At 44.9% G+C, this 120,928-nt stretch overlaps 3 protein-coding genes across 3 annotated transcripts; 2 read left to right on the forward strand and 1 right to left on the reverse strand.

The window, feature by feature from the left end:
- Window positions 1-28,870: 28,870 nt before the first annotated feature.
- Window positions 28,871-32,684, reverse strand: Serp1 (stress associated endoplasmic reticulum protein 1). Its single transcript, XM_020156334.2, has 3 exons — window positions 32,308-32,684; window positions 32,145-32,220; window positions 28,871-30,886 (listed from the first exon to the last, which is right to left on the reverse strand). The coding sequence occupies exons 1-3, from the start codon at window positions 32,389-32,391 to the stop codon at window positions 30,846-30,848; spliced, it is 201 nt and encodes a 66-aa protein (XP_020011923.1). The 5' UTR covers window positions 32,392-32,684; the 3' UTR covers window positions 28,871-30,845.
- A 172-nt stretch (window positions 32,685-32,856) lies between these two features.
- On the forward strand, window positions 32,857-60,688 carry Eif2a (eukaryotic translation initiation factor 2A). The gene is made up of 14 exons (XM_020156333.2): window positions 32,857-33,001; window positions 41,495-41,564; window positions 45,937-46,011; window positions 48,760-48,878; window positions 50,455-50,554; window positions 50,892-50,974; window positions 52,701-52,774; window positions 52,899-53,043; window positions 53,165-53,281; window positions 55,406-55,977; window positions 57,409-57,522; window positions 58,959-59,087; window positions 59,537-59,602; window positions 60,339-60,688. The coding sequence occupies exons 1-14, from the start codon at window positions 32,974-32,976 to the stop codon at window positions 60,402-60,404; spliced, it is 1,758 nt and encodes a 585-aa protein (XP_020011922.1). The 5' UTR covers window positions 32,857-32,973; the 3' UTR covers window positions 60,405-60,688.
- A 16,003-nt stretch (window positions 60,689-76,691) lies between these two features.
- Window positions 76,692-94,602, forward strand: Selenot (selenoprotein T). Its single transcript, XM_020156332.2, has 6 exons — window positions 76,692-76,927; window positions 88,821-88,931; window positions 89,666-89,792; window positions 91,832-91,919; window positions 93,284-93,436; window positions 93,903-94,602. The coding sequence occupies exons 1-5, from the start codon at window positions 76,791-76,793 to the stop codon at window positions 93,406-93,408; spliced, it is 588 nt and encodes a 195-aa protein (XP_020011921.1). The 5' UTR covers window positions 76,692-76,790; the 3' UTR covers window positions 93,409-93,436; window positions 93,903-94,602.
- Window positions 94,603-120,928: the final 26,326 nt, after the last annotated feature.

Consider the following 120,928-nt stretch of genomic DNA (forward strand, 5'->3'; position numbering starts at 1 on the left):
GAAACATGACATAAAAAGGTAAAACCTTTCTATAAGTACCAAGTCTGTTCGAGAAGCTAGGTTCACTACTGTACACAAAAGGCGGGGGCCGCCATAGCACGCAGAAACGCTTTGGTGACCTTCATAGAAGGATCTGGAGCCTTGCTAACCCTCCACATTCCACGAGGTCAACCACCCCAACCGTGCCAGCCCACCCAGCAGCCCCCCCACACCCTCCCGTCCATTACTCTGTACTTTTCCTGGATTTCTGGCCGCTGTCACCTGCGAAGGCCACAGGGCTATCTGGGACTTCATCCTGTGCTGCCAGAGGTGGGCCTAGAGGATGGTCACCTCCTGGTCTCCTCCCCAGCTCAGGCTGCACCTGCCATGGGCTCCCTTGGCCTTGAACCCTTCCTTCCTCGGCAGGCAGCCCTGTTCGACTTTTCAGCCCGGGCTTCTGTGGCCTGTTTTGGGTTCGTCCACTTCCCAGCAGCAGCTGGACCCCTGTGACCAACCAGCCATGACTGTACTAATTTCTTAGCAGTTTTGTGTGTGATGGGGAGAAAGGTGTCCCTTAGGGTTGTCTAGTCAGGATGACCAAAGCTATGTCACCTGTGAGTCACAGTTTTACTTCCTCCTTTCTTACCTAGCTGCATTTAACTGATTCACCTCACTGACCAGAACTACAGGACAGTGTTGAGTAAAAGGAGCAGGAACGTCTTGCCTTGGTTCTGATCTTAAAGGGGAAGCATTCAGTTTTTCCTCGTTACGAATATTGTTAGCTAGGGCTTCTGATAACATACCCTTCCGCAGGATGAGGTGTGGGACCATTTTTATGTGTCAGTGGATTCATTTTGTCAATATTTTGCTGTAGTTCTGTGCCTTCCATCTATGTTCATGACAGATATGGGTCTGAAGTTGTTGTTGTGTTTGTTTGTTTTTGTTTGTTGAATGTCTTTGGCTTTTGTATCAGGATGACATAGGGAAGTTTCTTACCTGGGCTCTTCCTAAGAGAGTTTCTGCAGATTGATCTTATTTCTTCTTTAAATGTCGATAGAGTTCACCAGGGAAGCCGTGATAGCAAAATTCTAAGACTGTGAATGAGATGGGTTTTCTCCTAGGATTATGTCATACGCAAATTGACCGCAAGAAAAAGAAATCCTTTGAAACCATTGCTTTCTCTGGCTCAGGGCAGAAGAGGAAGCCAGACATTCCAGAAATTTAAAGCTTCAATAGAAGCATTTGACAAGCTGGCTTGAAGATGGAGTGGCACAGGGCAAGGAATCAGGCAGCCTGTAGGAGCTGAAGGAGCCCAAGTGACAGCCAGCAAGGAAGCGGGGATCTCGGTCTTACAAGTTCAAGGGAGTGAATTATGCCCACAACCTACACGAAATCTCCCCCGAGCCTCTGGCTAACAGCCCAGCGCAGCAGACACCTGGTTTCCAGCCCTGGCACCTTGACCAGGGTTGCCAGCCTCACCTCGCCACACTTCTGAGCCACAAAGCTGCTGCTTGGCCGGGCGCCAGTGGCTCATGCCTGTCATCCTAGCTAATTGGGAGGCCACAGGTTCAAAGCCAGCCACGGAAAATAGTACGTAAGACCCCCCCCCATCTCCAAAATAACCAGAGCAAAATGGACTGGAGGTGTGGCACAAGAGGTAGAGCGCCTGCTTTGCAAGTGCAAAGCCCTGAGTTCAAACCCCAGTCCCACCACACACACACACACAAAATCTGGGTGGTAAATAGGCAGCCTCGAGTTTTCTGGCCATTTTTATACAACAACAGGAAACTAACACAGAGCTGAGTGTCCACCCTTTTCTCTGAGGAAGCGTTTTAATTACTAAGTCTTCTGTGTGCACTGTAGTTCGATTCCGGCTTTCCAGATCCTCTTGAGTTGGTTTTGGTAATTTGTATCTTCCTCGGAATTTTTCCTTATTGAATTTGTGCAGTTTGTTAGCACAAGTCCGTACACATGTTCTGCTTTTGATTTCACTGGGGTCGGTGGTGAGGGACTTCTTGACTCTTCCATTCTTCGTTTTAGAATTATGCTGATTCACCCTTTGATTTTTCAAAAAACCAATTTATGATTTGGCTGTTTTTCTCTACGACTTCTTTTTCCGATTTCATTAATTAATGGTCTTTAGAATGTCCGTCCTTCTGTTCGTTTTGGGACTGTTTTTCTTCTTTTTCTAGATTCTTGAGTTTGGAGCTTAGATTATTGACTTAAGAATTTACTTTTTCAAAATGCATGTGCACTGTGCAGTGCTTCAGCTGTATCCCATGATCTCTCTCTCTCTCTCTCTCTCTCTGTGTATGTGTGTGTGTTTTAATTCAGTCCCAAACACTCACAGTCTCTCTTTTGACCCAGGAGTTGTTTGAAAGTCTGCTCATTAATTTCCAAATGCCTGAAGATTTGCAAACTTTTTCCTGTTGGATTTCTAACTTAACACTGCTTACTCAGAGGACATGCTCTGAGTAATTTCAGTCTTCTTCAGACTCTTTTCATAGCCTCGCACCGTGATGCCCTGGACACTGTTCCATGCACTCTTATGAGGAAGGGGTTCTGCTGGTATTGGGTTAAGGCCCCACAGTCATGGGCCACAGCAGGCGGGTGGTGGTGCTCAGGTCTCAGACCCTCGTTGGTTTTCTACCAGATGAAGTGCTGATGTCTCCCGTTACTATTATTGGATAGTATATTCTTAATTCTATCAAGTCTTGTGCATGTAATCTGGGTTCTATGGTTAGACATGGATGCATCGATAATTGCTATGGTTGTGTACATTGTAAAGGGCCTCCCTCTTCACCTCTAAGACTAGTAGCTACTCCATCTCTCTATGGTCACTATTTTTATGTTGTGTCTTTTCTCTCCTCTTCCTTTCAACCTATCTATGTCCTTGAATCTAGTGTGTCCCCTGTAAGTGGTATACAGTGAGATCTTGCTTTTATTAGTCAGCCTGACAGCCTCTGCATTTTGATTAGTGTTTAGACCACTTATGTTTAATGTAGTTATTGATATGGCTGAATTCATGCCTTCCAATTTGCTATTTTCTCCATGTCTAGTGTCTTTCTCATTCCTTTGTTCCTCCTTTACTGTCTTTTATGCCAAGTAGATTTTTATTTATTTTATTATTTTTTTGTGACACTGGAGTTTGAACTCAGTGTCTTGAGCTTGCAAAACAAGCACTCTACTGCTTGAGCCACACCTGCAGAATGGATTTTTTTTTTATTGTGCCATTTGTATTCCTTAGTTTATTATCATTCTGAGATTTTTCTTAGTGTTTTCTCTAAGGATTACAATATGCATTTTAATTTAACAAAATCTACTTCAAATTAATACTGACTCAATTCCAGAAAAATTGTCAAAAATTTTCTCCAGTATAGCTGAATTTCCCCTTTGGTTATTGTCAATAATATATAAATGTCAATATATCCACAAACTCAGCAATGCAAGGTAATAACCATTATTTAATGCAATCTTACATCTTATTAAAAAGAAAAAAAAAGCTATAAGATAAACTGGGCACCAGTGGCTCACACCTGTAATCCCAGCTACTCTGGAGGCAGAGATCAGGAGGATCGAGGTTCAAAGCCAGCCCTGGGCAAAGAGTTCATGGGATGGTGGTGTAGCTCAAGGTGTAGACCTTGAGTTCAAGCCCCAGTACCACCAAAACAAAAAAAGCTAAAAGAGAAACACTTGAATGTTTGTGTGCACGTGCTTCTTTTGTGTTTACCTCCCCTTACCTGTGACTTTTGTTTTGTGTATGATTCTGCGTTACTGCGCGGTATCATTTCTGTTCATCCTGAGGCACTTTCTTTATCACTGAAGACAGGGTCTGCTGGCACTGGATTCTCTGAAATAGTTGTTTCCCTGATACTTTCTTTATTTCCTCTTTATTTTTTGAAGAATAGTTTTGTTGAATATGGATTTCTTGGGTAACAGCTTAGCTGGAGATTGTCACGTTAAGCAAAGTAGGCCAGACTTAGAAAGACAAAAGTCACCGGCTTTTCTCTCCCATGTGGAATCCAGATCTAAGACAAACAGACATGAATGTAAAAGGGAGTGTTTGGGAGGAGAGCCAGCAGGAAGGTGGGCGGTGGTGGTGTGAATATGACAAAGTTTTTTACAGGCACGTGTGAAACCAGAGCCATGAATCCCACTAAAACTAAAGAACTGGGGAGGAAAGGGGAGGCAAGACAGAGTAAGGGGTAAATTAGATCAGAGTACACAATATCACAACGAAACCCCTTTGTACAGTTAACGCGTGCTAATAAAAATAGGTTATTTCTGAAATTTAAAGGTGGGTGGCCATGTTCAAGGTGCACTGTGCCCGTGAATGGAATTTCTCCGTGAAACCACCTCACATCAGCAATGTATTTTAACCCAAAAAAAATAACAGTAATTAAAAAATATGTCATTTTTGTTGTAGCAATAGCCACGAACTCAAGCAGAACTGCTTTTGTTTGCTTGCTTGTTTTTGAGACAGGGCCTCACTGTGCAGCCCAGGCTGGCCTTGAACTCGAGGTCTTCCTGCCTCGGCCTCCCCTGCGGTGCTGGGATCACGGGTGGACACCATGGCACTGATGCTTGTGTCATCCCATCCCAGACATAATAGGTCCTTTGTTTCCTTGCAGTAATCTTATCTGTGTTAAAATGTTCTCTTGAGCTGGGCATGGTGGCCCTGTCTCAAAAGAATAAAAACTCTTTATCACTTTTTTTTTTTTTTTTTGCAATGTAATTGTGGCATGTCTTGGTTTGTTGGTTTGTCTATCCTGCTTGACATACAGTGAATTTGGGGGAGAGCTGTATGTTTGTAATTTTGTCAAATTGGGAATATTTCAGCTGTCATTTCTTGAAATACCTTTTTCAGCCTCCCCCCACCCCTTTCTGGGACTCCTGTGTACTTGGCTGTTTTGTGTCGTTTCACAGGTCACAAGTCACGTGCTCACTGCTGCAACATTTTTCTCTTGGTGACTCACTGCAGTCTTTCCTCTGTGTTGATTTGTCGGCTGCTAAGCCTCGCCACAAGAATTTCCATTTCAGATTTTGTTTGTTTTTTTTTTTTTTTAACATCTTTTATATTTCCCATTTTTCGCCTCATTATATTAGTGCTGTCTTTCAAACCCTCAAACGTGATAGCTATTTTCCCTACTAATTTTGTTGTCTATCATTTTAGGGTATGTTTCTATTAACTTAGCTTCTGATTAAAGGTTACACTGTCTGGGTTTTTCACAATGTTTGATGCTAGAGTATCAAAATTTTTACTTTCCCGGGTATAAAAAACTTGGCTCGTTAAAAGCATCAGAGTTCTCCTGGCAGCTCATTAAGTAAATTGATGACAAGTTTGATCTCTGAGGCTCGTTTTGAGCTTTGAAATGGTAGCGTCTGGAGCTTCTGGAGCCCCACTTCTAGGTGACCTCTGTGCCTCTGCAGAGGTCCACGGCCTCAGCAAGGGTTTCTCTGGCTGATTGGAATTCACAGTGACTTCCAGTTCTCTGGGGTTTCATCTTGCAGCTCCTGGAGGGTGTTTGCATAGCCTCAGACAGTTCCACCCTCCTCAGGGCCAAGTCCAGAGCGACTCACTGGCAGGGAACTTCTGGAGCCGTGTCTCCATCCTGCCCCTTCCTCCCAGCATCTGCCTCCACACACCAGCCACCCGCTCCCCCAGCTCCAGCGAGGCCCGAGACTCACCTCCCTGTGCAGAGTCTGGAAATGAATTCCCGGAAGCGGGCTGGGGGGCTCAGGTGACCCCAGGACTCCTCTCATTCATTTTGCGCTGCCGACAAATCACAGCTCTCCATTGTCTTTTGCCCAGCGTTTGGAAACCATTGTTCTGACAGTTCTGTCTGGCTTTCTGCTTACCTTATGGCACACGGAAAACCAACTCTGGTGTCAGTTAACCCACCATTGCCAGGAGCAGAAACCACACTCTTTATTTCAGAAATTTAGATTTTTCCAAAAGTAAAAGTTATATAAGCCCAATAATCATATTTATCAGTTATCAAGATTTTGCCTGAGTAACGTGAATTATGACCAAAGAATTTACATCAGCCCAACACTCAGGAAGTGTGTTAGTGATACTAAGAGGAGCGGTGCAGCTCGCATTACCCTCTGAACCCTAAATGCCATCCCACACATTCTTATGAGGAGCAGGAGAAGGAGCTGGGACGTAAAGGACCACAGGGAGTGACACGGCCACAAGTCACGGATCACCTGCAGTTAACAGAAGCTGGAAGAAGAGAAATGAATTTTCCCCAACACCCTGGCTCTACAGACACCTCCAGAACAGCGAGAGGAAATTTCTGTCACTTTAAGTCATCAGGTTCGTGGGTAATCCTAATAGCAGCCAGGGGAAAATGAGACTTACTTCTTTTGCTTTTTTTTTTTCCATTTGCTGAAGTATTTAAATCAAACTCCAGCTCAAAAGCCACCCTTGGCTCCCCTCATTGCCAGTGCAAGTGACTTCCCTCCAGAGGCTTCAGCCGGACTCCGCGTTTGCACCCAGAAGCCTGTGTCCCAGCCACTGGCTCAGTGCCTCCCAGGGCACGTGACGTCCAACTGTCCCCTCAGCTCGGATAGTGAGGCCTGGGTTTCAAAGAAATTTCACAGTCCCTGCTCAACGGCAGTTTCTAAGCCTAGTGTGTAACTTCACCAGGAGTAATAATTGCACTTCAAGTAATATTTGCTCTAAGTGTTAGACGTTCCTGTTCACACTCCCAGAGCCATCCCACCCGTTCTTGCTTCAGATCCCAGACGGACATCTCGAAGAGTCTGTCCGTGCTTAGACTCCCCAGGTTCCAGGCCCCAGAATTGTCAAACAAAACAGGAATAAAACAGACAACTGTCAAATAACTTCAGTTTCCCAAGACACCACATCTAAATGTCCCCGTTTATAAATCCTACTGGATTAGAACCCAACCTACTGTCCCATCTTAACTAAATCACCCCTTTAGAAATCCCATGGCCAAATAAGGTTACGTTTTGGGGTCATGGGAGTTCCAGCTTCAGTGTCTTTTGGAGGAGGACGCAACTCAACTCATAGCAACAAGAAGAACTGGTTTTACAAAGCAGTGCTCTTTAACACTCCTAAAAGAATTTTGAATAACTACGCACCCCGTTACACATTTTTAGGCTGACAAAGAATTCATATTAATGCTAATAGATACTGACAATAAAATAGTTAAGCTAATATGAAAATTGCTACCTTTAAACAGAAACGTTACATTGGCTCTGTACTGTGCATGTCACAAACCTCAATTAAAAAGAGAAAAAGGGAGAAAAAACAAAGCCGAGGTTAAGAAGCCTGAAGCTCGCGGTCTCCGGGGAGATCGGGAGGCTCTGCAGTTGAGGACAGCCCAGCAAAAAGCTCAGGAGACCGTCTCAGCCAGTTAGCCAGGCAGGCAGTGTGAACAGCAGCCCAGGCCAGCACCGGCAGAAACACGAGCTCCTGTTTGGGAAACAACAAAAGGGCGGCGCAGTGGCTCAGGTGGTCGCTCACTCCCAAGTAGCTGGGATTACAGGCGTGAGCCACTGAGCCTGGCCTTCTACTTATTTTTTTAACCACAATAGGACTGGCATTTAACCTTGGAGCCCGGTGCTCACACATACCTACATCTATAAATATGTACTTAATTCTTAATTCTTACTATGAGTGAGTGATACAGGCTGCTATTTTTTATTTGGTAAAAATCCACTAAACTGATTTTGTACAAGTGTGTTGTGGCCAGCATTTTGAAAAAACATGGACGGTAGCGTAATCTTTGAAGGGTGTAGACAAGCAGTCTCCATTTTTGATCCTGTGCTAGGGGAGTGTGCAACCGCAAAATCTGTACATATGCAAATTATAACTTGAGCTCTGTGGATCCATGCGTCAAACTCTGTGACTCTGCTTTCCCTGGCATCGTGGATGGAAAGCGAAGTTTCTAACATTTCCTCTGGCTCCCCAGGGGTCACCTAGCAGCACCCCAGAGGTGTGAGGCTCAGTCTCACAGGGAGTGACTGAGGCTTGAATAAGGGGCTGAAGGTCACATAGCTGGCTTCCAGGAGGATAATTTTATTTTTGTTTTCGTGCTCTTAAAAAGTAAAATAAGTGCTTAGCTCCCTTCCCCCTTTTGTTGGTTTATATAGAAAAAAAAATTCGGTGTTAAGGAAAGAAATGTGAATACAATCAAATTTTTGTCAAAAAAGCTGCCAAATTTCCCCAGGAGGCAGAGATCAGGAGGATTGTGGTTTGAGACCAGACAGGAAAAAAGCTTGCAAGACCCCATCTCAACCAACAGCCGAGCGCCATGGTGAGAGCTGTCATCTCAGCTGCCTGTGTTAATAAGAGGATCACTGTCCAAGCTGGCCTGGGCAAAAAGCAAGACCCTGTCTCAAAGATAACCAAAAGCAAAGAGGGCTGGCAAAAAAAAAAAAAAAGCAAAGAGGCCTGAGCTCTCGACCTCATCACCAAAACAAAGGCCGTCGAGCTGCACGTGGTGTAACTGGTGTAATGTCACAGAGGTCTCCCTCTGTGGACGGCCGGGGTCAGGGTGCAGAGCGGGGTTTTCCAGTCCCCCACCACCTCCTAATCTCATGGTGTCCACTTCTGGTAAAAAGAAAAACAGCAGACGAGAGCCTCAGACAAGGGCTGCCCCTCCTCAGCTGCAGGTCCCTGGAGAGGCAGAAGGCAGGGCCTGTGTGATCCAGGCATCCCTGGGAAGATCTGTCCTACCCAGGCTTCTGTGTGACACCTTCACCAGGCTGAGCCTGGCTCACAGGCCCCAGACCCCACACCCATGTCACACAGACCAAGTGCGAGTGACAATCACAACTTCCAAGTATGGTGGAATAAGAAAGCCCTCTCCTGGCACCTGCACACCCATGTTTATTGCGGCACTATTCACAATAGCCAAGTTCCAGAAACAACCAAGATGCCCCACTACTGACGGATGGATTAAGAAAATGTGGTATCTATACACAATGGAATTTTATGCAGCCATGAAGAAGAACGAAATGTTATCATTCGCTGGTAAATGGATGGAATTGGAGAACATCATTCTGAGTGAGGTTAGCCTGGCCCAAAAGACCAAAAATCGTATGTTCTCCCCTCATATGTGGACATTAGATCAAGGGCAAACACAACAAGGGGATTGGACTATGAGCACATGATAAAAGCGAGAGCACACAAGGGAGGGGTGAGGATAGGTAAGACACCTAAAAAACTAGCTAGCATTTGTTGCCCTTAATGCAGAGAAACTAAAGCAGATACCTTAAAGCAACTGAGGCCAATAGGAAAAGGGGACCAGGAACTAGAGAAAAGGTTAGATCAAAAAGAATTAACCTAGAAGGTAACACACACGCACAGGAAATCAATGTGAGTCAATGCCCTGTATAGCTATCCTTATCTCAACCAGCAAAAACCCTTGTTCCTTCCTATTATTGCTTATACTCTCTCTTCAACAAAATTAGAAATAAGGGCAAAATAGTTTCTGCTGGGTATTGAGGGGGTGGGGGGGAGAGGGAGGGGGCGGAGTGGGTGGTAAGGGAGGGGGTGGGGGCAGGGGGGAGAAATGAACCAAGCCTTGTATGCACATATGAATAATAAAACAATAAAAATTAAAAAAAAAAAAGAAAGAAGGCCCTCTCCTAAAAAGGTTGAGAATAATCCCAGCTGCCACCTTGTGAGTGTCACATGTCACCAAAGACGGCTCCGCTGGACTCCGGGATTCCTTCACAGCAGATGGAGCACCCTTCGGTTTGTGGGAGAGAAATCTTCATTTTAACATTAAACTCTGAAGTCTGCAAATAAAAGCGAACCCAAGGTCCTGTGGACGAAGCCTCGGGGTGGCTCTAGAGGTGGAGCGGGCGAGACCCTGACTTCAGCCCCAGGACCACCAAAAAAGAGAAGCAAATCAAAGCTGCAAAAGAGCGAGCGGGCTTCTCTCTCTGCGTCTCCCAGGCTCCCTCTGTGTCCGTGTGCATGTCTGTCTGTCTTTCCTTTCTTCTTTCTCCTCCTTTCTCTCCTCCTTCCTCTTTCTCCTCCTCCTTTTTCTCTGTGTTGCTGTTTCTCAGCTGACACAGCTCAGTGGCCAGAATGCAACACGAAACTCTTTATTTTTTTTTACTTATTTAGATTGTGTTTCACGATTTCAGTTTTTTTTAAAAGACATTGATTTGAACACTTGATGGCTCTCTTCAATAAAAAAAAATTGTGTTTAGAATCTGCAGGCGGCCTTCGATCTGCAGGGGCTCGGCCTGTGAGGTCAGTGGCACACTGAGAAGGAAAAACGCTCCCAGCCCCGCTTCCCTCAGGAGCGGTTCAAGTTCAGCCTGGGCACAAAGCACCAGAGAGCGCAGTGGTCTTTGCTCGCCGCCTGGTGGTTGGAAACACAGCTCTTATGAACTTAGAAGTGTTTCAAACTGGAAAAATGTGTGTTGTTTTTTTATTTTATTTTTATTTTACTTTATTTTTTTATTTTAATTTTTTTAAATTAAGACTAGCCTATTGCTTCTTTTGCTTCTGTTTTATGTTTCAATTGTTTCTTTTTATTGTTGTATTATTGTTATGCGGGGGTATTTCTTTTCCTTCTTTTTTCTTTTCCTTCCTTATGGGAAGTCTTCTTAATTTTCACATTTAACTTCTTTTTTTTTTGCAGTACTGGGGATTGAACTCGGGACCTGCTGTACTCCTCCAGACACACCCCCAGCCCTTTTGCTTTTTTTTTTTTCTTTCAGATAAGGACTTGCACTTTTGCCCCACCAGCCTCAGACCCCCATCCTCCTGGCTCTGCCTCCAGAGGGGCTGTGATTACAGGCATGCACCACCACGCCTGGCCGATCTTCACATTTCATTCTGAGATTCCTCTCCACCGGGTGAGACTCTCCAAGCCGTCATCCACCACATCAAGATGCCTTTCAGAAGCATTCCTAGTTTTTAATGTAGATTCAGAATTTGGAGCTGAACAGTACAGCATTGGAAGTCCTGTTACACAAAATGAACAAATAAATAGTAACCTGCAGGTCCACGGAAGACCACTGTGCCTTCAACCCAGTAAGCTTGAGTCTGTAATCAGAATCCAGTGCTGTCTCTCCTCTCGTTTCCTTATTCATTTTTTTTTTATCAGATACAGAATTTCTAACTCTATGGATAGCTGACTGACTGAACCTTAAACTCTGAGCCTTACGGTGCTCCCCCAGAACTTCCCCTAGAACCGTCTGACGTTCCTTCACAGCACAATTTGGATAATGAGCTGCACAGTCACAGGCAGCTCTTGTCACTCTTGGTGGTGGGGTGCTAGAGGCTGCCATGAGCCCTGAATTAGCAAATATTGAACCACCGCGTCCCAGGGAAACACAGGGTCAGGCCCTGTGAGTTTCCTGTCATGTTTCTGTCTGCTGATGTACATTTAGCCTTGTTTTTGTGTGCTTCCTTATTTAAGGTGTGTGTGGATTCATGCACTGACCTCATGGCCACCTCATGGGTGAGCAGAGCTTATCCAGCTCGCATTTTCTCCAAAAGGTACAACTCAGCCAGGCACGGTGGCTCATGCCTGTAATCCCAGCTACTCAGGGGGCAGAGATCAGAATTGCAGTCTCAGGCCAGCCCTGGCAAATAGTTCACAAGACCCTGTCTCAAAAATACCCAACGAAAAGGGCTGGTGGAGTGACTCAAGTGGTAGAGCGCCTGCCTAGTCAGCATGAGGTCCTGAGTTCAAACCCCAGTACCACCAAAAAAAAAAAAAAAGCACAACGAACTCAGCTCTGGTGCACCTAGGCACCTCCTGTGGGCCATTCTAAGTAGAAAGATACTAAACAAAAGCACAGAAATAAGGAAAGTGTGACACAAGAGCATCGCTGAAATGGGACAGCAGGCCCGAGCTTTTCTTTTCTTTTTTTTTTGCCCCTCAGCTGGGAAGGAGCGCGACAGCCAGCCTGAGTTTTCTGGCTCTGCACACAACAGTCAGTGACTGCAGAAGTGCTGCCTGGGTGCTTAGGCTGCAAATAACTTCTATCAGTTAGGCTGTTATGGATGGAATTTTTTCCCACAACTCCTACATTGAAGTCATAACCCCAAAGTGACAGGGCCTTTAAGGGTTACCAGGGGTAAATGAGGTCAATAGAACTGGTAACCTCCTGTGAAGAAAAAGGCCAGGTGTGGTTGGGCACACCTGTAATTCCAGCACCCGGGGGGCCGAGGCAGGAGGATCAGAGTTTTATGCCAGTCTGGACTACATAGCAAGACGCTAGCTCAAAAAACACAACAACAAAAAGGAGGCAGAGGACAAGGGGGGAGGAGAAGCAGCAGGAGAGGAGGGTGCGGAGGGGCAGTGGGAGGAGACGCAGAGAGCCCTCCTCGCCTCCTCCTTCTCCCGCACCCCACCCCGCACAACATGACCATGAGTGAGGATGCAGACATTTGCGAGCCAGAAACCAAATTTCCTAGCCGGGTTCAGGTGGCTCACGCCTGTAATCCTAGTTTCTCAGGAGGATTGTGGTTCAAGGCCAGCCCGGGCAAAAATAGTTCAAGAGATGCTATCCTGAAAAAAAAGAAAACCCATCAGAACAAAGGGCTCAAGGTGTGGGCTTTAAGTTCAAGCCCCAGTACTGCCAGAAAACCCCGAATTTCCTGGGACCTCTCCGTGAATGCATTTCTATATTCAAGCCACCCGGTCTGGCACAGTCTTATAAATTCCTCCAGACTGATTGGTACCTGGCAAATCCACAAGTTCGGAACCCACACACAGGCGGGGCTGCACCATAGCTGTGTGAGGGCGGCCGGGCACTCGTGCCCTGACCCGCTGCTTCACCCGTCATCAATGCTCCAAGCCCGTCGTCCTCACCCTTTCGCGTATGAACTCTTTGCTCCAGGCTGGCCTTCAACTGCGAGCCTCTGGATCTTAGCTTCCCAGGTCACTAGGATTACAGACGTGAGCCACCAGTGCCTGACAAAACGATGTACTGGGATTTGAACTCAGGGCTTCACGCTTGCCACTTGAGCCACTCCGCCAGCCCAGCTGTGGCCTTGTAAAGGAACGAGCAAATGCTGTTGAGACCCAGGAAGGAAGATGCCCAGAAGCAGATGCAAAGAAGTTGCATGGTCCACTGGTCCATCTAAGACGGTCTGTCACCTTGCTACTCACCCACAGTGTCACCGTCGCAGGAAGCCTCCTGCACAGGCAGACCTCCAAGCCCACGCGGACCTGCTGGATCAGAACCGGCATTTGCAACAAGCCTCCCAGGGGATTCGTGGGCCCTGCAAAGTCTGAGCAACACTGGCGAATCAAGTGCCAAGAAATGCACCGGAATGAATTTCGAGACCTTATCAAACCCTCCAAACATGGAAGAACTGTCAGGGCAAGGGCAGGTTAGCACAAGGGCTGCGGCTGAGGCAGACGCTGACGTCTTTTCGTTCTTGGTGGTGCACAGAACCACGGGCCTGACCACAGCTGGTGACATCTTCGTGAAGACAGTGGAACCCCGCAAACTCTTCGCTCAGCAGTGGCAGGTTTAGCTCTTGGAAAAACCTAGATTAAAACCCAGTGGAGCTGTTGTAAGGTAAAACAAGGCACGACCACTCAAGAAAGACTTTAAGGGAGGGTCTTTATTAGCCAGCTGGTGACAGCTCTGACCAACCGGTCATCGGGACTCAGAGCGGCCCCGTTCCAACTTTAGCAGGGTTTACAAAGGCAAAACTGACATCCTGCCTGGCGATCTTTGCGAAGCAAGCGAGCCCAGGTACGGAAGCGGGGCGATGGCTGCCGTCTGTGAGCATGAACGGACACAGTCAACACAATCCACACAACCATTGACTGCATCCTACTCTGGATCCCTCTGTTCTTTTAATTTTGTGGGAACCAGACCTCTCCCGAACCCCCTTCAGCTTGAAAGCTAAAAGGGCACCTGATCAATGGCTCCCCTCTGGCTAAGCTGTTAACCTTTTCAGAGCTGAGATGGAGAGAGAAAGAAGGGGCTCTTCTTCCAGCAGAAGCAAAGCCATCAGTGATGTCACTGAGGGGACCGGAGTGCGGGTGAAGGAAATGTCACTGAGGCTGGAGACTGGGGAGGAGGCGAGGGAATTGCGTGCAGGCATACGCTCCATCTTTAGCGCTAAGCCTCTTCACATTTGCAATTAAAAACCCCATAACCCTCGTCCTTCTCGTCCTGGTTCCCACGTGAAATCCCCGCAGGAGCGCGAGGCAGTGAAATGAAGCGACTGCCGCGACGGTGACAAGACTGGTTCCCTGTGCGATGTGACAGGTTCACACTAAGCAAATGCAAAGTGTCTGCGAGCGAGCTCGTTTCCGCCTGGGACACCCCACCTCGTGCCATGTCCCTTCAGCTCCAAAGACGACCACGGCACTTCCTGGTCCTGCGTGATGCTCGGTGGCTGTGCCCGGCGAGGAAGCTGTGAAACACAAAAGTGAGGACGGCTCTTACAAACAGGGCTTTGCTGTGTCCCCTGATGACCAGTGACCGTCCGATGGGGCTCTGTCTGGGGGAGCCAGGCCATCAGGTGACTCTGAGGCAGGCTCGAGTTGCAGAGCATCTGCCACAGGAGGGAGGATGTGACCCTAAAGCTTCTAGCTCTTCACCTTCTTCGTCGTCAGCATGAGGGCACAAAGTCAACCTACAACCACAGGCAGGCCAACTCTCTAGGCTTGGTAAGCTGCTTGTGTCGGAAAGGTCAAGAGATTGGGGCAGGATGAGGTGGAGGTCGGGCTACGTGAAGAGGGGGCCACAGGGACAAGAAACCAAAGCCCCCCGGGTGCTGAGGGCACAGGGTGATTGATGACAAGCGGAGGAGAAGGCCGGACGTGGGGTTATGATAGCCACATGTGCACCTGCTGCGGTGAATAGTCGGTTAAGAACGAGGGGACAAATGCACCTGAGAGAGCAGGACATGTCGGAGATGTCACAGCAGCTGGGTTGTGAGACTCGGGGTCAAATTCCCTGCTGGAAATTTGAGCGGCTCTTCTTGGTTGTCTGGCCAGGGCAGTGAAGACACGGCCACCATTGTTTTCACCTGTCTGACTTCTATTTGTCCCCTTTGGTGATGGTGACAGACACTCATTAGAGGCACCTTGATGCTGGCAGTACATTTTCCGAGCCTGAGGAGCTGCTGAGAGGTTGGGAACGCCACACCTCATATCCAAACGCTGCCTTTTCATTTTCATAGTCTTGGAGAAAATTGTGCTTTTAGCATGTCCATCTCACCAGAGGGACTTAAGATGCCATCCCCACCCCTTCTTCTTCTTCCACCGCCCCGGTCAGGACTCACCCTGCCGCCTTATCTACTGTGGGGTCTGGAGCTGTCGTTGTCCCATGCAGGGCCTCGAACCAAGTGGGATCTGTGTCCCCAGGGACTTTTGTGATATTTGCTTGATTGAATTGTCACACCGTACTTCTACACACACTGCAGTGTCCCACGACGTCCCAACCAGAGAGACACAGTGGCCCTGATAAACTGCTGTATTTGACACTGAAACGTCTTTCTTCCCAGCCGGATTGCCCCAAAGCCGTTAGCTGGACGGTAAACACAGAACGGGGGAGGACACAGGAGGGCAGTGGGACATCAGAGGTCACAGCGTCCGTCATGATGTACCGGGACACACTTCCTTCTCTGCCTTTGGCTTAGAGTGACGATCGAGCACCACGGGGTGGGAATCCCACGGGGAGCCACACGATCCCTTTCCTATTTGCCTTTCCTTCAAATCAATGCTGCCTTTAGTCACAGCAGCATTCCCAGCCAAAAATTACCCAAAGCCCCCAAAGTGGAAGCAACCCCAGTGTCCACGTGTGGAAGAATGGGCAGAGAGAGGGAGATTCTGACGCGACATGGGTGACCCTGCAGACACGGTATCTAAGTGAAATAAGCGAGTCACAACAAAGACCAGTGCATGTCACTCACATGTACAATCACTTCGAATGAATTTTAGAGGTATCCAAAATCTCCGCCACTCGAGAGGCAGAGATCAGGAGGATGGCTGCTCGAAGCCAGCCTGGGCAAATGGTTCTTGAGATCCTATCTTGAAAAACCCATTATAAAATGGGGCTGGAGGTGTGGCTCAAGTGGTAGGGCACCTGCCTAGCAAGCATCAGGTCCTGAGTTCAAACCCCAGTACTGCCAAAAAAAAAAAAAAGAAAGAAAAGAAAAATAAACAAAAAGTGATGCATCTAAAGTCGTCAAAATCATAAAAATGGGAAGTACAATAGGGTTACCAGGAGCTGGGGAGGGAGAAGGGAAAGGGGAGGTGTTTACTGGCACAGAGTCTCACTTTTACAAGATTTAAAAGTTTTGGGGGACCCAACCTGCAAAACGCAACTGAGCTGTGCACATAAAGTATAAAGAACGGCAAATCAAGGTACAAATACAACCATGGTAAACTTCATGTTACGTGTATCTTACCTGAATTTAATAAAAAATAAATGTAAACACTGCAAGTGCCCCAGAAGGGTCCTACACTTTTCTTTCCTTATATTTTGTCCAAAAACAGTTGGACAAGGGCTACTGATGAAGTGATAATGTTTTTATTTTTCTTGAGGAAAAAACTGAAGCCTATAAACAATCGTGGATTTACCTGAGGTCACTGAAGAGTAAAGCTTAAGAGGCTGCCTCAGTTTCTGTCTCAGTAAATGTTGGAGTGAAGACACTTTCAACAGAAGAGGAGCGATGAGCTCAGTGAGAACAGAGCTCGGGTCCCCCTGCTGTCCGGCAGGCAGGAGGGTCATCCCTGACCCCCAGCGGGTCACATGAAGGCAAGCCCGTCCCGTGGGAGATGACTGACCCCTGAGAGTGGGGCGCTGAGTGTGCACTCCGTCTCAGAGTTGGGGTGGTGGGTGCGAGGATTCTGGGAGGAGGCAGGGGGCCTTGGATTTTTCTGGAACGATACCGTGTGAGGTCAAAGGAAGAAAAAATCACTGAGATCCCTTTTCACTTCGTGATTCTTTGGTTAACTCGGGTGGTGTGCACTGTCAGGAATGTAAGATGAGGCCAGCAGGTGCTCCTGAGGTCACTGGCTCTCCCCATAACAGGGAGGACAGGTGGCATCGGTCATGGGAAGCTGCCCACGAGCAGAGCTGTGATCCGGCCCAGAGCTCCATCCCATGTTGGTTTTAGGGTGTAGATATTTTCCCGGTTGTTAAGTTTCCTACAGTGAACGAGTGTTAGCGCTTTAACCAGAAAAGAAATACAACCTGTCCTGAATCCAAGCGAGGCTCTCAACAGGCAGTAAGAGTACAGACACTAAAACGTCACTGTTGACAGTCACACACCACTGTATATTCTCCCCAAATTGAAGGGAAACAAAACTAAAATAAACCAGATATATTAACGAGTAACTGTTTAAAAATGCACCTAGAAGAATGTCAGGAAGAAGATAACACATTTTATACCAGGTGTAAAGGGCTTTCTTAACACGCACCAATGTCAAAACCATAAGGAACTGGTAATCTACACCAAGACAGGCAAGGACCCCGAAAAGCTATTAATAAAGTATGTAAATGTCATAGGTATAATGGGACAATGACTTGATTGGCAAAGAGAGCTTCAAATCAACTTAAAAAGTCAAGTATTTTGGACTGCAGGTGTGACTCAAGCAGTAGGGCACCTGCTTTGCAAGTGAGAAACCCAGAGTTCAAACCCCAGTCCCACAAAAAATAAATATTTTTTAAAGACAAAGGTTATAGGTGGCCAATCACACCTGTGATCCTAGCTCCTCGGCAGGCTGGGTTGGGGGGATCGTGGCTGAAAAGTTCGTATTTCATTCTCTTCCCTAACTACTGAAGCGTCTCTGTCTTGTTCCCGATCACAGGAAACCTGCATTCTGTCTTCATGGTTAAGAAGACTCGCTGTGGGGTGCAGGCACCCCTCTCTCTGATCTCTGGCCACCATGAGGTAGGAAGCCTCCTCTGCCACAGACTCCCGTCATGATGTTCTGTCATCTCAGAGGCCAGGAGATGTGGACCGAGGTCTGTGACACCGCCTCGGAGGAAGCCACCGTGCGTTGAAGAGGTGCAGAAGGAACTTGGGTGACTAGACCGACCGTGGTGGGTTTGGGGAGCTGGGACTTACAGAGCAAGAGCCAGAGTCATGTCGGGCTGTCTTTGGTCCCTTTTGATAGCCATTTGCACCATCAATGAGCTGACATCCTCGTGACTACGAGACACAGCCCTTGGAGTGCGTGCCAAGCTCAACAGACCTCTGACCTCCACCAACCCAAAATCCAGGACCACTGTAATGTCTGAAACCCAGCCTGCTCTCACAGCCTACCTGATGATCCCAACGTGTGATCGGTCAGTCAGTCAGTGCACTGAGTGTTCTGTGCCTGTAAAGTCCACGTAAGCCCTCCACCATGGATCTGTGTTCCCCGGCCCTCGCCACTCAAGGGGCTGGGAATGAATTCTTCCTATTTTCAGCTGTGCGTGGCCAGGCAGAGGACGGGTCCTTCCTTCCTGGCACGCTGTTTCCATCACGAAGCATGGCTGGAGTTATGCTCACTTTCGAGCCACACCTTGGCGGACCTTGGGTACACCACACGCGCTCATTTTCGTCCCGAGGAGACGAGACGGTGAGTTATTGGGTGTGCACAGGGTTACTTTGGAAGACGACAAGGGCTTGTCCTGCCCTGTGCTCCCAACCTCACCTGGGGACAGCTGAGCCACGGGGGGAGGGAGCTGCCTCCTGGTCCCTGGATGCCCACACGGTGGCAGGGGATCTCACGCTTTGACAAATGGCGGAGTGACCACGCCCACGGTCACCTTTGTGAGACAGAAAGAATGGAGAGTTTCAATCTTTGGCAGCAGGGTTTTGAGAGAGAACCGCTCACTTTTATTTCTCATTTCTTTTACTACTAAGGATACTGAAATTTTTTCATAGACTTAGTGGTCACTTGGGTTCTGTGCTTTTCCTGTTCATGTTCTTTGTCTCTGTTTTATTTTTCGTGGGACATAACTTGCTAGACAGGTGCTCTGCCATGTGAGCCATGGATCATCCAGTCCCTTTTACTCTCTTTTTTTTCTTTTTTTTTTTTTTTTTTTTTGGTGAGACTAGGTTTGAACTCAGGGCTTCACGCTTGCAAAGCAGGCACTCTACCACTTGAGACACACCTCCAGTCCATTTTGTTCTGGCTGTTTTGGAGACGGGGTCTCTGGAACTATTTGTACCAGTTGGCCCTTGAACCAGAACTGCTATCCTCCCAATCTCTCCCAAGTAGCTAGGATTATAGGTGTGAGTCACTGGTGTCTACTCTGGTTGTTTTGGAGATAGGGTCTCAAGTTTTGCTCAGGCCAGCCTGGATCATGGTTTTAAGCTTTCCCTATCACTGACCAAAATATAAGGAATTTTTTAAAAGCATACACACATCTCTGTCACAATAGAAAAGCCACCAGTTGCCATTTCCTGTGCTTCTTCCCATTTCAGGATGGCTGTATCAGTGCACATGTGTTTTATAGCCTGCTCTTTTTATTGTTAACAATTCCTGGGTTCCCAGACAAACTTGTAGAACTGATTTACAGGGTCTGCACAAAACTGATCAAAATATGCATAAATCTCCCAACCTACAAATTCCTCTCCTCAAAATTCTACCTGTGCACATATTCACAACAAATTTGCCAGTCTTTTCTCCCTTGTAAATTTTATGCCCTTTTCCACATTGGGAGAATTCTGATTTTTACCCCCACCCCTGACTCTATTCTGACTGAGACAGCACCTGCCCCTTTGCCGGACACGGTGGCCCTACAGTCCTGAAAAGTAGAGCCAGCCGCTGCCCACAGCCGCACGAAGAGGCTGGGCCTCCTTTTCTCTTGTCCCGCCAGGCGCCATGCTATCTCTCTAACTCCTTCAGAGCTCCCTGGGCTGCGTTGCAGGGCTCTCAACGCTTTGTAATATATGAGCAAAGTCTGCTAATCTCCTTCTAGAAACAAAAAGGATAAGGCCCAACCCTGAAATCCAAAGAAAATCCCGAAACCAATTTCAGTTTTAAAACTCCTGTACCAAGTGTACTTCACTCACTGTCTTCCCCAGAACCTGTGCAAATTCTACCAAAGATGGGCTACCTACCGGTCATCGTCCAACAATAAACAGCCTGAGAGATCAAGGTCCCAATGGTGACAAGGATCAAATATTCATTTAACGGTCCCTTGTATTTTTTCTCAGAAATTTGGGGGGAAATGTTAAAGTGCAGTCTGCCCTGGGTCCATGGGTTCTGCCCCTGTGGGTCCAGTCAACTGCAGATGAAAAATAGAAAGCAATGGTGTCTGCACCCACACTCACGGGCTTTTTCTTGTCATTGCTCTCTAAACACAGAATAACAGCTATGCACGTAGCTGTCACCTTATATTAGGTATTTAAGTAACCTAGACATGTGCCAGCCCACGTCTGTGAACCCAGCACGCGGGAGGCTGAGGCAGGAGGACTGTGAGTTCAAGGCCAGCCTGGGCTACAGCGAGGCCTCGTCTCAGAAGAGAACGGGAAGTCAAATGATTGTCCTGCTGTCAGGAAAGCTACTCGAATAAAAGGCCACAGCACCTGCTTCGTGCGGCTAGCTCCCTTCCGGGACTTCACCCGCGGGAAGTGAATGCTTGGAACAAGTCCACGGGTGTGTACAAACCCCCGTGGAGTTTTGACCATCTGGGCACCGGCTTTACTTATGCTCTACTGACCTAATGTCCTCTCGAGATTTTGGTAGAATTTAAGGAATTCAGAAATGCATTTAATCTTATGACAGACTGGGATGTTTTCATATTTTTGGGGTGTGTGGCCACTTTTAAGTGATATTTATATCACACACATTCTTTTTGTAGTCTTATGTTATCACCATGAAGAAATCAGCAAAAAGAAATTTCCAGATTACAGAGTTTTTGAAAGAGGGAATTTGTAAGATTAGTAGTTGCAGGAATTGACCACTAGGTGGCACCCGCTCGTCATCACAAACATGACTGTGGTCAATTTTATTTTTAACTTAAAGTGAATGGAAAATTACACAAAGAAAAGAGATTACCTTCTTAATCCTTTCACACATCTGGAGTGTTACAAATTTTTATTTGAAAACAATCCTTAGGATATAAAATGTTGCAAAAATAAAAATACTATCAAAAAGAGTCATAAGCCCTTTATCCAGATTTATCTGATTTACAGCATTAGTTTTCTGTTTTTCTCTCCCTCCCTCTCTCCTTCTCTCTCTCTCTCTCTCTCATTATATCATTATTTTCCTTAACAATATGCAGATAAATTACATATATCATGGGTTTTTTTCCCATAACTGAGATTCGAACTCAGGGCCTCTCGCTTGCTAGACAGGTGCTCGACCACTCGATTCACTCCACCAGCCCCATGATTTCCGGCTGCTAAACTGGAAGAGCCACAGGTAAAAACAATGATGAAGAAAAGGTCATCTTCCCGAGAAGCACTGTTGCTGTTGAAAACCCCCAGGAGGTGGGGAGCTCGTGGGTAGGGTGCTCGCCAAGCGCATGCTTCCCTACTATACCCTGGGTTCAATCCCAGCTTTGGGGACATAAAGCCACAGATCCTGAATTCCAATCAAGCTGGTAGGAAGAAGTTAAAAATAAGCAAAATGACAGTAGCAAAATGTAACACATTCAGATAATAAATAAGATTGTGGAAACAAACACAGCAACATTTCTAATTAAATTCAGTATTGGGGGGTCAGTACTGGGGATTTGAACTCAGGGCCTCTACTTGAGCCACACCCCAAGTCCTTCTCTCTTTAGTTTGTTTCTCAGATAGGCTCTCACACTTTTTCTTGGGCCAGCCTTGGACCACGATCCTCCTGCCTCTGCCTCCCGTGCAGCTGGGATTAGATGAATGTGCCACCATAGCCATCCCTCTGTCTATCTCTTCATGGGAGGGTAAAGCAAAGACCTTTGTTAAAAACCTGCCAGGCGTGGTGGCACACACCTGTAACCCCAGCTGTGTGAGGGACAGAAGTAGAAAGACTGAAATCCAAGACTACAGGCAAAAGCGTGACACCATATCTGAAAAACACATTAAGAGCAAAAGGAAGGGGGCGGAGAGGGGAGGCCACCCAGATAATGTGTACACGTGTAAATAAATGTGGAAATGATAAAACAAAACTCAAAAAGAAAGAAAGAAAAGAAAAAGGACTGGAGGCATGACTCGAGTCCGACCTCAACTGGTAGCACAGCTGCCTAACAAGATCCTGAGTTCAAACCCCAGCACTGAAAAAGCACTGAAAAGCTATGCAGCCGCGAGAAAAGAAACACCACACAGAAACTTGCACCTGGGTTTCACCAAAGCAGTATTTGTAACCACCGAATGGAAACCACCCAAATGTCCGCCTGATGCATGAGAGGACAAAAGAAGTGGAGGGAAGATTGTGCTGCAAAGTAAACGAACTTTGAAAACACCACGCCGAGTACAGGAAGTCAGTCACAAGAGGCTTACTGTGCTGCTCCGTTTTGTGAACAGTCCGCACAGGCAAAGCCAGAGAGAGGAGGCCGGGGAGGAGGAACCGGATGGTGGTCGGGTGGACAGGGAGCCAGTGTGGGATGGACACGGAGGCTCCCTCGGCCGGAGCGATGGTGGTGGTACAGCGTTGTAAATCTACCAAACCCACTGAAAGGGTGAATCTGGGGCTGGCAGGGTGGCTCAAGTGGTAGAGCAGCCGCCCAGCACACGTGAGGTCCTGAGTTCCACACAGCCCAGCGTAGCACCACCAAAAAGAAGAAAAAGTTGACAAGCAACCCCTGAAGTTCGATCCCTGGCATGGCCGTGTAGACCTGCATCGCGGGGAAATTGGTGAAAAGCATTTTTTTAATCATTTAAATTCACTGAAAACTGTCTTAAGGCCTACATAGGATGAAGAGACGTTTTCTCAAGAAAAGCTACGAAAAGTAGGTAGGACCAGCCAGGGTGTGTGGCGTTGGACCACGACCCTCTTCTTTCTCCTGCTCAGAGGGATGGAAACGCTGGTCCAGATGAAAGCAGCCAGGCGCACAGGGCCCCCTCTGCAGAGCTGCCACCCCTCCAAGATGGGCAGGACCCTGCGTTTCCCATCCTGCCTGCAGCGACCTGTCCCAAAGACTAAAACCGGGGCAGTGTGGCCGAGAGGAGGTGGTGGAGGCTCTTCCCCCAGTACAACCCAATTCCCTGCCACCGTTCCTTCAAAAAGCGAAGGTTCTTTACCAGGTGATGCAAACCACAAATCGCAGCAGCTGTGGAAACGAAAGAGACCAAGAAATAGAAAAACAGCCGGCGGAGGGCTCAAGTGGTACAGGCACCGTCTTGCAAGCAGGAGGCCCCAAGTTCAAACCCAGTGCCTCAAAAAAGAAAAAAAAATGGAAAATGAGTAAACAGAAAAGTAAGTTATTTGAAAAGAATGAAGTGGGTAAATCTTGAGCTGGCTTGACCGAGAATAAAAGAGAGAAAAAACTCAGAGGGGAAGTCACTTCTGCCATTATAGAAATACAAAGGTTTGTGAAGGAACGCTATGAATCTTTGTATACCACTGAGTCAAAAAGAAAAAGGAAATCTGAATGTTTGGTGAGTTCTACCAAACATTGAAAGATTTAATGACAACTCTTCCCAAACTCTTCCAGGAAATAAAAGAAGGAACAACCCCCAAATCAGTCCAAGACCCTGGTGTTCCCCTGTACGAAAACCTTTCCACTGAGAAAAAAAAAAGTACATCAAGCAGAGATCCTCAACAAGATCAATGCAAACCAAAATTGCTTTCCTAAAACAGGCACCTACAAAAACCCTACAGCTGGCACCATACCTGATGGTGGAAGATCAGGAGCCAAAGACAGCCAGTGTCACCACTGTCAACATTGCACTGCAGGCTCTAGTGAGGCACTCATACAAGAAAATGAAAGAATGGCTATTCCAACTGGAAAGACGCAAAGTAAAACTGTCTATTTGCAGCTAAAATAATCTGATATGTGGAAATCCTAAAGAATTCACTAAAAAACCCATAAAACTAATAAATATGGGCTGGGGATATACTCCAGTGGTAGAGCACTTGCCTAGCATGCACAAAGCACTGGGTTCCATTCCCCAGTACTGAAAAAAAAAAAAAACCTCATAATAAATAAATCAAAATTAAGGGCACAGATGTAACGATCTGAATACAAAAGCAAATTGTATTTCTATCCAGTAGCAGTGAGCAAACAGAAACTATGATGAAAACATTCCATTCACAATGGAATCAGAGAATAAAGTGCTTACGAATGAACCTGACAAACTCTGAAAACTACAAAGCACTGTTTAAAGAAATGAAACGTCAAGCTCACAGACAGGAAAGCGCTCATTAAAATGCAGCATTCCCCAAACCAGGTAACACAACCCCTCAGAACACTCGTTGGCTTCTTTGCAGAAGTTAACAAGCTGATCTGAAAAGTCATACGGAACCTCAAACAATCCCAGAACACCTAAAACATTCTCGAAAAAGAACCAAGTTGGATGATTTCTACTTCCTGATTTCAAAACTCACCACAAGACAAAGTGACCAGGGCATGGCAGGCGCACTAGCCCCGCAGATCAATGGCTTAGAAGCGAGTTCAGCCAGGGGCGGAAGGAAAGGGCCTTCCATTTCTGCTCTGGTGTAAGTGGACAGCCACACAGGAAGGATGAACATGGACCCTCACTTCACACAATGTACAAATAACTCAGAGGTGCTGAAAAGTAAACGAGGCCACCCAAACTACGAAACTCACAGAAGGAAACACTGGGGTCAATCCCAAGACCTAGAACTTTGCCATGGGTTGTTAGACACCAAACCACAAATAAGCAAGGCTCTTCTGACGGTGCCCGCGTGGGTGGCACGACCCCTTCCCACCCCACCCCCAGGGGCAGTGGTGGTATTTGGTAAGGGCGGGGGCCGCTCGAGGCCTCTGAGTAGGATTAACTGTGTGGTGGGGGACCCTATCTAAAGGCAGCAGATCCTTGTTGGGGACCTGGGACGTGCAAAGCATTTCATGGTGGGGGCCAAGTAGCAGAACAGGAGTCACAATCCCACACATTTCCAGCAGTTCTCCAGAAGGCAAAGCTTTGGAGATGTGAAAGTAGAATTTGAGATCTATAAATAGCAAGCGATCCTGAGAGGACGGGTGCCTTCCTGCCAAGTCAAATAGGACAGCTCTGGCCCCTTTGTTTTCCATGAGGAGGGCCCTGGTTTTGCCCTTCACAAAGCCGGTGGCCTCTTATTGCTGTAGGACAGTGACTTGAGACAGGACAGCTTCCTTCTCAGTCAGGCGAAGGAAATGAGTCCTGACTTAAAGCCACGGAGCCAGGGGGTCGGCAGCCGGGCTGGATGGAGAAGGAAGCCCTTTTCAACACTTCTCAACGCCAGCTTGCAGACAGATCCTGGGGGGGAGTCCTGTGGAAACCGGGGTTCAGATTCGGTGGGTCTTGATGGGGCAGGAGACACTGCACTTGCAACAGGCCTCGGATTTCAAGGACAACAGTCCGGTAGATTAGGCTGGCTGGCCCTCCCTGTGTGCTTTGGCAATGCAGAGAGATTTTCACGGCATATTGAGCAAAAGAAATGGTTCTTACCTCCAAAAAAAAAAAAAAAATCTTAAAACTGCTCTCAAGCAAGAACAAAAAGCTAAGATTTCAGGACGGGTGTCGTCCTCTCCAGTTTTTCTTCTCCACAGTCCCCCGTAGGTGACAGGTGGGGTGTGTGCTGGCCACTAGGGTTGGAGCTTATTTGCCTCTGTGACTTGGCTTTTCTCAGAAGCTATCACCTGTCTTGACCCCAGGAACATTTATACTCTCTGATATCTTAAACATCAGACCAAAAACCAACTCCCAGCACCTTTCTGGTTCACTCCGGTCTCGGGGTTCTGGGAGTCGGTGCTCTGGGCAGCTCCATGGATGGTGTTTTCCCAAAAGGGTGCAGGGCGTCCCTTTAGCGCAGTGTGTGAGATGTTTGCTAACCACACACGTCCTAGTGCTGTCAGTGTGCTGTGCTCTTGCTGTGAGAATTCCTTTGGGAACAGAAGCTTTATCTTCCCGGGGCCTAGATTTGCTTCGGGGTACGTCCACCAGCTTTGCATGGGTCTGGCATGGAGAAGGGGCCCCTGTGTGGCATCCTTGCCCCTTCCTCTACCCTAGGATGGAAGTGGGCAGAGGGCAACCAACAGCCCGCTGGCACCTGCTCCAAATGTGTTTCCTTATAACCGGAATGACTTGTGTGGCAAGGTGCAGCTTCCTCTGGTGAAGTGTTGCTTGGTTTTCTCAATGACACTTACTAGGACAGCTCCAGATGTGACAAAAGGGCAATTATCACACCAGGCATGATTTTCCAAATATCAAGCCTAGCCTGGGTAAATTCCTTTCAAAAGTAGGCAAACTGAAATTTGGTTCTGAGCCCAGCCCTTAACAAGAGGTGACCAGGTTGGAAGTGGTGGGGTGACTACAACATGAGGATTTTACAAGAAATGTTTTCCTTCCTTAATTTTTAAAATTTTTTTGAGATAGGGTCTTGCTATGTAGCCCAGATTGGACTCTAACCCTTGATCCTCCTGCCACAGCCTCCTGAGTGCTGGGATTACAGGTGTGTACCACCACACTTGGCAGGAAGACACACTTCTTCCTCTAAAGCCTCTGATCTCATAAGGCACCCAACTGACAGGCTGTTTCCACTGTGTGCACAGTTGCGTAACTAGCCTTAGGGTTGTGAGAGTAGAGCAGGTAAAATAGAAAAAGAGAGCCCTTATCCTTCCGGTTCCCATACTTGAAGCCAAGGAACAAAATTAATAAACATGGCAACACAGTAAGTTCCAACTGGTCCGTCAGCGATCCAAGGCTTTTGACGCCCATGGTGAGAGAAAATGTCATAGAGGAGGGAGGTGAAAACTGAACCTGACAAGATGGACAGGCCGTGTGCAATGCACAGACATGGGTGAAAACATGGGCTTCACGGACCTACGGACAGACGGTGGGGACAGGCTGAGCGGGCCAGGTGAGCATGCATGAGACTCAGCTCACCCAATGGCAGTGGGAAGCCAGAGGAGCTTGGTGATCTTCCGATCTTACCTGGAAAACTCAGGGGGCTTCAGGGATTAGTACCCAATTTTTAAGATAAAAGGAGACACTCCTGAAGAAGCAAGACCCGTTGGCACTCAGCATACTAAGGAGCCAATCTGGTTATCGCAAATCGGTTCTCTGGTCTTTGCTCTGCTACTGCCTCATTGGTATTGAGAGAAACCTCGCCATGATTTCCCCATGTGGTAAGGGAGACAGTCGAGATTATTTCTAAAGCTCTGAATAAATGACTCCAGGTCTATATGCACTGTCCTCATCCTCCTTGAATTTCTCTGCAACAGTGAGAAAAAGAGAAACCTGTTACTAGTCCACAGTGATACTGGAATGAGTTTTATTTACATTTATAGATTTGCTCTCAGTCTGTGTGCATCCCAAAGTGGTAATTTGCATGCTGGGCATCACATGACTTATTCACTGAACCTCTGTTTTAAAAAAGTACATATAACTGAATTTCTTGGACTACCCAAATAATTTTGTAATTCTTTTTCAACATCACAGATGAAAAATTTAAAAGAAGATATAATAAAACCGTAGTAAAATATCTAGAAACACACTCTTGAATGTCACAGTGGTAACATCACTGATTTGACCTTTGCTTTTTTCTAAGGAAATTCAATGCTGTCACTGAAATCCTTTTAAAAGAAACTGCATCCATAAAAAGAAAAATTTATTGTTTTCTTTCTTCTTTGAATGGGTAACTTGAAGAGATTACTTTTCTAAAAGCAGAAGAAAATGCTCATAAAAACAGAAGTACTTGGTAAGTTTTGCAACCAATCCTATGGTTCTGATGGAGTACAGTGAGTAGAAAACCTCAGTTCTTGTTTTTGCTCCCCAAAAACTGTGACAGCAAAGATTACTTATCTGATCTGACTTTTCCTTTGAAATACTTATCTCCACTATGATCGTGCTTAGGTTATTTCCTGCCAGGCACCTGAGGGTGGGGCTGTCTTCACAGCCGCAAGACACAGCTCTGCAGTCCCTGAAGGAGCGCAACCATCTGTAAATCCCCCGTGTCCTTCCCATCTTAATGAATTTAGTTTGGATTCTCAAAGATCCACTGTTCCCCTTCAGTTTAATTTCTAGCCTTCTACTGCTCATTAGTATTCTAAATGAGAACAGGTCTCAACCCAGCTAGAACAGAAACAGTGTAGTCATCCAGAGCTGGAGAGGTGTAGACACAAAGCGCTCTCAGGTAGCGTTTGCTGTTGTGGCCAAGTCCTGCTTCTTGAAGTGATGGCTGGCATGGGATGGGGGACAACTAGTTAAAACCCTAGGTAAAGGCAAATCAAATGGAAAAGTGATTTCTAAACGGAGTTTCATTATGAGCTGTTTTACAGAGGAGAAAGACAATGAAGTTTTGCTGGGGACCTGCTACAGAGCCCACGACACACCATGGCTGTGCATGTCAGTCTCACCAAGACAACTTCAGCAACCTGGGAGATGAACACACAGGTAGCTCCTGCGATCGAAGTCACAGCTCACCATAGTGCATCCTGTTACAATGAACATCTTAGCTTACTTTGGAAAACCATTTAATTTATTTTGAGCAACATCATATACAACCCAACAGACACAATGAGCTAATTGGCAACTCCTTGAAGTGTTAGGGAATTTTTATATTGTGCTCGGCATTAGATGGTAACCTCAAGAGGGAGGTTATCAAGAACTGTGCTCTTCTGGCACCAGTCGTGGGAAGCACTGAATTCATTCCACTTCATATGTTTATTGTTCACCATCCATTTCCACTTACAATCTTTACATCTGAGCCTCTGGGCACTATTTCTGTTAAGTAAGATAGGAGGCATTGTTTAAAATAATTTTCTATTAACTATAAAAGTACACTCAGATAAAAACTCTGTAAAAGCATTTTCTTTTACAAGAAAGGCATCAAATAATCAGGGAACTTTATTTTTAAACCATAAATCAAACAGACACAGCATTCATTTACCCAAACATGCACAGTCCACCCTGAATATAAAATGCACTCAATTGGTAAAATACACATGAAATACAAAGGGAATGCAGTTTTACATGTGAAACGATTGCCAGCTACAGCAATTTAACAGTCGAATTAATTCAGACATTGTACATTTAAAAAACAAAACCAAAAAACACCTTTAAGCCAATTATCTACAGAAAACCAAGGGAAATTCTGACATGGAATGATCTGATCAAAAGCAAAGAATAAGGCACCTGCTATAAATTTAGAGCAATAACTTTCATTTTTAAAGTTACAATAAAGTAGAATTCATTAGCCAAGATGTTTCAAAGAGGGAAACAAGTCCAGGGGCCGACTGACTGTGTGAAAGGGGCAGGTCACGATTCTGTAAAAACCTGCTGGCCGGAGGCAATGGACGTCTTCCTGTTACAGCAGTTCAGTTCCTCTCTGTCCTAGCCTGCTGCTCTCCTCAGTAGCTGAGGGGGTAGCACATCCCGTGAGGGTCGCACCCTGTATAGACGGCGTAGATTCCCTTCTGCTCCTCTTAAAACAGCTTATTTCTAAAGACAGATCCTGAGGCAGTTAAAGCAAACAGAGCAGTCTTTCCGTCATCCATTAATACAGACACTGTTCAGGCTTTTTGCACCAAGTTATGACTGTGTATACAAATACCTGCAGTTTTCAACAGCACTGCAAAACCCAAAACCTGCCTTACCACTCTCACCCTTACTATTAAAGAAAATGTGATCAATCATAATCATTATGTTCATTTATATTGAACATAAATGGGATCAAATGTAATCATAAAATCATACAAAGGAAGACTAAAGACTGATTCCTATCAATAAATCCACTTAATTCCAGAAACCACGTTAACCTGATGAATCTAGAACCCTCAGGGCATTTCGGTCATAAATCTAGAAGCACACTGACAAACTAAGTGTAACTTTCAGTTGCTGTGCCTTTTTTTGGTATTGAAAGTGCTATCAAGATGCTGAGATATCTTACGGCACACGGGACAAGAGTCCTGATGAGGTGTCCGTTTCTGGTAAGATTTTCCCCTAGAATTTTGTCTAGCCCAGCAACCCCTTTGATGTATTAAACTAATTCTGATTAAATCAATGTGACATAAACAAACCCTCCTTTCCTGACTTCACTCCACCATGGTAGCTCTTGGTGAAACCGCAGTGACGGATTAAGTTACCAAATGCTCAACCAAGTTTTTTTGCTTGGTTTTTTGCAAATGGGATTTAGGTTACTATACTTACTCATGCGAAATCCAAGGTAGTGTAATAAAAACAATATTGTTAAAACAGATGTGGCTATAAGCATCTCTGCTTATATTATGATTTAGAAGCTTTTAAAAACTTCTAGGTGATAATGGTTGTGGTAAAACTAGGCCAACTGTGCAGCTGCTCCATTGGTAAGCACCTTATTAAGGACGTTACTTGACCCTATAATGGAGTGTGCTTTCAATTCAAAAGAGTAACAGAGTGCCTAGCTATATAAAAACCTTAAGATTCCAAATTTTAAATTAAGCTAATTGCATTTACACATTAGAGTTAACAAAATCTAGACCCTGACTGCACAGACTTAATTATCCATACTGCATATGGTTTTAACAACCACATGAAGAACTTGCTCTTGACTGACTGAATAAGCAGGGTCCACTACTGACTGGAGCTTAGCATCAGACTTTATTGCTTTATTCCTGTGGCGCTTTTGCAAGGCACTGTGGTACGGAGTAGAAAAACCTGGAATGACTTGTGAAGAAACCTTGGAATGACACATGAAGGGTGACATGAAAGTCATTCTGAGGCAGGATGCTTTACTGAATTTTGAACCAGGGTATCAAACATCAGGAATGAGTTCAAGTTAAAATTCACAGGAGAATGGAAGCATCTTAAGGCCAGTCACGTCACTTCACATGCCCATCCTGATACTCTGAATAATCTGGAAAATTGCTGTAAAGAGAAAAAACAGACATTAGAAAAAGCTTTGAACAGAACAGGCCTGGGGACTGAAAACATCTATGGAAGCAGTTGAAGAACCCAAGGTTTCTTGCGATCATCTGCAAATGCTAATCTAACGCAACTGTAGTAAACATTCATTATTCGTAAGTGCCTCTAAGTTACTATTTTGTGGTGCTGTGGAGGGCTCCGAGGCAAGCGCTCTACCACTGAGCGACATTCCCAGCACAGCTTCCTTTAACTTCCATGTGTGAGTCCAAGCAGGAGAGCTTCCAGATAGGGAATGACTTTAGAAAGGACTTAAAGCACCAAAGCAAACAGGTTTTTCTACCACAGGATTATTTTGGTTTATCCCTAAATAATTACGCATCCTTCTAAAGCCTGCCGTCTAGTATGTGCATGGCTCCTGATTCCCACAAAGCTGAAATTCAATCATCTTTGGGTTACATAAACTAATTGGTTCATGGCCAATTTGTCAGGAATGCTTCCAATTGGTAGCTCAGAAAGGTAAAAAGCGGAATGCTACAGAAATCCCTAACTTTAGTCACTTGTTTAGGAAAGATACTCCCAAACAAGGTCCTCAGCACTAACAGCTTGGTTATTGGAAAGGCCCTGTGTTAGGACGTTTGCAGAAGCAAGGGTCTAGCTCTAACAGCAGGCTGCCTCCAGCAGTTTTCTTGCCGTATGTCAAATATTTCTCTTCCATACCTAAGAACATTTGTCCCACACATTAAATTGCCTATCAGGTACATTCCCCGTACTGATTATAAATTCTTTGGACTAGCCTTATTTTATAAAATACACCCAATTTTTGACATAAAGACACAGTTACACGGGGCTCTAACAACCCCCATGCACTGAGGGCCCGAGTTTCCCTGCAAAGGCACTAATAATGGGGACGCAAAACACTGGGAACTCTCATTTCTGTTCGATCCTCAATTTCCTCAAGTGGATCACAAGCAGGATTCTGACCTCTTTTCTGATCCCCTGTGGGCACAAATCAAGGGGAGGGGAACGGTGGTTCTGGGGCTCCACCCTCTGCGCCTGTGTGGGACAAGTCCGTGGGTGGAGGGGAAGGGGTCACCCCGAGGCTGGCCCCGCACCCCCCTCCCCGCCCAGTGCTGGACAGGTCACTGGGTTGGGATGAGTCTCAGCAGGTGGACTAGGGACCACGCGGGCGGGGGTCAGCATGGACCCCAAGCCCTGACCCCGCACCCCCCCCACCACCTCCCCTCCCCCCCCCAGCACTCACCCGAGCCGCAGACGACAAAAATGAAGAGCGCCAGCAGCCAGGGTCCCACGGACGCCTTCTCCTCGGGGGCGTTTCTCTGCAAACGGGAGGAGCCGGGGTTCAGATGCACGGGGACCCCGTGCCCCCGCCCGGCCCGCACCCCGGGCCCCGCCGCCCCCCTTACCGAGGTCTTGGCGACGTTGCCGCGCTGCGTGATGTTCTTGCTGTGCTTCTCGTTGGCCATCCGGATCCGCTGCTTGGCGACCATGTTCGCGGCGCCACCGCCCGCCGGGCGCCCTCGGCCCCGCTCGCTCTCTCGCTCGCTCGCTCGCTCGCTCTCTCTCACTTCGCTCGCTCGCTCGCCTCCCCCACCCCGGGGCCGCCCGAGCAAGGAGGCTGTCGCCGAGCCAGGTGGGGGCCGCGGCCGCGCGGCTGAGCGTTCCGAGTGACCGTGTGAGCGAGGCGCGTAGAGACCAGGCCTGCGGGCCACGCTCGCGCCGGGAGCGTGGAGCGAAAGAGGAAGGAGACGCAACAACTGGACAGTGCGGGCCGCAGCCTCGAACTACTTAGGGCTCGGTTGCCAACGTCAGCACTGGGAGGGCTCCGCCCCGCGGAAGTGCGGACCCCGCCCGCGGGAGGTCGGGAGCTGCCGCCTGCGCGCCCGCTCTGTCCAGCGCAGCCTCGGAACTGCGCGTGCGCGCCGCGCGACCGGAAGTGAGTCGGCCCCGAGGCCCGTGACCCCCGGAAGCAGTTCCTCGCGGTCTCCACGCCTGAGGAGACGTGTAGGGGCCGGGTTCGGCTCTCGTTGAACTCTCACCCGGAGCGCAGGGGTTTCTTCTTCCGGGACAAGATGGCGCCGTCCACGCCGCTGTTGACAGGTGAGTCCCGAACGAGCGAGTGACTCTTCGGAGTACTTTGTTCTTGCGTCTTTGTCCGTGAGAGCCACAGACCAGCCTGGGAGTCTGACCCTCCCTTCCTTGTGACTTGCGGAGGGGCCAGGTCTCCTTTTGGTTTTCTCGAGTCTGGTGTGGCGATCGGAAGCAAGGCCTCGGACTCTGGGACCCCCACCTCCCGTTCCGCCATCCGTCATTCCTCCCTGCTGTCTCTTCTCCCGCGGGAATGGGAGCGGGGGCGGGAACGGGTTGGGTTTGTGAGCCCCGGTCTGCCATGCCACACTGCAGCGGCGTGGGCCCTTACGTCACTGGCACCGGGTCACGTGGGAAGGTGACCACGCGGTGGCCCACACTGAGGGCAGCTGGGCTCGGTCGCAGCCCTGCTCCGGTGCGGCCCGGGGCCCAGTGGGGACGGGAAGCTGCGGGTGGCCCGCGGTTTGCGGTGGACGCAGAGACACAGTGTAGCCGCGCTGCGAGCGAAACGGTCGCAGCGATTTAGAAGCCGAACAGCAGAAGGCTGCAGAGGCCGAGGCAGTTTGCCGCGCTGCGGATGGCGGCCCTGGCCGTGGACAGTGCCCGGAGCACGCGGGGCCAGGGCGAGGCTGCGAACCCTGAGGGCTGAGAGGGGACGACGTCTCTCATCCGCCCATGGCTCTGCTGCAGGACATTCCCGCCACGTCGCGAGAGGAACTTCACGAAGCTTTTGCGCTTCCCGTCCATTCTTCAACCTAAGATCCGTGCCCACTCCTCTTCAGTCAGACTCCACGAGTCATTCACCAAACATGTGATCAGTTGCTGACTGTAGTCTCAGCTAGGTCACATGCCAAGCTGAGGCTTTATTTTTCCGATGGGACTGGGATTTGAACTCAGGGCTTCACTCTTGCCAAGCGGGTGTTCTACCGTGTGAGCCACACCTCCAGTCCATTTTGCTCTGGTTATTTTGGGGAGGGGATCTCACCAACTATTTGTCTGTCTGGTCTCGAAACACGATCCTCCTAATCTCAGCCTCAAAAATAGTTGGGATTATAGGTGTAAGCCACTAGCACTCTCTTGAGGCTATTTAAATGGCACAATTATGTAATTAAATGAATTTTTGCCCTACCTTGAAAAAGTTAAGGACGTTTTTACAATTTTTCAATACTAAATGACTTTCTGAACTCTAAATAAAAATTAACACATTTAAGTCTGAAAAGATTCCCCTCTTTTGAGGCAGTGTAAATCCCACACTGTGCTAAATAGCACAGCATGTGGACACCTTTAACTCTTGGATTAGCTCTTGACACCATTTCCTTACATCTTACCTTATTTTGTGTTCCTTCAATACTGAGTTGCTTATTAGATCTCTTTAAACAGTAATCTTCACTTTAGGATTAGCCTATTTCTTCTGTGAGTTTGGCAATCTTTTCATGTCTTCAAATGAATTTCAGACATCATTGCTCTGTGAGGCCTTTCCTCACACTTCCCAAGTAGTCACTCCCTGGTCTATTTTGTTTGTCAGATACACTTAATTCCCTCCCTCCACTCCCTCCCACCCCCTGCTAGACTGAGATTCTTGATGTCAGGGACAGGCTCTTAGGCGTCCCTGCCTTCTCAGTACCCAGTCCAGAACCTAGTAAACAGTAGGCATGCTGAATGTTTAGTGGAAGAATAAATTAATGAAGGATCACTCCTTCATTTGTAGCCAAATGAATGAAGAATGACAGTTTTCTAAAAGTGCTTAAAATCAAGGTCTTCGTAGGAGTTTAAAGGTTATCTGTTCATTCTTCCCCTCATAGTCACATATTCTTAGAGGCCCAGAGGGTTTCTTCATGAGATTCAGACTGCACTACAAACCACAGGTCAGGATTTTACTCATCCTTCCTTCCACTCTCTAGAGCAGTAGCTCAAGTGGTGGAGCACCTGCCTAGCAAGCATGTGGCCCTGAGTTCAAATCCCTACCACCAAAAAAAACCTTTCACACACTCTTAGTTTAAGTGTTTCATTTAATAATGGATTTCTCTTTTACTTCTGAAATCTTTTGCTAAACTTACACTCGTGGGATTTTAGATCTGTGAAAAATTTGGAGATTGTCCAGTAAATTTTATTAGTCACAACTCTAACAGAAAGCCAGACCAGGTGTAAAAAGAGGATTAAAAAAAAAAACTTCACGTAACCTAAAAGATGTAGTTAGATTTGGTCCACATGTGACTCAGATAATCTGTTTTTCTTCATCACCTGGAGCTCATTCCCTTTCATTCAGTTCTCTCTCGAGAAGCTGACATTCAGCCAACTTGGCAGCTCCAAAGAAACAGCATGTTTTTACCAGTGATCCCGGTAAAAGTCCTGGGCAGACTGACCTTGGCTTGGCTTGGCTCTTCCTCATCTTTGCATCAGTCAACTTTTCATCAGGTTAAGACCAAATTATATTCTCACCCCTGATAGTTCTTAAAGGAAATGAGTGCCTCCTTAAGGAAAGGACTTGATGTTAGGTGTATGAAACCCATATTGTCTAATCTTCCTAATTGAAGTCACTGAATAACTTATTCAAAATTGAGTCATTTCTTTGAATCCATAGGTAGTTCAGCAGATGTAAGGGTGGAAAGAGGTTTGCTTTTGTCTTTGCATAACTAAGGTTTGAACTCAGGGCCTCACACTTGCTAGGCAGGCACTCTAGCAGTTGAGCCACTCTGCCAGCCCCCAGCACACTGTCTTGACTTCACACTCTATTCACTTTCCCATTCAGACACTTCTAATTAAGATGGGTCCCTTATTAGAAAATTATTTATAGAAAATTGTTGCATTAAAATGAAAAGCTTGCTTTGAGCCCATATTTTTGCTTATACTTACTTATAAAACAGTTTGTATTCTGTTATGAACTCCAGTTTGTGTTTTTCCTATTAAACTTTGTATCTCCATTTGTTCAAATTTGTATGAACAAGTTGCATAAACTGATTATTTAATGTAGTAAAGTGTCTTAGAGATCCAAAATGTCTTGGGACCTTTCTCTTAGTTAGACTTCGATAAAGGAACACAGGAAATAAAGTAGCTGTTTTACATAGTGGTTTATCTATTTGAGCAAAACTCATGACCCAATATGATTATTGTAATCGTATTTTTTGTAAGCATCATGAACAAAGAACATTGTCTTAATGTAATGGGGTAATGAGGATTCAATGGTGTCGTTAGAGCTGGGTGCCAGTGGCTCACACCTACAATCCTAGCTACTTAGGAGGCAGAGATCAGGAGGATCGAGATTCAAAGTCAGCCTGGACAAATAGTCCAAGAGACCCTATCTCAAAAATACCCTTCAAACCCGTGGAGTGGCTTAAAGTGTAGGCCCCAAGTTCAAACCCCAGTACTGCAAAAAAAAAAAAAAAAACCTACAGTATCATTAGCTTGTACTTTTATCTCAGAATATGTTTTTTGTTTTTTTAACATTTGATAACTATACACCATTCTGGGGAAAACTTAATCTTGTCAACAAAACATTACCAAAAAATGATGTGTTTTGTTTTTTGGTTTTTGGGTTTTTTTTTAAAGAAAAGCACTTGAGGGCTGGTAGAATGGCTCAAGCAGTAGTGCCCCTGCCTAGCAAGTGTGAGGCCCAGTACCACCTAAAAATAAAGCACTTCATTTTGATATCATTAAAGGCTCACAGAAGTTGCAAAAACAGGGAAGACAGTCCTTCTCCCTAGCTTTCCCCAGTGATAACAGTTTATATAACCATAATAACAAAACCAGGACATTGACCCTGGTGCAATATGTTTACTAAGCTACAATCTATATTTAGATGGGGGGGGTATGTGTAGTACTGAGAAATTTTGTCACGTATATAAATTTATATAACTGCCACTCCACCATCAGAATATACATCTGCTCTGTCACCTCCAAAGAGCCCTTGTGCTACCCTTTCACAGTAAAATCCTCTTCCAGTTCTAACCCTTGACAATCACTGATCTGTCCTATATCACAACAAATTTGTCATTTCAAGCTGGGCACCAGTGTCTCACATCTGTAATCCCAGTTACTTGGGAGGCTGAGGTCAGGAGAATTGCAGTTCCAGGCCAGCTGGGGTGAATAGTTTATGAGACCCTATCTCCAAAATAACCAGAGCAATATTCGTGTAAACTTTTAAAAGAGATGAGTGATAAAGCTAACCCTTATCTGTAAGTTTTTAATTTGTATTTTTACATCCCATGTACAAAACCATTTTTTCCCAACAGTGTCGGGGTTTTTTGAGGGGTTTTTTTTTTTTTGGTTTTCTGTTTTGCATTTGGGGTTGTAAAAGAAAGAACACTATCTTTTTTTTTTTTTTTTCACTTCAGTGACTTTAAGACAAATTAGTCCTAAACTCTGATGCAAAAAAAAAACCAAAAAATAATAATAACCAAACCAAAATGGACCGGAGGTATGGCTCAAGCAATAGAGCACCTGCTTTGCAAGTCGGAAGCCCTGAGTTCAAACCCCAATCCCACCAAAAAAAAAAAAAAAAAAATTGTCATTTCAAGAGTGTGGAATAGCTGGGTGCCAGTGGTTCACACCTGTAATCTAGCTCACTCTGGAGGCAAGGATCAGGAAGATTGCAGATCGAAGCCAGTCCTGGGCAAACTGTTCTTGAGACCCTATTTCAAAAACAACCATCACAAAAAAAGGCTGGTGGAGTGACTTAAGTGGTAAGAGCACCAAGAGCACCTGCCTAGCAAGAGCACCAAGAGCACCTGCCTAGCAAGCATGAGGTAAAAAGAGTGTTATGTAGCTGAATTATAGAAAACACAGCCTTCAGGGGTTTGTGTTCAAAGTTTTCTTTATTTTGAATAAGAGCATGTGCCTGTTGAAAGGCAGTTGACTAATTTGACTCAAGATTTTGCTTTTCCCAAAACCAGGAATTGGAGACCACATGAGACTTTGAATACTACTTGATTAGAAAGACATGGCATTTTTCACACTGGCTTTTAAAATGTCAAGTGTTGCCTTCTACCATTTTGGGTTAATAGTCTACGTGATGAAGTGTCTTTATTTTCTTGCTACCCTCCTTTGGGGTTCTCACCTATCTTTAGTTTGGGATATAGGTCTGAAATACGAATTTTAGAAAAGGAGAACATTCTACTGGCCTAGAATAACCTGGGAGTGTCTACTGCTGTCGCCAGAAATGCTGCTTTATGAGTTCTGGGGTGTACCTACCCCATTAGTAATGGACAAAACTGCAGAATTTCCCAGGAGACATTGTGGTTGATGATAACAGGAAAAATCAGATGGGGAGGACCACGGCTGCCCTAGAACACTGGGAAGCTTTCTTCTTTCTCCTCTTGCTAGTCAGTGCTGGCGTGTGCTGTGGGGCCAAGCTGTGAGGGTAATGGAACACAGTTGGATTGCAGTAGCATTCTCCTTTTTTATCGGAGGGTGGGGAGGAACAGTATGGTAGGTGGGTATGTTATCACTTTGTGTGTGTCGTACTGGTCAGGGCCACACCTTGAGCCACTCCACCAGCCCTTTTTTGTGATGGGTTTTTTCAAGTTTATTCAAGCTCTTGAGAGCTACTTGCCTAGGGATGACTTCGAAGTGCGATCCTCCTGATCTCTGCCTCCTGAGTAGCTAGGAGTATAGATGTGAGTCACCAGTGCTGGCCTCTACTACTTCTTTATTAATTATCCCCCCTTTTTGTGGTGGTGCTGGGGTTTGAACTCAAAGCCTCACACTTCCTAAGCAGGTACTCTTACCACTTGAGCCACTCTGCCAGCCCTGTTATCCCTTTTGTGTTATTTTTCAAATAGTTTTTGCCTGGACGTGCCTGGACTATGATCCTCCTACGTACATGTCCCATGTAGCAAGGATAACATGTGTGCCACCACGCACAACTTTATTGGTTGAGGTAGGGTCTCCCTAACTTTTGCCAGAACTGGCCTCAAACCATGATCTTCCCTGTCTCGGCCTCCCAACCATCTAGGATTACAGGTGTGAGCCTCCATACCTGGCTGCGTTTACACTTTTTAACAATACTTCAGCTTTTTTTTTTTTTTTATTGACTGTGTCTTTATGCTGTCCTAGACCTGTTTATGACTTCTGAAAGCTCTTAAGTGTTTTAGATCCACAGCAGCTTTGTGAAAGGGACCTCATACTGGCAAAATGTTGATGTAATGTAGGTATAAGTATCATCTTAATATTTGGTCCCTAATTTTAAAGTTTCATTTTCTATTAATCCCCTAAATGTTTATTAAAACGTTAATTATTAAGAAATAATGGCCATCCTCTTCTAAGTCCCAGCACATCCCATGCAGCATTGCAGCAATGCTGCACTGTTTTGCCTGTGTGCTGAGAGAATTTCAGTACGTTAAGGACTTGAACTCAGGCCTGGGGATGGAGCCAATGATAGAGGTCATGCTTAGCTTATGCAAGACCCTGGGTTAATCCCCAGTGTCCCTCCACCCACCCACATACATACACACAAGCCACTACATAGTTTTTAAATCTAGGGCAACGTTTTCCTGACACAAGACATTTTATAAATGTCACTAGAGATTTTTAGAATGGATAACTTCCATGTTTAATTCAAGTTGTAACAATAAACCTGGGTTTTTTGAAATCACTCTTTTTTGAGACAAGGTCTTTCTGTGTAGCACAAGGCTGGCCTTAAGCTCTCAGTCCTCCTGCCTCAGCCTCTCCAGTGCTGGAATTATAGGCATAGTGGGCAGTTCTGCCAAGCCTAGACTGAAATCACTTTCTTGAGTGCAGTGATGGATTCATTAAAAAAAAAAAAAAATCCCAAATGCTTAGGCCATACAAGAGCTGCATAGGAGTCAGCCCATACAGTCTTTAAGTGGCTGTGTAAGGGGTTTGGATTTTGAAATATACAGGGTACTTTGTTAGGCTCCATCTAATCTAGGGAACCCAAAAGGGCAGTCGTGTTCCCAGAATAGCTGAGTCTAGTGTCCTGCTGAGAAAACATGGTATCCAGTTCTGTGCTTGTGGATGCCTAGCAAAAAGCCCATGGTGCAGTTGTTTGTTCATGCATTTACTTCTGACTCTACCCAACTGGCAGCTCCACGTAGACGCAAACACCGTCCTGTTCATTGGTGGTGGGTCTTTAACTTGTATTTAACTGTAAATTGTTTGCTTTGTGACTACTGGATACCTGAAATTGGAGCTACTTAATTCTTGGGTAGAATACCAGTGTTTTCTGATAGCTGACTCTTGACAGACTGTGAGAAGGGGAAGGAAATAGGTGCCAGAATTGGAGCTAGGGTCTACCGGGAAAGTTTGCTGCTTTCCCGGTAATGAAGAGAAGGGTGGAAGATTTGTGACTAGCTAGCAGAAAATTAAGCAGATATGCCAGTAGCCACAGATCTGTTGCTGCTAGCCAAAACTGTAGCTGATAAAATGTGATTTGTCACAATGACCTTTTCAAAATGCAAATCTGGTCTAAAAAAGGCCTAGAACTCCTGGGGTTTCTGGCATTATTCAGCTGCCAGCCTCAATGTTCTTCTGATTTTCTTTCCCAGCCTCATCTCCATCCTGCCATCCAGCCTTCTTCCCACTGTTCTGACACTCTGTTCTTTCTCTTGCCATGGACTTTTTGAACTTACTGCTCTATCGCTTATGTGTTTTCATACTTTCGTATCAATGTAGAAGTCCCTTGAGGATACTTTCCTAATCTTTTTTTAGGTCAGAACTCACTATCATGCACTGTGTGCACCATCCAGCTTCCTTTGTGGTACTAAATGCAGTATGTTGGTTATTTGATTGCTATGTGCTGAATTCAATGAGGTCTGACACAAGACTGATCACCCTTCCTGTTGTATCTCCAGTGTTCAACCATGAGACCCAGGAGGCAGTTTTTGTTGTTTTGCTTACTTTTTTTTAATAGTAAGCATTTCTGAATGAATGAATGAATTTATTTGGGTCAGCATCCAGTTCAGCAATTTTGGGAAGAATCATTAACTCTCCAGACATTTTATTTGTTGCATCCTAAACTTTGTCCCCACTTCGTTTTTTAGGATATTACTGTCATTGGGCCTTAGTAAATGAATGTGTCTGATTCTACTTGTTTTCTTAGTTTAAGGAACTATACATACTAACAATGCCTTATACTTCTAAGAATGTCAAATATATGTTACACTTTCACGTTTAATGTGAAGCATATGGTGCTTCTGTGTTTCAGTGTTTTGTTTTACAGATTAGGTCAGAGATTCAGAGATAATGATGTATCTGAGGTTCCACAATCACTCACCAACCTGATACGGTCTCAGTTCGCCCTTTCCACTACACCACAACTGCCTTTGTTTTGTTAGTAACAATAAGTTTCAAAGTTTTTATAGAAGTTAGCTGTGTGCTTTTATGTAAGAAAGTGTGCCTTTTAATGTTCTATACTTCAATGAAATATTTAATGATTTTGTTAATATTTTGCAAGCTTTGTAAAAAAAAAAAAAACCTTAAAAATATAGTTTGAGTCCTTATTTCCTTATTAGCGAGATAACAGTGGTTCTTTCTATTTTGTTTCTTTAGTCCGTGGCTCTGAAGGACTGTACATGGTGAATGGACCACCGCATTTTACTGAAAGCACAATATTTCCAAGGTATGGCTCGTTTGGGTGGAAGACATGAAGGTAATATGCAGTGCATTCTGAATTGTCTTCATTGTTCAAGAAAGGAAAAAAACCAGATAAGCTACTTTCTTGGGACATCTTATATAATAACAGAAGGTGGAAAGAATCCATAATCTTTATCAAAGAAAATGATCTTCAAATTTGGAGATGATAGCTTAAAGCTGTTTGAAAGATAGAGGGAAACAGTAGTGAGGAAAGTGTGGACATTAGTAGAGTGAGTGCAAGCCTTTAGTTTAGAAAAGATTTATCTCTGGAAAAGAGAAAAATTTGTAAACGTGATGATCAAGTCACTGCAGGTAATCTTCACAACATCAGAGAATGAAAATGGTGTAAAAAAAGGAAGGAAATAAAATATAATGTGCATAGTATGTAGCTAAATAGATGTGTTTTCCAAAAAAGAAAATGGAAGGGAACCAAAAACTAGTAAACCTGACTACTTCTAGGCGGAGACATATCTGTGAATGAACTCTGGAGTACATTTACAGTTTTGACTTTGGAGTGTGTAATTGTTGTAAATAATAAAATTGAATACTTAAAAAGGAAAGGTGAAACAAATGACCCAGCATGTAGGTGATGCATAATCATATAAAGACCTCAAAATTCTGAAATACATTCAGTAGTTTCATTGTTGACTGCAGGTCGATATCATCATTTAAATCTGTTGTACAATTAATTAATCAATGTGTTAGTTAACTTTATGTCACTGTAATCTGTTACCTAAGGGAACAGTTGCCTATTTCAGCTCATGGCTTCAGAGGTTTCAGCCCACGGTCAGTCCGGTTGGTCCCATGTACTTGGGCAGAACATCATGGCACCAGGAGCGTGTGGCAGAGGCTTCTTCACTTTATGGTGAACAGAAGCAGAGAGGAGCAGCAATAGCAACGGGTCAGGGCAAGATACAGCACCCCCAAAGCATGCCCCAGTGACCTACTTCCTGCAGTCAGGCCCAACCTTCCACAGTTCTACCATCTCCCGAGGATGTATTCAAATTTCTAATCCAACAGTGGATTAAACCCTTCTGTAGGCCAGAGCATTTATGGTGTAATCATCTCTGGAAATGCCTTCAGGGTCACTAGTGCCTTACTATCTATTTCCTAGGCATTTCTCCATCCAATCAAGTTGACAATCAAGTTTAACCTTCAATGGTTATATTAACACCACTAGGGACATTCTGAATTGTTTTTGTTGTTGGCACCTTTTTAGAAAGAAATATGTTGGTAGAGCACATCACAAAATAATAAACAACAACCAAAAAAAACACCCAAAATCCCAAAGTCTCAGAACCACCTGAAAAGTTTGTGAAACATGAAAACACAGAATGAGAATGAGACTGAGAAGAAAGTGGCACACATCCATATGAACTCATGGTTTCTCTTCGTAGCAATATTTGTAAGCTGGGCACTTGTGGCTCACACTTGTAATCCTAGCTACTTGAGAGGCTGAGATCAGGAGGATGGAGGTTTGAGGCCAGCCTGAGCAAATAGTTGTCAAAGCCCCATCTCCAAAATTGTTGTAGGACACCAATTAATTGTCTGTTGGACAGACAGGGCACCAAAGCTTTCAGGAAGCAAGTTTTTTTAAGCAGGCCAGTTTCGACTCAGCGGACTGTCCAAAGGCTGAGCCCCAAGAACAAAGAGGACTTTCCTCATATACCATTTAGAGCAGGTTACAGAAATGGGGGGGTACAGCTTGTCCCATACATGGTCACATATTATTTCATTGGCCATTTTAACCTTGGGTGAGGTGACCCTTCTCTGTTCTTGCCCCAGGTGCTACTTGACATTCCTCAAACCGGTTTTTTTGTTTGTTTGTTTCACTGTTGCACTTATTATCTCTCATCATCTCCCTCATCGTTTCTCATTATTTCCCTTCCCCCTCCTTGTCTTCCTGCCACAAAATAACCAGAGCAAAATGGACTGGAGGTGTGGCTCAAGTGGTAGAGTACCTGCTTTGCAAGTGCGAAGCCCTGAGTTCAAACCCCAGTCACAACAACAAAACCAAAATCAAAACATTTGTATTTCTTACTGAAAAGGCCAGGAAGCAGTAATGACCCAGTACTGAATAGCCCTGCCTCCCAGATCGTGATCTCCAAATACTAGTTTGAGAGAGCATTAGAGTATACTCTTTCGAATACCAGTTCTTGAAGAAGTGTTTAACTTGAGGTCTAGGGCAGAAAATGCAAGTTCAGGTAGGGACATCTCGTGCTGGAAAGCAAGGGAGCTGTAGATGGCTATCGGGGTTTGTAAAAAAGTCATAGGAGTCAGCTGAAAGAATGAAACGTGAAGTGTGTAAATAAAAATACGTTTGCCCTCTAAATGTTATTCATCAGCATTGGTTGCTGATACGGTCCTTGATTTTGCTTTGATTATTGGTAAAAGGTGAGAGTCAAGCTTTTGTCTTTTCTGTACAAACTGTACATTAGAGTAACCAAATAGTCCATGAGGGAAGGTTCTTTGTAGAATTTTAGTTAATATATGCAGAAAGAATAATGAGGTGACATAGTCACTATTCGTAATTCCAAAGAAATCACAGGTGTACACCAGTGTTCCCAAGCGGTAGCCTGCGTTAGAATCATCTGAACAGGACTGGGGATGTGCTCAGTCAGTAGAGCATGTGTGGAGCCCCCAAGTGAGTCTCCACCGTTGCAAAACAACAAATAACAACCAAGCAACAAAAAGCTCACCTATGTCTCAGAACCACCTGAAAAATTTATAAAATGTGAAAACAGATTGTGGCTTCTGCCTCATATTTTCTGATTCATTAGATCAGGGCCCAGTAATTTGCATCTTTAACAAATTCCCAGGTGATAGTGGTGGGGCAAGGCTTGCACCTGACTTTCAAAGCCACCAAGACTTGCTGAAATCACTAGATTAACTGTTGATAACTGTTGATGGAGAGCTTTATGATCAGAATTACCATCAGCTGAATTTACCAACCAGAACTTATTAGGCTCAGTTCTCTAGAACCTTGGTATAGGAAATATGGATGCCATACCAGCCCTATTGGAGTCACCTGTGAACCAGTGGAGACGTGCAACATCCCAGCCCCACCCAACTTGCTGACAGAATCTGTACTTTAGCCAGATCCTCAGATGATTTACAGGTACAGTCATGTTTGAGAAGCACTACCCTAGAAAACAGTCTGCAGCAGGCAGAGTTCTGTGTTGTACCTCACTGGGATGGCAGTGAGGGGAAAAGGAAGTGAGGTGGAGGAAGAGGGCACTGAGAGACCATCTGAGTTCAGTCGTCATTCTTATAAATCGTTTGCATGATGGCTTAGAAGTGACATTTTATAATTTACACACATACATAAATCTGTGAGAAATGACTAATGTGAAAGAAAATGAAGACTTAAGTAGATCAGAGTAGGCTTTAATCATAGGCCAACACCAGGAGGAATTTAATCAGGATAACTGTAACATCCTGCCTTAAGGTTTGGGGATGAGTCACACAAGTATAGGGCAGGGACGTCTTGTTCATAGCTGTTCATGTGAGAACTAGATTTTAAAAGGTTTTGTGAACTGCAGACCATTGTGAGCCACTGCAAATGCACAAATAGCACCTTCAGTTAAATCAGTGCAGAGATGTGTCCTGCATAAGAAGGCTGTATGGTCAGTCTTGGTGCATTTGTTCTGTAGCAACTCAGGCTCGGTATTAGCACGAAGTTGTCATCTGGGGTTGTGACTACACTAATTGGCATCTCCATACACTCACAAACACAGTGCTGTTTGGGTCCTCTTCACTAAGGGTGTGTGTTGTCAAAGCAGCCATCCCAGTGCTAAAAACTTGGATTGGTCTATAGACTATTGCAGAGAGGTCAGATTTTCCACAGATGCTGTGCGACATTCTGCATCAGCATTCATTTCATGTGAAGATCCTCTTCACTGTGTGCAGTCTGTCTACACAGGAGAAATCCATGGACCACCTTTGTTCATCAAGTCTAGGGGCACTGGCCGTTCCTGTTTTGCCATGCAGGTCTGGGGCACTCCTCACAGAGTCTGTGTTTAAATCCTTCAGCCATCTGAGGATCAGGGCTGACAGCTGGTAACTCACATCCAGTGACATTTTGGAGGTTTGCACCCAGACTGGTTATTCACCCAAAATGGATCCATTTCTCAAGATTTATCTCTTGGTGTAAAATCAGTTCCCAGCTTGTATTACAGTGGTTGTTGGCATTCCATTTTAAGAGAGAAAGGATTTTGGCAGACTAAAGCATTGTATAACTATTTTCTAAAGTTTGTGTAAGTCCTTAGTCATTAAATTAATAGATTGTGGACTTTATAGTCAGATTTTTTAAAGTATGAATGCCTATTAATTTAAACATTTTTTTTTGTCATTTTCAGAGAATCTGGAAAAAATTGCAAAGTCTATACCTTTAGTAAGGATGGGACCTTGTTTGCCTGGGGCAATGGAGAAAAGTTAGTATTCATTTATATAACATTGTATTTTATGTGTGTCCTGAGTATAAACATAACTGGCTTGATCTGAATAACATATTTGGGTGTTGTTAATAATATCCATCTTTTAATGGCATATGTTGTGAGACAACTTTGAACACCTTCAAAGAGGTTTCTGTATGCATGCTGTGACTTACTTGTGTTAGTGACTTAGAATTAAAAGTTAATATATAGAAGCATGATTAATTTGATACTGAAGACATTCAGAAGTTGTTTTCAATAGTGTGTAAATTATTGGTTAGGATTTCTTAATTTCTGCTTTAACACTTAGAATAATTCTCTTGGATTGTTTATCTCAGATTTAGAAACTTTTTATCTTTGCTGTAAATTAATAGCTCTGCAGTCAGTATTGCTATTAGTCCTTTTGTATGTAAAAAATATATAAATTATTCAAAGGAATGTTTATCATGATTTATATTTCATAAAATATCAGATTACAAAATTGGTCTTGCAAGAAAATAATTGTTTTGATTAAATGCTTACATTTTCCTAAGAAAACTAGGCTTTTCTCATTTTCCAAAAAGTCAATTACAATATTCTATTTCGAAGTTAAGGAAAATGTCCAAATATTTGTTGCTAGGTTTAAACTTATTTTTTAAGAGAGGAAAATGTATGCATTACTTTGAAATGTTGTTTTTAATTTTAAATGTTCTTTATAGTGGTAATATTGTATCTTCCAACTGTCAGGCAAATTGAATTAAACATGTTTGATTGGGGGGGTGTTGTTTTGTTTTGTTTTACAGTACTAGGGCTTGAACTCAGGGCCTACACTTTGAGCCACTCCCCCAGCCCTATTTTTGTGAGGGTTTTTCTTTTTGAGATAGGGTCTTACAAACTATTCCCAGCTGGTTTTGAACTGTAAAACCTCCTGATCTCTGCCTCCTGAGTAGCTGGGATTACAGGTGTGAACCATCGGCACCCATCTTAAACATGATTTTTAAAGTTAATTACTGAAGAGTGTTGGATTAGTTGATTGCCTTTTATATCTATAAGTATCTGACAAATTAGCTTTCTAATTAAACTAATCAGTTTCTTTTTTATTTTTTAAGTTATTGAATTCAGCCAATAAATTCCTCTCAAGTTATTAACAATATAGTCACGTTGTATCTTACGCACACTGGTAACAGCCTTAATCTTAGCTTCAAAGGTAGGATATTCTCAAATTTTCTTTCTTTTGAAGTAACCTATTTATTAAGGTTTAATAAACCTTAAGGTTTAATAGATATTTAAGTTTTATTTATTTAATCCATATTTTAGTTACATTGTTTGGAGTCAGCAGAAACATACTACCCAGTGATATGTTCAGGACTTCTTTTTGCTTTCTATTTGTAAGTTAGCCTGTACTCTCACCTTACTTGATCAAATCAGTCTATATTCTTATATCTCGCTTATATTCCCACTTTCCCTCCTGTTGGATTCGACTCTTAACATTTTTAGTGTGTCCCCATCTGCCTTTTTAAATGTCATGTCCACCATTTACTAGATATTTTCTGTATCAGATGCTAGTAGCATTTATTTCCCTTCAAGTGCTGTGGTCACAGTGGTACACACTGTTCAACACGAGAGAATCAGATACAAGGTGTTATTGTGGCTCAGTTTTTAGTGAAGTCAGAAATGATGATTTTTTTTCTTAACAAGAATTTAAAAAAAAAACCCTTCATTAAGCAGAAAAAGGAAAAAAGGTTCGTGTAATTTTAAATGTGTATTTATAGTAATTTACAAATAATTGTGTATATGTGTATGTTTTTAAACAGTGTGCCATAATCTCTTACCCTTACCAGCCACTGCTTATCCAAACCTTGGTGTCCTCCTCAGACCTGAGTAGAACAAAATTTCACTCAGCAATTTCTGAAATAAGATGGTATATTATTTTTTTTTACCCCAGAAAGTTTGGGAGTAGCACAGAAAAGCAGGTCAGGCGGAACTGGCTTCAGAAGCTTGGCTCTGCACTTGTCAGTAGTGTGATCTTGGGCTGATGAACTCATTTGATTTTCCTGAGTCTAAATTCAACCTTTCGTAAAATAGAGATAATGACAGTCACGAGTCTTGTGAGTGTTAAGTAAGAGAATTTACAGTGGCTAGGCCACTCGATGGTGCACAGGAACCCAACATATGAACTGCTTTTCTGACATTGGTCAGTCTTATCTTTCAGAGACGGCTTTTGAGGCCTCAGAAGACATCAGAAGTCGTCTTAACTGATTTCCCCAGCTGCCACAGCTTCCACTATGCAAATGAGAAAAGCATACTTGCCATCCTGTTTGTAACTCAGCCCTTGCTTCAGCGTGATAAACTTCAGCTCTCTGCTGGGCTCTGGTGGCTCATGCCTGTAATTCTAGCTGTTCAGGAAGCAGAGATCAGGAGGATCGAGGTTCAAAGCCAGCCCCAGAGCTCTCTGCAGTTTAGCTTTGGGTAACTTTGTGTTCACTTCCAGGACATCTTGTTTCCTTTTCAGCTGAAAGTCAAATCATTCTGGAATCTTTCTGTTAATTCTGTATTATTTCCCAACACTGCCCTTATATAGGGCTTCTCTTGTGTATTTGATTTTAGTTCAGGTGTCTCCTGGATGTTTTCTAGAACTAACTGAAATTGATTTATATGAAAATGAGCATTTAGAGTGATGTGTATTTGAGAAGAGCTATGAATGTCTTGTCAGTGTTGCTCTAATATAAAATGGAATTTCATTGCTAAAGTAATTTCTTCTGAAACCAGAGTCAGTATCATCAGTGTCACTGACAAGGGACTCCTGCACTCCTTCGACCTCCCAAAGGCAGTTTGCCTGGAATTCTCACCAAAAAACACTGTCCTGGCCACATGGCAGCCTTATACAAGTAAGTATTTCCCATGAAAAAATATTCTGACAGGACCAATTTAATTTAATGGGGAAAAAAGTTTCTAACTCTAGAAGACAGTGATTAGTCCTTATAATTATAAGTGGTGTTTGTGAATATCTGTGATCAGCAGTTAGTTATATTCTCCAGATATAGCGTGTTGAAGGTGGCACTGGGGACAAGAGCCCCTTGTCCCCAGGGATTATGTCCAGGGAGTGCCCCTTCCCCACCTTGGCTAAGCACTGAGGGGGAGGTGTGATAGCAAAATGAGCATGAATTTCAGATTTGTTTCCTTCACAATTTGGTGATAGAAGGCTCGCTCTTCTGGAGATCCTACCGTCTCCTCGTGATGATTTCCTCATCTTGAATACTTCAGAACTCTGCCTTGCCTCTCAGTCCTGGCACCCCGTTTCGCCAGCATCGCTAGTTGTGTGGTTGGAGCCATTCTTAAGTAAAATAAGGTCATACACTTGAATGTATGCACTGCATGCCCAGCAGCAATAGCCACCATGACCAAGGAGGTGCAAATGCTGCACAAGCGTCCCAGGTGTGACAGAGAGGGTGATGGCATGCAATGTGAACTGTGTGGAAGTTTCCATTTAATATTTTTTGCTGTGGTTGACTATAGAGAACTGATTCTTCAGAAAGTGAACCCACTGATGGGGGAGCTACTGTGTATAGTAAGATTGTAACTGAAGGGAAATATATAGACATAACATCTAAGAGATGCATGTGGTGTGTCAAAGAGCAGGAAGCAGACTGGCTGTAGTGATGCACATCTATAATCCCAGGACTTGGGAGCAATGATCATTGGAACCATTCTGGGTTACATAACAAAAGCTGGGCAAAATCTTCTTTTTGGGATTTGTGTGTGTGTGTGAGTGTGGTACTGGGATTTGAACTCAGGGCCCTGCTCTTGCTAGGCAGTGGTTGTACCATTTGAGCCACATCCCAGCACCTTTTTGCTTCAGTTATTTTTCAGATAGACTCACTTTTTTGCCCAAAAGAAGCCTGGGATCCATCCTCTTACCTGCACCCTCTTGTGTGGTTGGGATGATGGGCGCACCATCACACCCAGCTTGTTCTTTGAAATAGGGTCTTGCTACCTGTTCTGCCTGGGCTGGTCTAGAGCTGTGCTCCTCCTATCTGTACCTCCCTGTAAGGATTACAGGCATGAGCCACTGTGCCTGGCAGGGTGTTTTATTCCTTCGAGTCATAGGCTATAATGAATCCTATTGTCCAACTAAATAAAGAGGAAATTGAGACTCGTGGATGATTTTGTGTAAGTTTTTTCATGACTTATAAGCACAACTTCCATTATTTAATCCATTTGTCTGTAATTCATATCTAATTAATAAATTTAAAAACCTCAAGTATTCTTACAGCCTGTAGCAATCAATCATTTGGTCAATCAGCTCCCATGTAATTTCAGGGCTTTAGGAAGCTGGCAAGGCAAGCTGGCTTAGGGCAGCCTCTCACTTGATCTTCATAGCGCTGCTCAAATGTCCTCTGAGGATGAAATCTTACATGTACTAGGGGACAATTACTGCAAACAAACAAATGGTTTTCATTGCAGCTTCTAAAGACGGCACGGCTGGGACGCCCAACTTGCAGCTCTACGATGTGAAAACTGGGATGTGTTTGAAATCTTTCATACAGAAAAAAATGCAGAATTGGTAAGTTCAAGCTTTAAAGCACTAAGTGTTTACACGGCAGTCTAAGATCACTATAGTGTGTTTGTCTCTCTGGTATTGGCTTTGAAAATAGGCCAAAATCTAAATGATTGAAGATTTTGCATACAAGAATGTAACAGCATAAAAACATGACCTTTATTTAGTCCTTAAAAAGAAAGGAACAATATTTTTCTTTTATATACACTGTTTAATAAAACAATCAATAACAAACTTGATATACTTATGAGTATTTTTTCTTAAACAGTAAACGCAAACTTTAACACGTTAACATGATGTTATAGTCTGTGTCTTTTTTTTATACTCTTTCTTTTTGACATAGGTGTCCATCCTGGTCAGACGACGAAATCATTTGTGCCCGAAATGTTAACAACGAAGTTCACTTCTTTGAAAACAACAATTTTAGTAAGGAAAGATTTATTAAATAATTGCATTTATTTTCAATGTATACAGTCTTCACTTGATGCATCACAGGTCGTCCTAAGTACTGTTTGTAGTAATTGTTGTTCTGTCCATTTACCTAGTTATATAAGTCTAAGTCCCAGTGAAGTTTCTGTAATGCAGCGATTTTGCTTTATAATAACTTTTTTATTAGATAAAATTAAGAGTTTAGAATAGTTTTCCTGTGCTTAAATTGAAATTTCAGATTTTAAAAAATTTTTATTTTAAACACAGAAGTGGACTCCAGTTCTCATAGCCATTAGCCATTCACATGTCCAATTCTCATGTCTCTCAGTGAGCTGTGAGCCGAAGCAGGTAAATCTACCAGGAAAGAGTTCAGTGAACTGCTGAAGATTCCGGCCCTTCATTTCTTTCTTTTTTTTTTTTTTTTATTGTTTTATTATTTAGGCCCTTCATTTCTAATCATGAAATATCTGGTCACTGTTCAAATGCCTAGTGACTGCAGATGTCACGATTTGTTAAGACTCAGATCCATACAAGTTACCACACTGCAGGCGTTTGATGTGTCTGTGGTTTCCCCCTACCTCTTCTTCTCCCATTGTAATTTATCATTGAAGCAAGTTTAGTTACCTTGCACATTTTCTCCTCTGAATGTTGCTTTCATAATTAACATGTAATTTAGCATGTTCATCTATAAATTACTAGTTGGATTTAGGGTTGGTTAGCTTTAGGGGTGTTTTTTGGTGGATGAGGGCAAGACTACCTTATGAGGTGGTCTTTTATCAAGAAGTCTACAACATTTGGTTGTCTTTAATTTTGTAGGTTTAGCCGATGTTAGGGTTCAATTTCTACATGCATTATTTCATTGTTATCCCCCCTTCCTTCTTACTTATTAACTGGACTACTCCTATCTGCTGTCTGGCTACGTAGTTGTACATTTATATAGAACTCCCTTTCAGTTCTAACATGAAGGTATGTGCTCTTTCTGACAGTCCTTATTGTACCTTTTAGTTTTTTCTCCTGGATTTAAAAATGTGCCCCAGTCCATCGGAGTAACTATTCTGATTGGTGCTCACCTTCCCTCCTCCTTATTCACTTAGTCTAATGACTTCTTTCCTGTAAATAAGCTGGTCCAGGACTATCTTGTACATTTCCTGACGCATACCTTGGTTCAGCAAAGAGGCAGCACTTTTTACTTAACCTTTCACCTCGAAGCTCTGTTCCATTAACCAGAGTAGCACTATTGTTAGTAACTTGGGTTGGGCTGCCTAGGCCAGAGTAACAGTGAATGAATATTATCAGCCATTGTGGCTGGCATTTTGCTCATCGTTGTCATTATGTGCTTATCACATTGGCTTCACATTCTGTACTAGCAGACCGGTGCCAGTCTTTCCCATGTGATGGGCCCTAGACTCCTTCACTCAGAGGTGAAGGAGAAGAGAGCCCGTGTTTATAGAACATGTGCCATTTGCCTGGCTTTGCATTCTTAAAGTTGATGGCTGGGCGTTAGGTGGTATGGTCTTCATTTGCTCAAGCTTGCACAGTTAGTGAGTGGGTGAGTGTCTGGCTCCCAGCCCATGCCTTTTCCACTGCCTACTCTGCCTCGCCTGCGTGAGGCGACTGTGAGCAGTGCTGGTGTTGGGTACATTGTCTAATGTCTTCACAGTTTAGAGTGCTCAATTTATTGGCTTTGGTCATCATCTAACACCATTTACTCTCTTTTCTTTAGACACAATTGCAAATAAATTACATTTGCAAAAAATTAATGATTTTGTTTTATCACCTGGACCCCAGCCATACAAGGTACTTGCTGTCATTTTGTTTATATGAATTATAAGCCTTTCCCCAGACTTACCAACTGTAAAAACATGTCTATCTTAGTTTATATGCTTTAAGAATTCAGCGGTGGCTTACGTCTGTATTTTAGGTGGCTGTCTATGTTCCAGGAAGTAAAGGTGCACCTTCGTTTGTTAGATTGTATCAGTACCCCAACTTTGCTGGACCTCATGCCGCCCTAGCCAATAAAAGTTTCTTTAAAGCTGATAAAGTTACCATGCTTTGGAATAAAAAAGGTATGATAAGTATATTTTATTCCTCATCTCGTTTATCAAGTGCTTGTTTAGACTTTGTCCTAGATGTTTTTAAAAATATTTAAATTGAGTGTTGACCTAATTAAAGTCTTTGCCATTCCAGCTACTGCTGTGCTGGTAATAGCTAGCACAGAAGTCGACAAGACAGGAGCTTCCTACTATGGAGAGCAAACCCTGCACTACATCGCCACAAACGGAGAGAGTGCCGTGGTACAGCTGCGTGAGTGCATCAGCAGGCTGCCTATGGGAAAGTCAGGGCCTCAAAAGGAAGTGTGCCAAGAGGATGGTCAAGTGACCAAACTCACATGCTTGAGAGTGGCAAGATAAAATTCCTCTAAAGAGGCTTAAAACCATCTTCAAACGCACCCTGTCCTGACAGAATCTGACCCTTAATCTGAGTTACGCCAGCACTTGGTAGTACAAAAGACTTCCCATTGTGGGAGTTCTTTGAGGACATGTTGAGCTGATTGTGATCTAGTGAGTTGGGTGTCACCTTCAGATCCAAGAGCATTCCCACTCCATTCTTGTTTAAGAGTTTTAAAATACTAGCAGCACAGTATAAACAATGGCCACTTAAACAAAGGTAACGGAAGGAAAGGTTCCCTGCACAGCAACCAAAATAAAAACACATACGCCTATGGGAAGAAAACTTTCAAATTCTGTAGGGGGCCAAATGACTAACTTTAGTAAGAGTTTACATTTAAATCCCATGGAGTTTAAATTAGATTAACTGGTTCTAAAGTTAACATTGAACACTGAACATATACAAGAATATTCTGAAAATGTTTCTAAGAGGAGCATGGCACGGAGTTTTGAAGTTCTCAGACTACTAGATATTTTATTTACTTACATTTTTTTGGCAGTACTGGGGTTTGAACTCAGGGCATCACGCTTGCTAGGCAGGCACAAGGGAGCAGTATGAGAAAAGATGAATATTCTTAATGTATCAAGTAAACCAAGTAAAAATCCAGTCAGTAACTGGACAGAAATTAGGCACAGAACAGTAAAAGTCAATCTGCAGACAAGAGGTGAGATTATGTTAAGAATGTAAACAAGGAGGTACACATCCCACACACTGAATTCAGGGCCTCTACCACTTGAGCCAGATTTTCAGAAAGGGCCTTGTATCAACTTTGCCTGGGCTGGCCTCAGACCCCAATCTTGCTGTGTCTCCCTCCCAGGTAGCTAGGATTACGGGTAGGAACCACCACACCCAGCCCAAGATACACATTTTGACCTAATAGATTGTCAAAGATAACAATATAAAACCCTAGAGCATGAGAGTGAGGGGAACCTGTACCACCAGAACTGTTGATAGGCATGTGAGTCGGTATACCTCTTTAAAGGGCATTTTGGTGGCATATTACCAACTACATATACACGCCCTTTGACCTTGCAGTTGCACTCCTACAAATAGATTTGTGTGCACGTCAGTGGAGAAACACGCAGCACAGTGCAGCTGAGGAAGTGTGTGGCAGGTCTTAACGTACCTGTGCTGAAACTCTCCACACTACAGAGCTAAGTGGAACAGTAGAGATGGAGGGCTTGTTCATGCATGTAAGATGCTTCAGCTCAACAGAAATATTCCAAAAAGATGTGCAACAAACACAACGGCTGCCTCTGTCTGGGCACTTGTTTCTGTGGCATGTTTGTATTTTTATTGCCATGTGTATATCTTGCCATTCCAGACAATATTTGTAGGGGCATGGCAGCATGCTTCTGTGTCCTTGTCCTGGCACTTGGGAGGCTGAGGCCAGCAGAGTGTTCACTCAGGAGTTTAAGACCAGCCTGAGTAACATGTGACCCCCTCCCCCATCCCAAAACAATGGTTTTTTGCTGGGCATTGGTGGCTCACCTATGTAATCCTAGCTACTTGGGAGGCTGAGATTGTGAGGATCATGGTTCAGCCAGCCCAGGGAAATAGTTGAAGTGACCCCATCTCCAAACCAACCAGAGCAAAGAGCACTAGAGGAGTGCCTCAAGTGGTAGAGCGCCTGCTTTCAAGTGTGAAGCTGAGTTCACACCCCAGTCCCATCAAAAAAAAAAAAAAAAAGTTTTTGTTTTTAATTAGTGGTAATCAACTATCACTATAAGTCCTATAGGTTCCCATGAGCCCACCGTGCCAAGTGTTTAAATAACCAAGATTCAGCAGAAGTTCTTAAATGCATTTATTGTCTCCATGGTACATCATGTGAGAATTTTTTAATTTTAATATGCCTTGAAATTTTTAAGGTTTTTACTATGCAACATATTCATGACTGCTATATATTTGTAATGTGTTCTGATAAATATTATATTCATATAATTCTTTATTGCTAATTTGGATGCTGTTTTCTTTCTCTAGCAAAAAATGGCCCCATTTATGATGTAGTCTGGAACTCCAGTTCCACTGAGTTTTGTGCTGTTTATGGTTTTATGCCTGCCAAAGCGACGATTTTCAACTTGAAGTGTGATCCTGTGTTTGACTTTGGAACCGGGCCTCGCAACGCAGCCTTCTACAGCCCCCAGGGGCAGATCTTGGTCCTGGCTGGATTCGGCAACCTGCGGGGACAGATGGAAGTGTGGGATGTCAGGAACTACAAACTCATCTCCAAGCCCGTGGCTTCCGATTCCACACACTTCGCCTGGTGCCCGGATGGTGAGCACATCCTGACAGCCACGTGTGCTCCCCGACTGCGGGTCAACAATGGCTACAAGATTTGGCACTACACAGGCTCCATCTTGCACAAGTACGATGTGCCATCAAATGGAGAATTGTGGCAGGTTTCTTGGCAGCCGTTTTTGGAAGGAATATTTCCAGCAAAAGCAATAACCTACCAAGCTGTCCCCAGTGAAGTCCCCAGTGAGGAACCCAAAGCTGCAACAGCGTACAGACCCCCTGCTTTGAGAAATAAGCCTGTGACCAACTCCAAGCTCGTAAGTAACATTTCACTGCCGTGGTGAGAAGAGCTTTCCTCCGGGGGCGTTCTTTAGACCTTGTTCTTATGTGCTTGTGTTGCTTGGTTTCTCATTAGGATCACTGAGGCTCTCCTGCTAAAGGCACTGACTGCTCATATCATTAAGCTGACAAGTTAATATGAAAGGATTCACGTTTTTAAATGTCTGAGGAAATAACTGAGTAAGACTCACTAGCTTTGTAGATCAAGGGCAAGCTGGTATGGAAGGTGCTAGTGAGTAGGAGAGGGTAACACATGGGAACACTTGGGTCCCTCCAAAGGCTGTGGCAGCTACATATGGGCGCCGACAGCTGGTTCTTTGCCTGGGAAGTTTAGGTGCAGTTTGCCAAAGAGCTTGATTTTTCGAGGCAAAATGGATCTGGATTTGTCTGTGGTGTTTCTCAAATTTAAAAACAATATTGTTTAAACAAAACAGCATTTCACCACCTTTCCGATGATGTTATGACTAGAGTATCAGTTAGATTCTAACATGGTTTAGAAATGTTAGCATTTCAGCCAGGGATGGTAGTACTTAGGTGTAAAGTCAGCACTCAGGTGGTGGAGGCAGGAGGATCTCACATTCAAAACCATACCTTGTCTCAACAAACAAAACAGGGCTGGCAGAGAGGCTTCAGTGGTAGAGTGCCTGCCTAGCAAGCATGAGACCCTGAGTGCCACCAAAAACAATAACAACAAAAGTTAACATTCATAGCTCAGGGAAGAGCACTGATTAGCGCCTGGCTTTCTGTGACAGTGTTAATAAATAAAAGTGCTCCAACAATGAGCAGCAGTGTTATTGATGACCTTGAAAAAGCTGTGAGCTGGGGCCGTTCCAAGCGAAAGAGGTTGTGAGGTCACTTAACGACTAGGCGCTCAGGAAAGTACATGTTTTTCCAAAGGATAAATATTGTATCCTCTCCTCACTGCCACAGAAATTAAAGAACAACACTTTCTTCTTCACTAAGCAAAATGTTGGGAACTTCTGTTCTATTGAAATGTTCTATTTGAACAGTGCTTAATCTTCTCATCTCTGATTTTGTGAGGAATTGTGTCAAGAAACAAGTGCGACAGCTTGGTTACTGTTGATGAGACTCAGATCAAAGAGAGCTCAGAAGAAGCTGTTGTTAGTGTCCAGTTTTATAAGAATTGTGTGTTTCTAGTAGTACAAGAAACATTCCAGATTTGCTGGCTCTTCTATAACTAACAGATAACGGAAGACCCTCATTAAATATGTCCGACAGTTGGAAGTGTGCTGCTGCTAATAAGAACACTTGAAGTGTTCCTTGCCAGTGATCTTAAAATAACCTTGAGAACAAAATTTGTCCTAAACTAGCAAGTGTACAATTTGTTATTGCGTGTGCTTTTTGAAACTTGCCTCTATTTTAGTGTTGTTTATTTTACATTTCCATAGCATGAAGAGGAACCACCCCAGAATATGAAACCACATCCAGGGAACGATAAACCGTTATCCAAAACAGCCCTTAAAAATCAAAGGAAGCATGAAGCAAAGAAAGCTGCGAAGCAGGTGTCTGGATATCTGGAGGACCAACCTCCTTAAAACGGAATAAACAAAAAGCCGGTTCATTTAGCTTTTACCTACCTAAGGTTTCACAAACCTTAACAAGCTGTGTTCTAATGAAGTGTGGTTGGAGGTGGACTTGAATAGCCAGGATGTCTCTTTTCTGTTTGCCTGTGACTTCCTAAGTAATCAGTATAAGACTGACTGTTCGTTCCCATCAGTACGATGAAGTTCTGGGGATAATCAGCTTAGAAAGAGGTTTATCTGACTCACGGGTTTGGAGGCTCTAGTCCATGGTTGTTTGGCCCTGTTTCCCTGGTACCGTGGCAGCCAGCACGTGAGGGTAGAGCATGAGGGAAGCAAAACCACTCATCACGAGTAGCACTACCCTAGGGCCTTTGCAGGTACAGGCAACATTTAAACCACAGGAGTGACAAAGGAAACATTAAAACCTGAGATCCCAGTGGGATTCAATAGTGTGTTCCTTATTGTGGAACCTGTGTGAAGTGGTGTCGTTTGCTTTCTTTTAAAGCATGTATTTATTAAGAGAGACTGGAAATTACATGACTATAAAATTATGTTGTCACTCAATATATTGCTATGTGAATACAGCTGAGAGTCTAAATAACAAAAGTACACAGCGAAATTGTTGTAAAATAATATTTGTTCATATAGTTGAGAAAACACAGCAGCGTGACAGTTGACAGATAATTGTGATCCTGCATGGCTCATGATGACAGGTGATCAGCTGGGCTGAGAATGGCTGGTTATTGAAGTTGTGGTAACCCCTTTTTTGAAATTCAGGCAGAGTGAGTACCTTAGTCTGTTCAGATACTGCAACAAAATACTTTAGATTGACTAATTGTTTTTTGTTTTATTTTATTTTTTGCAGTAAAGTGAGAGTGTTTCTTGGGATAGGAAGATAGAAAAGAGTAGAGCCACAGAGCTGGGAGGGTTCCCAAAAGAGGGTTGCCCTAGACTGGGTAATTTTTAAGGAACAGAAATCTATTTCATACCGTTCTGGAGCCCCAAGGTAGGGTGCCTAGAGATTAATGTTTGCTGTTTCTCAGTGACACTGCCTTGTATGTTCTTCACTTGGTGGAGGGGGCAAGGGAGGTCCCTTGAGCCTCTTTTGTAAGGATACTAATCCCATGCATGTGCAGCACTCGTGGCTAGGTGGTTTCCCGAAGCCCCCTCCCCATCGCATCACATCAGTCTCCAGTTCCAGCATCCAGACCACAGCAGTGGCACCTGGAGAATATCCAAAAGCTTGTAGTGCTGTTGACTGGTACAGAGCCTCCAAGTTTACTCAACAATATGAGAATATGTAGCATACCTCATGAGACCTTTAATTCAGACATTTGGCTTCTGTATTTTATGTATCAAGACAATGTTGATTGAAATACTTTAAATAATTAAAGTTTTTAAAATACTTCCTTCAGGGAGCAAGGAGTGACACGAGTCCACATTTGGCACCTACTCCTGCCCCACAGAGCACACCACGCAACCCTGTCATCCCGTCAACTTCTGGTGACCCTGAAGTAGACAAAAAAATTAAGAACCTAAAGAAGGTGAGCCGTAAATGAAGCATGGATTTGTATATTGGAAGAGGTACAGGAGAATTATATCAAGAGGAACGGTACTTAGTATTTCCTTAGATACCCATGCAGTAGCGGGCAGCAAATATTTTATTCCAGCTTTGAAGATAAAGCAGGTAGAAAAACAAGTTTACTAACTTGCCAGATCGCACCCAGTGTGTGGCAACCCTGCATAAACCAGGGCTCCAGAGCTGCGTGTGGGGTTTCTCTTGGAGCCAGAGACATTGTCCAGGTGCAATGAGGTGTTCAAACAAATGCTGAAATAATCTACCCTAGCACTGTAAATGCCTTTCCTGGTAGAAATGTGAGAGACTTAATTCTCTTTACTCAGGTTTCATGTTCAGATGACAGTTGTTAATAAGAAAATTTGCATTAGAACGAGACTCCCTTCCTTCCTCTTGACTGAGATTTCTTGTTCACAGAAACTGAAGGCCATTGAGCAGCTGAAGGAACAAGCCACAGCTGGGAAACAGCTGGAGAAAAACCAGGTATTTCCTGCAGTTTTCACGTGGGCTCCTCGGCCTGCTTGTTACATAAGCAGCTTTCTGATCAAGAGAAGGAGTATGTAGATTTAAGATAATTGTTTTGAAACTGTGTACCATGTGTTTTTAATACTTTTACAGTTTTTCATGGGGAGATATGTGAGGGATTTTTTCGAGATAGGGTCTGGCAAACTATTTGCCCAGGCTGGCTTCGAACCTCCATCCTCCTGATTTCTGTCTCCTGAGTAGTACAGCCATAAACCACCAGTGCTGGGCACATTAGAATGTTTCTAATCTGGTTTTTTTGGTTTTTTGGGGGGGTTTTTTTTGCAGTACTCAGGGCCTTCACCTTGAGCCACTCCACCAGCCCTATTTTTGTGAAGGTTTTTTCGAGATACGGTCTCTCTAACTATTTGCCCTGGCTGGCTTTGAACCGCAGTCCTCCTGATCTCTGCCTCCTGAGTAGCTAGGATTACAGGCATGAGCCACCGGTGCAAGGCTTCTAATCTGTATTTTGTTTGTTTGTTTGTTTTTGGTGGTACCAGGGTTTGAACTCAGGGACGCTCTAACACTTGAGCCACTCTACCAGCCTAATCTGCATTTTTGAATCTGTGTCTAACAGTGGGTCTGATAAAGTGTAAGAAATACTTTAGTAAGTTTTTTTTCCTATACTGTTTCATTTACAGGTCTAATAATTACTTCATTTCCTATTTAATAATTTCATTGTTTTAAACCTTTCTAGTTGGAGAAAATTCAAAAAGAGACAGCCCTTCTCCAGGAGCTGGAAGATTTGGAGCTGGGTATTTGAACATTCCCAGAAAGCCAGCTGGTCACCAGAAAGAAATCAGTGCGAACACCTCTTCCTGTGAGCCTTGCAGGGGTGTTCATGGAACATCCACGCACCCTCGTTTAATTTGCCCAGGATTCTGCACACGTGGAGTTATTTAATTATGTCTATTAAACTGACATTTACACCTCCTCCTGTATCACGTCAGTATGTCACAACGAAAAGGGTTCATGAATTTTTCAGCTAAGCTTGTTTAGTAGGGACAGTATTTACTTTATAAATGAATAAAGGACATTTTACATTTATGTTTTTGCCTTAAGTTTGTCGGTACAGTTCATGCCCAAGAAGAAGAAGCAGGAACCAGTCATTTACTGGTCTCCTCACATGCCCTGGTCACCTTGCCTAATGGCCAGCTGAAGGAGCCTTGGTGGAGGGGACATTACAGGAGGGTGGGGACATCCCTTGAGGGCATGGCAGCAGCTCAGCCCACAGGAGCCCCAGGTGGCCAGACTCCCCAGCTGTCACCTGAGCCTCTGTCCCCTGCTGGAGCTCCAGCCAGAGCACTTGGGTGCTGACAGCGAGCTGGTCTTGCCATGCAGGACCCTGTCCACGCGGGGCTCCTGTCCCTGCGAGACCCTGTCCCTGGGCCCTGGGCTCATGGGTGACCGACTCTCAGCAGCCTCACCCTGAACCTGGGCCTCTCCTCCGCCCTGGCCTCGCAGCCCTCAGCCTCCATAGCTGGTCTGGTCTCAGTGCCCTGTGGGACCCGGAGGACACATGGGAGCCGGCATCACCTTGGCTGGTTGCAGAGCTGCTCGCCATGTCGCCTGCAGACACCAGGGTTGGGCAGGTTTGTGCCTTGAGGTTTGCTTCCCATTAATGGAGAGGGCCAGTGACACCTGTTAGTCAGTCAACAATCTTCCTCAGGGAGTTAATTCTCTCCTGATGATAAATGTTCCTCAGATGCTGAAGAAGTTTGTCAGTTAACTTCTTTATTAATTTACAAGGCATTTAGTTTTCACAAGACTATGAGGTAGATGCTATTATAATCTATTTCATAAATTAAGAAACCTGACAAAGTCACAAAGCTAAGAAACAAGAGTTGAACTCAGTGGCCTCGGGAGCTGGGTGAGATGTTGCTGAGGTGTCCTGGGCACTCAGAAGGGACTGCCTGGTCACTGCACAGACCAGCTTTGATGGCCACTGCCACGTCACCTCGTCCAAGCTTTGTACTTCACTTGTAAAGTTTTCCACTCCCACCAAGCCAGAGTTTACAGCTTGGCCTCTTGCCAAGGTGGGAAGGGGGGGTGACGCTCTGTTACTGCTGTGTACTTTTTATTAGGCATGTGCTGTGTGCTTTTCTGCCATTGACAGTTTGCATTTCTTTTGTGACTTGGTTTTGCTTTGCCTTCAGCCATTTCTGTTTACTTTCTTGGTTTGTATGAGTGTCACATGTAGTAACATATGACATCCTTTTTCTAAAAAACAGTTTTTGTTCAAGCAGTGCAAAAAGGTGTACAATGAAAAGCAAGGCTGCTCCCTGCATTCTAGAGCAACAATTGCCAATTTCCTGTGTTTGTAAAGATAGCTAGCATGGATATATTCAAAGATACATGCACAAGTGGGAAATACACAATTTTTTTTTGGTGGTGCTGGGGTTTGAACTCATGCTTGCTTAGTGCTCTACCAGCCCACATACACATACATTTTTTAAAGAAATTAGGAAAACAATCTCATTTCTCATTTTAAAAAGACCAAAAATACCTAAGAATAAAATAAGGATGTGAAAAGACCTCTACAATGAAAACTATGAAACATTGAAGAAGGTACCAGAAGATCAAATCCATCTTCATGAATTGGAAGAACTAATGCTGTAAAAATGGCTATACATTCAAAGCGATCTATAGATTGGATGCACTCCCCATCAAAATTCCAAAGTCAACCTTTATAGCAATAGAGAAGTCAGTCCAAATGTTCATATGGAATCATAAAAGACCCCAAAGAGCCAAAGTAATCCTGAGCAAATGGAACAACGCTGGAGGTGTCACAACACCTGACTTAGACTACACTACAGAGCCATAGTTTAAAAAAAACACAAAAACAACTGACACAAAACAGACTTGTGGACCCATGGAAAAGAACAGCAGATCCACAGAGCTACAACCATCTGATTTGTGACAATGGCACCAAAAACATGTTGGAGAAAAGATAGTCTCTTCAACAAATGGTCTTGGGAAAACTGAATTCCAGTCTTTCATGTTGTTAAAAAGTCAATTCCAAGTGGATCAAAGTATTAATGTAAGACCTGGAACTAAACTGACAACAGGAAGACACTTGAAGACCTAGGTACTTTCTACATAGGACTCCCATAGCTCAGTAGCTAGGAGCAAGAATTGACAGATGGGATTGCATCAAGTAAAAGGCTTCTGTACTCCAAGGAAACAACTACCAGGGTGAAGAGAGCCTACAGAATGGGAGAGAAATCTTTGCAAGCTATTCTTCTGGCAAATTACTCACGTCCAGAATATATAAAGTGCTCCAAAAATTAAACACCAAAAGAATAATTTAATAAATGGGCAAATGAATTGAACAGATAGTGCTAAGACGAAACACAAATGGCTAGTGAATAAATACAGGTGTATTTACTCAAGGATGTTCACCATCCTTAGACATAAAAGAAATGCAGAGCGAAAGAACACTGGGGCTCCATCTCCAGTCAGCACGGCTGCATCAAGAAGGCAAACAACGACACAAATTGGCGAGGATGGGTGGGGGATGGGGAAAGGAGCCCTTATTGTGGGATATAAATTAATGCACCTACTATGGATATCCGTGTGGAAGCTCCTTGATAAACTAAAACCAGACCTATCATGCATGATCCTGCTATCCCACTCATGCATGTATGTACCCAAAGGAATGTGAGCGAGCACACAACAGAGATCTTCACACCCGGGTTTACAGCAGCCGTCTTCACAAGAGCCATGCTATGGAATCAGCCTAAGTGCCCAAGAAGCAATGGATGGATAGAGCAAATGTGGTAATAAACACATGGATATTACTCAGAGGAATGAAATTAGGTCATTTTCAGGAAAATGAATGAACTGGAAAGGATCGTGTTGAATGAGATAAGCCAGACTGAGACAGACAAGTTTCACATGTTTGTGCATATTTGAGATCTAAACCTTGTGACGATGGTGATGATGGTGTGACGTAATTGTGGAAGGGAACTCTGGGGAAAGGACAGGGTGACGGAGTGAGTATGACCAAAGTGAATATATGTATCTATGAAAATAGCATAATGAAACTAAAATCTGTTACAAAGAGGGACAGAAGGGGTAAGATGTAAAATAGATTTGGTGAATGAATCAAAACACGTGTGTTTGGAACTATCACAATGAAACCCCTTTGTGGAATTAATTAATGCTAATAAGTCTTTTGGTAGCACTGGAGTTTGAACTCAGAGCCTAATGCTTGCTAGGCAGGCACTCTACTGCTTGAGCCACTCCTCCAGCCATTAGCAAAAAACATTTTTAAGGAAATAAGGCAGCAGGTTGGATTGGTTTTATTCAGATTGAACCATTTAAAAATCTATTGCTCAAAAATTTAATGGAAGTCATGAGCTACCCTCCCACTTCAGACAAGCTACTATATCACTATTTTAAAACTATATTGGGCATTTCCTTAATTTCTCCCCCCACCAAATAAAAAGTAGGACACATAAGCACCAGGACTGACTTCATGTCAGAATTTTTTTTTCTTTCTTTTTTTTTTGGTGGTACTGAAGTTTGAACTCGGCATCATGCCTGTGAGGCAGGCACTCACTCTACCACTTGAGCCACTCTGCCAGCCCCCGTGTCAGCAATTCTGGAATGTTTGTGTTGTAATCCAAAAAATGTGAACAAAAGTTAGGTGTTAAGTTTTTCAGAAGTGAGTTTTAAATTGAACATTTTTTCTTGGCTTTTTCACTCTCTACCTAATAGCACATTCCAGGGCATGATTCAAATGGTTGAGCTCTTGTCTAGCAAGTGCAAGGCCCTGAGTTCAAACTCCAGTAATGCCAAACACATACATACAAATACATATGAAAATACATATATATAAAATTAATAGGCACACACATACATACATGTAAGATCTGCGAAGATCCAATCCACTAACAGCCATCGCTGAGAGTGTAACCTCTTCCATCATCAGTGGCCAAGTCAGTCACAGGCCACAGGAGCAAGACTCCCACTCATGGATGGTCCTGTTACTGTGGTGGTAGATGGTGTGGGAGCTCCATAGTTTCCAACGTAAATGTCTTCTTCCTCCTTTTGGAGTGGAGCTTTCTTTTAGGTTTTAGAACTTTGAAGGGGCGCCTCACCTGCCGCCCAGTGCTGTCTTCGTAAGGCGGCTTGCAGACGAACTTGCTGCTCATTGCTGGAGGAAAGCCCAGGTCTGGCGTCGCGCAGCCAGGCTCTCATCAGATGCTGGCTTGGTGCACCACTGGGGTCCAGGAGCCTTTCCGGGGCTCACCAGCTTCCACCTTCACTATTGCCCTGGCAGGCTGTGACAATGACAGCTATTATGGTTTCAGCTACTTCCTGTTTTCTAGAGTTTTTACACTTTCTGGACCCCTGGTCCTTCCTGTGTTGCCATGGACTTATTTCCTGAGATCCTAAGAAGAGAGAGAGAAAGGCAAAAGCATCTATTTCTTCATTCTGCTGTCATCACTTGCAAGTCAAAAAAGCACGATTTGTCTTTTGCAGTACAGGGGTTTGAACTCAGGGCCTCACACTTTCTAGCAGGCACTCTACCACTTGAGCCACTCCACCAGTCCTGTTTTATGTTGGGAATTTTTGAGAAAAGGTCTCACAAGCTATTTGCCTGGACTGGCTTCAAACCACGATCTTTTTGTGATCTCTGCCTCCTGAGTAGCTAGGATTATAGGTGTGAGCTACCCATGCTTGGCTAAAAACACACAGACTTCTGAAGATTTTTAAAAATATTTCATATATATTTTAAATGAATTTGAAAATAAGAGCATTTTATTCAAAATTCCTCATGTGACCATTAGAGGGCTCCAACAATTGGCATATAAGGGAAATTAATCCACTGTTAGAGAGGTTAGAAAGAATTTGAAAAAATGTGTTCACTCGCTGAAAACACTACGTAGTAGGCCAGTTCCTGTTCTTTCTTTCCTCGCCGTCAAGCTTCCTTGAATTAGTCCTTTTTTAGAAAGACTCTGCCAGTCAGACCTAATCCCCCCTTCCCCTAAACTCATTCTAAAACAACTATTTACAAAATGGAATGTATTTTCCCATAGAGGGATTATTATAAATGGTCACTTGCGCTGAGATGGGCTCATGAAAAACCTAAATAGGTGCATTTCAAAATGTTTTCAAGAGAATGAGAAGATACAGAAAACATTTGAAAAGTTACATCTGATAAAGGATTTTTATCCAAACTATACAAAGAGCTCTTAAAACTCCACAGCAAGGGCCAGGTGGCTCACACCTGTAATCCTGTCTGCTCAGCAGGCAGAGATCAGGAGGATCACAGTTTGCCTGGGGAAATAGTTTGTGAGAGATCCTATCTAGCAAGTGTGAGACCCTGAGTTCAAATCCCAGTACCACCAAATCAAAAAAAAAAAGAAAGAAAGAAAAAAGAGTCTCCATATGCCATCGGGGAAATGACACACCAACGTATGCCTACTAAAATGGCCAAAAGTCTAGAACACTAATGTCAAATGTTGGCAAGCCTGTGCAGCAACAGAAGCTGGTTTATTGCTGATGGGACCGCAAAATGTTGCAGCCGTACAATCCAGAATGGGGTTTCTCCATTTTTACACAAAGCAGTTGGAAACGTAGGTTTATACAAAAACCTGCACACAAATGTTTATAGAAGCTTTATTTGTAACTGCCAAAACTTGGAAGGCAACACAAGGTCCTTCAGTAGGGGATGGATAAATGACCATGGTCCATCCAGATGACAGAATTTTATTCAAAGAGACGAGCTGTCACCCATGGAAAAGCATAGAAGAAAGTCAAGTACATACGACTGAGTGGAGGCGGCACACATACATTTGTTGCCACTCTGTAACATTCCAGGAAAGGCAAATCTGTGAGGACAAGGAACAGATTCTTGGTTGCCAGGGATTGTGAGGAGGGAAAGGATAGAGAGGCACCTGAGCACAGAGGGTTTTCAGGGTGGGCACCGGGCGAACGTGAACTATGAACGTTGGGTGATGATACCCATCAATGCATGTCCACCTGTTGTAGCAAAATGTACCATTTAGGTGGGGGATGTTGGTAACGGGGGAAGCTATGCAGGTGTGAGGATGGGGGTGTGTAGGCTATGTGTACCTTATGCTCAATGTGCTGTGAACCGAAAACTGCTTTTTAAAAAAGGCCTTTAAAATACTTAATATAATGCAGGGCATTGGTGGCTCACGCCTGTAATCCAAGCTACTCAGGAGGCAGAGATCAGGAGCGCTGTGATTCAAAGCCAGCCCAGGCAAACAGTTTGAGAGACCCCCATCTCAAAAATACCCAACACAAAACAGGGTTGGCGGAGTGGCTCACATGGTAGAGCGCCTGCCTAGCAAGCGTGAGGCCCTGAGTTCAAACCCCAGTTGTGTGAAAAAAAGGTAATAAACATAAAAAATTTAGAAAAACAATGACAGAGTTTTAAAAAGGAATTGGAATGAGAACGCTTTTTAAGTTTGAATGCTGATTTTTTTTTTTAGAAGAACCACATTTAAATGTAAAGAAGGTAGAAGAACAAAATTTTAGACTTCTAAGGGTGCTCGTGTGTGCTTTAGGTATTTATCAGCATAGAAGTTTATCTCTCTTTTCCTTGATAAAAATTTTCACTACTCTCTAACTTAGACTGTGATTGAGATCATCAGGAGTTTACAAATGTGGTGAAGAAAGGGAAGAGGAAGGAAAAAGTTTTCCCTAAGATCACTAAGCAAATGACAGAAGTGAAGCGGGGAAGAGAGAAAAGCCAGGCTCATGGTTTGGTGGTTTGGTTGCCAGCTGATGGGCTTTGGAGATGTAATTGGATCCTGAGAGCTCTGACTAATCGATGGATCAGTCCATTGATGGGTTCATAATTTGATGGCATTTGTGGGAAGTGATGGAAGCAGCAGGAGGTGGAGTGAATCTGGTCCCCTGCCCTTCCCTTCCTGTCTTCTCCTCTCCATTCCCTGTCATGACATGAGTACCTCTGCCCCAGGCCCTGCCTCTGTGAGGTTCTGCCTCAGTGAGGGCCCAGAAGCAGTAAAGCCAAAGGCCATGGACTGAAACCATGAGCCAAAATGAGTCTTTCCTCCCTTCAAATTCTTCTCTCAAGTATTTGTCATAGCAACAAGAAACCTACACAAAATTGGTACCAGAGAAGTAGGTCATGGATGTAACTGCTTGGCAGTGTGGTTTCAGAACTGATTTGTGGGAGGAATTTGGGGACATTTGCATATGCAAGCTGGAGAAGCCCTTGAAAGTTGTCAGCAGAGCTTAAAGTGAACAACACTGATGGGAATTCAGACCAGTACTCAGCAGGAATGCAGACGGTAAGACGGACAGTGCTCGTGAGGCTTCAGAGGGGAACAAGGACTACTAACTGGACGAGAGGCCATCAGGTTCCACTGTGGCAAGCACCTTGCCTACATGTTGTCCAGGCCCTGCGAGGCCTGTGGGAGGCTGTGGGAGGCTGTTGCGGGGATGGACTAATTAATCTGCTGGGGGGAATTTCAGAGCAGTTGAGCACTCAGGCTGTGGCTTAGGTTGTGCTGGCTGTTTTGGGGCCAGATTTACAGTGAGAATTTGCAGCAAAAAGCAGAAGAGAAAGCTTTGAAAAACTTGTAGTTTGGTCAGGAAAGCTCCTGTAAAGTTGGGGCCAAGGGAAGTATGGTTCCTGAAGGTATTAGGGCCATTGTATCATCTTGAGTGAAGTAAGCCAAGCTCAAAAAGCCAAATACTGCATTTTCATTCACGTGCAGAATGCTGGTGTAAAATCATACAAGTCACAGAACACTGGGACTGGGTGCAAAAGAGACACTGTTGTGGGAGGTTCCATGGGGGAGGACGTGAAGGGGGTACCGGGTGAAGAAGATCATAGTATGTTACTTACATACATATAGAGACAGCTTAGAGAAACCCACCACTTACTGTTTTTTAAAGGGAGGGATGATGGAGGGGGGTTCAGGGAGTGTAATAGAGGGGGTGAACTTGCTCACAACACACTGAATGCATATATGGTTTAAAACCTCCTTTTACTATTAATGAATCCTCAATTCAAAGAAGAGCTGGGTGCCAGTGGTTCACACCTATAATCCTAGCTACTTGGGAGGCTAAGCTCACGAGGATTGTGGTTCCAGGCTAGTCCGGGCATAGTCCCCAAGACCCCACCCCAAAATAACCAGAGAAAGATGGACTGGAGGTGTGGTTTAAGTAGCAGAGCACCTGCTTTGCAAGCATGAAGCCCTGAGTTCAAATCCCAGTTCCACCAAATTGAAAAAGAACAAAAGGAATCCAGCCTCAAAAAAAAGAAACCAAGTACTTTGCACCAAGAAAATAAGGAAGATGCCTAGAAGGGTCTCTCAGGAATTATCCACAGCCCACCCATCACAGGGTCAAGGGCATAAAGGTTTTAACTCTTGTGAAAGACTTTGCTTATGGGGAGTGGATTATGAGAGGCCTATGAGAACTTGACGTAAGTACAGCTGTGTCAAATAATCGGCAGGCTGAATTTGACCCAACCCCAGCTGCAGAAAGAAGGCAAAATGCAGCACAGCTGCTTTTCCTAAGTTGTTTACATACAGAAAGAGAGCAGGTGTCTCTTGTTACAATGTCACTCCCCTCCACCTCCTTGCTTACCACTGGATACAAAAGACTCGCTGAAAGGGTGAGGGGGTTGTTGATTGATTGGTTGGGGATTTGATGGATTGATTGGCTGGCTGTGGGCTGCTTGTGAAGCTGCCACTGCTGCTGCTGGCTGTGTGTCTCCACCAGAGCAGCTTTCCGCACCGAGAGCTTTATACAGAGGCTTTAGAAAAGCTAGGCTAGAAAAAAGCTAAAGAGAACCTGGGACAGTGCAAGTGTGAGGAAGGAAAGAGACTTTAAAGAATAGAAAAGAAGAAAGACTTTAGAAGTAAGATTTTAAAGAATAAGAGAAACGAAGTAAAGTAAAAGAAGAATTACTAGAGAAAAATGTGCGTCTCCATCTGAGTGCCCAGCACACCTGTCCCTAACTTTCTGCATGTCTGTCTTCTATCCTTTGTCCTTTCTGCATCTCCAGTCGCCCCAGTTAGGTCAGGAGAACAGGAGCTCGCAAGGCTCACGAGATTTGCTCACACAGGGCTACCCAGGGAAGTGTGTCCACAAGTTCAGCCATCCGGGCAGAGGCCATGGCAGCTTTAGTCCAAGGGGCCCTGACTACTGCTTGAGCTGCTGGCAGACCCTGTCATCGTACGTGTGATGCAGACATCCCCTGCGAGGGTGCTGGTGACATGTGAGGGTGAAGCCATGGAAAATGAGCCAAGGAAAGCTGCGGGCTGTGAACAGAGCCAGCCAAGAGAGAGGGCACATGGGAAGCAATCGGCAAGGCCACAGGGCAGGGCCGTCCAGGCTCATCGGAGGTCACCTCACACCACGTGCCATGGACACCAGACACGGAGTTACAGCATGTGACATTCACCCTGCTGGGTTTGGCCCTTGCTTTGGTCCCGTTTCCCCCTTGCTATTTTTCCCCCTTGCTGACTCTGTGCCTACTATCTTGGGACTATGGAACTTTTATTTTATTTTATGTTTTTTAAGATCTCACAGCAAAATGTGACTTGAGCCTCAGAGGAAACTTGGTCTTAACTTCTGAGCATTACCTAAATTGCTGAGCCGGGGGGGGAGGGAATCAGACGTTTTCCATTGTACTCGGGATAGTTGTCTCACGTTAGGTGAAATTGCCATTTTGCTTTGTCTCTGTTCGGAGATTAAGTATGGTGTAAGGAGATGTGTTGGGGTGTGAGGCTGATGGGGTGACTTGTGATTGTTAATCGTGATCGCCACTTGACTTGAGAGATGTGTAGAGAGTCAGTGAAGCACACTGACTGTGACTGCGAGGGCGTTTCCAGAGAGCTTTGACGGGTGGGAGACCAACTGAGGGACAAAGACCCTCCCTGAAGTCAGGCTGGGGCTTGGATGCAATAGAAGTGGGAAAAGAGGAAGCCAGCAGGCTCGTGCAGGCTCCCTTCTTCCGGAGGGAGGGAGGGATGCTTTTGCTGCTGCCATGCTGTGGACATCAGACTCCACCCTCCTCCTTTCGATGTGACGATGTGACGATGTGACGTGAACTCACAACAGCAATGGAGTCGGCAGGGAGTCTCCAGGCCTCCCGGGGGCTGGGCTGCATCGTTGGTTCTCCCTGTGCTGAGGCTTCCGGCTTCTTGGCCCACTCTCCAGTGTGGAGGCAACCATTGTTGCTCTACCCAGCCTCCAATCACCTAAAACAGTCTAAAAAAATCCTCACAGCAGCCTATTGTTCTGTTTGCCCAGAGAACTCTGAGTGATCAGAAAGAAAGACATGCACATGAGGTAGACGGGGAAGGAGGGAAGGAAAGGAGAGCGAGGGAGAGAGACAGTGGAGTCGGCGGAATCCACCACACTTAGGACGTCGTCTCGTCGTCTCAGTGTCTTGTCTGAGGAATAAGGGGAATGTCCAGGCCTGGTGAGTATCTTAGAAAAAGAAAGGTACTGAGTAATCCGGGGACTTATCCAAGGGTCATTTCAAATCAGGCACTGACAATCTTTTAGGACCTAAGAGAAAAGACACCTGTGTTTACAGTCTTGGGCTCGGCAAAGCAGAGATTTTTGCACTTAGGCCTTCATACACATCACTGCTAGGCACAGCTTTGTCTACGTTCAGTTGAAGGTAAAGATGGCAAATCCTAGAACTGTGATCACAACAGAGAAGCTCTTCTGTCAGGGCCACCCTGTTTTGCTGTTGTATTTCCTCAGCAGGAATCTGGGGCCCCCTTTTCAGGAACTTGAAGTCCCTGGCTTGCACCTCTGTTCCTAGCTCCCCAGTCATATCACAGATAATCTGTTTATATTTATTGACTGAAATAATTTATTTAGCAGACACTTGCATTTTAAACACAGTCCATCGATGACCTTTTCAAAGAATTTCAAATGGAGTGTGGGAATATGGATGACGGTAGAGGTAATCAGCCTAGGGCATGGAAATAGGACAGATACACACTTTGTGGTGCCCACTGCACAAGGAAAACACAGAGCTACTTTCCATTACGATGAGTTCAAAACTGACACGAAACACTGAAGCAGGCACAGAGCCATGGGCACCTACACACCTCATGTACCCATGGCGCTGGCCCTGCACAGAAGCTGCTGGAATCCCAGCTCCTTCTGATGATAAGAAGACTGATTTGTTTCTGGTCACCTCCCTGCTCCCTGCAGGGCAAAGAAGAAATGGATGTCACCACCAAGAATGCTGGCAGTTGCCTGTTGCTGCTGAGGAGAGGGATTTTTGGTTTTCTCTCTCTTCTTCTTTTCTTCTTCTCCCTCCTCCTCCTCCCCCTTCTCTTCCCCCTCGCCCCCCCTCCTCCAAGTGACATGATTAATGTAGAAAATGCAGCCAAAGGCTGGGCACCAGTGGCTCTCACCTGTAATCCTAGCTACTCAAGATCTCAGTTCAAAGCTAAACTGGGCAAATAGTTCACGAAACCCTTTCTCGAAAAAACCCAACACAAAAAATGGCTGGTGGAGTGGCTTAAGGTGTTGACCCTGACTTCAAACCCCAGAACTGCAAAAAAAAAAAAAAAAAAAAAAAAAAAAAATGCAGCCAAGCAAACCATTTGCCCATATCTTCCTGTGCATTTAAAAATTATATAGTAATGTCACAAAACTTTACTATTTTCCTACCTCTTGTCCTCAGCACTGTATGATTAAGTTATTTTCCACTGACTATTCTAAAACGTTTTTTGTGTAAAGATCACATGATAATAGGACAAAATTTTAAAGATATGAAAGTCCTTACATAATCAAAACAACACCTTCTTCCTCCTCTGCCCCGACAATTCAGTTCCCCTCTCTTAATCGGCCACTTCCTGCTTCCTCCACGAGGACCTGCACTTCACCTAAACAGATTGAACATTTTATTTTTAAAATACCATTACACTGATATGCTATGACTTACCTAACTTAGTGTCCAACACTGAAATGATCTTTGCTTTATATTTATAAAATAACATTACTTAGTTTTTGGCAGTGCTGGAGTTTGAACTCAGGTCCTCACTCTTGCTAGGCAGGTGCTCTTGCTGCTTGAGCCACTCTGCTAGCCTCAACCCTGTTTTTTGTGTTGGGTATTTTCAAGATAGAGGCTCATGAATTATTTGCCCGGGCTGGCTTCAAACCATTATCATCCCAAGTAGCTAGAATTACAGGAGTGAGCCACCAGCACCTGGCATAAATGTTCATTGTGTTGAACATTTTTGTAACTAAAATCTTTACTTGTACATTATTTCTCTGGGTTAGGTTTGGACGTGGAATTATTAGGTCCAGGCTTATGTGTAGTGTATCTTTGGGTTTACATGGATAGGTTGTGGTTCAGAAGAACTTACTCATTTTCCCAAATAGCAGGCCATTTTCCCCACAATCTATCAACTTTGAGAATTGATGGATTCTACTCCCCTCCCACAATTATTACAACCTGATAATCTTCTGTGTTTTCTCATGAGCTTCTTCTAGGGTCTGAAGCTGACCAGGAATAATAATGAACAATGAAGCTTATTCATTCTGTACTCCCTGAATTCCTCCATGCCCTGTGGTTCAGAGGTAGATGAACTCACAAGATGAAATATCAAGTTACACTCATGGCTAAGGCTTATTACAGCAAAAAATACACAGCCAAGGCAGTGGGGAAAAGATAAGCCTGAAGCGAGTCCAGAAGGAGACACAGTCTTCCTCATCATTTCTCACTGGGGCCACACGGGGGTTTTCATTCTCTCCCTCCTCCTCCCTATCCCCATTCCCCTTCGAGTTTAGGGTCTGAACTTTGATGGTGGAGTTGGTGTCTTAGGTATATCCTGCTATGCACTGGCATACTCGTGTGTATTCCTCCAGCAGGGAAAGTCTGGGGTCTCTCTCTCTCTCTCTCTCTCTCTCTTTTCTCTCTCTCTCTCTCTCTCTCTCTCTCTCTCTCTCTCTCTCTCTCTCTCTCTCTCTCCCCCTCTCTCTGTCCTCCAGAAGAGAAACTTGTCATGGATTTCAGGAGCCACGGGTTGTTAAAGAATTGACTGAGAGAGAGGAGGAGATGGCATTAAAATGGGGAGAAGACGGTGAGCCACAAGCAAAGGAGCACAGCACACCAACACGGGGTTGAGAATAGATTTTAGACCTCGGGCTAGGCCGCTTTTGATTGGCAGTCTCCCTTTCAGTGGCTGTCTCTTCCTCACACCGTGATTTCAATTTTGCACACAAGGGAACGTCCCCTGAGCTCAGCTCCTCCTTCCTTATTCCACCTGGCTCTTGTTTTTTTTTTTTTTTTTTTTTTTTGTGGTACTGGGGCTTGAACTCAGGGTCTACACCTTGAGCCACACCACCAGTCCTTTTTCTGTGATGGGTTCTTTCAAGATAGGGTCTCACAAACTATTTGCCCCAGCTGGCTGACTTTGAACCTTGATCCTCCTGATCTCTGCCTCCTGGGTAGCTGGGATTACAGAAGTGAGCCCCCAATGCCCTGCCAGCCTGGTGTTTTCTGTTAGGTAGCAATTAGCCATGAGTGATGGATGAGGCAGGATAGAGAGAAGAAAATTACATTATTGTAATAAATATTTAAAGGGCCAGACTCAGACATTAAAACAAGGAAGTAAAACTAAAAAGAACTAGACACAAGCAGTGGTTGCAAGAGGAAGGAAGAAAGAAAAATCATTTTAATTAAACTTCCCAATTCCACAGATGACTGGTCTCTATTAAGATCAAGTGGCCAGAGGCCAGGGGACATCACAGGGTGCTTTGAGATTAGCCACTCACCTGCATCTTAATCTTTTCTTTATTCAAGCATAATCTATCCTCTAAACATCAGATTGACCTGGCTCTGGGAGTTTACGTAGGCAATCTCTTTAATTTAACAAGACAAAGATGCAGACCCAAAAGCTTCATCCTTGACCTCTGGTAGCTAGAAATTTCAAACAGGAATTCTCCATCAGAGCAGGAACTCGTATACAGGTAACCTCTTTCATTTAACAAGACAAAGACCCAAACCTAGGAACCCATCCCAGGGGCCAAATGGGCCCAAAGCTAATAGTTATTCAATAAACATACCAACTCTAAAACCTGATGTCATTGTTCTCACTCTAAAGTCTACCTACCCACTTTCAGTCTATTCTAACAAACTTTACTGTTGCTTTTACTCTATCTTTGTGTCTTGCTTGATTTCTTTTGCTGCTGGATGCAAGAACTGAAGTATTTTTCATGCCTCCCTAAATGGGAACGTTCCTCCACAAAACTGAGATCCCATTATCAAAGGAAGACCATGTACATGCTGGGAGAAAACAACATATATTCACTTTATTAATATGGAGAATATACCAACCAAATACCAAACACCCCTTTTCTTGCCCACAGTGAGGGACCACTGCTTCCTCACCAATTAGAACTAGTCTCTTCTTCCCAAAGGTAAGATTTACTGAACTAGTCTCTTCCCAAAGGTAAGATTTACTGAGATTCCCAATCATAGAATGGCCCAGTAGCTTTTCCCAATCACCCAGAAAAGGCCCAGATCCTGTAATAGTTTTCCCAGTGCCCCATTACTGAGTTTCCCCACCCCCATATCATGCATTCCTTCTTACTGTAGTGAATAATCAATGAAATTGTTCAGTTACTGGTGTGTGTTCCTGATCTTAAAGGTTTTGACAGGACCCAAAAGACATATAAACCAATGACAGTGATCCTGATTTGAACATTTCAATGGTAGAGAGATAGCTACTAAGACAGCAGAAGAAAATTCATATCTGATATTAAGCAATTACTATTTTTAAAGGTTGACGATGATACTGTGGTCATATTTTTTAGATACATGCTTAAATAATTGTAGATGAGATTATAGATGACTTGCTTCCAAATATCCTTGGGAATGTTAGAAAGGGCTAGAGTTACAGATAAACCAAGATGGTCAAGTACCAGTCATTGTTACAGCTTTTGGTAAGTTGAAATTTTACACAGGCTTCTTAAAACTTGTTTTGAATACTTTTAGGAGAGAGCAAAATTATAAGACAAAATGTTACTAGAAATTCAGCACAGCTATCTACCTCAGTCCTGTGTCCAGCTAAAGAAGAATTCAGACAAGATGTGAAAATGTAGCAAATGTGACAGAAAGTTAATTAGGAAAGGAGTACATTTTCTTTTCTTTCTTTCTTTTTTTTTTTGTGGGACTTGGTTTTAAACTCAGAGTTTTGCACTTGCAAAGCAGGCACCCCAGCACTTGAGCCACACTTTCAGGCCAGGTGTACACTTTCAATAGACTGAAGGTTAGGCATTTCTAGAGCGAGAATAAGAATTATTCTTACCCTGGCACAAGTTTTTACTGAGGTGGAATGGGGCCTCCCTTGGACCAGCCCAGGAGGCGGAAGTCACATTAAGATCAAGTTCACTGGTTAGGAGGTCAAGTTCACTAGGTTAGGAGGTCAAGTTCACTAGGTTAGGAGGTCAAGTTCTCGAGGTTAGGGTAGGCCTACAGATTGACAATGTGCCACCTATTATTGGGTCCACCTGATCCCAGGGGTATGGTTTACGGATCTGGGTCTTTGTTTTGTTAAGCAACATCTATTACTTCAGCAACTGATTTTGACCCATGGTGACTCAAACATATCTTGTGACATCCCATGACCTTGGTGGGCTATTTTGATCCTAACAGGTTAAGGCTTTTTCTCTAGGCAACCTTGAAGAGTCCTCCACTTTAGATTCTTTGCATATCTCCATCACTCATGGCTTACTGCTACCTAAAAAATGGAAAGGCCACTAAAAAGTTGACATTCCCTTCTCTCTCCCACACCAGAATCAGTGCTGTCGAGTGCAAAGCGTTCCCGTGTCAGGAAGCTAAACGCCAAATATTCCGGGGCAGTAGTTCCAGGCTCTTCTGATATCCCACAGACTCCCTCGCTCCCTTCCCCTTCCTTTTCCCACGCCCTCCAAGTCTCCGCACACATCCAAGATGGTGGTGACGGACGGTCAGGCCACTAACACCCACCGACCTTCTTCCCAGCGTGCGCGCATGCGCCGAGGGTGCGCATGCGCCGTGCGCCTCGTCCGGGGGCGCTCGACGGGACGCGCCTGCGCAGTGGAGAGCGGCTGGTGGCTAGACTCGGGCAGGTGCAGTCTCAGTGAGAAGGCGGCCGGAGCGGCTGTCTGAGTCAAGATGAGGCTTCTGTTGCTTGTCCTGGTGGCGGCGTCGGCGGTGACCCGGGGCGAGGCCTCGGCCAACATGGGCGGCGTGCCCAGCAAGAGGTTAAAGATGCAGTACGCCACGGGCCCGCTGCTCAAGTTCCAGATTTGGTGAGTGTGCGCTCCGACCCGACCCCGGCCCCAGACGCCGGGCCGCTGCGCCTCCGCTTGGCGCCGCTCCCTACGCGAGGCCCCGGCTTCGCGGCCTACGTGGCCGCGCCTTGCCCGGCTCCGCGGACCGGCGCCTCCCCGGGCCTCGGTCCCTCCGCGCACAGCCGCCCCCGCCACTTCCCTTCGCCTGGGGAAGGCGGGAGGGGGGAGGGCACCGGAAGGACGCGGGGACCCGACCCGACCCAGCAGGTCCAGCGCCGAGGCCGGCGGCGCCGTCCCTCCCGCCGTCCCCGTGGCCGTGTCCATGAGGTGGCCGGTCCTCTACCGGGTGGCGTCGGCTCTGCGCCCCGAGTTGCAACCCTGGACCTTCCTCTGTCCTCCGCGGCCCCTCCGCCTTTTCGATTGGATGCGCTGGTGGAAGGACCCGAGAGTTGGTTTCGTTGTTGCAGCGGTTGAATGTTACCTGCGGGGCATGGATACATTGTATCGCCCAGTCCCGCCGGGGTGCGGAAGGTGCGGGTTAGAAAAACTGCAGCATCGAGAAAATCAAGCTCCCAGGACGATGCTTTCTCGGGGTCCCTTTCCTGAGAGGCCAAATGAGCAAATCATCTTGAGTCCTGACTCTTTGAAATGCTGGTACTGGCCGTAGTTCATTAAAACCCGCTCTTCAAGACTTCACGTTTTTAACGTAAGCCAACTAAAGTCTGAGTCTTACTTCCTCATCTAGCTTTTTTGTTTCTTTATATATTTATTTTTGCAGTACAGGGGTTTGAACTCAGGGCCCATCCCTTGAGCCACTCCGCCAGCCCTGTTTTTGTGATGGTTTTTTTTTCGAGATAGGGTCTCTGGAAACTATTTGCCCGGGCTGTCTTTGAACCATGATCCTTCTGATCTCTGCTTTTTGAGTAGCGAGATTACAAGTGTGATTCACCACCGATGCCCCGATTTTAGCCATTTCATTTTTTTTTTTTTTTGGCGGCTCTGGGGCTTGAACTCAGGGCCTCATGCTTGCGAGGCAGGCACTCCACTACTTGAGTCACAACCCCAGCCCTTTTGCTTAATCATTGAAGACTAAGCAAATCTTTAAAAAAAAAAAAATCAATTTGTGACATTTAAGCTAGACAGAAAATTCAGATGGCGAGATTTTATTTTTGGAGTGAAAAGTTTGCAGTTTTCTTTCTGGATACAAACAAACGAAACAACTCCTAAGTTTTACTGTTTTCCTGGAATATATCATCTTTCACGTGGTACTGCTAATGAAAGCATGATTTCTCCAGTCTACATGCTTCCTCTTCTTTTTCGTTTATTTCTTTTTTCGTTCTAGGGATTGAACCCAGGGCCTCGCCCATACTAAGCACCTACATTTCTACCAGATACACCTCCAACCCCTCAATTTCTTTTTTTTTTTTTTTAGAAAGTGATAATCAGCTGGGTGTGTTGGCTTCTGCCTGTAATCCCAGCACTCTGGAAGGCTGAGGCAGGAGTATGGCAAGTTTGAGGCAAGCATGGGTTACCCTGGCTCTTCCTTCCCCGCCCCCGAAAGTAATTGTTTACCAGTTTACAAATATTCTTAATGAGTAAGTGGGATACTTTGAGTAGTTGTTTTTTTAAAGACTGCAGTTTTCAAGGTTAGATAATTTTCCTGTATCCTACATCTGTCTCATTTTTCAAAATATTCTTGTATTGGAATTCTTGATGCAATTTACCAGGTGTATCTTCCATTCAGGATATCCATAACAAGGTTTTCAAAACGTGTAAGCAAATGTAAGGAATGCTACTCAGTCCTTACAGTTAGTTTTTTGTTTTTGTTAAGTCATTAGTACTTCAGCTAACTGAACTACTTAGTTGAACTTTGATACTGAGTTTTTCTCTCTTTGTTTTTGGTTTAAGGGCAGACTTGTTTTGAAAGTCTTAAGCATGTTACGTAACCATAGTGCTTCAGTTTTTTTCAGCTTTTTTTTTTTAGTGTGGTATTAGGGTCTGAACTCAGGGCCTACACCTTGAGCCAGTCCACCAGCCCTTTTTTGTGAAGGGTATTTTTTGAGATAGTCTTGTGAACTGTTTGTCCAAGCTGGTTTCAAACCACCGTCCTCCTGATCTCTGCCTTTTGAGAAGCTAAGATTACTGGTGTGAGCCATTGACACCCCGCAGTGCTTCAGTTTTTTTGGTGAATACACAGGAAGTAGCTTGATTACTGTGCCTTCCCAAATGCAGATGAATTTAGTTTGCTGGTTGTCCCCCCTCCCCAAGGTTAATCCGTCTTAGTAGAGTGACTGTTAGGGCCTGGGGCACTGGGGCATGGCTCTAGTTAGCACTGCTGCAGCCGGGCTCTGAGTTCATCCCTAGCACTACCAAAAACAGGTGAACATGAGGTCTCTGGTTTTAATAGAATCCCTCAAATGCAAGATTGTTTGAGAAAGGAGAGGAATCTAGTACAACTGAGGATAAACACATCACATTTGAAATTTCAGTGCTGTGAAAAGCTGTTTTTACCGTATTTCAATTCGAATGAACATTTGACTGTTTACTTGAACATTTGGCAATTGAACTGTTGTTGAGAATAGTAGACTAAATGAAGCTAAGATTTCAAAACATAAGCAGAATATGGCGGAATTTTCCAATTTTAATTGTCCACTGCTGCAGTTTTGGGTTAGGCGACTTTTAACTGCGGTTTTAAGAGGTAAATGAAGCAGATATTACACAGATAGTCATTTAAATTTATACTGTCTCAGCCTTTGCTTTCATAGTATTGTAGCAAGAAAATAAAGACTTAAGGCAAATGTATATGTTGATTGTGATCAAATGACTAAAATGCTGCCCTGGAGAAACTGAGTCACAGAGGTCTGTCAGTTACTGGAAACATGGTATTTCCATAGTCAGCAAGTATTTGAGCACCTACCCGGCAGGCACTTGGTGTAGGGTGTAGGGAATTCAGTTCTGAGCTCTCATGGATGTGACAGACGAGAGCAGAGAAGTAAGTCCATGACCACTCACACATAAAATCAAAGGAGTAGGAGGGTGTCCTTGAGGAAATGAACTTTGAACTCAGATTCCAGGTGTCAACAGAGCTTTACCAGCAGTAGAGACTGCTTGCCTCACAGCAAGAGAGAAGCCCAGGGCTATTGATTTGTGACAGCAGAGCAGGTAGCAGTGAGCCTGCTCTCTGGAGGGTCTGGCAGGTCATGCCCAGAAAGGACCAGCTAGTTTAATGTGACAGAGGTAGATTCTGACACATTCAGGGGGCTTTTGGAGTTGTCTGAGTAAGGGGTGATGGGGCTTGGAATAGAAAGGTAGTGAGAGATGTAGGAAGTAAAGAGACACAAAGTGCACAGGAGGCTGTGCATAGGTTCTATGCAAGTCCTGTGCTATTTTACAGAAGAAATTGAGGTCTGCAGATTATGGTACGGGGGACGGTGTCCTGGAACCCATGCCTCTGAATGCCAGGCATTGTGCTATTTGGAGGGAAGGACAGGTGGCTTGAAGTGACAGCTATCAAAGATGACTCCTGAGTCCTGGAGTAATGGTAATGGAAGCTACACCATTCCCTGGAATGGCAGACAGTTAAGGAGATACATCTTATGAATTATGCTTGGTGAGAAGAAAGGGAAGGAATCCTGAATCTTGAAGACTAAAGACCTAACAAGCCAAGTGAAAAACCTCTACAAGGAAATTTCTGTCACTCCAGAAGTAGCGATACTCTCTGAAACTAGAAAGCTTAACTGAGTAGTTACTATTTCCCCATCATTAAACCTAACATATAATGGATTGTAAAATGCACCATTATTTGTTCTGTTTTGGTGGTACTGGGTTTGAACTTAGGGCCGCTGCACTTGCTAGGCACTTGAGTCACACCCCCAGCCTCTGCACCATTATCTTGTATGCCATTTGGAAAGAATACTGCTGCTTAAACTGATACAATAATGATCATAAGATAAATCCCAGGCTGGCAGAGTGGCTCAAGTGGTAGAGCACCTGCTTAGCAGATGTGAGGCCCTGAGTTCAAATCTCAGTGCCACCCTCCCCAAAAATGAGTTCATTGATTGGGCCACCAGTGGCTCATACCTATAATCCCAGCTACTCAGGAGGCAGAGATCAGGAGGATGGTGGGTTCAAAGCCAGCCCAGGCAACTAGTTTGCAACATGCTATCCCCTATCCAAGTACTAACCAGGGCCACCCCTGCTTAGCTTCCCAGATCAGACGAGATCCGGCACATTGAGGGAGGTATGGCTGCAGATGCAAGATGCTATCTGGAAGAAATCCCTTCACAGAAAAGGCTGTTAGAGTGGCCCTGAATTCATACCCTAGTACCATAAAAAAATAAATCCTTTTTTATATCTTTTTTTTTTTTTTTTTTGTGGCAATATTAGGGCTTCAACTTAGGGTCTCATGCTTCCTAAGCAGGCACTGTACCTCTTAAGCCACTCCACCAGCCCTATTTTGTGTTGGTTTTTTTTTTTTTTTTTTTTGAGATAGGGGCTTGTGAACTACTTGCCCAGGCTGGCTTTGAACCACGATTCTTCTGATCTCTGCCTCCTGAGTAGCTAGGATTACAGGTGAGAGCACCTGGCCAGGAAATTTGCATCTTGGAATCACTGAAATGAGTAGTAAGAAGTTGACCCAGATTACTAGTGGTAAAGCATCAGAGGACAAATAACATGGTGGAAGTCAGTCAGCATTTTATTTATTTTGATTTTTACTTCTTAAAAAAAGAAAAAGCTGCAAAGTCTAATTGTATACTGTGTCCATAACAGTTGGTTCTACTTAATAATGAAGACGTGCTTAGTTCAAAGCTTTTAGAGTCAGGTAAAATATGGCTGAATGATTTTAAAGGTCTTACATCCTCTTACAGAAAATTGAAGCATTATGTTCTTATAATTTGCTATCAGGTACCTGGTGGAAAATCAAGTTTAAATGAACAGCTCACTTAAGAACACCAAGATACCCTCTTAAAGCTTTGGCTACTTTTGATTAGAAACTTTCACTTGCTGAACTAGCAATCATAAGAGACCCAGATTCTTACTGTCTTATTGTCTGGATGACTTTTTTCTTTTGTGGTGCAGGGGCTTGAACCCAGGGCCTACACGTTGGCCACTCCACCAGCCCCTTTTTTTGTGTTAGGTATTTTCAAGATAGGGTCCCAGGAAGTATTTGCCTGGGCTGGATTCAAACCGCTGTCCACCTGATCTCTGCCTCCTGAGTAGCTGGGATTACAGGCATGAGCCACTGGTGCCTGGCTATGACTTTGTTAAATGAAGTAATTTGTGCAGTGAATTTTGGTTGCCTTCCACTTACCTCCGATATTGTGCTGTTGGGAGGCTTAGAAAGGTGAAAGCAGGCACAGGTGCTTGTCTCTCTCTTCTGTACTCTCTTAAGAGCACATTTGAAGCCTCTGATTCTTCCAAAACAGCATTTGGGTCTTGCACGTCTACCATGACTGGGGTGCAACCTGGGATTGGTGAGGAAGAAATCTTATGTAGGTTTTAGTAGAAACTGCTGATGGTCTCCCCTCCACCCCCTTTTTTTGGCCCAATTTTTAAGAAGGTATGTTTTGTTTTTCATAGTAAGGTTTGGAAAGCATTTGTTTGGTAGGAGAGACTAACCTAAACAGATTGACAGTAAGCAGAGCAAATGTTCTAAATGAGGTGTATGTAATCAAGGGCTGTATAACCCAGAGGAAAGAAGGGGTCCTTCTTCAGGGGGAGTTGGCAGGGTTTGCAGAGGAGAAAATGAAATTTGGGAAAATTGGGGAACTCCAGGAGACAGAGGGAAAGGGCCTTGCAGGTTCAGGGAAGAATGCAGAAATGAAGCCTGACTTAGCATTTAGGATGGGGACACAATACTATATGATGTGATTTTCCACAGGTTCACAGTTGTATGTTTGTAAAAATGTGCCCACCCACTTATCTTTCCCCATCACTAAATACAGAGCTGCATCAAATACAATCTTTCATGAAATGGATATGCCTTATTTAAACAGAACCTTACTGGTAACATATGTTGGCCCATGTTTCCCATAAAATTACTTTGCTAAGATAAATATCTTTAAATACCTTTGTGTTGTTATGCAGTTATTTGCATAAAATAAACCTGTGCAAGTAGATGTTACTGTGTCCCAGGGTGTTAAACTTTTGAGTTTTGATGTAGTTCAGTTACTTTTAGTGTTCCTGACAGATCATGGAGTCATTGGGCTTTTTGCGACTTCCATGTGCACTATAATCAGAGCTGCTTCTGCTTACTGGGTTTTCTTTGTGGCTTAACAATTTTTGTAAATGTTTGGTGAGTTCTCAGAAAGAAGGTGCTTTCTGTAAACAAAGAAATCTTATCAATCTATTGAGAGCCATCTGTTAATGATACTTTCTTCAGCAGTATTGGAGTTTGAACTGCAGGTCTTTGCTTTTGCTATACAGGCCCTCTAGCACTTGAGTCATGCTACCAGCCCTGTTTTACTTTAGCTATTTCCCAGATAGAATCTGCTGCTTTTTGCCTGGGGCTAGCCTCTTACTGGAATCCTACTTGGGATTACAGGTCTGAGCCACAACACCCAGCCTCAGAATGTTTGTTTATTGGCGGTGCTGGGTTTGAAAACAGGGCAAGGCTGTTTTTTTTGTTTTGTTTTGTTTGTAATTATGGTAAAAGCCATGCAACATTAAATTTACCATCTCTTTTTTTTTTTTTTTTTGGTGGTACTGAGATTTGAATTCACAGCCTTAAACCTGGTAGGCAGATGCTGTACCACTTGAGCCACACCTCCAGCCTTTAAGTGCACAGTGTTTATTTGTGTTTGTTGCACAGCACATCTGTAGAACTTTTGAATTTTCTTGTCCTGTTATCACCCTCTGTTCTGCCTGTTGCAGATTACTTTTGAATGTAGGGTTTTTTTTTTTTTTGGTGGTGGTACTGAGGTTTGAACTGGCCTCATGCTTGCTAGACGGGCGCTCTACTCTTGATCCAGTCCACCAGCTTCTTTTTTTGTGATAGGCTTTTTCGAGATAAGGTCTCCTGAACTATTTCTGGGGGAGGGGCTGGGTTTGAGTCTCAGTCTTCCTGATCTCTGCCTCTTGAGCAGCTAGGATTACAGGCATGAGCCACTGGCACCTGGTTTGTTGGCTCTTATTTTTTATTATCTGATTACTACTTCTTCTTTTCATTTTGTGACATTTTTGTCATAGTCCTTTCTCAGGCAACACAAGAGCAAGAGCTTCAGATCTTATCAAACCATAAATTATCTTCTCCATTAGAATGTTGCCAGGGGCAAAAATCCATCAATTGTTTTGCCTGATGTTGTATCTCTGGAGCTTAAACTGTGCCTTCTAAAGGACAGCTATGCAGCTGGCCCTCAGATAAACTTATTCTCCCCTTTCCCTCTCTGGTCACCCCTTGCTGGAATATGGATTAACAGTCCCAGTCCAGGTCTTTGACCTGGTTGGCCTCTGCTTCAGCTTGGTGGCTGTTCTGCCTAGGATGCGATACAGTAGACATAAACTCTGAACACTCTGGTATCCTCAGTCTTGGCCTGGCCTCCATGCCTCTACAGGTGGGGCTGAGCTTACAAGTTGGTGGTACTACTGCCGGCACTCTTCGTGCTGCCCACTTGCTACTAAATCCTGTGTCCACGTGATCCTCTGGTGGGCGTGGGGGTGAGAAGCTGGGGGTGGTAGCCTGTGTCCTCCACATCTCTGCAGGTGAGGTCTCTCTCAGGTGAGCCTCAGAGCTGTGAACTTTCAAATAGGAATATTCCTGAAGCAAGATTAAGTAATTTTTCTCAATCTTGTCCTTTCTGTCTACCTCATAATTTAATATCATTTTTTCATGATTTTTGTCAGTAGACTTGGTTGATTTCAGTGTTCAGTGTGGTATATTTTTGTAAGTTTCTGTGATTTCAGGATTTGAATAATAGATGCTGTGAAATGAAAGATACATTAAACACTGCTGGTGCCTCATGCCTGTAATCCTACCTATTTGGTAGGCTGAGATCAGGAGGATCATGGTTTTAGGCCAGCTGTGCAAATAGTTTGCAAGACTCCATTTCCAAAATAACAGAGCAAAATGGACTGGAGGTGTGGCTCAAGCAGTAGAGCACCTGCTTTGCAGGTGCAAAGCCCTGCATTCAAGCCCCAGTGCCATCAAAAAGAAATAAAGTACACTAGGGCTTTCAGGCTAGGTGTGGTGGCACGTGCCTAATCCCAGCCACTGGCTGAGGCAGAGGATTGTATGTACAGGCCAGTCTGGGCAATTTAGTGAGACCTCTCAAAATGAAATTAAAACAAAAAGGGCTGATCTAGTTGACTGGAAGACTCAGGGGAATCATTGCAAAGGTAACAGGTATGTTGGTTCAGAGAGGATTTTTTTTTTTTTTTTTTTTTTTTTTGGTAACACTGGTGTTTGAACTCAGCCTCATCCTTGCTACAAGGGTACTCTACACTTGAGCCATTCCGCCAGACCTTTTTTGTGTTGGGTGTTTTCCAGATATGGTCTTGTGAACTATTTGTCTATGGCTGGCTTCTGATCATGATCCTCCTGATCTCTGCCTCTGGAGTGGCTAGAATTACAGGCATGAACCACAGGGCTGCAGGTTTTATTTTTTAATTTTTACTTATTTTTTTTGAGAGAAGGTCTCATGTGGTAGCCTAGGCTGGCCTTGAACTCTTGATCTTGATCCTCCTGACTGCTGGGTTTCAGGCCTGTGCTGCCGCAACTGGCTCTGGAAAGCATTTTTTATTACCAGATTTATATGTTATGTAGCCACTAAATAAAGATGTTCAATAAATGAATGCCTTACCTGTATTTTGAAACGTTTGTTTCTTGTCAAACTCCTATATATATTACTTAATGTTTTTATTTGATTTATTTACTTTGTGGTACTGGGGCTTGAACTCAGGGTCTACACTTTGAGCCACTCCATCAACCCTTTTTTATGAAGGTTTTTTTTGAGATAGGGTCTCTGGAACTATTTGCCTGGGCTGGCTTCCAGATCTCTGCCTCCTGAATAGTTAGTCTTATAGGCATGAGCCACTGGTGGTTAGCTGTTTTTATTTTTTAAACACACTTTTAAAATTTATATAATTCACATGTCATAAAACTCACCCTCAATAACATTTTTATAAGTTTTAGACTGATAAAAAGATATTATATTATATATTGGGTTCTCTGTTAATTCATTGGTCAAATTAAGAAGGTCTTTAAGACTTCTGTCATGTTGTATGTTCAGGTGACATATGAATAAACTGAGTAAAGAAACGAGGGCTCTGAATCTCTTTAAAGCCTGTTGGAGGCTTTTTTTTTTTTTTTTTTTTAAGTGGACCTGGGATTTGACTCAGGGCTTCATGCTTGCAAAGCAGGTACCACTTAAGCCACATTTATTTATTTTGAAAACTTAAAATCAGACAATAGCAGTAGTTGACTGCATCTCTTAAAGCATCTGTAAGACTATACAGGGGTTTTAAGTGACAGGACTTAAAAGGAAACTTTCTTTTTGAGAGTTGACAGGCTGGTGAAGAGCTCTTCCTGGTCAGGACAAAGGAAGGATGGTGACTGCTGCACCGTTTTCAGCATATCACAAAGTTGCTGTTGGGGCTCTCTGGGAGTGGCAGCTTTGCTCACTGACCCAGACAGGCTAGTATGAGGGCTGCTGTGTGGAGAGCTGGATGTTTGCTAACTCCTCACTCACTATGGACACCTTTAATTGAACACTCGCCTGCCTCATGAAACCTTGGCATGCCTTACTTGGGAAAACAGCTTTTGGCAATAATGATTGCTGCTTTTAAAAAACAAAAATAATTTTTGGGGAAAATAGTTCTGTAGGAAAATATTGCCTTGTTCACAGGTCTGGAAGCAGAGATGAGCAATATATGTAAGTAAATGTATAAAAAGACGTGGCAGGCTTGTAAATGTTTCATTTTTCAGAAGTAGGAAAAATACAGCTTAAACTCCTTTTTGTACAGTGAGGTTAAAGCCCAGTTCTACTTGGAGTTTCACTCAAAGGTCTGAGACTAATTGAATAATTGGACCAGAAGGTTTAGGCTTTGAAGTACAACGGCCAGAAAAATGGGTTGCTGAGAGGAGTCTGACAAGTAGTGTTGCCTGCACATGGCACATCCCTCTAGTGAACAACCTTTAGGGTACCTCTGCGACCCCAAAACTTGGTTCTCCCAGCAGGAGAATCTGTCTTCCATCAGGGAAGAGCTTTGGCACTTTGCAATCCAGAGCCCATCTGTTTGGGTGCCTGATGTATGTATGGGTGCCATCACAGGCAAAGGGAACTTCCTTCACTTCCTGGACCAGAAAGGATAGCTGGTGCATTTGCTTTTCCTGAATCCCAGCGTCTGTGCTGTCACCTCCTTTGTAAACACCATTGCAAACTTGGTCGTGGAAATCAAGTCGCATTCCTTGGTTTTAAATTAGCGAGGCCTATAGGTTATCTAGATTATTTTGTAATATCTTAAGCAACATTGAAAATTTCCCATTGGGAAAGCAGTGTGGCAGAATGCTAATTCTTGGTGACCCAAAGTGAAGAGGGTCACCTACTGTATAAGATTTTTTTGCTGTTACTGTACTGGGAGTACATTATGACATTTACAAAAGTTCTTATAATATGTTATAACTCAGCCCCTTCATCATTTTCCTTTATCTCCCCTCCCCTCATTCCTGGAAGAGTTTCAACAGGTCTCATTTTTCCATTTTCATACTAGTAATAATCTTTGTTATAAATGAAAAAGACCTCAGAAAAAGTCAGTACACTGGTTGGGAAGAATAAAAAAATCATAATGGCAATAATAAAATAGGATACAAGGTAGATGTCACCTGAGGAAGGTATCTGAGGTCCGTGAGTTCATTTAAATATTTAGCTGTAGAGATTTGTCTATTTGTGAGAAAAACTCGTGTGTTAGAAGTAGTTATTCCTTGAAATGTTCGTTCTAAATATAAAGGAAATACAGTAAAGAATAATTGTCACATTTCTTTCTTTGAAAGGCTAATTTCTTTCTTTGATCTGCTAATGTTTGTACTGTTTGCCAGTCAGATACAAATTGCTGTTCTCTGGGTATCAGTGGCTACCATTGTGTTTTACTTAACTGACACCTTAGGTTTTACTCCACTACTGAGCTTGCTTTTTCTCTGTACTAAGTGATGCCTTTGCAGTATGTATGTGTTCCTTAACTTGGAACTTAGCGAACGTACGTGCCTAATATTACCTGCATCTGTGAATTCTTCTGTGGGTAGGTGGTGGCACCTCCCTTGTTCTCTGGAGCTGGTCTCTGGTGGCCTGTTGCCCTGTTCTGCTGGGCAACCTGCGTCTAAAAGTGTGTTCAGAGACTTCAGTGGAGAAGAGTAGATGCTGCTGACTTCGTTTCCAGAGGAGTGTCTTACTGCTGAGGACTACTTTCCCAATCTTTTATTTCTTTGGAAAGTAGAATCAAATTTCAGTCAGAAGGATCTAAGTGTTGGAGGCTCCTTGCACTATGACTGAGCAAAGGCATTTGCATTAGGGGCAGAGCAGGGGTTGGAACTAGTTCCATGTTTCATGCCCTGGTGTTGCTTGCGTCCTGTGCCCCAGATTTGACAAGTCTCCACTTAGCTGAGTAGGAAAGGTTTTCATCTCATTGTTCATACAAGCCACTGATTAAAAAAACCCAACTGATGTTAGCGCTCAAGACACACCAGTATGTATGCATAGGTAATTGTTGTCTGACAACAACCCTAGGCCATAAAAAAAATTAATATTATAATGGGAGATTTATAACTTTAAATGTGAAATTTGTGAAAAGAAAAAACCTCCATCTACCCATTATGCAAGCTCAGTGACTAATTTATAATGGGTGTAATATTGGTAATAACTTTTAGGCGTTGTCCAACTTAAGTAAATCTGACTTACTGGAAATGCTTCCCTTCTTGTAGCGTCTCCTGAGGGTACAGGCGGGTGTTTGAGGAGTACTTGCGCGTCATTAGTCAGCGGTATCCCGACATCCGAATCGAAGGGGAGAATTACCTCCCTCAGCCGATTTACAGGTAAGTAAATTTCACTAACTTGAAATTGACTTTATAGACTTCTGCCAAGTGGTTCAATTACCTTTCTTTGGCTATGGTAAATTCTTTGTTAGTTATAATAATATATAGAGAATGCTGGTTTACAGATAGCAAGTTTATTTGGGTTTGGTGGCACACACCTGTAATGCCAGCACTCAGGAGGCTGAAGCAGGAGGATCACGACTTCCAGGCCAGCCTGGGCTGCATAGAAAGACCCTGTGTCAAAACAATCAATAAATAGGGCTGGTAGAGTGGCGCTAGTGGTAGAGCACCTGCCTAGCAAGTGTGAGACCCTGAGTTCAAGACCCAGTACCACCAAAAAAAAAAAAAAAAGTCAATACTTAAATAGTAAGTTTATTTTGCTTAAATATAGAAAGCTTTTTCTGTAAGAAGAAATGGGGTCATTTCAGGGATGACAGCCTTTTAAAAGATATGTTTCCTTATTTAGTTTTATTGTGGAAGTAGGCAAAGAAATCTCCTCCCTCCCCCTTTCTTGTGCTGGGGATTGAATTCAGGGCCTTGCACATGCTAAACACATATTTTATCACTGAGCTACACCGTGCAGATTTCCAGGATTTCATGGAAAATCGGTGACATTCTGTATAGAATTGATTTGACATCTAGACAGTGTCTGTACACAATACTTGAATCACTAAATCTTAAAGTTTGTGAGAACTCGTGGTTTCTGATAAATTTCTCTTTTTTTCTTTTGATAGACATATAGCGTCTTTCCTGTCAGTCTTCAAACTAGTACTAATAGGCTTAATCATTGTTGGCAAGGACCCCTTCGCTTTCTTTGGCATGCAAGCGCCTAGCATCTGGCAGTGGAGCCAAGAGAATAAGGTAGGTGACCTCCTAGCTTCGGCTTCCCGGCACTTGCTGTGTCTGGGGCTTTAGTTTCCATAGAGAGTTGTTGATACACTAAAGGTAATGATCTTACTTTTCATTTCGAGGGTAGAGGCAGTGTTGCTTTAGAAAAACCTGGCTACAAAATAATTTACTTTCTGGTTTTTTTTTTTTTTTTTTTTTTTTAAGTTTAGCAAGGATTTGTGTTAGTATAACAGGTTATAGATAAGGAGGCAGAGAGAAAAAGAGAGACATTTCTTGCCCTCATGCAGGAAATGGGAGCAAAGAGTCACTATTTGATTTTGATTACATAATCTAGGTCAAATTGTATCCAGCACAACACTATGTAATACAGGTCTTTCATACTGACTCGTGTGGTGTTAGTGGGTGGCTCACATTTTAAAAGTGAATTTTTATCTATCTTGTCAGAACTCCTTTCTCTTCTGAATTATTTGTCCTTTGATTTTGCTGTATGTGGGGATCTGCTACGCAGGTTGCTGGAGTCAGTATAAATATCTCTATAAACCTGGCGCAGATTTTTCATTTGTGGAGTCTTGAAGCATAGATTCTTAAAAGAGTTTCCGGTTTTTATTTAATTAAATTAATTAATTAGTTAATTTTTTTAAATTGCATTACGGGGTTTGAACTTAGGGCCTGCTTGCTAAGCAGGTGCTCTGCCGCTTGAACCATGCCCCAAGTCATGCCTTACTATTTTTTGGATAGGATCTCAAGTTTGTTTCTAGGGCTAGTGTTGGGCCATGATCTTCTTACCTATGCTTCCCACATAGCTGGGATGACAGGCATGCACCAATACACCTGGGCTATTAATTGAGATGGGGTCTCGCTAACTTTTTGTCTGGATTGATCACAAACCATGATCCTTTTGATCTCCACCTCCTTACTGCCTGGGATTACAGTCATGTAGAGCTCTCCTGATTACTCTTACTTTTATCTGCTTTACTTGAAATTATGTTTTTTCTGAATTGTTCTCCACTGTCAGAAGTGGATCTCATCTTTTTTTCTCTTGGATGGGAGTATTTAGACACCTTGTGTGAAGTGTCCTCTGGTGTCTTCTCCCTGCTCTTCTTCAGTTGTAGGCTGAAGTCCTTGCTCAGACTCCACCATGGCCAGGCTTGGTTTTCTGAGTACTGACAAGACTTCAGAACGTAAAGATCCTCAGGCATGATCTCTGATTGACGGGCATCTGTACTCTGTTACTAACAAACTACCAATGTGCAGAGGGTGAAAGATGGCAAGTTGTGCTTACCGATAGTGTTTGTATGTGCCAGATGGTCTTAGTGCATTCTCCTTTTGGGGATGTACACGCCATTGCTGACCTCTGCAAGAAGGATGCAGTTAAAATCTGCAGCTTTTATGTGTTGTTCTCAAGAAAGTAGAGGCTGACGTTCCCAAGGCTGTGAAACCAAACCCACCTGAATCAGGTGTGGCAGGACAGAAAGCTCTTGCCCACCTGCTGTGGACATTTAATTTTCTGATACAGCTTGCTATGAATTTGCATCTCAGTGGTTTGCTAAATTAAAACATTTCTGTCTAGCACAGGGCTTCTAGTTTCTTGGGAGGAAGATTTGCCTTCAGAAGAAGAGTGGATGCTCTTTAATACATCCATGTTCTCTAAATGTACTTCTTTCTTTGACTGATTTAAGATAGTTTGCTCAGAACTTCAGGTTGTTTTGAATACATGGTCCGCACCACTGTCTCCTGTGAATTCATGTATTGTAAAATTGGTACAGTGAACCCATCTCATGCTTCTATTCTTTTTTTAACTTGGGTTATTATAAGATTGCTTAGAAATTCTGTATACAGTGTGAATGTCGTAGGTAAGTCCTTCACACCGATGAAGTACAGAGTTGTGAACGTATACTCCAGTTTTCTTGCTCTGTGCATGTACATGACCCTGTGGAATAACAGAAGTGGTTAGACACTCTCGTAACGTAGATCAAAAAGAGCGTTGACCACATGAAGAGTGAGAGTGCGTCTTGAGTGACTCCCGCTGTGCTCCGTCTGTGTTCGTCTAGGTCTACGCGTGCGTGATGGTTTTCTTCTTGAGCAACATGATCGAGAACCAGTGCATGTCCACAGGTGCATTCGAGATCACGCTAAACGGTAGGTTCCACGATGAGCTTCACGTGACTAATAACGCCGGGCTCGTCTGCCTTCCCCAGGAGAAGCCTCCTTTAATGTTCATTAGGAGACTTCATTTGAAGAGTTGGCTTCTTAGGTTAAGTTATCTGTCAGGGCTTAAATAGTCTGTGTGCTGATTCCTAAAGGACAGCTCCAGAGAGCTCTAGACCTCTACAAGTGCTGCACCAGGAGTATTAAACCTGACCTGCTCCAGAAGAAACTCTTGGTGACTCCTGCTTCTACAGTTAAATTTGTTTCTCCCCTGACTTAGTGGTACCATCGTCTGTCTACCCAGTTGCCCCAAACAAGGATCTATCACTCTCTCCACTACTCCCCATACTCCTTAACAGTCTACTGTTCCTCATCTACACTGCCATTACCCTAGTCCATGCTGCAGTTACCTGCTTACCTTGGCATTCTCTAAACCAAGGTTGGCGAATATAGTCCATGACCTATGATTTTTTTACATTTTTAAATGGTTAAAACAAAATCAAAAGAATGTTTTGTAGCAAGGCACTGGTGGCCCACACCTGTAACCCTAGCCACTCAAGAGGCAGAGATCAGGATTGCGATTTCAAAGCCAGCCTGAGCAAATAGTTCACAAGATCCTATCTCAAAAAAAAGAAGAAAAAAAAAAAAAACCCAACATATAAAAGGCTTATTGGAGTGGCTCAAGTGGTAGAGTGCCTACTTAGCAACCATGAGGCCCTGAGTTCGAACTTCAGTGCCCTCCCTCTACCCCCACAAAAAGCATACTTCATCTCACCCATCACGCAGTCTAGTGTCTCAGATTCATTAAGTGCTTTGTTTTCAAGATAAAGAGCAGAGCACCAGTATAGCCAAAGGCCACAGCTCTCATTTGGGGTCAGCAGATTTGCCCCATGCTCCATCTCCTCTGTTGCCTGTGTCTTACAAAAAGCCTTTATGGAAACACCACCAGGCCCATCTTTTGCGTGTCACCCTGGCTGCTTTCAGGCTGTGACAGACTGTGTGTCCTCCCTAGCTAGTGTTTCATTTGTGCCTCTGACCATTTATTGACACCAGTGTCACCTCTCTAGCTCCTGTGTGTCACTCACTCGCCCCTGTGCTGCAGCCACACTGGCTTCTCTTCTGAAGTTTTCTACTTCAGGACTCTCACTCTGTCTCATCATTTTACTTGTGTGTACTTGGCATTTTCTTTACTAGAGCTTAAATTGCCTAAGAACAGAAGCTACCCTCCTTGTATTTGTATTTGTATTCCCATTGTACACAGAGACACCCCCCCCCCACCACCCGTAAAGACTTGTGGCGTGATTGTCTACTGTAGAATGACCCTAATGGGTTTGGGGGTGCCATATGTTTTATAGATGTACCTGTGTGGTCTAAGCTGGAGTCTGGTCATCTCCCATCCATGCAGCAGCTCGTTCAGATCCTCGACAATGAAATGAAGCTCAACGTGCACATGGACTCACTCCCACACCATCGATCATAGCCCCACCATCAGCACTGAAAACTCTTCTGTGAGTAGCATAAGACTACAGTAGGTAAAGCTTCGTCTAGGTGTCTAGGACTTCCCATCACAAATGTTAGTAGACGTTACTTCTTGAGTTCCAATTTAGGATTAAACGGATGTGTTCTTCATTAGAATCTGTTAGTGTATCAAGAGTTAGGACTTGCCTGGTAAGTAGGGTTGTGTTAATAATTCAATCTTGAAGTCCTAGTCATTTGGCCTGTAACATTTTTTAAAACTCTGAACTGCAAGTACCAAGCATGCTTAGGGAGTATGTTCATATCCTCTCCTCACCTTCAGAGAATTAGTTCTTTAGAGGGTGTAAATTTGTAGCACGTTTAGGATTGAAAGTTTATACACAAATGTGAATGTGGAGAGGTGGTTGACTTTGTGGCAGAGTTGTTCTCATTTCTTTTCTAAGAGTTGTTAATAAGAGTGATTCTTAAATAAAACCTCCCTTTCTCTGTGTCTTTCAGACATTACAGGATTTTGCAGGAGCAGCGTGACTGGCACGATGAAGGCCTGTACTGAAGACAGCTGCTGTTAGTACAGGCTGGATACCCTCGGCAGGCACGTTGTACTCTTGGGAAACCTCATGCAGGACAGTTTCTCAGTGCTGAGGCGTTTGGGAATTCTGCACATTCATGGAGTGCAATAATACTGTATAGCTTTCCCCAAAAACTCACTCTGTTTCTTTTACATGTAGACATTACTACTTGGAACTTTTTTCTTAGTCATTTTTGAAAAAGTAGAAAATTGAGTTACAATTTGATTTTTTTCAAGATGTGTGTTGAATTTGTTGTGCTTTTATATGAATTTTCATTTTTTATAGTTTAAAGTCAGCCATTTGGGTATATAGCTGAAGTTCCAAATAGTTTATAAGGTTATTAGACATCTCTAATTTGGCCATGTCCAATTGATACAGTTTCAAAATTCTGCAGGTTATGAACAGTGTGTTACTCAAAATTATGGGGAAATTCAGTATCTCGAGTACTCCCACCGTGTGTGTGTGTCTGTCTGTCTGTCTGTGTCTGTGTGTGTGCGTGCGTCAGAGGACTGCTACAAACCACCTGCTCTAAATCCTATTGTGCAGTTCAGGTGTCTTGCCTTGACCAGTCTAGTGAGTTGATTAACTGGGCCTTTGTATTTAACTAAATAAAAAGTAAGCAGATGTCAGTTCAGTGGAAAAGTTTCAGTTTTTTGCTCATTGTACCTGTTAACATATTTAATAATTATCTGCCTATTTTTTTTATTTTGATTTACAAATAACCTTAGAAGGGGCACACTTTAGATTCACATACAAATAAGAGGTTAATTTACCATTTTCAGAATAGCTGAAACTCACCTCACTAAATACCAGTCTGGTTGAACCTCTTACAACATTGACATTAGGTAAATGGAGACCATCTGATAATAACTTATCTAGCATCCAATATGTCAGAATTTTACTGTATTTGAAAATTTTTAAATTTAATTTTTTGTATTGTTCCAGAGCTCTAAAAAGACAGTTTTTTAAAAACTTAAAAAGTTGATAAGACTATAGGAATGACTTAGCAGAAATAGAACCATAATGTGGAAAAATAGCTACATGACAGCAGTGACAACATACCTCAGACTCCATACGTGAACGAAGTGGCAGGGCCAAAAGCAGGGACTGGAGTAAAAGTAATGAAGTAATTCAACACTGGTGTTACTAACAGTGAGCTGCTGCAAGGCTTGACCTTGCTGTCACCTGTGTATCACTGGCTGCTTCCTTCCTGAATGTGTCAGGTAATGGGCCTGCATGAGAGTCTCAAGGTAGAACTTACGTAATCTTCCCGCTGTAGGACATTAGTCTATTGATTCACTGCAGAAAAGTGGTTAGTTATCTTTTGATTGAGATTGTAGAACTGTTAGCCTAAGTTCTTCACGTAGAGATAGCCAATACAATTTAAATGGGCAGTTCCTTAGAGATTATTACCTAAGTGGTGTAATGCCATTTTATCTTCTGTGTACCACTCCAAAAGCCTGAACACTCCAGGGTCCTTCTTCAGCCTGTGGACATTCCAGTGACACTGTAACCCTGTGGCGTGCAAACTTGGGCCTGTGATGTTCCCATGGATCTGACAGGTAGAACTATGAAGAATCCAAGATTCAAATCCAACTTTCTCCATTTTGCCTTGAGCTACATAACTTGTCTTTCAGAGAATAGCTACACTGTCTTAGACACTGATAAAGCTCAACAACTGTGTTGACACCCACCTGTATTTTGTTTTCTGCTTAGCCATACTTAACTCTAGAATCCAATAGAGTCTAGTGAAAAAATAAGTGGGGCGCATGAATATAAAAATACTACAAGGAAAAGGACAAGGTAAACTATTTAAAGTGTAACTTTATTCCTGACATTTCACAATTTATTGGTTGCTTATAAATTGGTGTGGCTGTGTAACTTATAAATGTCTATACACTATTTAATTAAAAGGCTGTAGGATATACCAGCAGGTTGGCTAATATTGGAGTTTTTGCCACAGTTGTCATTGTGGAAGAAATTGTTACATTAATAAAAAAAAATGTTGGTAAAACATGGCTTTATGCCTCAGTGTGTAAGACATGCAGACAAATGCTTTCTTCTTCTGTCTCACAAATGGTATTCTTGCTTTTCAGTGCTGATATCATTCATGATAGCAGTAGAGCAGATTTCACAACTGTTAAAACACAGCGGCCCCAACGGCAATGCTTGCTTTCTTTAAGTGCTTATTATTTGGGTCCTTGATTGATAACAAACATTCTGTCATTGTCATAGCTTAATTCAGATTTTAAAATAGTCTACAGGATTTTTAAACATGGTTTAATATTCTAAAGCTTAAAAAAAATCTCTTTGAGAAACAGGTGAGGAATTATAAAGTTGGGAGACTTCCCTCTGTGTGAAAGAAAACCCTAGTTTGTGAAATTGAATCTACACCAGAGTACTTCAGTGGTAACTATTTAGGAAGTTTCACATTGTAAAAGTTGTTATCCAGTAACGTTTGCTTTCTACTGTCTCCTTAACCCTCTGGTCAGGCACTCAGGTGGGCCTAAACGCTTTCTCCAGCCCTAGGGTTCTGTGGGCTTTGTTGTTGCTGAGCAGTCAGCAGCTCCAAGATGGGCTTGGTGCTGAGTGGGGCAGCAAGGACTTGCCTGCCCATCTTGCCTCATCCTCCATCCTGTAGTGTTCTGAGAAGTTCACTTTACCTTACCTGAACCTGGAGGGAAGCAAAATAAATCCTTTTCCTGTATTAACCAGCATAGGCAATTTAAGAACCTAGGAAGAGACAACAAAGAAAACTCAGCTGAGTTCTTCACAGGGGTTGTGGATATCCCTGGCTCCTTCCCCGCCGGGCTTCAGCAAAGCAAATAGCAATATAGAAGTAAGTATTTATTTATTTTCAAGGTAAATAAGTAGACTCAGCTTCACACTGTGTCTGGAAGAACATAGAAACTGGTTTCAGGTGCATTGTAAAGGCTATTGAGTCACCCTCTGTAACAAAGCAGTAGAACAGCGTCTCTGTCGCCTCTGTTCAGTGTGGGCAGAGTAAATAAACAACAGTCCCAAGGGGTTTTCAAACCTTAACGTGCCTGAGAATCACTAGGACAAATTACTGAGCTCCATGTCTAGAGATTGGGGTTCATTTGGTATGAAGTGGAGCCCCATAATTTTTCAGTAAGCTTCAAGGTAATGCTGATGCTATCAGTCTGTCTGTGGTCCACACTCAGCTGCACCTTACTAGTACCACGGCAGAAAGAAGACTGACAACCTAGCAGAAAGCCATGTGTGACTGCTTGATGTCCATAGAATGACTTGAGAACAAATTCACTAGGGTGGGAACTTGGAGATAGAAAGAGTGACCAGGGAAGGTTATTGCTACAGTAAGAAAACAGCTTAATTGTCCCAATTACAATTTTGTGAACGCAATGTATCTTTTCTTGTTGGGTTAGCTATTTTGGAACCGTTTGGCTAAGATGTTTTAAAGGGAACTGTGTCTTTGAGTAGAAAGCAAGTGGTTTGGATTGCTAGATCCTCTGAGCAAGGCAGTAACAGCATGTCCACTTAATACTCTACTGAGAGCTGACCTGAGTTCACATTAGGCAAACATTTAAATTCTAGTTCTGAGCAGAGAAAAAGATGCAGAGTTTTAGTTTTATTTAGAGTAATTGTGGCAGAACTCTTTATGTTGCTAGGAAAACACAATCTGAACTCTTCCACACCCCCAAAAGAAAAGGATTAATTGATCAGCACCCAGGGAGTCTGATGTAGAATTGGCCTCAGGGTTCAAATGGTGCTGGGATTTGAACTCCACGCTCTTCACTTGGGCCACCAGCCTATTTGTTTTGCTTTTGGTACTGGGGATTGGAGCTGGAAGGTGCACATGGTAAGCATGCACTTGGTATCGACTCCTCCACCCAGCTGCCTTCCACCCTCCATCATAATGTTTAGGACAAGTCTATGGCTTTGAGGTTACAAGTTGCTCAGATCAAAATTCCATTGTGTATTAGAGCCCGGCAGGAGTGGCCCCACTCCCTGGGGCCACTGGCTACAATCTGCTCTGTGTCCTAGCAGCTCCTCCTAGGAAAGAAAAACAGCTACTGCTGCTTTATCACCCTTAAGTTGCTAAGAGTAAGTCTGTTTGTAGGAAACTACTGATTATATCCCCCACATACTGAAAAACTGTTAGAAGATGCTGCTGAGCCAGGTGTCAGTGGCTCGCCTGTAATCCCAGCTACTCAGAAGGCAGAGATCAGGAGGGTCAATGTTCGAAGCCAGCCTGGGTACTTGAGACCCTACCTCAAATAACCCATCACAAAAAAAGGCTGGTGGAGTGGCTTCAGGTGTAGGCCCTGAGTTCACGCCCCAGTACCGGGGGAAAAAAAATACTACTGAATTTTATCTTTAAAAAAATTTTTTTCTGTAGTACTGGGGTTCGAACTCAGGACCCACGTTTCCTAGATACTTGACCCTCACCCCAACTGTTTTTGCTTTAGTGTACTTTCTGGGGGGTGGGGGGGGTGGTTGCAGCCTTGGACTATGATTGTCCACCTGTGTGGTACAGGCACGCACTGCCATGTGGCCCTGAATTTCACCTTTCAGTAGCCATGAAATCTAGCCCATGAAAAAGATTGTTTTTATTTTAAGATGCATAGGTGTATATGAACCATAGATTACTTACAATTGGTCCTTTTAGTAAAATTCTGCATAATGTAGAAATTCAACATTATGAAAGATTTTGAGGTCTACTTCAATTCTCTTACTTTCTAAATAAAGAACAAGAAAGGCCAAGATTTTGCCCTTGTTAATGGCTGTGGCCCAAGGAAGGAAGCCTGCACAGAGGGCGTCAGAGATGACCCCACGGGAGGAGGGGGCAGTACCAGCAGTCTTAAATCTTAATGTCTCCTCACATTTCCTCTTTAGCTAAGTCTGGCTGGGGTTTTTGTTGTTTCTGTTTTTCAGACTACGGCTTAGTGAGGCCATCGCAAGATCGTTTTGTTGATGTCAAGATGCAATTTTGGTTTTAAAACCCATGCAGAAAATCCCTTTGTTCCAAATTGTTGTCGGCACATAAAATCTTGTTTCATTGTTCTTATCTCTACATCTTGAAGCAAAAACTGGGCCCGGGAAATGTGCGTGTCTAGAGGCAGTGAAACCTGTCTGTGGCCGTGGGCACCATCAAAGTGATGAGGCAGCCTACCTTACAGAGCCAGTTCCTTTAACGGATTTAAGCTTTCTCTATAACCTGCAGTGCAGGGTCATGCTTAAGAACTTTACAAGTTTTTAAAAATGCTTTTGGTTTTGGTGGGACTGGAGTTTGCACTCAGGGCTCTCCCACTTGAGCCACACCTGCAATACATTTTGCTCTGGTTATTCTGGAGATGGGGGTCTTGAGAACTATTTGACCGGGCTGGCCTCCAACCATGATCCTCCCAATCTCAGCCTTCCGAGTAGCTGGGATTACAGGCGTGAGATAACTGTGCCAGGCAAGGACTATTACAATGACTGGGAGATGTGTTCTCAGAACTTTGTATCCAGAAGATGCACGTGGGAAACGCAGGAAGCATTGTCTGTGGGGTGCCATCTGTTACCTAAAATTGCAACAGCAGAATGTGATGACTTGTAAAGAAGGGGTGACCAGCCTGCTGAACACAGGCCTCTGAGAGACTGAGAGGTTTTGCTAAGTTGGCCTGTGAATGACTGAGGGAGGGAGGGAGTGTGATTAGGTCAGAGGTTCTCCATTGCAGTTTTACCCTCAGGGCACATTGCTGGTACTGGGAGACATTTTTGATGGCATGGCTGGAGGAGGGGCTTCACTCCTGGCTTCCCTGAGGCCAGGCAGAGGTGGAACCCAACCTCCTCCTAGGCCCCAAACAGCTTCCACCACCAGGTCATCCAAGATGTCAGCAGGGCTGCTAGCAGCAGAGACACTATGGTTAAGGTTTGCAGAACTGAGGGATAGGGACTGAAAGAACAGAGACCAGGTGGCAGACACATGTCACTCAGACCAGCCTCTCTTGACCTGTAGTGGAAAACCTTACCAGGATCTGGTTGGGGGCAGGGAGCCACACCTCTTGTAAGGAAGTTAGCGGGGGCTCAAGGGGTCTCCTTTGCCCCCCTGGAGTGGTATTTTTATCCTAAAACTACTGCAACAGAGGAAGCCATTTGTTCCAGTCAGAGCTAAGAGGCTGACACGAAGGAGGTTCTCGTGATCGTGAACCAACATGGCTACAGACCCACTTTGGTTGGCTTTTTTTTTTTCTTTTTATTGTTTTATTATTCATATGCGCATACAAGGCTTGGTTCATTTCTCCCCCCTGCCCCCACCCTCTCCCTTACCACCCACTCCACCCCCTCCCCCTCCCCTCCACCCCCTCAATACCCAGCAGAAACTATTTTGCCCTTATCTCTAATTTTGTTGAAGAGAGAGTATAAGCAATAATAGGAAGGAACAAGGGTTTTTGCTGGTTGAGATAAGGATAGCTATACAGGGCGTTGACTCACATTGATTTCCTGTGCGTGTGTGTTACCTTCTAGGTTAATTCTTTTTGATCTCACCTTTTCTCTAGTTCCTGGTCCCCTTCGCCTATTGGCCTCAGTTGCTTTTAAGGTATCTGCTTTAATTTCTCTGCATTAAGGGCAACAAATGCTAACTAATTTTTTAGGTGTCTTACCTATCCTCACCCCTCCCTTGTGTGCTAAAGCTTTTATCATGTGCTCAAAGTCCAATCCCATTGTTGTGTTTGCCTTTGATCTAATGTCCACAAATGAGGGAGAACATGCGATTTTTGGTCTTTTGGGCCAGGCTAACCTACTCAGAATGATGTTCTCCAATTCCATCCATTTACCAGAAAATGATAACATTTCGATCTTCTTCATGGCTGCATAAAATTCCATTGTGTATAGATACCACATTTTCTTAATCCATTCGTCAGTAGTGGGGTATCTTGGCTGTTTCCATAACTTGGCTATTGTGAATAGTGCCGCAATAAACTTGGGTGTGCAGGTGCCTCTGGAGTAACCTGTGTCACAGTCTTTTGGGTATATCCGCAAGAGTGGGATTGCTGGATCAAATGGTAGATCAATGTCTAGCTTTTTAAGTAGCCTCCAAATTTTTTTCCAGAGTGGTTGTACTAGTTTACATTCCCACCATTGGTTGGCTTGTTTTTTGAGACAAGTTCTTGATACGTAGCCCAAGCTAGTCTCAAGTTTGTTATTTTACTTCCTTAGCTTTCCTCCTGCTGGGATTACAGGTGTGCCCTAATATCCCCAGCTCTGTTCTCTTTTTGATTAGAGAAGAACTTTTTTGGGCTTGATGTTGGTAGTGGTCAACCCCAGAGCACAGAAAGAGGTACACAAGAAGGGGGCCCATGTTTCTAGGGCAGCTCTGTTTCCTTGGAACTTGCAGCGGAATGTGAAGCTGAGACAAGCAGCTTTGAAACAGCTTTCAAAAAACTGGTTTGTTTTATTCTCAGGCATTTGTGTTAAGGAGTTGGATATAAGAGAGTTCAGAAAAGTCTTTCAGCACTGAAAATAACCTGTGCCTATCCTCTGGGCATCCAGGCTTCCTTAGCCCAACAGTGGTGTGGGGCAGGGAGAGCTTTGGGATCTGCACTGAGAGCTTGAGGTCAGTCCCCCTGGACTTCCCCACTCTCCAGAATAGCATTTCCTCTTGGCCTTGTGGTTCCTATGTTCCAAGTACAGAAGGGGTGACAGCTGAGCTGCAGCAAAGAGCAACGCCTTGGGGCCCAAGGAGAGGCCATGGCAATAAGAGGAGGGGTGCATCCTTGAGCATTTCATGCTCAATAAGCAGGAATGGATGCCCCAGGGGCGACATTTCTCACAGGCACTAGGACGAGCAGAAGCATGAAGTCTTTGTGGCAGTTCTTGTAATGAAGGGGCTGGACCACTGTGTTTGGAACCAGGGTAGAAGTGTTGGATCTGGGAACCTAAGGGACAGATGAGATCAGAATCCCATCCCCATGGACAGCACTGTGAGCCCTGCACCCTGAGGAGATCCAAGGCCTCGTAATATGCCATGCGGCTTATAGGATGCTCTAAAGGTTGTTTCCCCCCAGTAAGGGGACAGCAGATCAGCTCATCAAAGAGAGCCTGTGCCCGCGATTCCACGACCAGTGGAAAGAACCCACCTAACTCCTACCCCTAACCCAGAGTTACAGCATCCATAAAAAGCCCCAGCCTTCACCTCACCAGGGAGCCACCAGTTTCTGGGCTCCCCTGCACTGCTCCAGCTGCAGCCTTTTCTTTTTCTAATAAATCTACCTATGTGTGCATTATCCGTGTCTCGTGAGCTTATTCCTAAGCCCAGCAAAGACAACCCCTGGAGTGGGCCCCCTGCACCCCACATTTGTGGTGACCAGAAAAGGACACCCCAGAAACAAAGGTCAGTACTAAAGGTGCCTAACCAACAGGAGTTTACCTGGGGAGCAACCATGAGCTTTCGGTGCCCCTGTGAATTCTCTCATCTGGGGAGACCCCCTGCCATGACCTACTCAAAGGCTGAACTCCTGTGTGCGTTCCCTTCACTGTCACCTCCTCTTTTCACTGTCACAGGGATTTTCCCGGTTGCTTTCTCTTGGGCTGAGCTCACTGAGGCTCATTGGCAAACTCTGATGCATCTCTTTGCAGTGCAATGCGTCATGCCTGCTCAGGGATTATACGAGACTGCCACTGCTTCATGAGCAGCCAAGAAAGACAACTAAGGTCAAATATTTCCCTCTACGATGGGCCCGCCTTTCTTTCCCCTCCAGAAACGGCTGACATACTTCTACACATGCTCCCTCCCTGGTCCCACTGCCTTGGTCTTCCTCTCTTCTGCCTTCCCCTCCCTGTGTTTACTGTGACCCTGGCCTCCCACGGGGAGCTCGTACCATAGTTTCTTATGGCTTTCTTGTGTTATTCCTACACCTCGTTTGTCATGCCCCTTGATCCACACCAGTTCTGAATTGGCTGCTGGGTGCCAGCTGAGGCAAAAATGCCACACAAAACCGTGGCCTAGCAGGTGGACCTGGCAGGGGTGAGGAGCAACACGGGCCTCGTGAGCCACACGCGCCCCTCCCCCTATGCAAGGGGAGGAGGGGAAAGCACACATGCACACAGGGATGCGTCCTGGCCCACTGGGCTCCCTGGGCCCGGCCTCAATGCCCACCACAGCTGAGGTAATCCATGGGAAGGGCCCAATGCATGTCCCAGAGTTGCCACTGCCACCAGTCTTGCATAGCAATGACCGTGACCTGCCACCACTCGCCCAAAATGATGAGGGAGGAATGAGTGCCAGGGTGGGAGGAGGCACGGCAGGCTACTGGTGCAGGCCTGGTCTGAGGGGGTCGCTTATCCTTGGGCATGGGGGAGGGTGGCAGAGCCTCGTCCAGGCAAGCTGCACTCCCAGCCCTGCTTAACACCCCAACCCAACTAATCCAGCCCTAAGAGCCAATCCTTATCCTAAAGTTATGGTCCCCAAATGTAATCTTCTGGGTACAGCTGGAGGAAATGGGCGTTGCCATGGTCTCTGGACTTCTCATTTGAAACTTCTCACACTTTCGGCTTAGCATAAAAAAGTTTCTTCCAAATATTGACACTAGTCATCCCTCCCTTTGTGACACTATGATTGCCCTCAGACTGCCTCTGAGTACCCTTCTCTAACCCTACAGATGCTGCTTCAGGGGACTCATGCCTTTGTTAAAGAGGCAGCCTTCCATTTGGCTGCCTGCTTTTGGTATAAACACCTTAAATACCTGGGATACAATGCTAACAGGAGCCTAGCGCTTCTCCCTGCATTGGTAGGGTGGCCTCAATCTGTCAAGTTACTCCATTTCCTTTGGTCCCGGCCACAGACTGCAGAAGGAAATCACAAGACAGCAATGTCTGCTCTCATCAGGTCAATCCCCAGTCGGGATGCCAACAAGAGGGAAACTGTCCAGTCTTTTCTGTTGTTCTAGATGGGACCTGCCCCCTCCAGTCTTCCAGCCTCAGTACCCAAGCAGTCTCCACTGGCCTGTTCACTAAAATGTTGGAAGGACATTGACCCCAATAATCTTTTTTTTCTTTTATTCATACGTGCATACGATGTTTGGGTCATTTCTCCCCCCTTCCCCCAGCTCCCCCCTTATCCCCCCTTACCCCTCGATACCCAGCAGAAACTATTTTGCCCTTATCTCTAACTTTGTTGTAGAGAGAGTATAAGCAATAATAGGAAGGAACAAGGGTTTTTGCTAGTTGAGATAAGGATAGCTATACAGGGCATTGACTCACATTGATTTCCTGTGTGTGTGTTACCTTCTAGGTTAATTCTTCTTGATCTCACCTTTTCTCTAGTTCCTGGTCCCCTTTTCCTATTGGCCTCAGTTGCTTTAAATATCTGCTTTAATTTCTCTGTGTTGATGGTAACAAATGCTATCTAGTTTTTTGGGTGTCTTACCTGTCCTCATACCTCCCTTGTGTGCTCTCACTTTATCATGTGACCAAAGTTCAATCCCCTTGTTGTGTTTGCCCTTGATCTGATGTCTGCATATGAGGGAGAACATGCGATTTTTGGTCTTTTGGGCCAGGCTAACCTCACTCAGAATGATGTTCTCCAATTCCATCCATTTACCAGCGAATGATAACATTTCGTTCTTCTTCATGGCTGCATAAAATTCCATTGTGTATAGATACCACATTTTCTTAATCCATTCGTCAGTGGTGGGGCATCTTGGCTGTTTCCATAACTTGGCTATTGTGAATAGTGCCGCAATAAACATGGGTGTGCAGGTGCCTCTGGAGTCACCTGTGTCACAGTCTTTTGGGTCTATCCCCAAGAGTGGTATTGCTGGATCAAATGGTAGATCTATGTTTAGATTTTTAAGAAGCCTCCAAATTTATTTCCAGAGTTGACCCCAATAATCTTAAGAAAAACCTCATCTTTCTTTGTACCGAGGCCTGGTCCCAATATCCCTTGAGTGGCCATGAGAAGTGGTTTTCAGAGGGCTCCTTAAATTATAATACCAAACTCCAGCTAGACCTTTTCTGTAAAAGGGAGGAAAAGTAGACTGAGGTCCCCTATGTACAGCTTTTATCTCCAGGATCACCTGGAATGGCTCCATAATTGCTGACCCTGGCTGTTCTTTGTAAGCCACAGGATAAATGTGGGGAAGGAGGACCAGAAAAACCCCTTGCCAATGACAAGTCCCCTGTCCTACTGCTCCCTCTACTGCTCTACCCTCTGCCCTGCCTTCTGAGCCACGCCAATATTTGGGACCTCCTAATGGATGTTTTCCCCTTCAACAGACAGTGATTAAGAAGAGGCCGGGTCTATGTCCCCCTCCAGTTATCAGATCTGCAGGAGATTAAAAAGGACCTGGGTAGCTATACTGACACCCCAGACCAATATATCCAGGCCTTTATCTCTGTGATCCCAACCTTTGAATTGGCATGGAAGGATATCGTGCTTCTCCTGACCAGGCTCTTTGCTCATTAGAAAAGCAATGAGTCCTCGCCCAGGCCACACGATTTCCATCTACAATGAGCCCCAATACTTGTGGCACCTAGAAATGAGGGAATGAATATACCCATTCCCACAGGGGCCCAGGCAGTCCCCTTGACAGATCACATTGGGATCAAAATGATGAGGAGGATGAATGGCGTTGACACCACTTCATCCATCTTATAGTGGAAGGGCTAAAAAGGACCAAAGTCAGACCTCTACACTATTCCTAGGTGACTGTAGTACAACAAGGCCCTGAAGAAAACTCCCTTACCTGTCTCAGAAAGCACACCACTGTGGACCTAGAGTCACAGGTGGGGGAGGTTCTCCTCAAAGATAAATTTCTAACTCAGTCAGCCCCAGATATCCATAGAAAACACCAAAGTCTGTGGCTGAGGGGGAAAAAAGTCACTGGACCAACTAATGCAGCTAGCCATGTCTGTAGACTATAACTGGGATCCCACTAAAAAGAGAGAAAAGGATGAAAGACACCATGACCTCATCACAGCCCTCAGGGAGTGCCCCACCCAACAGAGACCTACATCCTGAGGTACCTCCTACCATTGTGTACTGGGGCACTTCTGCAGGGAATGCCCAAAAGGGGGACAGCCTGGGAGATAGCCCCTGCCCCCACCTGGACCCTGCCCTCTCTACAAAGTTAACCACTGGAGGTCTGAGTGCCCCCATCTCCAGATGAAAGGCAGAGTGCCACCTCCTATGGATTGATATGTCCTGGAGCCCCCTGTCCAGGCTCCACTTCTTAACATCAATATTGAGGAGCCTCCTAGACAGTGGAGCCCGTTTCTCTATCTTACCATTCTCTCCTGGTCCCCAGTCCAATGACAGGATTGTCATTTGGGGCATATCTGGCCAGCCTCTAGAGTGTTATTTTACTTGGCCTCTGGCCTCCTCCTGGGGAGACCTCTTCTGTCACTCTTTCCTCCTAGTTCCTGAAACTCCAGTGCCCCTGCTGTGATGGGATTTACTAATTTACTATCTCAACTAAAGGCTCAAGTTCTACTCCACCCTGGGGGACCATCTCGGTTGCCCCTTCTTCAGGAACAAGTAGATCCCACAGTGCGGACTGTTGGAATGACTGGGGGGTGAGCAAGAATGGCCCTCCTACTCAAATAAGGCTTCAAGATCCCTCACAGTTTCCACATCAAGACCAGTATCCCCTCCAGCCTGAGGGATAATGAGGTCTCTTACCTGTCATAAATTCCTTAAAAAACAAAGGCTAGCAATCAGTTGCTCCAGCCCCTACAACACTTCTATTCTTGCTGTCCGAAAAGGACCAGATAAATGAAAACTTGTTCAAGACCTCCGGCTCATCAATGAAGCAGTCATTTCCCCTCCACCCAATTGTTCCCAATCCCTATACTCTATTGGCTCAAATACCCTCAAAAGCCCAATATTACTCTGTACTAGATTTAAAGGATGCTTTTTTTTGCATTCCTCTGCATCCTGACAGTCAGCCTGTGTTTGCCTTTGAAGATTCCACTAACCCTTCACAACTAGCTTGGACAGTTTTGCCACAAGAGTTTAGGGACAGCCCTCATCTTTTTGGACAGGCCCTAACCAGAGACTTACTAGGTTGGCACTACCCAGAGGCCACCCTTCTTCAATATATTGATGACTTACTTCAGTGCAGAGCCACAGAGCCCCTCATCTGCAGGGCGACTGAGTCCTTTTTAAACTTTCTGGCCTCCTGGGGGCTACAAAGTCTCTAAGGAGAAGGCTTAATTATGCCTCCCTCAGGTCTTAAAGGGACAGACTCACTCCCTGAGTCATGAGGGAATTGACCCAATCCTCCATTTCCCACTCCCCCATAACATAAAGCAGCTTAGAGTTTCTTGGGAATTACAGGATTTTGCAGAATTTAGATCCCTAGATATGCAGCCCCTGCCAGGCCCCTATACCAGCTCCTAAAAGATGCTCAGCAAGGCTCTCAATCCCTTTCAGGATGGGACCCCGAAAACACAAAAGCTTTTCAGGCCCTCAAACGGTTACTGCAAACCACCCCAGCATTACACTTGCCCACCCAAGACCACTTCCAGCTATATGTCTATGAAGAGGGGGGTCAGTCCTAGGGGTACTAACCCAGCTCTGAGGGCCCACTCCACAGCCAGTGGGATATTTGAGCAAAGATCTAGACAATGTGGCTAAAGGATGGCCTGGATGCTTAAGTGCCTTAGCGGCAACCTGCCTCTTGATCCCAGAGGCCCAAAAATTAATTCTTGGACGGCCCTTAACCATATATACTCCACACAATCTAGGGGGGCTGCTAGCAGCTAAAGGAGGACTATGGTTATCTGACAACAGGCTACTTAATATCAGGCCCAATTGTTAGAATGTCCAGATGTGAGGCTCCAGATGTGCTCTGCCCTAAATCCAGCATCGCGCCTCCCCACTGAGGGGGAGCCACTCAAGCACGCCTGTGAGGAGGTGCTAGCCGAATGCTATTCAGCTGGGCCTGACCTCCTTGACCAGCCGCCCCTGGACCCAGACCTCACTCCACGGATGGCTCAGGGGCGGCTGTGGTCTCCCTCACTGAGGCCCTCTGGGCTGACCCTCTGCCTCCTTCCACCGAGCTGAGAGCTCTCACTAAGGCATTACGACTATCTGAGGGACAAACTGCCAACATCTGTACAGACTCTGAGTACACTTCCTGGTCCTCCATGCCCGTGCGGCCCTTTGGAAAGAGCGACGATTGTTAACCACTGAAGCATCTCCTGTCAAACAGTCCAGGGAAATCGTAAGCCCCTTAAAAGCAGCTTTACTTCCAAACCAAACAGCAGTAATTCGCTGCCCTGGACATCAAATGTCAGAGGATCGAGATGCAAAGGGAAACCAGAGAGCTGACATGGCCGCAAAGGAGGCCGCCGGGAGGCCTTATGTTCAGGCATCTGTCTTGTGGGAGTGAACAATCCCTCCCTCCTTCCTTCTGAACGCCCCCAATACTCGCCTACTGCACATTCACAGGCTTCAGAGTGAGGGTGTTGCTTAGATCGCAGAGGATGGTGGGTAACCCTGAGGGCAAATTATTTCTCCCACAGAGTAGCCAGTGGAAAGTCCTAAAAACCCTACATCAGATCTATCATCTAGGGGCCCATAAGACACTGCTTGGCAGGGCAGCTATTTGAGGGGATAAAACTCGGAGATGCTCTCCAGGATATTATTAGAGGATGTGAAATCTGTCAGCGTAACAACCCCTGGAACACTGCTCTGCCTCTCCCTGGAACTCAGAGGTGGGGGACATGTCCAGGGGAGGACTGGCAGCTCGACTTCACCCACCTTCCAGGGGCCCAGCCTCTAGATTGCTCCTGGTTCTTGTAGACAGCTTTGCTGGGTGGGTTGAAGCATTGCCCTGCTCCTCTGAAAAGGCCTGGGAAGTAATTAGAGTTCTAATTATCGAGATCATCCCTAGATTCGGACTCTCCTGGACTCTCCAAAGTGACAATGGGCCGGTCTTCCTAGCTAAAGTCACTCAGGGCTTTGGGAATCAAATATCATCTCCCAACCCTCAGGCCAGGTTGAGCATGGCAATGGACTTCTCCAGAGATACCTAAGTTGGCTCCAGAAACTCATTTCCCTGGCAAAAATTACTACCTGTAGCCTTAATCCAACTTAGAATAAAAGTAAAATAAAATAAATAAATGAAAGGTAAAATGGCCCCTACTCCCTTTGAAGCCTTGTACGGGAGACCCTTTCTCCAAAAAGATTTAATTTTAGACCCTGAAGTAACTAACCTAGTCTCTCATATCACTCAACTAGCCAAGTTTCAGGAGGTCCTCTCTGAAGTAGGGAGGGGGAAGCCCCAAAGGCTCTCCCTGCTGCTTTTTTTTTTTTAAGCATTTTTTTCTTTTATTCATATGTGCATACAATGTTTGGGTCATTTCTCCCCCCTTCTCCCCCGCCCCCTCCCTCTCCCCCACCCCTCTCCTCCCCCCACCTCCCCCCCACCCCATCACTACCCGGCAGAAACTATTTTGCCTTTATCTCTAATTTTGTTGAAGAGAGAGTATAAGCGTCCCTGCTGCCTCTTGTCCTGGAAATCTAGTCCTTATCAAACTTCCCCATGACCCCCGGGGGCTCTCTGAACCCCCTTGGCGAGGGCCACACCCGGTCTTCTTATCTACCCCCCCAGGAATGAAGGTCACTGGGCTGACTCCTGGATTCACATCTCCAGAGCCAGACGCTGGGCACCAGAGCCTGACGCACCCACCGTGGAGCCCCACCCTGCTCCACCAGCCTGCCCCTGTGAGCCAGAGGAAGACGCAAATACCTGTTCAAAAGGAACTCATGATTTACGCCCTCACTTTCTCCCTTTTGTGGGCTGTTTATATTCTGGCCCTGAGTGTTGGTTTGTGGGCAACTTCTCCCGCTGAGTGGACATGGCCCCAACGAGTAGCCTTGAGTGGCGGGTACCTCGTCCTGTGCACCCTGCTGTTTGTGCTCTCCTCCCTCTTACCGTCTGTGCCTTGGCTGCGGGTCCTTCTCCCTGCCCCCGTGATTGCACTTACAACGCTGTGCCTGGTTGTTCCTACAGCAACTTTTGCTGTTTAAGAAATGGACAACTATACGGAAAGGTGCGATGGAGACTACAGCTTCCCACTCCCCTTGGCAGAAAAAGAATAAGACCCCTGTAGCCTCAACCACCCATGGATCTAGCTCCCCAGCTGTACAGGTTGCTCAACTCCACCCATCATCTTTTAAACTCTACAAACTCCACTTTGGCTGAGGATTGCTGGCTTTGTCTCTCTCTGGGCCTCCCACAGGTACTGGCCCTATCTCCAAAACTACCAGAGCTGAAAGAGCTGGAGGTGTGGCTCAAGTGGCAGAGCACCTGTGTAGGAAGTTCGAATCTCTGAATTCAAAAAAATAAAAGAAGCCTGACTTTTATTTTTGTTAATTTTCCTACTTGCTCCAGTCTCTTTCATTATTTTCGCTCTGATCTCGGTTATTTCCTCCCTTCTACTAACTTTGGGCTTTGACAGTGCTTTTTCTAGACACTTGAAATAGTTTGTGTCGGGGTTTTTTGAGACAGGGTCTTAAGAACTACTTGCCCAGGCTGGCTTCAGACCATGATCCTCCTGATCGCTGCCTCCTGAGTAGCTAGGATAACAGGCGTGAGCCACCTGCTGCCAGCTTTTTTTTTTTTTCCCCTTAATGTAGATATTATAGTCTGAGTGTGTGTTTTCCCCCAAAGCTCATGTGTTGAAACCTACACACCAATGTGGTGCTGTCAGGAGGTGGGGCTTTGGGAAGTGGGATTATAAAAGCAACCCCAGAGCTGCCCTGCCCCTTCCACCAGGTCCTCACCTGATGGACACAGCAAGGAGGGCCATTTGGGAACCAGGAAATGGTTCACCAGACACCAAATCTGCTGGCTCCTGAACCCAGCCTGCAGGACCATGTGCCCCTAATTTCTGTGGTTTTAGTGACTGAGCCCATGGTGTTCACCGATGGAGTGCGGTAGGGCCGATGGAGTAAGACAGTAGACAGGTGTCGGTGAGGGTGTGAAACGGAGATGTCGGTCAAAGGACCCAGACTCGGTTGTGAGATGAGTAAATTCTAGGTGAATAACATGCTTCGTGGAAACTTAAGTAGCCTTCTGTGTTAAACACTTGAAACGCGAGAGAGGAGACCTTGAATGTGTCACACACAATATGGTAACTGTGTGCTGATGGCCGTATTGATTAACCATTACTTAAATTTGTTTGTTTTCTTGGTGACACCGGGGTTTGAACTCAGGGCCTCATGCTTTGCTAGGCAGATGCTCCACTACTTGAGCCAGTCCGCCAGCAAAGGCATATAAATCTTACTGGTTTTTAAATTTTTTATTAACGATTGAAATTCTCATTTCATATCATTTCGTGACGTGCTTATGGAATCGTCAGGTTGTACGGCTTAAGTTGATTGCTGCAGCTCAGAACCTGCTGTCCCTGCCAAACACTGAGATGCAGAACCCCAGAGGCAGAGTCAGGCTGTCGCGAGGGTGGACGCTTAACACACACAGCAGTGTGGAAAGCGCAGTGCGACTGTCCTCACCTCCGTTGTTGTGTTGGGTAGGCAGCCAGGTAGACTGAGCAGGAACAGGGAAATGCCCAGTTTCACCCCCTAGTGGAGGTGAAACCCTAAACCTCAGGCGGCCCACACCCTGGACCAGGGATTAAGAAGACGGTTCTATAGCTTCCCTATCTAGCACTCCTTGAGGGATGTGATGACCTCTAATTGCCCTGAAGGGTAAAGGGTCAAACATGCCAGAGTGTGACTTCACCTTCTGGAAGCGCAGGCGGTGCCTTCCCACAGCCCGTAGCCACTGTGCAGTTGTCAAGCCATTTGGAGAGGTCTATGAGGGGAGGGCCTAAGGTTCCCACCACTTAGTAATCCCGCCATATTGGATAAAAGCCCTAAGCTGCTGACAACTTTGGGGCAGGGGGTCCTGAAGAGGACGGCCCGCCTCACATCTCTAGGGTATTGTCACTGCTAGTGCATCATTCCTGGGTAGCTTCCTACTCTTCGTGGCTCTTCTGCTGCCCACGGGGCAGTGTCTTCACCCTAGACATTGCACCTGAAGAGCTGAGGTACACCCTCCCAACCCCTCCACCAGAAACCTTTCATGGTACTTTCTCTTTCCTTCCCCTCTGAATTATTTAGAAGCAATTCCCAAATATCACATTCTCTTCACTTTTCAATATGTAAATCCAAAACAACGATGCTTCAGAAATTGTCATAATACCATGATCACATTTTAAAATTTAACACTAACCCCTCAATTTTATCACCTGTCTGGACCAGATCCCCTTGTCCCAGACACAGAAGTGGGAAAGGATCCCAGAATGACTAGAATCTGTTCTTCTCACACTTAGAGTGAGCAGACGAATCTTGTGGAGGACTTGGGGACAGGGGAGTCTGACTCAGGGTGGCGTCCATGTTGAGTGGACAGGCAGGAGGACACACTGTCTCCTGGCGGTGGTGTAGGAGTGTGCTGGTGGGACTAACAGTCCATCAGATGGCTTAAATTCGTTGAAACTGAAAGAGTTTAGTTATATAGCAGCTGTGGAAAAATCTTACCGCAACTGCCCTTATTTGGCTAAAACCGGCTCCCTGATCATTCAGCTGCCATCCCAGACGGAAGCTACTTCCCCTGACACTGTGACATCCCAAGAAACGGTGTGAAGGAGCCTCAGAGAACCTTGTGTTCTCTCTCTCTCTCGCCCTGACAGTAGGACCTAACATGGTAGAATGTGTGTGTGTACACGTGCATGTGTGCATATGTGTACGTGCCTGTGTGCAGAACTGCATATTCATGTGTGTGCATGTGTACAAGTGTGTGCGTGAAATAATGTCATCTGCTTCCTGGCCGAAAAGAACTTCCATGTGCCCCCCGCACTTGGGGGCCTCCCACACACTGCTGGGACGTTAAGTCTACTGGGATGCTCGGTTACAGCTCGCCACCCCAACCTCGTCCGTGACCTTCAGCCTGGGGTGTGAGGAGCAGCTGCCAGGTGTGGAGTCAGGTGAGCAGAGCAGATGCTGGGCCTGCGGGGGGGACCCCACGTGGCCCTGTCCCATCCCATGCCGGATCACGGCCTCTTCTTCAAGAAAGCAGCGGTCACCACACTTCCCTGTCACGATGACCCCCCAGGTGGGCTGGGAAAAGGACACCAAGACCGCAGGCACTTTATCGTCTTACCTGACATCACACACTGGAAACTGCATCCTCACAACGCCAGCCAAAAAGATGAATCTGAGGATCTGCGGAATGTGTTGCAGGAGGGCTCGGGGACAGATGCTGAAGTGAACCTTGCCACCAAGGAGCCACTGACTCCTGTAAACAAGGCCTAAGCACGGCAGGCTTCCCCAGTGGCGAAGGTCCTCCCTCCCGAGGGAAGGGTTAGGGTTAGGGTCCTGCAGACTTGGGAAGGGCCCACGAAACACGTGGGCCGCGTGGAGCCTGCTGGCGTCTGTGGATGGGCGCAAAGGCTTGTTCCCACGGAGTGTGCACGGGATTTTCCTGGGACTTTGCGCTCTGGTCCACGAGGGCGAATTTTCAGCGCACTGCGAGTTGCTGCTACCAGTGTGAGTGCCCCTGAGGCCAGCACAAGTGCCTGGAAGTGGTGACATCGAGTTCAAACCAGGCTGCCTGGAAGATGCTCTTTCCTGGTGGAGAGCTCGCAGGGAGACAGGCCTGGGCTTGATGGAGACTTCAAAACCAAGCTTTGCTCTCGGCGTTCGTAAGCCTCCTCGTGAGGGATGGAAGGTTGGTTCTGAGCAAGGGCGAGGGAGGGGCTGACAGCACAGACTTGCAGGTGTGTGCCACGCTTCCCAGGCCACCCGTGAGACCAACGGGTGAAGCGGTAGCATCTTCACCCAGTAAAGAAAGGGACAAGGAGGAGCCACGCACATCTTTGGCACAGAAGTGACACATTGGAAGTCTGCTGTCAACACTCCAAGCTCACGCCTGTCATCCTAGCTACTCAGGAGGCAGAGATCAGGAGGATCATGGTTCAAACCCAGCCTGGGCAAATAGTTCAAGAGACTCTATCTCAGAAAAAAAAAAAAAAAAAACAAAACACCATAAAAAAGGGCTGGTGGAGTGGCTCAAGGTCAAGACCCCAAGTTCAAACCCCAGTACTGCAAAGAAAGAAAGACTCCAAGCTCTAAGGAGCTCGATGATTCCTTTCCTCTTAAGAGCTAGAGATAGGCAGGTCTCTGAGCTTCCTGTTGAAATGTCACAGCTTTCAAACGTTCTGAGATACGTGCTATGCTAGTAGACAGCAACATTTTTGCATTTGTCCTCTTTGGACATTTATTGATATGAAAAGATTTGATGTAATTGCCTAGCAGAAATTTGGAAGCATTGTTTTGGCCAGTTCTAATTTTTGTACCTGAAGGAACACCATGATTTTATTAGCTTTTTTATCAATAGGTAAAATGTAAAAATCACAAATTTAATAAGTTAATGAATTTTACAGGTTAAAAATGGTGGACAGAGAAACCAAACAGTTGTTTTTTAACTGAGCTTGGATTTTTTTTTCAGTTGCTCCTCCCCACATCACAAAGAAAGGTGAAGCCCTCCTCTGTGGGGTGTGTCACTGAGGGACCATGTCAGGGGGACCGACTCTACTCAGGGGGTCCATGGTTAAAAAAAAAAAAAAGAAAGAAAATTGGCCCTAGTGATTGGGTAACATCGAACTAAGTGATTGCTTAGTCTTTGCTTTCAATCAAATTTAAGGACAGTGAATCAAATTTTCATTAAAATTTTGCTTTAGGAGTGGTGGAGTGACTCAAGTTGTCAAGTGGTAGAGTGCCTGCCTTGTAAGTGTGAGGCCCTGAGTTCAAACCCCAGTATTGACAAAAAATATTTTTGCTTTAAATTTATCAAAATTTGCCATATTGCTTTGCTCAGTTATGTGCCAATAATAATTATAATGTTAACACACATTTTTTGAGTACTTCGGACCTTAAAGTCCAATGTGGAATTTTAAACTTATACTTTTGTAGTTAAGAAGTATGAGATGACTTCAGTCCCACAAACTCGGAGTGGGATGGATGAAATTCTGAGCTCAAAAAGAGAAAAACAGTGTTGCAAAGTGTCTGACTATTGAAGAAAAGTGGGTTTTTATACATTTTAAAAAGGGATTATGGTGCCTGGTGGCAGTGGCTCCCGGCTGTAATCCCAGCTACTGGGCAAGCAGAGATAGGAGGATAGTAGTTTGAAGCCAGTCTGAGCAAATAGTTCCGTATCTCAAAAAAAACCCTTCATAAAAAAGGGCTGGCAGAGTGGCTCAAGTGACAGCACCTGCATGAGGCCTGGAGTTCAAAGCCCAGTACCACCACTGACTTCGCTTTAGAAAGCCATGTTTTAGTTCAGAATGTGAAGATGCACAGCGCACTGAAACTCACACGGTCACAGCTGCTTCAACTAGGATGTCACCTGAGCAGTGTGTACGGGACCACACATGAAATTTAAGGCAGGCTATGTGGGGCCGAGGCTGCTCCCTGGGACACATTTTCCGTCCATGTTGGGTCCTGGGCTGCTGTGACCTGAACACTCACGAAGTGATCGAGTATCACAGCCTCATCTGGTCACGATTACAAACTGCAAAACCTCCTTGTGCTACAGAACCCCCTGCTGCATTTCATGTGGCACTTTGGGTTCTGTTGGTAGAGGGCACACGTGTTTTATGAAGCACTTACTTCCGCTATTGCTAATTAACGCACTTATTTTAACAGTAATAATTCAACCGTTCCGTTCTGATGTTACCTTTTACTGCCTATGAGCCCTGTCACCTAATTATTCCAACCTAACGCTCTATGTGAGGAGGAGCTCACCTGCCCAAACTCTTAAGAATGGACTCAGAGACGTTAAGCGACCTCACCACGTCGGGTGCCTGGCGGGCAGACACAGGGGAAAGTGTTACAGCCAGTGTTACATTGTCTCTGCGCAAGTCCCGCCCCCGGCTCCTCATTGGCTGAGCCCTCCTTCCAGCTGCCACCTAGATTTCCTATTGGGTTATTTAAAATATGCCTCTCTTGGGATTGGTCAAATTCTAGAAGCGTGCTTTAAGTGGTGTCTGGCTCCCTTTGTGGCGGGAATGTCTCCCTGTGACACGTGCTTTCTGTCACTTACACAGTTTTTACCCATTTCCTCTATCTGTTGTGACTTACCCCTCCCAGTTTAAATTCCCTTAGGTGCCCCTCCCCCAACATCTGCAAACTGACACACGAGGGAGCGACTGGGGTTAAATGCCTTGCCTTGAAAATGGACCACGCTGACTTCACTCCAGCAGACCTCACTGAAATCTATTTACATTTCTGTTAACCCTCAGAGGACAGGCAGATTCTTTCCTGGTTTGTTGAGGACCAGGTCTGTCAGAGGCGGGGTCTCTAATAAGTACCATGGTTCCCATCACTGAACACAGCATACAGTAGGTGATGCATAAGCCCAGTCACTCTAGTGGTCACTACATGTCATGGCCTGAATGTTTATTGTCCCCAGAATTCAAACACTGGAATCCTACCCGCCCCTCCCCACCCCAGGTGATGGCAAGAGGAAGATGGGGCCTAGGGGAGGTGGTTCAAGGGCTAATGGGATCTTGCCTTTATGGGAAACCCAGAGGGCCTCTGGCTGTCTTTCTGCCAGGACAGGCTAAGAAACGGAGTTTCAGGCCCCAGGCCCAAACTCCTGGGATTCCACACGTCCGGTCCCGGCCACCCGTGCCTCTTTGTCAAATAGAGACAGCAGTGGTGAAGGCAGCGAAAAGAGCTTTAGCACACGTCCTGGACACGCGTGGGAGTGAGCACTCAGTGGTCTTCAGCCGTCATTCCCAACAGGCCTTAGGTTTAGGGTTAAATGGGAGGGGCGTGGGGTATGTGAGGTTATTAACCAGCCCCAGGCACAGGTGTGCTCTGGGGGGCACAGGTGGACGCAGGTGGGCTGGCACTTGTCGGCTCAGGATTGATCAGGTGAGGCCTTGTCACAGCAGGGGTCACTGCTGTCTGGCAGGTGGTCTGTCTTGTAGAGGCTCTGCTGTTTTGGGGGTTGCAGAGAGGCAGTTTCCGCCATCTCTTGCTGTACAGGTGTCATCAGTCCTGTTCTTCCTGGCTTCCAGCGGGGCTGCAGGAGAGCATGGCTCAGAGCACAGAGTGGAGGCCCAATGCTTTTCTCCTGCTTTGGTTAATTCCTGGACCCGAGGAGGAGCCCGAGTTTGTCAGCAGAAGCAGCTTTGGGCGCCTGTGCAGATTTGAGAAGAAGTCGGCAGTGTGCAGCTCAGGAGAGGTCTTGCCAGAACCTGGGCGAGCTGGCTCGGACCTCAGACCTCCAGCCTCTGGAGCTGTGGGGAGAATTTGTCGTTTTATGAATGTTTGTTAAAGCAACTTGAACTGGGGCATTACACCCTCAAGGGGGGTCTCAGCCTTTTCACTTTACAGCTGGAGGTTCAGTAACTTGCTAGCACACAGCTAGGGTGGAGAGCTGGGACTTGCCTGGGGACAGTATGAGGTGTCCTCTTCCATACGCTGCCCCTTCACAAAGAGTGCCCCAGGGAGGAACTGAGGAACTGGGAGGAACTGGGTCAGAGGCCTGGGCTCACCTTTTGACTCTTCTTCCTGGTTAGTCGGGAGCCCTGAGAAGTCACTTACCCCTTGAACTCAGGGTCTACACCTTGAGTTACTCCACCAGTCCTTTTTTTGTGATAGTCTTTTTGAGATAGGGTCTCCCAAACTATTTTGCCCAGGTTGGCTTTGAACTGTGATCCTCCTGATCTCTGCCTCTAGAGTAGCTGGAATTACAGACATGAGCCACTGGCACCCTTCTTTTCTTTTTTCTCCTCTATTTCCTCTCCTTCCCTGTTCCTTCTTTTTTTCCTTTCTCTCCCCTCCTCTGCTTTTTCCTTTTCCCTCTCTCTCCTCTGCAACGGATAAAACTCAGGGCCTTGCACCTCCCAGGAAACACCCCTCTGAGCTGCACCCTGCAGACCCATCTTTCAGTCTCAGTGTGCTGTCTGCAGGATTTTTGACCTCGAACGGTAGTCAGTGTATGAGTGAAGGACCATTTTATCCTCCCTCCTGGCTCTTGTTTTGTTATAGAGTTAGCAAGAACAAACTATGATCTCACCTTTTAGTCATGGAGGAGTTCCCAAAACATCACTTGATTTTGTGGAATTGAGAATTGACTTGTATTTTTCCACCTCTGTTGGATGCTCCAGGAAATGGATTGCCAAAACTGAGTATGTGTACAAGTGTGCAGTATCTCTGCCTGACTGCACTGGGGACAGAGGTCAGCTAGTGTGGACAGGAAACGGCAAGGTGTCTTAAAGTAGAGAACACCACGTGCGTGCATTCCAGATAATCTCCAAACTGAACGAACTCAGGTAGGAAATTTCCAGGTTATCTGTGTTAAGCTCTGAATTAGGGCTCTGTCTCTGATGAATTTTATAAAAGAATACACGAAGACATTTCCTTTACCCTTTTTCCTTTACTTCTTCTTTAGCTAAGGAAAAATGAAATTTCTAAGTCCCACCCTTGGTGGTCTGACTCCCTGCTCTCTTAACAGGGAGCTCAGCTAATCTCTGTTCACTGGCACAACCAGTAAATAATTGCCTCGAGTCTTTGGTGGGTTTGCTGATTTGCCTTTTAAAAAGGAAAGCGAGCAAGTTCAGCTATTTAAGACATGTAAAGAAGACTTAGTGGAGGTCTGTGCTGAAGAAGCTTCCTTGCTTAAGAAACAGCAAACCCATGGCCATGACCAAGCGTGGCCAAAATAATAACAAATACAATCGAGAGAAATTTCAAAACTCAAATTTTACACTCCTGCCCCCTCATCGCCCAGCTCAGTGGATGCAGACAGTTCCCCACACATCTGTGTGAACGCTCTGCAGGCCGTCCACCTCCATGTGCACGGGATCACTTTCAGGTTTGAAAACATTACATAAGTTGAATAATGTTGAATGTATTCATTCAAAATGAAAATGTTTTCAGAGTTATTTGTATTGATCCAGGAAGTTGTAGTTCATTCATTTTCGCTGCAGAATGGAATTCCACTGTGTAGATGGCTATCCCACGATTTACCTCTTCTTCTATTGATGGACTTTAAACTTTTAGAATTTTTCTTTTGGTGGTTCCGGGGTTTGAACTCAGGACCTCAGCCACGTGCTCTACGACTTGAGCTGCACCCCGCCTGACACTTTTGTGGTTCTGCTGTTAGGAGCAGTGCTTGTCCTGCCTGCTGTGTGAACGTGCCCTTCCCCAGGCCTTCCCTATTCAGAAACTCTCAGCCACTCTGCAAAGCTGTCCTGCCACCTTCCATTTTCTCCAAAGCCTTTGGGCGTCCCCAGGGCCTTCCGTCCTTGCTCTGGGCTCAAAATCATTACTTAGCACAGGAAAAAGCGCTGGTCACCAGCACTAAGATTGACCCCTTATTATTTTTTTTTAAAGGACGTGTGCGCGCATAATATACTGTGCCTCCTTGCCAGGCATTACAGCTCTGTTTAACCTGGCTTCCTCCTCCTCGTCAGCCCACAAGAACCACATCACTCCCAGGGACCGTCATCCTGTCACTGACATGTGCGAGGACCTGGTCCCCACCCCAGGACTTCATGTTCTCTCTGCCAGGGACCCGTTTTCCCAGCGTCCTGCACAACTGTCCTTTTCAAAATTCTCTCTAACCTCATCGTACAAAATGGACTCTGCCCACCTTCCTACTCTCTGCAAGCTGTCCTCCACAGAACCCTGGTTTTCCATTGCATTTGTCACAGCTGAAGTTACTTGCTTTGCTGTTGCTCTCACTCACAAGGGCCATATATCCTGCTTGGCACACATGCTAAACCTGTATTCAGTCAACAAATGTATACACCATGGTTCAATACCAGGCAATCCTGTGACACTTTCCTGTCACTCTGACACTCGCTATCCCTGAGTTTGCTGACCACTGGCTACAGACCAGTGTAATGCACTGGGACCCTCAGAGTGTCCTAAACAGAAGCTCTCCTTCTGAGATGTCCCTGGATCTCACGCACTGGTTCTGTCCACAGTGGAACCTTTGTCTTTGGATCAAAGTCAGGCCTTCCCCCTGCACCCCCGATGCCTAGGCTCCCCGTGACTCCATTCCTTTTCCCTCATGTTCTTGGAGGTCACTGTGGCCCTCTTAAGTACATGGTCAGGAGGGGTTGGCCTGAGTCATCTCTGGTCCTTCCTTGCTGGCTGATGGTGTGGCAGCAGCTCAAGGGTTGAGAGTGAGTCCAGTTACTCAGCACCTGGGCACAGATGACTTTGTGGTCATCATTTGGGTCACCGCTGACTCTGGCATCCAGTCAACACACTCAAGGTTTAGTTATCATTTTCAGTGGGGAAATTCTGTGATTATTCTGAAATCGCTCCTTTGATTTATTTGCCTTATGTGCACCGTCCACCCCTTCACCCCACGTGACATCCAGCCGCTGGGCAGGGACAAATGTTCTCTTTTTGGTTCTTCCTGTACTTCCTTCTTCTACTGCACTTACCTCAGTGTGTTCTCAAGATCTTTTTGAGTCCTTTTTCCCTGAGGACAAGGAAGTGTGATTTCTATCTTTGCATCACTAGTTCTTGGCTCAAGCATGGGCATTGGATAAGTGTTCATTAGACAGATGACACAAGGATGGAGAGAGCGCTAGTCCTGGAGTGCAAGCTCGGTTTATTAACACATTGACTTTATACGGAGAGTGTGCCAGCCATGTCTCATAGGACTTTGTTGTCAGTGGCCACTCAACCCCAGAGAAAACCAGGTTTAGATTATGCACAGACGGAGGTTCTGAGAGAGGGTGCTTTAGTCGACTCTCAGGCACTGACTAGAGCAGCGGTGTTTCCAGAATTGGCTCCGTGGCCATGAAATGTCTTGCCTTCATTTGGTCATTGAGAATTTCAGGTGCTGATGTTATCACAGGAAAAGAGCCAGAGGTGGATTATTTTCTGATGGGTTGTCCCTTTATTTAATAGTTTAAAGCATCTTGAAAATGAGGTGTCATCTCTGAAGA

This window comes from Castor canadensis, chromosome 17 (genome assembly GCF_047511655.1).
Source record: "Castor canadensis chromosome 17, mCasCan1.hap1v2, whole genome shotgun sequence".
Lineage (NCBI taxonomy): Eukaryota > Metazoa > Chordata > Mammalia > Rodentia > Castoridae > Castor > Castor canadensis.

Bases quoted from the DNA above. Each gene is read 5' to 3' on its own strand.
- Serp1 (XM_020156334.2), bottom strand. From the start codon at position 32,391: ATGGTCGCCAAGCAGCGGATCCGGATGGCCAACGAGAAGCACAGCAAG. The intron at 32,221-32,307 runs GTAAGGGGGGCG...TCCCGTTTGCAG, and splicing joins GCAACGTCGCCAAGACCTCG to AGAAACGCCCCCGAGGAGAA. The intron at 30,887-32,144 runs GTGAGTGCTGGG...TTCTCTTTACAG, and splicing joins TTTTGTCGTCTGCGGCTCGG to CAATTTTCCAGATTATTCAG.
- Eif2a (XM_020156333.2), top strand. From the start codon at position 32,974: ATGGCGCCGTCCACGCCGCTGTTGACAG. The intron at 59,088-59,536 runs GTGAGCCGTAAA...TCTTGTTCACAG, and splicing joins AAATTAAGAACCTAAAGAAG to AAACTGAAGGCCATTGAGCA. The intron at 59,603-60,338 runs GTATTTCCTGCA...AAACCTTTCTAG, and splicing joins AACAGCTGGAGAAAAACCAG to TTGGAGAAAATTCAAAAAGA.